Source organism: Capricornis sumatraensis, chromosome 7 (genome assembly GCF_032405125.1).
Source record: "Capricornis sumatraensis isolate serow.1 chromosome 7, serow.2, whole genome shotgun sequence".
Lineage (NCBI taxonomy): Eukaryota > Metazoa > Chordata > Mammalia > Artiodactyla > Bovidae > Capricornis > Capricornis sumatraensis.
Genome location: NC_091075.1, coordinates 100,679,016 through 100,823,194, shown reverse-complemented (window position 1 = coordinate 100,823,194; position 144,179 = coordinate 100,679,016). Strand labels below are relative to the sequence as shown.

At 42.1% G+C, this 144,179-nt stretch overlaps 1 protein-coding gene across 1 annotated transcript; it reads right to left on the bottom strand.

Moving 5' to 3' along the window:
* Positions 1-66,257: 66,257 nt before the first annotated feature.
* On the bottom strand, positions 66,258-130,810 carry GPAT3 (glycerol-3-phosphate acyltransferase 3). The gene is made up of 13 exons (XM_068975171.1): positions 130,733-130,810; positions 130,293-130,581; positions 120,481-120,547; positions 95,823-96,093; positions 90,458-90,532; positions 89,698-89,787; positions 86,821-86,914; positions 81,746-81,861; positions 78,436-78,491; positions 77,312-77,397; positions 76,103-76,231; positions 75,578-75,657; positions 66,258-67,420 (listed from the first exon to the last, which is right to left on the bottom strand). The coding sequence occupies exons 2-13, from the start codon at positions 130,431-130,433 to the stop codon at positions 67,309-67,311; spliced, it is 1,317 nt and encodes a 438-aa protein (XP_068831272.1). The 5' UTR covers positions 130,434-130,581; positions 130,733-130,810; the 3' UTR covers positions 66,258-67,308.
* Positions 130,811-144,179: the final 13,369 nt, after the last annotated feature.

The window sequence follows — 144,179 nt, the reverse complement described above, 5'->3', positions numbered from 1 at the left end:
GACCTATATTCTGCTTATGAAAGCTGATTTCCCTATAATTGATCAGCTTGCAAGCTGATTATGCAGTGCCCCAAATTTTCTGAGCAAGTATAACATATATGTCACAAAGAACACCAGACAAGCCTCAGGGACAGACAGAGTTGATAAGCACAGAGCACTGAGAGATGGAAAAAAGAAGGCCACCTGTCTCCCCGGGATTTCCCTGATACCCACCACAACCCAGCCACAGGCTGACATTTCTACCACTGCTATCACTTTGCACCTGTAGGGGGCTCCTGTTAAAACACAAAGGCTCCAGATGGAAAGAGCAGGTCACTAAGCTACTGTGTGCTAAATTCCAGGTATTTCTTCACCAATTCTCCATTCATTCCAAATCATATATATTTACCATGTGTCACTGAATGTAAAACGCTCCAATGTTGGTCTTTCTCGAATCGACCACAGGTGTCACCTAAGGTTTCCACCGCTCTTACTGCCGACTTAGTCCATGGTGTCACAAGATGAAACCAATTGTGTGATGTATGATGATTTCAGAGAGATTACAATATTAAGGGGACATGTGAGTCTTTAGAATCTGTGAAATAGTGTCATACTTTTACTTTAAATCAGTATCTACTTACTAAATTTCTTTTTTTTTTTTTTTCAGTGTTACAGCTCTATTTTATTTAGAACATAGCAGGAGAATCCATCCTTGAACCGTGAGGGCACGCCAACCCAAAGACTCGAAGAGAAGAGAGTGGAGGAGCGTGTAGGGGAGGGAGAGAGTGAAAGAGGGAGAGAGAGAGAGAAAGAGCGCACACACGCAGGAGAGAAAGAGAGGGAGAAAGCGCTTTGGCTCCTCCTTTTATACGTTTTTCCCTCCCCCTGGGCCTGCCCTGTGCAAATAGGGCTTAGCCTGGAGTGCTGTCTGTTCTGCCTGAAGTCTTCACTCTGGTCCTCGGACCTTCCTTTGACCTTCCTTGTCTTTTAGCCACCGTCATTTTGGGCTCCGTTTCCCTGTTCTACCTACCTAACATTCCCCCCTCAAGAGATGGGAGGCCCAATTCTTTGGGAATTAAAATTTTCTTTTTTAAAAAATTTTGTTAAAAATCAGTATCACTAACATAAGCAAAATGGAACTGTATAGACAATGAGAATTATTTAAATAATTTTAAACCCTAAGTAATACAATTAATCAAAGTACACATTTTTTACTTACTCTACTTTCTAGTGCATATATTATACTCAATACAAAAAAAAAATGTCTAACAAATAATTCTACCTCCCAAGGCTGTCAGCCTGAAGACCATAGACTTGTTTTGTCAAAAGGGGAGATGAGCAGTTTGTTAAAAAACAAAACTTTGTTGAAACCACCAAAACGAAACTTTCTCCTTCCCTTGATTAGAAAAACTTGAGAAGAGATTGAAAAGGGACTAATGTTCACTCTACGTGATTCCGTGCCATGTTCTGCCACTTCCATATGCCATCTAAAATGCTCTTCCTTTACCATCAGTCCCACCACCACTCATTAAGGGACACTGAGGAACCACCTTTAACCCCTCTAGAAAGTGAGCAGTGTTAATAAGCTGTCAATTTGGAAAGCCAAGTAAAGGATCCTAGATGATGAGACAAAAGAAAGGGAAATTTTGACAAGGATGTGAGGAAGAAGAAGCCCAAAAAGTAAAGGTCCATCCCAGAGACACCAGCCCACAGGACGATATCGACATGAGCACGGAGGAGGGCATTGAGCTGGCAGGGAAGGGCAACTTAAACATCCTGGGGAATCTGAGAAAGAAATGTTCTAGGATGTGTCCATGGAAAAGGGAAACAAAGAGTAATTGGGAGGAATAAGAAGCAAACTTGCCAGTTTAGCAACTGTAGCATCATAGCAGAATTCCCACTGAAATAGGCACCTGTTTATCAGTGACTTTTGATCAGATCCACCAAATCAAGGACTAGAGGGTTCTGTGACAAGGCAAGAAAGCAGTACAGTCAGCCCTCTGCAGGTTCCACATTCACAGATTTAGCCAACCCTGGATCTCAAAATATTCTGGGGGGAAAAAAATCCAGAAAGTTCCAAAAAACCAAAACCTGAATTTGCCACAAATCAGCAACTATTTACATAGCAGTTATGTTATACTAGAAATTGCAATTGATCTAGAGATGACTTACAGTATATAGAAGGATGTGCACAGGTTATGTGTAAATACTATATGCCATTTTACATAAGGAACTTGAGCATCCAAAGATTTTGATACCCAAGGAGAGTCCTGGAACAAATCCCCCTCAGTTACCCAAAGGGACAACTGCATGTACTTAAGGGCCACGGATTTTTTCAAACTTTTATTTATTATTTATTTTTGGCTGTGCTGGGTCTTTGTCACTTTGGGGGCCTGTTCTCTAGTTGCAGAGGGTGGGGGGCTGCTGTCTAGTTGCAGTGCACGGGCTTCTTATTGTGGTGGTTCCCTTGTTGTGGAGCATGGACTCGAGAGCACAGGCTCAGTAGCTGTGACGCCCAAGCTTAGTTGATTCACTGCCTGTGGGATCTTCCAGGATAAGGTATCCACCCCGTGTCCTGTGCATTGGCAGGCAGACTCTTACCACTGGACCATCAAGGAAGTCCCAGGACCATAGATTATTATGCTAAGGATTTGTAAGGAAAAGGAGCCCTCCATTCTGGTACATAATCACATAATCACTGTTAGTTTAGTTCTTTTTTGGTCTGACTCTCTAGCACCAATATATACCAAAACTCTCATTCTCCCCTCTGGAAAATAAAGCTGTTAGGACCAAACTGAAGCCAGGACAGGCTCTAAGGGGCAGGCCCGCAGGCAGTGTAGCTAGACCAATCAGAAAAATCCCCATAGCCCCCCACCCGCACCAGACCCGAGCCAATCCAGATAGGGATGTGAGGTTTAAAAGTCCCGCCTGCGCGTACGGTTTAACCAATCAGCTATGCTGTTATAGAAACAAAGAACCGTCTGTATAAAAGTATATGTGATTCAGAACTCGGGGCCCTTGTCGGATTCCACTGTGCTGGATGAAACCTGGGCCCTGGCTCGAGCTAGTAATAAACCCCTTTATGCTTTTGCATTGCTGTGGACATCTTATTCTCTCAGTTTTGGGGACTCGGACTCTGGGCATAACAAAGCAATTAGCCAGAATGGTTTCCATGATAATCCTTCTTATTTAAACAAGACCACCCATCTCCTGTAACCTGAGATATGGGTATTGAAATGTCAATCATTTAAGATGCAAAAGCTGGATATTCCAAATCAGTGTGATCTGGAACTTGGTATTCTTAACCAAAATAATGTCAGAGTGGAGAATTTACCTCCACTATTGGTTTTTCTCACCAGTATTTTATTCCATTTGTCATATTTTTGCTTCTTTCCTTGAACCTGTTCATCTCTTTCAATATGCAGTGACCAAGATTGATAATTATATTCTAAATAATGGTTGATCAATGCCAAGACTATCCTTGCCCTTTTCATGTCATACATCTCTTGATCATGTTCCCTTTTTCAAATAATAGCATTACAAATTGCTGACTCATTTTCAGTTTATGGTCCACAATACTTCAACCAATTCTCTTAGTATCCTTGGATGTAAATTACCAGAGTCTGCATATTTAGATACAGATCTCTCTTATTTAAATAATCTTCCTCCAAGTCTTCTTTTATACTTTTCATCCTCCTGAAGTCTGCATTACCTACTTCCAGATCCCATTCTACTCGATTGTGCGGAAATGTTTTGTAAAAAGACACTGAATGCCCTGTGGCCTTTTGATGCCATTACTGAGTCTCTTGCTTTCCTATAATTAAAACATCACTCTGCTTTAGTCTTTTCTTGCTCCTGACAATGAAAAAAAAAAAGGAAAAACAGAATGTTCTATTTCAACTTTAGAGGTTGCATTTCATTTCCTGCTTTAGTAATTCTGACCTTACTTCTATGAACCTTTCTATAGGTATTTGTCCTTGAAGATTCAGCTTTCTCAAAAGTTTTTTTCTATTTCAGAAGCTTATGGCATTCTTTGATAAATCAATTAGATTTTTTTTAATCTTCCCAACTATCCTATTTTTTCTTAATATGTATATTTTATTGAAGTAACAATGTTTCAAGTGTATTGGAAGGTGATTCAGCTGTACATATGCACGTATATTATTTTTGAGATTATTTTCCATTACAGGTTATTACCAGATATTGCCTATAGGTCCCTGTGTTAAACAGTAAACCTTTGTTGTTTATTGTATATCTATTTTTTAATTAGAAATCTAACAATCTATTCATACTAAATCAAACAAGTGGAATCAAAATGTCATAAATTTTTTAGTTAGGCAAAAATTCATAAGCTTTCTTATATAAATATTATTTATATATGTATACAAAAGTTTTTCTGCTATGCTTGATAAAGGTTTGAGAAAGAACATTAAAAAAAGAAGAAGAAATGGAGAGATTGGAAAACATAAACTGGGAGCACTGAATATGAAATTTAAAAAGTGAAACAAACTAGATAAAAGTAAAAGATCATCATATAGTCCAGGTGTTTTTAAACATGGCTGCTCATTAGAAACGTATCTGGAGCTCTGAAGGAAAAAAAAGCAATACCTGGACATTTGTATTTTTCAAATAATTCCAAGATAATTCAGATATGCATCTGGATTTTTAAAAGTGACTACAGGTTCTTTTTTATTAAATGGTAGTTTGGTAATACAGAATTCTATTATTTTTCTGTTAACCAATCATGATACAATGATAGTAAGTAATAGTTACATAGTCACGATAGTAAAAGATGTTTGTCAGTTTTCACAATCAATAGCCAGACAAAAAATAAAAGATAATTATAATTGCAAGCCATAATAGAACATGATTAACCTAACAATATAAAATAATTACATACAATTTGGGGGTAGAGAGGTGTGTGAACCTATTCTCCATCTCACCCCTGACAAAGCTCTGATAATGTAACTTTATAAAATCTAATTTCTTGTTAAGTAATTAGTTGAAAAAAGAGATGAAAGGGAAGGAGCCCAGGTGAACAGAAAGTTTCCTAAGAAAATATGTTGTTGCTGAGATTTTTGTCAACACTGAAATAGATGTGGTCACTTTATTTTAAATATTTTCTTAGGTACTTTTCTAAAATATCTCCAAGAAAGATATTCCACATTATCTCCATTTACTCAATCCAAAATTTGTCCTTGAAACTCTTGTTTTTCCTGCTCTTAAATTTCTATCCTTGCCTTCTGAGCACATTTCCTCCAATAACGTCCACAGCACAGTGTCAACTACAAATTGGTGCTTGCCATTATCAACATTCAGAAAACTAAGATCATGGCATCTGGTCCCATCACTTCGTGGGAAATAGATGGAGAAACAATGGAAACAGTGTCAGACTTTATTTTGGGGGGCTTAAAAATCACTGCAGATGGTGACTGCAGCCATGAAATTGAAAGACGCTTACCCCTTGGAAGAAAAGTTATGACCAAACTAGATAGCATACTAAAAAGCAGAGACATTACTTTGCCAACAAAGGTCCATCTAGTCAAGGCTATGGTTTTTCCAGTGGTCATGTATGTATTGTGAGAGTTGGACTGTGAAGAAAGCTGAGCACTGAAGAATTGATGCTTTTGAACTGTGGTGTTGGAGAAGACTCTTGAGAGTCCCTTGGACTGCAAGGAGATCCAACCAGTCCATCCTAAAGGAGATCAGTCCTGGGTGTTCTTTGGAAGGACTGATGCTAAAGCTGAAACTCCAATACTTGGGCCACCTCATGTGAAGAGTTGACTCATTGGAAAAGAGTCTGATGCTGGGAGGGATTGGGGGCAGGAGGAGAAGGGGATGACATAGGATGAGATGGCTGGATGGCATCACCAACTCGATGGACATGAGTTTGAGTGAACTCCGGGATGGACAGGGAGGCCTGGCATGCTGTGATTCATGGGGTTGCAAATAGTTGGACACGACTGAGCGACTGAACTGAACTGATTGCCTTCTATCTCTATAAGGATTAAATTATGTACTGCTGCAGCTGCTGATTTTCAACACCCTCTGAAAGGAGTTCAGGGTGGAGAACAGAAGTAAGGCACTCTGTGCTTGGAGAAAAACTGGGAAGACAAGTCTACAGATAGGTATTTTTAGGAGCTGATTTTATGAGTCCAATTCTTGTATCTCCCCATATCTAGAAAAGCACTAAACACCTTCATGGTGACTACTGTTCTTCCTGATAGCAAAAGCTTCAAGAGACTAGTAGAAATCTTCTGGAAAAACAAGGGCTTGATTGTATGCATACCCCTTGCACAAAAATGACATATATACTGACCTTTGGAGCAGTTTCTCAAAGCTATCTGAGGTGCCATCTCCAGAGCTGCAGTCCTCATTTTGCCCCAAATAAAACTTAACTCTTAACTTTCACATTGAGCAGTTTTTTTAAGCCAACAACAGTAGGAATGAAAACTACATTGTTGCTCTTAATATTGTTGCCATGGCTGTTAGCCTCCAACGCTAACCCTTCTTCTTCCTTAAGAGAATGTAAGCTGCAGAGAAGTATCATCTTTGTCCTACAGGAAACCACCAGAAGAGACAAACAAGAGCCCACTGGGACTGGTTAGAACCAGTCAAATCCAAGAAACCAGATGACACAATCTTCAGTAGACCCTGAGTCTCATTATATGAAAAGTGAAAGTGTTAGTTGCTGAGTTGTGTCCAACCCTTCACGACCCCATGGACTGTATGGACTATAGCCAGCTAGGCTCCTCTGTCTGTGGGATTCTCTAGGCAAGAATATTGCAGTGGGTTGCCATTTCCTTCTCCAGGGGAACCTTCCCGACCCAGGGATCAAACCCAGGTATCCTGCACTGTAAGCAGATTTTTTACCATCTGAGCCACTGGGGAAGTCCCAAACCTCATTACCCTGCTCATTGTAATAAATTAGCATGTGAACTGACACACCCAAGAGCACCAAGACTGCTGTCAGTGCCACTGGAAGAGCCTATACAAGGACTGAAAAGGAGTATTGCCTCAGTTCTGAGCAAACTACACCCCTGTTCTCAGGTAACTCATGAATATTCCCCCTCTCTTTACCCAATCCCTCCCTTTTACCTCAAGCCTCCTACCAGTAGGGTTGAGAAGTTGATTTGAGAACTAAGTTCCCATTTTTCCATCCTCTGGCCATTGAATAAAGCTTGTGCTGCTTCAGTCTCAATATTGATTATGTTATTGGCTGTGCAAATCCAAACAAAAAGAACTTTCCCCACCAAGGCAGAGGGCTTTGGCCAGGCTAGGGTCCAAGTGGGAGTCCAATTCGACCAATTCAATAACAATACAATCCCAAATTCTATTTAATGATATTCTATGGGGACTTTCACTGTATAATCATAAAAGAGTTGATTTAGGTCATACCTGAACTGTCTAGTGATTTTCCCTACTTTCTTCAATTTAAGTCTGAATTTGGCAATAAGGAGTTCATGATCTGAGCCACAGTCAGTTCCTGGTCTTGTTTTTGCTGACTGTATAGAGCTTCTCCATCTTTGGCTGCAAAGAATATAATCAATTTTATTTCAGTGTTGGCCATCTAGCAATGTTCATGCGTAGAGTCTTCTCTTGTGTTGTTGGAAGAGGGTGTTTGCTATGACCAGCACATTCTCTTGGCAGAACTCTATTAGCCTTTGCCCTGCTTCATTCTGTACTCCAAGGCTGAATTTGCCTATTACTCCAGGTGTTTCTTGACTTCCTACTTTTGCATTCCAGTCCCCTAAAATGAAATGGATATCTTTTTCGGGTGTTAGTTCCAAAAGGTCTTGTAGGTCTTCATAGGACTGTTCAACTTCAGCTTCTTCAGCGTTACTGGTTGGGGCATAGACTTGGATTACTGTGACATTGGAAGGTTTGCCTTGGAAATGAACAGAGATCATTCTGTCATTTTTGAGATTTCATCCAAGTTACTGCATTTTGGACTCTTTTGTTGACGATGATGGCTACTCCGTTTCTTCTAAGGGATTCTTGCCCACAGTAGTAGATATAATGGTCATCTGAGTTAAATTCACCCATTCCAGTTCATTTTAGTTTGCTGATTCCTAAAATGTCCACATTCACTCTTGTCATCTCCTGTTTGGCCACTTCCCACTTGCCTTGATTCATGGACCTAACATTCCAGGTTCCTATGCAATATTGCTCTTTACAGCATCAGACCTTGCTTCTATCACCAGTCACATCCACAACTGGGTATTGTTTTTGCTTTGGCTCCATCTCTTCATTCTTTCTAGAGTTATTTCTCCACTGACCTCCGGTAGCATATTGGGCACCTACCGACTTGGGGAGTTCATCTTTTAGTGTCCTATCTTTTTGCCTTTTCATACTGTTCATGGGGTTCTCAAGGCAAGAATAATAAAGTGGTTTGCCATTCCCTTCTCCAGTGGACCACATTTCATCAGAACACCCCACCATGATCCGTCCATATTGGGTGGCCCTACATGGCATGGCTTAATTTCATTGAGTTAGACAAAAATGTGGCCCATGTAATTAGATTGGTTAGTTTTCTGTGACTGTGGTTTCAGTCTGTCTTCCCTCTTATGCCCTTTCTCAGCACCTAGCGTCTTACTGGGGTTTCACTTACCTTGGACATGGGGTATCTCCTCATGGCTGCAGCTAATGACCTTGGACGTGGGGTATTTCCTCTCGGCTGCTCTTGGCTCCAGCACCCCAAAGCTCAAAAATTGTGCTCAAACTACCACACAATTATACTCATCTCACACACTAGTAAAGTAATGCTCAAAATTCTCCAAGCCAGGCTTCAACAATACGTGAACCATGAACTTCCAGATGTTCAAGCTGGTTTTAGAAAAGGCAGAGGAACCAGAGATCAAATTGCCAACATTCACTGGACCATCAAAAGAGCAAGAGAGTTCCAGAAAAACATCTATTTCTGCTTTATTGACTATGCCAAAGCCTTTGACTGTGTGGATCACAATAAACTGGGGAAAATTCTGAAAGAGATGGGAACACCAGACAATCTGACCTGCCTCTTGAGAAATCTGTATGCAGGTCAGGAGGCAACAGTTAGAACTGGACAGGGAACAACAGACTGGTTCCAAATAGGAAAAAGAGTACATCAAGGCTGTATATTGTCACCCTGCTTATTTAACTCATATGGAGAGTACATCAGGTGAAATGCCAGGCTGGAAGAAGCACAAGCTGGAATCAAGACTGCTGGGAGAAATATCAATAACCTCAGATATGCAGATGACACCACCCTTATGGCAGAAAGTAAAGAAGAACTAAAGAGCCTCTTGATGAAAGTGAAAGAGGAGAGTGAAAACGAAGATCATGGCATCCGGTCCCATCACTTCATGGCAAATAGATGCAGAAACAATGGAAACAGTGACACACTTTCTTCTTTGGGGCTCCAAAATCACTGCAGATTGTGACTGCAGCCATGAAATAAAAAGATGCCTTCTCCTTGGAAGAAAAATTATGACCAACCTAGACAGCACATTAAAAAGCAGAGACATTACTTTGCCAACAAAGAGCCATCTAGTCAAAGCTATGATTTTTCCAGTAGTCATGTATGGATGTGAGAGCTGGACTATAAAGAAAGCTGAGCGCCAAAGAATTGATGCTTTTGAACTGTGGTGTTGGAGAAGACTCTTAAGAGTCCCTTGGACTGCAAGGAGATCCAACCAGTCTATCCTAAAAAAAATCAGTCCTGAATATTCATTGGAAGGATTGATTTTGAAGCTGAAACTCCAATCCTTTGGCCACCTGATGCGAAGAACTGACCCATTGGAAAAGACCCTGATGCTGGGAAAGATTGAAGGAGAAGGGGACGACATAGGATGAGATGGTTGAATGGCATCACCAACTCAATGGACATGAGTTTGAGTAAACTATGGGAGTTGGTGATGGACAGGGAAGCCTGGCGTCCTGCAGTCCACAGGGTAGCAAAGAGTCAGACACGATTGAGTGACTGAACCGAACTGAACTGAAATGGAATATAAGCTCTATGAAAGCAAGAATTTTCATTTCTTTGCTGTATTTCTAGCAACTGGAACAGTACCTGGCATCCATACACCAAGTACTCAAAAATAATCTGGAGTTGGTTAATGATGAAATAACCTCTGAACTTTTTACCTAGTAATTTATCACATTCCTTCAGACACACAAATTAAACACCATGATGAAAACAGATTGCCTAGAACTCATGTCTTTTCCCCTACCAGAAGTCTCATCAAAAGAAAAGTATTTGACTTTATATTGATAATGCATCTTGACCATGTCTGTTGTGGAACACTATTCTGAGTCATCTGTTGTAAGTTCACTAGGGAAACCAATTTGCAGTTTATCTACAGAGCAAAATTTTGCTTTGCCCACTGCTCTTTGCAAAGGTCAAAAAGGATGGTATTGATCAGGGTATAGGGAGGATAAAAATGTTGAGAACATAGTCATTCTGGGATGACTTATGAAATCTAAGAAAGCATGCAAAGTACTAAAAAGAAGGCTAGGGTATGGATGCTACCCTAGAGAACATATCCGTAAGAGAATATGTTCCTTCTCTTTGTCCACAGCTATATCTTCCAGGGAATGAAATGCTCAAAGCATAATCACATTGGGAATTTCATTTATCATTGTGTCTATTACAGAATAAAAACCAGAGGGAGAAAAAAATGATCTGTGATATACATGGACCGTTTTCCTAACTATTCATGTTAAAAATTAATAAATAAAAGCTGAACTGTTGAACTGTAAAATCAAAAGTGCTTTACCAAAGCAGAAAATCTCTATGATGTTTCCCAATGTAGCCCAGCTGGTAAAGAATATGCCTGCAATGCAGGAGACCCCCGGTTCAATTGCTGGGTTGGGAAGATCCCCTGGAGAAGGGATAGGCTACCCACTCCAGTATTCTTGGGCTTCCCTGGTGGCTCAGATGGTAAAGATTCCACCTGTAATGTGGGAGACCTGGGTTCGATCCCTGAGTTGGGAAGACCCCTTGGAGAAGGGCATGGCAACCCACTCCAGTATTCTTGCCTGGAGAATCCCCATAGACAGAGGAACCTGGAGAGCTACAGTCCATGGGGTCACAAAGAGTCGAACATGACTGAGCAACTCAGCACAGCACGATATTTCACTGTGATTTGAGCAAATATGTGGTCTTTTTAGCAGTTATTTATTCCTGTATTCCATCATTCAGTTAAGAAATGATCAACAAAAACTGGTTGCACACTTGCTATGTCCATGATCCTGGGAAATAGCATCAACAGTGGTGGGAAGCAGGTGATAAGAGGATTGAAAGGTGTGGTCCCTGATCTCATAGAGATTACAAGCTATAAATAAATTTTACAAATGGAGATTACAAGCCGGTGTGCTCATCTATTAGGCTCCAAGTACTACTGCTCTATGTGCTTTTGTTAAAAGGAAACTTGATTCTGACCCAAGCATCTAGCCATGGCCAAAGGGTCTGAAGAGAAATAATTTGGGCACTTATTTGGTCACAATCACTGGAGAAGCAATGGTTTTCCAAGTGTATTACAAAATAAACAGCTCCATTAAGCTCATTACTATTAAATATGTTTGTGAATAAGAATTGGAGTTGCTATTTATCTAATGAGATTTTAATGGGTATGGGTTTTTTGAAAATAGTTTTAAAGGACAGGGACTGCTTTTTCTAATTTTTTTTTTAACATTTACTTATTTATTTGGCTGCAATGCATTGCAGCATGCAATATCTTCTTTGCGACATGTGTGACCTTAGTTTCCTGACCAGGGATCGAACCCAGACCCCCTACACTGAGAGTGTGGAGTCTTAGCCACTGGACCACCAGGGAAGTTCCTCCAATGATATTTAAACTGTCTTTCCTCTCTAAATGTGTCTGGTATTAACAAAGTGCTGGCCTCCAGGTAATTCAGATTTAGAGTCAGAGTTCACTGAAATCAGTCATGGGATCAAGATAAGGTAACAGTGGATGGTTTACACTTCCACTCATGTGCTATTCTTTGCATACACATGCAAAATCATGCTTATGCAAGAAGAGAAAATCGAAGCCTTCCCAATTTTCCACCCTGTAAACCACTATGTGGTGGGAACAGTGGATGGATGTGCTGTTCATTCATCCCAACCTCTGTCTACCATGCTTTCCTGTACTGCAGAAGCTGGAAAGATAAAAATTCCATTTCCATGACTCATTTGAAGATGAATTTGGGCAAGAACTGAATTTCATCCTGAGTCAAGTAGGGAGGGAGATATTCATTTTGAAACCATATGCCTCAGATTGGAACTTGAATGCATACGGCGCCAGGACTCGAACCCAGCCCAAACCCATGGTCTTCCAAGATCACACCCTGGTTTCAGCACTTAGTGAAGCTCAGGTTCTTGGTCTTATCACAAAGAATTCAGTGAGAGACAAAGTAGACAGGAAAGTAGGTAAGAAGCAGGTTTATTTGGAGAGAAACACATTCCACAGAAGGTGGGCCATCTCAGAAGGAGAGAGTGGCCTCACAATACGGCATGGTTAATTTTTATGGGCTGGGTAATTTAGGCTAATTAGTAGGAGGGTTATTCCAACTAATTTGGGTAAGGGGTGGAGATTTCCAGGACTCGGGCCACTGCTCCACTTTTTTACCCTTATGGTGGGTCTGGGAATTGTCATGGCGCCTGTGGGTGTGTCACTTAGCTTGCTGATGTGTTACAGTGAGCATATACTGAGGCTGATGTGTTACAGTGAGGACATTCTGAGGCTCAAGGTCCAGTGGAAGTCAACTTGTCCACCATCTTGGACTACTTTGGTTCTAATCAGTGTATGTCATGTCTTCGGGCTATGTCATTCTTTTAAAGGTTGTGCTCTGCCCCCTTGCCTCCTGTTTCAACTTTGCCAGTGCAAATTTATCAGACGATCACAGCTCCAGAGCCAACGATGACGGGACCAGCTTCCTGACCCCTAGTTTTGGTTGAGGTGGTATGTTTGTGAGCCAACAGCGGAGGTGGTAGCATCCTGATGCCAGACTCGCAACTAAGGTAACGTGACTTCAGGACCAATAGCAGCCCAAGCAACCTCCTGATTCTCCAACTTCCACACTGTGCTGAAGTCATGGCTTTCTGCCAAGCTGGTGAGGGTTGTCCTTTTGGTACCTGGAGGGCCATCCAATACCTCCTCCTCCAATCCCTCTAGTGATTTCATAAGCACATTCATTCCCTGTGTGAAATTTCCTTCTGCTTAAAATAACTGAAGAGTTTTCTCCTATATCCAACCAAGCCCTGACTGATAGATCCCTTACCCAGGAATTAACTCAGCCAAAAGCACAGAGTCTGGCTTTTTCCATCTGTTCTATAGAAAATGTCCTCTAAGTTTTATCTAAACACTACTTTGTGTGGCATTTTAAGGATTTTTTTTACACTACTTTAATGACTCCTAAAAAAGAACATAAAATCCCTTTTATGTCTTCTTGCCCTCTCTCCTCCTCCAATTTTCATCAGCCTCCATTTCCTGGGTCATGGTAAGCTCCTTGAAGTAGATCTGTTAATGCAAGGGTAATAAAAGCAAGACGTGCCATGAAAATGTCGGAAGGGGGCCAGGTGGGGCCGGATGGAACCAAGAAGCTCCATTTTTACTTCAGTACAAATTATTTGTCTGAAAACTCTGTACCTGAGAAGCATGAAAACCTAGGATTCTGGACTTCGTTTTAAAACAGAATGCTAGAGATGATGTAGTCAAGCCCTCCAAAGCTGAAAGAATGAGGCATTTTGTTCTTCTTCATAGTTCTTAAATCAAGCATCACCTTCTAGCATGTGGAGCAAAATCGATAATAATAATAACGACAGCAACAATTGCTCCCACTTGTTGAGTGTGTATGCAGTGCAAAACTCTATGCTACATCAGTGATTATTTCCAAACCGCACATCTCCCCAAAGACATCATTTCCTTTCTATGGATGAAAACCTGAGGCTCAGAGAGAGTAAGAAATTTGTCCAGGGTTTTAACTCTGTTTTGAGCACATGTGCATGCTAAGTTGCTTCATTCCTGTCTGACTCTTTGCAACCTCTGTCCAAGGGGAGTCTCCAGCCAAGAAATAATAATAATAATCCTTCCAGTACACTCACTCCATCCATCACTGAATAAATCTCTTTTGAACACCTCGAATGGGCCATGCTGTTCAGAGGGTCTGCCTTCCATGGGTTAATCCAGGATAGCTCAGACACAGCACTCTCACTTGTTGAAAGGGAAATGGCCTGTCATGCCAGTAACACTGGTCAGGAAACTTCATGTGACCAAATCTCAAAGCATCAAGGATCATCTCTTCTGAAGACCACCCTGCTTTGGTTTTGATCTTTCCACTTTTGCTTTTCCTGACTGATTTTGCAACCCAGCACTGTATTTATCAGCTACATAGCCTTGGACAAGTTATTTAAACTCTGAGCCTCAATTTTCTTCATCCTGAAAGTGAGAATAATATAACTGCCTACCTTGTGGGGTTATTGTAAGGGTTAAATAGAAAATAGTAAATAGAGCATTTAGAAGAGTGCTGGCACATAGTAACACTCAATTTGTGTTAACTGTGATTGTTGTTATCTTCACTGCTATTATTTTTATAGCACCAGCCAACATTAGAAGTACACAGAGTACTTACTATTGACTGGAGTATGAGAAATCTTCAGTCAATCCTGAAGGAAATCAGTCCTGAATATTCACTAGAAGGACTGATGCTGAAGCTGAAACTCCAATACTTTGGCCACCTGATGCAAAGAACTGACTTATTGGAAAAGACCCTGATGCTGGGAAAGATTGAAGGCAGGAGGAGAAAAAGACGACAGAGGATCAGATGGTTGGATGGCATCACTGACTCAATGGACACGAGTTAGAGCAAGCCCCAGGAATTGGTGATGGACAGGGAAACCTGGTGTGCTAAAGTCCATGGGGTCACAAAGAGTCAGACAGGACTGAGCAATGGAACTGAACTGAACTGAATGAGAAATCTTAGGGTATGCTCTTCTCAGAATGAGAAGGCCACAGGAACAGATTGGAATTCATTCATTTTAATCTGACCTTACTTAAAGCTTAGTTTAAAGACACAGTCAGCCCCCGATTCCCAGGTCTGAGGATTACTACAGTTTGCTTGGGCTTCCCAGATGGCACTAAGGGTAAATAACTTACCTGCCAGTGCAGGAGATGTAAGAGATATGGATTCAATCCCTGGGCTGGGAAGAGCCCCTGCAGGAGGGCATGGCAAGCCACTCCAGTATTCTTGCCTGGAGAATGCCATGGACAGAGGAGCCTGGTGGGCTGCAGTCCATGGGGTCGCAAAGAGTCAGACATGACTGAGTGACTTAGCACTCAGTTTGTTTGAGTCACACTGACTTCTATCTCCCCAAACCAGAAGCACTTCATTTAGTACATTTCACTGGTCTCTCAAAAAGTAAGTCCCTTTGAAACAGACTATACTATCCCACCTAAATCTCAGCTTTAGGACTGAAGGATTTATCCCCCTACATCTTGGGCTTGCTGCCCTCCACCAACCCTCAGCCCTTGGGAATTACCCTCAAGTTGACTGAATGCAACCACCTCAGCCACAGTCTTACCCACTTCCCAGGGTCAACCTGCATTTGATGACTGGTTGACTTAGGGCCATGAAAATCCAGCCTCCAAGCCCCAAATGGGGTCAACTCCAAAGGGCTATTGTAGCTGCAGAGCTTGCCATGGGGGTAGCCACACTGCCATTCAACCCCTCCTTCCACCCAATCCCTACCCAGCAAGTCCTGATTCCCAAGAGCACCGCTAATAAACTCACACACTAACCTCTGGTATAGAGTCACCTTTCCAGGAATCCAACCCACAACATACATTCTGTAGATGTAAACTGCATGTTTGCTACATGGCAAAACTGCTGTCCTCGCAGATCCCCACCTCAGATCAACATGGTGGGCACCTCTCCAGCCTCTCAGCTTCTGCATTAGCAGTATGGCCTTCAGTTCAGTTGCTCAGTCGTGCAACCCCATGAATCGCAGCATGCCAGGCCTCCCTGTTCATCATCAACTCCAGGAGTTCACTCAGATTCACGATCATTGAGTCAGTGATGCCATCCAGCCATCTCATCCTCTGTCGTCCCCTTCTCATCCTGCCCCCAATCCCTCCCAGCATCAAAGTCTTTCCCAATGAGTCAACTCTTCGCATGAGGTGGCCAAAGTACTGGAGTTTCAGCTTCAGCATCATTCCTTCCAAAGAAATCCCAGAGCTGATCTCCTTCAGAATGGACTGGTTGGATCTCCTTGCAGTCCAAGGGACTCTCAAGAGTCTTCTCCAACACCACAGTTCAAAAGCCTTATGGGGTCTTTTATCTCAGGAGTCTCTTTCTCTTATGAACTTTCTATCACTGAAGCACTTCTGGTCTGCTTACAAACAGATGTTTTAGCAGCATGACTGTCTGCTTCTGCCTTAGAGCCTTTTTTTTTCATTACTCATCTATAAGGTAGAATATATTCAAATAATGGTGCTGGTGGTGGTTTAGTTGCTAACTCGTGTCTGACTCTTATGACCCCATGGACTGTAACCTGCCAGGCTGCTCTGTCCATGGGATTCTCCAGGCAAGAATATTGGAGTGGGTTGCCATTTCCTTCTCCAGAGGATCTTCCCGACCCAGAAATCGAACCCGTGGCTCTTGCATTGCCGGCGAATTTTTTACCACTGAGCCACTAGGGAGGCTCATTCAAATACTGGTCCTCCCAAAACCTTACCCCATATTTGGTCAGGGACTGGGCTCATGAAGCCTGATTCCCACCTCATTCAGGGTCAGTCCTCTCCCACAAGGCTCCCCAGCACTTTAAGCAGATCTACTTCTGTAGACACCGCTGAACCCCGGTCACCAACACAGCTGATGCTCACATTACTTGCCCAGCCCACAAATTTCACCACCAACTGTTAAATGTTGTTTTCTGGTATTCAGTTCAGTTCAGTTCAGTTCAGTCCAGTCACTCAGTCGTGTCCGACTCTTTGCGACCCCATGAATCGCAGCACGGCAGACTTCCCTGTCCATTACCAACTCCAGGAGTTCATCCAAACTTATGTGCATTGAGTCGGTGATGCCATCCAGCCATCTCATCCTCTGTTGTTCCCTTCTCCTCCTGCCCCCAATCCCTCCCAGCATCAGGATTTTTTTCCAATAAGTCAACTCTTTGCATGAGGTGGCCAAAGTACTGGAGTTTCAGCCTCACCATCAGTCCTTCCAATGAACACCCAGGACTGGTCTCCTTTAGGATGCACTGGTTGGATCTCCTTGCAGTCCAAGGGACTCTCAAGAGTCTTTTCCAACACCACAGTTCAAAAGCATCAATTCTTCAGCGCTCAGCTTTCTTCACAGTCCAATTCTCACATCCATACACGACCACTGGAAAAACCATAGCCTTGACTAGACAGATCTTTGTTGGCAAAGTAATATCTCTGCTTTTCAATATGCTATCTAGGTTGGTCATATTCACCTTCTAAGCAGAGAATAACCTCATTCAGCCCAGTCTGTAGCTGTAATATAATTGCATTACAATGTTGTGTTAGTTTCTGCTGTATAACAATGTGAATCAGCTATTTGTATGCATATATCCCCTCCACCCTTAGCCTCCTTCTCACCCCACAATCCCATCCTTCTAGTTCATCACAGAGCACCGAGCTGAGCTCCCTCTGTTATACAGCAGCTCCCCACTTCTTGTTCCGTCAGTAAGTCATGTCTGACTCTTTGGGACTCCATCGACTGCAGCACGCCAGGCTTCCCTGCCCTTCACTGTCTCTAGGATTTTGCTCGAACTCCTGTCCAGTGTGAGTCAACAATGCTTCCCACTAGCTATCTGTTTTACACATGGTAGTGTGTATATGTCAATGCTGTAGCATTAGAAGACTGAATTCCTAGTTTCCTTTAAAACCAAAAAAAGAAAAGTCTTAGCAGCAAATCCAACCATGTGAAGGTGAATTCAGCAAATTTACTGTCTGGACTGGGTACAGTTTCCGGCTGCCCAGGAAGGAGGATAGGCTATAAATTTGCTTTGCTGCCCAAGGCAGGTACTTCAAAGTGTCTCTCTTCTCCTTGAACACAAACCTGGCCTTCATTGTACCTGCTTCTGGCTCTTATCCCTGCCAGAACACTTGAGAAGGATTAATCCTCGACCCCAGGATGACTTTCCCTGACTCAGAAAGTCAGTGGAACTGCTGTAGGGAGAGGAGAGCAGAGCACACTGGGCAGAGTGGGTTTGTGTGGACAAGGCTGCTCCCACTGTCCATCATACGTATTGCTGCATCTGCTGTCTCTTCGGTTGTGTCTGACTCTGCTACCCTATGGACTGTAGCCTGCCAGGCTCCACTGTCCACGGGATTTCCCAGGTAAGAATAGTGGAATCAGTTACCACACCCTCCTCCAGGGGATCTTCCCAAACCAGGGATCATACCCTGGTCTCTTATGTCTCCCGCACTGGCAGGTAGGTTCTTTACCACTAGCACCACCTGGGAAGCCCTGCATGTACTTCACTGACAGCTATCCATGAGGTCTCCTTCTAATTTCCATCCTGGTTCTCAGCCAAGGAGAGCAGACAGCCCTTGGAGGACTCCCAGAAGAGTCCTGGGAAGAAACTTACTGGTTCTGATGAAATCTTGGATTAGCTGGTTTGTCACACAGGTCAAATTCAATCCTAAGGAATTTATCAAATGGATACTTTATGCTTGCAATCTGTGTCTCAGCTAGAAAACAGTTCTCAGACTTACAGTACATATCAATTAAAAGTTCAGGAAGAAGGAAAATGGTATAAAATGATAAGAGAAAGAAGTGCCAAGTGTTATTGAGTCATGGCAAGTGAATGAGATGACTTTGTTGTTGTTCAGTGGCTCAGTTGTGTCCGACTCTTTGCAGCCTCATGGACTGCAGCACGCTTGGCTTTCCTGTCCTTCGCTATCTCCCGGAGCTTGCTCAAACTCAAGTCCATTCAGTCGGTGACACCATCCTACCATCTCATCCCTCTGTTGTCCCCTTCTCCTCCTGCCTTCAATCTTTCCCAGCATTAGGATCTTTTCCAGTGAGTCAGCCCTTCGTATCAGGTGGCCAAAGGATTGGAGGTTCATCTTCAGCATCAGTCCTTCTAGTGAATAGTCAGGGTTGATTTCCCTTTAGGATTGATTCCCTACTGGTTTGGTTCCTTGCTGTCTAAGGGACTCTCAAGAGTCTTCTCCAGCACCACAGTGTGATGACATCAATGAGATGGCTGCCCTACTATTAGAAACGAAAGTGTTCATAGCTACTATTTGTTTAGAATTATGTAGAGGAATTGAGCTAAATTTCTTACATTATCTTTTTTAATCCTAATGACTAACTATCATGAAGGAATTATGTCCCTGTTCACAAATAAGAAGATGGAGATTTGCAGGGATTAAGTCAATTGCCCCAGGTTACACAGCTAGAAAGCCCTGGGAAAGGGATTCCAGTAAAGGACTGTCTGACTCCACCCTTAACCTCTCCTCATTGGCCATCCACCACTTTTCACACCTTCAAAAATCAGGACAGACATCCCACACTCAGCCTGCTTTCTCCTTCTTTTGGTGGCAACTATAACTATGCCATGAAATTAAAAGAAGCTTATTCCTTGGAAAGAAAGCTATGACATATCTAAACAGTATATTAAAAAAGCAGAGACATCACTTTGCTGATAAAGGTCTGTAGCTTCACTATCTACTATAAAAAAGCTGTGGTTTTTTCAGTAGTCATGTACAGATGTGAGAGCTGGACCATAAAGAAGGTTCAGCACCAAAAAATGGATGCTTTCAAACTATGGTACTGGAGAAGACTCTTGACAGTCCTTTGGACAGTAAGGATTTGAAACCAATCGATCCTAAAGGCAATCAGGCCTGAATATTCATCGGAAGAACTGATGCTGAAGTTCCAGCAATTTGGCCACCTGATGCGAAGAGTCAAGTCTTTGGAAAAGATCATGATGCTGGGAAAGATTGGAGGCAAAGAAGAGGGTGGCAGAAGTTGTGATCATTGGATAGCATCACTGACTCAATGGACAAGAGTTTCAGCAAATTCCGGGAGATAAAAAAGCCTAGCCACTGCAGTCCTTGGGGTTGCAAAGAGTCAGACACGACTTAGGGACTGAAAAGCAACATCATAACTGCACCAGGGCCTGCCCATCCTCAGCTTCCACCCACAGTCTACTCCGCTGAATTTCCAAGGCCTCCTTTCTAAAGACCCTCACCCCACCAGCCTGGCTTCTCTGGAGGTAGGAGGCCTGTCTGGCCAAGCTCACAGTTCCCTTCCCTCAAATTCAAGTCTATTTCAACCTGGACACACTTCTCAAGGTTACAGGAATGTTTCCTGAGGCTGCTACTCACCCGATATTAGAGACGAAGACATAAAAGCTTCCAATTTATTTCCATCTTTGACGTTCTCAATAAAGCTGAATAAAGCTTTTAATAATGATGATGCCTCATCTTGAACTGAGGACAAATTCTTTCTGACTCAAGGACTTTACTCGCTTTTTACCTTCTCAGATGCTCAGTAAACAGTTATTTACATGGCATTTCTGAGCTATAGGTATTTTATTTCTTTTGTTTTTAATTTTTTAAAAGATACTCCTTTTTTTAAATTGGGATGTAGGCGCTTTACAATGTTGTACAACAAAGTAAATCAGCTATATGCATACATATATAACTTCCCTTGGCTTTCCCCCTCACCCCCAAGAGAAAAACAAATACATCCTATATTAATGCATATGTGTGACATCTAGAGAAATGGTACAGGGGAACCTATTTGCAGGGAAGAAATAGAGACACAGGCATAAAGAATGGACATGTGGGCAAGAGTTTGGGGAAGGGGTGGGATGAACTGGGAGATTGGGACTGACATGTGTGCCCTCCCAAGCGTTAGACAGCTAGCTGGTGCGAACCCACTGTATAGCACGGAAAATTCGGCTCAGCCTTCTGTGGTGGGTGCCTGTGTTTAGTCATATCCAACTCTCTGTGACCCATTGGACTACAGCCCACCAAGCTCCTCTGTCCATGAGATTTTTCAAGCAAGAGTACTGGAGTGGGTTGGCATTTCCTTCCTCCAGGGGATCTTCCTGACCCAGGGATCGAACTCACGTCTCCTGTGTCCCCTGAATTACAGATGGATTCTTCACCCACTGAGCCATCCAGGAAGCCCGTGACCTGGGGGTTTTATTTCTGATTAGAAGAGGACTATCTGAGCACAGACCACTCGGAGGGGCCATTCCCTCTTTGGATGCCCATGGCCTGTGTACCTGCTCCTCCAGCACTTGGCTTGTACAGGTGTGACCCTTGCTTTCTGGATATGTGACTCCCCAGCTCCTCCAGGTAGAAAGTTCATTGAGAGCCCATTTGTTTTGCTAACCTTCTGCCTTCGGAAGCCCTTTACATAGAAATTGCTCAGAAAAACTGTTGTTGAGTTGAATTTGACCTTTCTCTCACCCAGAAGCAAATCCAGAATAAACCCATTCTGCAGAGTGGCCAGCTCACCTGGGTTGGCCAGACTTTCCCAAGTTTGGCCTTGAAAGGCTCCTGTCCTGGGAACTCCCTCCATTTTAAGCAAACCAAGATAGTTGGTCACTCAGTCATCCTCTCTGGCACAGAAGCATCTATTTAAACGCAGTTCCTCCCACCAGTCTGAGAGAATAGTGAGGAAAGAATAAAACTGTCACACACACACACTTTTGGACTTTTTCAAAAAACATAAGATGGAATCTAAAACAGGCTTCAACACATAATTGGCAACAAGGTAAACTTAAAAAGAAAACAAAACTGTCATGTCTGACTCTTTGCAACCCCATGAACTATAGCCTGGCAGGCTCCTCTGTCCATGGAATTCTCCAGGCAAGAATACTAGGGTGGATTGCCATGCCCTTCTCCAGGGGATCTTCCCCACCCAGGGATCAAACCTGTGTCTCCGGCATTGCAGGCAGATTCCTTACCTTCTGAGCCACCAAGGAAGTCCAAAACAAACTGTAAAAGAAAACAAAATTTGAGCCCTAAAGGTATTTCTTTTCTATTTCTTTTTTAAAAAATAATTAGAATTAGTTATTCATATCATATATGAATATCTTCATGTTGTAACTATTGAAGATGTAATAGTTGGCTATTGTAGTTGAGGGGGAAATGATGGCAGAAAGAAGATCTTCGGCGTGTACTGTCATCTCTTCCAACACCAAAGTGATGTGAACCAAATGGCACCTATGTAATTTTAGTAGCATACAGTGCACATGGTTAAAAAAAATCAATTTTTCTTAAGAGCCAAAGGGTTAAGGAGAGGTCGCAGGCACAATTGGAGAGCCTAAAAGCCAGATATTATTTTTGAGAGACTATAATAGCCTGGTGATCAGTTCAAGAAAATCACAGTCATTCAAGATGATGTCTTACATGTACTGGCTTCTCTGTAAAATGAATTTACCTTTTCATTATTATTTACTGAGTGAGCCAGTATTTCGTTTGTATGGATTTTATCCAGCAACTAGGGGGGAGAAAACACAGAAAATCTAATAAAAAGATGAAGCTGCTGTACAATATTTTGAGTCTGTATCCTGCCTTTTGAGGTCATGCTTCTGTCTTTTTTATGATGTTCATTTTAGAAAATGAAAAAAATGTGTGCATATAGAAGTATGGGTTTTATGTATTACAACTGGTGACAAATTTAACCTGGCAAGTATAGAGACATGCTTATCACGAGTGACAGCAACAAAATAGTGCAAAAATAAAATCACAACATCACAAGGGTTTACCATTTGAGTATTAATGGAGAACCTTGTCTGCCTGGTATAAGCGTTACCATTCCAAGACGGGTGACAGGAATACACTACAGTTAGATACGGCACACGATGCCATTCTCCATATAAAGTGGAACTCCTAGAAAGCATGTTCATTAACAAGTCCTGTCCTCTTGAAAGGGACCTTCACTAACCAGCAAACTTTCTATGTCTTACTATCTACTGCCAATATCTGGGTGACAAGGAGCTTCACAGTTAAACATCTTGTTTATAAGAGCGTTGCATCATGCTGCCATTCAGGTCAGAGTTTATCAAAAGGTTTTTAAAAATGAAAACCTCTTATGCAGTGATTTTCCATCCTAGGCATCCCCAAGAAGCTACAGTGTCACTGCAAATGGTCTATGACTCTATTCCGGATTTTCCCAACTAAAAAATACTAAAAATATAGCTACAGAAATAATCCAAATCTCCATCATTGGATGAAAAGATAAGCAAAATGTGGTATATGCATACTATGAAATATTATTCAGCCCTAAAAAGGAAGAAAATTATGACATATCTTGAAGACATTATGCCAAGGTGAAATAAACCAGTCTCAAAAAGACAAATATCATAAGATTCCACTTATACGAGGTAGAGTAGTAAAGTTCATAAAGACAAAATGTTGAATGGTGATTACCAGGGGCTGAGGGGATGGATGAATGAAAAATACTTTTTAATGAGTATAGAATTTCAGTTTTACAGGATGAAAAAAGCTCTGGAAATTGATGGTGGTGGTCACTGTACAACATTATGGATGTATTTAGTACCATGGAATTGTACACTTAAGAATGGTTAAAATGGCAAATTGTGTGTGTATGCACGCTCAACTGTACAGTTGTGTCCAACTCTTTTCAGCCTCATAGACTATAGCCCACCAGCCTCCTCTGTCCATGGGATATCCCAGGCAAGAATACTGAAGAGGGTTGCCATTTCCTTCTCCAGGGGATCTTCCCGACCCAGGGATTGAACCCAGGTCTACCTTAGTGCAGGCATTCTTTACTGACTGAGCACCAGGGAAGCTAAACCCTAAATATAGCTCAAGCTGAAAATCAAAATTCAAGTTAAAAGTCAGGCATTAAAATCTGCAGTAATTGTGAACAATAGTGGTCTTTGAAGCACACAGCAGTTGTCCACTTTAAGAGATAAGTTCCAGAAATTCAATACTAAAAAGCTATTTGAAACCACAGCTCTGTGGCCCATCTAGATGGATATAAAATAACATTATTGCTTGTATGAAATAACATTAATGAGAAAAAATGGAATATAAAATGGTATTTTTTAAGACAAAGCAATCAATGGATTGATTATAACTAGGCAGAATGCTCATATGTACATCAATAAAGAGAGATTATCTTGAACAATAAACATTGTTTAATATTTATTATTTTGGTAAATTTAAGGAAAGAAATTAGAATGAAAGAAAAAGATGGGCAGAAAGATTCAATACAACTTAAATGAAAGCAGTTTTAAACAAGTGACCTGTGATATTATCCCATAAAAATCTCCCTTAGAGAACTCTGACATCTTTGGGGTCAAATGTCCATAATTCAGTGACCATTTCATTATCTAAATCCAGTGGGTACCATGCTTGTCACACACTCCAACGTTGCCTTATTTTGTTGTTCTTTGCTCTGCCCAGATCAGAAGCTGCAAGTGGTTAGGGAACCAAAAGTGCAGCCCCACTGGAAGTGGAAACCCCCCTGCAAATATTCAGTCTGATAGTATTAACTGTCAGAACTGGGGGACACGAAGCTGTTCATGAGAGAAGGATCTCCGCCGTATGTTAATGCTGACCTTCTCCAGAGCAACGTGCTCTCTTTAGCTTCTACACATGTCTAATCACTGGGGATTTGTCTAGCTACACGAATTTTTCACATTTGTCAGCTAAATCAGCGCTCCAAATGCACAATGCAGCACTTAGAAACATTATGTGAATTTATTAAATTCTCTGGAGGACTTTAGGTCCATAAAGCAGTAAATTGATTACAGGGAACTGAGGCCATAATATTTTCATCAGCAACAAAAGCAGTCAGGCTCCCATATTGTCCATGGCAGTTGAAGAGAAGCTGTTCCTCACTTCATTTAAGCCAGCAGGCTGAGGATCACACAGCAAATGAGAAGGCTCTGGGATGCCCCAACCTTACCTCTCATCTCATCAGTTTCTTTGAGAATGCCAGCTTTCCAGCTTACCAGTTACAAGAACATGAGTGAAAAATATAAATGGTCTCTCTCCACTCTGGATTTGCCTATGGATGCTTTCAGACTCGGGGCGTCCCAGGTGGCTCAGGGGTAAAGAATCCACCTGTCAATGCAGGAGACAAGGGTCCAATCCCTGGGTTGACAAGATCCCCTAGAGAAGGGAATGGCAATGTAATCCAGTATTCTTGCCTGGAAATCCCATGGACAGAGGAGCCCAGCAGACTACAGTCCATAGGGTTGCAAAGTGTCAGACACGACTGAGCAACTGAGCATCCACGCACGCACACTTTCAGAATCAGCCCTTGAAATCCTTTGCCCATTGACTTTACAATGCTGCTGCTAGGTCGCATCAGTCGTGTCCCACTCTGTGCAACCCCATAGACGGCAGCCCAACAGGCTCCTCTGTCCCTGGGATTCTCCAGGCAAGAACACTGGAGTGGATTGCCATTTCCTTCTCCAATGCATGAAAGTGAAAAGTGAAAGTGAAGTCGCTCAGTCGTGTCCGACTCGTCGCGACCCCATGGACTGCAGCCTACCAAGCTCCTCCATCCATGGGATTCTCCAGGCAAGAGTACTGGAGTGGGGTGCCATTGCCTTCTCCGGACTTTGTAATAGACAGTGAAATGGTCTATTGACACTGCCACCAAAATGAGGAGCATTGCTAGCAAACCAAGAGATGATGGGTCAATGGTGATGACATCATTCTGATACCAAACATCCTTACATATTGTCTGACAACTGTGTGACTGACCACCCACACATGCATGCATGCTCAGTCGCTTCAGGCATGTCCAACTCTTTACAACCCACTGGACCATAGCCTACCAGGCTCCTCTGTTCACAGGCTCTCCAGGCAAGAATACTGGAGTAGATTGCCATGCCCTCCTCCAGGGGATCTGCACAACCCAGGGAACCCCATGTCTCCTGCATCTCCTACACTGCAGGTGGATTCTTTACCACTGAGCCACCAGGGAAGCCCAACTGACCACACATACCCCCCTTCCAAAGAGGGGGAAAGTATTCCTAAAATTTTCTTGCCTGCCTCATATGCCAGGAATGATAGTTGCTTTCCCATGTGTTATCCTATTTCAAGCATTGCAACAACCTTATGAGCTGGGAATTATAATTCCTATATTTTTAAGTGAGACAACCAAGGCTCACAGCAGTTAAATAAATTACCCCAAATCACAGAGCTGACATGTGGTTAAGTTGGGATCTGAACCAGGACTGTGTATTTTCAAAGATGTCTTTGTTCTATGACCCATTTCAAAATGGTTGCTGCTTATTTCTTCTAAAAGCTCTGATTCATAAAAAGTAACTGGGCATCTTTCTGCTACTGCCTAGGGCTACTTTTACCTTTCCCAATCTTTCTGGATGATGAGGAGCGGATAAACCTGGGGGCAATCTTATTAGAGCCTTGGCACAAGAGGTGTCATTTTCAAGCCTTCTCCTAGAATATGATTTTGACCATTTTCCCATGTCTTTGAACCTTCTACAAGCATCTTGGAAAATGATATAATTATAGAATTCAGGTGTGATGCATGAGCATTTTTAACCTATCACTGGATTTTAATATACATCCAAAATGACCATACTTCTTCCCTGTTTGAAGGGTGAGAGGGAATTCCCTGGTGGTCCAGTTGTTAAGACTCTTCTGTCGCAATGTAGGTGTTGCAGATTTCATCCTTAGTCAGGGAAGTAAGATCCCACACGCTGCGTGCCACAGCCAAAACAAATAAAATAAAAAATAAAACCACTTTCAAACCCATTTTTAAAATGGTAAAAACATTTTTAAAAAATGAACAACAAAAAAGTGTGGTAGTACAAGAGGTATGTTGTTGTTCAGTCACTCAGTCGTGTCCGACTCTTTGCAACCCGATGGACTGCAGCATGCCAAGTTTCCTGGACCTTCACCACCTCCAGGAGCTTGCTCAAACTCATGTTCATTGAGCCAGTAATGCCATCCTACCATCTCATCCTCCCCTTCTCCTCCTGCCTTCAATCTTTCCCAGAAATAGGGTCTTTTCTAATGAGTCGGCTTTTTGCATCAGGTGGCCAAAGTATTGGAGCTTCAGCATCAGTCCTTCCAATTAATATTCAAGGTTGATTTCCTTTAAGATTGACTGGTTTGATCTCCTTGCTGTCCAAGGGACTCTCAAGAGTCCTTTCCAACACCACAGTTCGAAAGCATCAATTCTTCCACGCTCAGCCTTCTTTGTGGTCCAGCTCTCACATCCATACATGACTACTGGAGCATAATCAGAGCATGAACAATTCTAACTCCTCTGCAGCCCCTGACTAGGCAAGGTTTCTGTGTGAGAGGAGGGACCTTGCTACAGAAGGGAACATGGATTTAGGGAGCATTGACTCCTCTCCTTGCCCCACAGCCTTTGGACTGAGACCTTTAGCTGTGATGGAGGAGAAGCAGGGTCTCCACAGGTCTGCAAACAGCTGGGCTGAAGGCTGACATGGAAGAAAGGGCTCCGTTTTACTAGTTTGTAGATTTCCAGTGCTTGGCAGACTGCCTGGTACATAGTAGACCCCCAATACATGTTTATTAAATTCAATTGAAATATTAAGATAGCTCAGCAGTTTGTCAAGTTATACATATCACAGTATTAAAAATTACTGTATGACTTTTTAAATGTAATAACTTGCAAGCATAAATGTGGTATTTACATGGTAATTTATATGTATTTAGGTGGTAATTCACAAAGTCAAGTCCCTGGTGGCTCAGACGGCTAAGAATCTGCCTGCACTGCAGGAGACCTGGGTTCCATTACTAGGTTGGGAAGATCCCCTGGAGGAGGAAATGGCAACCAACTCCAGTATTCTTATCTGGAGAATTCCATGGATAGAGGAGCCTGGTGGGCTACAGTCCTTAGTGCCTCAAAGATTCAAACACAATAGAGTGACTAACACTTCCACTTCCATGTGGTAATTCTCAAAGCTAAGTCTAATACTTCCCACTTCATCTTAAAACTGTACATTTAAGCAACTCTTAACCTTACAGCAGAACTATCCATTAAATCTGAATTTTTCCTGGCATATGTGCCTGTCCAAAATAGTTTTCAAAATTGGAATTACTCAGGCCACACAAGAGGATATAACCAACTTACAATGACCATTATTTTTTTTTACTTTTCATTTTGTACTGGGTATAGCCGATTAACAACATTGTGATAGTTTCAGGTGAACAGAGAAGGGATTCTGCCGTACATGTACATGTATTTAGTCTCCCTTACACGCCTCTCTCATCCAGGCTGCCACAAAACATTGAGCAGAGTTCCCTGTGCTATACAAGGTCCTTACTGGTTACTCATTTTAAATAGAGCAGTGTGTACATGTCCAGGGGAAGGATATGGGGACAGAATAGTTAGAGAGTTTGGGATAGACTTGTACACACCGTCATTTTCATTCTTCTTCCCCATACTATTGGCTGCAGTTGTATGAACTGCAAAGATTGTATCTCCCTCTGAATTTGTTGCTTGTGGAAGAGGGTGACTGATTTTCCTCCCGTTATTGCTTGCCTGATGCTAAAATCTTATCAATCCTTCAGAAACTAATCCAATTCATTTTGAGATTAATGTGAACTCAAATACAGTCCAAACGCAAAATAAAACCACCTCGATTGCTTCGTGAAACACACCACCTACTGGCAGAATTGTCACATTTCGCCACTGTATTCTCAAGTCTTGAAATTCGTCCAAAATTGCTGAACTCTCTCGCTTTGGAAATGAGATTCCCAGGTGACTCAGTGGTAAAGAATCCACCTGCTGATGCTGGAGACGCTGAAGACTCGGGTTTAATCAATCCCCGGGAGGAGGAAACGACAACCCACTCCAGTATTCCTGCTGGAAAAAGCCCATGGACAAAGGAACCTGGCGGGCTATCGTCTGTGGGGTTGTGAAGAATCAGACATGAACCTGCATGCACACCCTTTTGGGAAACTTTGACAAGTAACTTCACAATCAGAACCAATATACTCTATCATGTTTAAAATAGGCAGCTAGTGGGAAGCTGCTGTATAGCACGAACTCAGCTCAGTGCTGTGATGACCTAGATGTGCGAGATGGGGAGTGGGAGGGAGGCTCAAGAGGGAGGGGATGTATGTATACAAATAGCTGATTCACTTCATTGTACAGCAGAAACTAATTCAACATTGTAAAGCAATTATCCTCCAGTTAAAAATAAATACATTTTCAAAAGACTTCAAACTTAGTAACATTTTTATTCCATCTTACCTTCATGGAAGCTACTCCCTGTTTACCATATTTGTTTAAGAGAGAGAAATATCTGATCTCTACTTTTTCCATGGACCATAAAATTGTAAAAGACAAGTTTCCTTCAAGTCTGACACCAGATCAGATGGATTCAAACCAAGCATTCACGTCTTTGTGTTGAAAGAGTTCAGCAGTACTATACTATGTATCGAAAATACAAAGTACAAAAACTTGCTTTATTAATATTCATATAGTTAGTTTTTTTGCCATGAACATTTATTTATTCCTGATCAGAACATTCAGTCAACAAGTATTTACTGATCACCTAGGCTTGGAGACACCACAGTGAACAACGTGGATCTTGTCCCTGCCCACATAGAGATGATAGCCCGGGAGAAAGAACAGACAACGTGTACAATGCGGTAGGTTTTATAAAGGAGGAAACAAGAATCTGTGGAGACTTCGAGAAGAAATTTACAGCTTCCAGGGGAGAAGAATGGGAGGAAGGGATAGTTAGGGAGTTTGGGATTGACTTGTACACACTGTTATATTTAAGATGGATAACCATTTAGGACCTACGTGGAACTCTGCTCAATGTGATGTGGCAGCCTGGATGGGAGTGGAGTTTGGGGGAGAATGGATACATGTGTATGTACGGCCGAGTCCCTCTGTTGTTTACCTGAAACTATCACATCATTGTTAATTGGCTATACTCCAATATAAAATAAAAAGTTTAAAGAAAAAAAGAGTCTGTGGAACCATAGAGTGAGGGCACCTAACATAGTTAAGAGGGATTCATGGAAAAGTTTCCAGCACACATTTCTGGTACCCCACCCATATCCCCCCAGCTCACACTCAGTCACTCATAGCCTCAACAGAGAGTTCCAGCCATACTGATGCTTTTCTATACTGAGGACTATACCTGCATCTCCCCAACTAAAGATTTCCACTGGGTACAAAATGGTCAGCCAAAGGTGTCAGGGAGTCGACACCCCCAAAGCAGCCCTCAGTGAGTAAAGGATGCGTGTGTTGTGCTGTGCTTAGCCACTCAGTCATGTCCAACTCTTTGCAACCCCATGGACTGTAGCCTGCCAGGCTCCCCTGTCCATGAGGATTCTCCAGGCAAGAATACTGGAGTGGGTTGCCATGCCCTCCTCCAGGGGATCTTCCCAACCCAGGGATCTAACCAGGGTCTCCTGCACTGCAGGCAGATCCTTTACTGTCTGAGCCAGGGAAGCACTAGTTACTAATTCTTTTATACATTTACCAAACCCTCACAATAATCTTATGTGGTGAGCACTGGTATTGCTCCCATTACTCAGATCAGAAAACGGAGACTTTGGTTAAAAAATGTGCTGAAAGTCAGGCAATTAATAAGAGTGGAGCTAGGATTCAAATCTTAATCAATACAGTGCCAAAACCCATGCTCTTAAGCACTACTCTATCCTTCTTCTCTAATCATTAAGCTAAATGTAGGTCTTCAAATAAATCATTCAGTTTAAATTAGAAACACCAACAAGATAATGAGCTCTGAAACTAATTAATGAATAATGTAAATTGATTCAACATTGTTTCATGATTAATCAGCCCTCAAGTGAACAAACTCTCTTTGGAACAAAAGACTAGAAAAATTCAAAAGAAGAAGAAAATGTTTCAATCTTTTTAGACAAAACATTGCCAAGTATCTTTCACTTGAAATTATTCCCAGTAATATGGCTAACTCTTTGAGGTTCTATTGATATTTACCCCTATTCTCTATACCAATGCTGCTGCTGCTAAGTCACTTCAGTCATATCCAACTCTGTGCGACCCCAGAGATGGCAGCCCATCAGGCTCCCCCCGTCCCTGGGATTCTCCAGGCAAGAACACTGGAGTGGATTGCCATTTCCTTCTCCAATGCATGAAAGTGAAAAGTGAAAGTGAAGTCGCTCAGTTGTGTCCAACTCCTAGCGACCCCATGGACTGCAGCCTACCAGTCTCCTCCGTCCATGAGATTTTCCAGGCAAGAGTACTGGAGCGGTTTTAATTTTCCATAAACACCACTTGTGAAATATACAGAATTCTGAAAAATGCTACAAGTTGAACATATACGTGATTAATTCTGCAATCACAGTCCCTTACTGCTTAGTATTGTAATCATTTTTCACATTTTTAAGTTCAGAGATATCAGGGACATATTCCCAGGGGCTAAAATAATAACTGACAAATATTAGAGGTTCAGATAACTGTTTATTTGAATACATGATTGAATGTCTCTGAAGTGTCTGACCTACTAAAATGTTTCTCACAGGATTTTTTTTCTTTAGGAAATTTTCAAAGATAAGGAAAACCAAAATATATCAACTCAAGTGAACTGACTTTGTGTTTTTGTTTTTTTTTTTTTCCTTAATGGAAACAGATTGTCAGGCCAAGATTGGACACTCTATCTGGACCTAAGAGGAATGTACATTGTCTAGAAATCCTGCACTTGTCGGTGTTGAATTTGTCAACTCAGTACATCTTTGAGTTGCCTCCGCTTGCAGAGGGGGTAAGTTGTGTTGTTGCATGTACTCAGGATATTATTTGGGCCCTTTCAGATTTGAGGAAGGGTTTGGATGCGTGCTGGGGTCCAAGTAGTGCCGTTGTAGTGGGTTGGGTTATGCCTTTTGTTTGCTCATTTGCCTATAAGCATTCCCACAGGTTCCATCACTATGGCAACATATTCATGTTGCTAAGGTGCCTTCTCCTCCACCCCCAACCACGGGCTGTGATCACTGACTGAAGCTGGCTGTTCTGGGTGCCCCCTTCCCCTTATGGCATGATTGGTACCAGGCTTGCCATGGGACCCAAATCAGGTCAAAGTCCTTCCTTCAAGATTCTTCTACCTGTACCTGAGTCACAAGGCAAAAATGATTTTAAATCTGGACTTCTAGCAGCACTCTTCCCTGAAGCAAGAGGGGATAAAGCCAAACAGAAATGAGAAACAGAAGGGCAGGTTCTGGTGACAACAGGACCTGGAATTAGCCCCCAAGGTCTTGGCTCCTGCAGCAGCTTCCTCAGTTCTGCAAGATAACACCTTTCTTGTTTAAGACAGTTTGAAACAGGTGTCTATCAACTGACACAGAAAGAGAACTGATTAATATACCAAGGCTTTGTCATAGCCAAATAATGTAAACTCCTTTTAAGACACTAGTTCTATGGGGTGAGGTTTTAAGTCTGAACAGCCCAGAAGTCCTCATAAACTTTTTTATTTTTTAAAAAATATAATTGCTTTACAATGCTGTGTTAGTTTCTGCTGTACAATGAAGCAAGTCAGCTATATGCGTACATATATCCCCTCTTTCTTGGACCTCCCTCCTACCTACCCCCACCACATCCATCTAAGTCATCTGCTGCTGCTGCTGCTGCTGCTGCTAAGTCGCTTCAGTCGTGTCTGACTCTGTGCGATCCCAAAGACAGCAGCCCACCAGGCTCCACCGTCCCTGGAATTTTCCAGGCAAGAGTACTGGAGTGGGGTGCCATTGCCTTCTCTGATCTAAGTCATCATAGACCACCAAATAAATAGCCAGTGGGAACCTCATAAACTTTTTAAACAGTCTTTCTGGAAAGTTGAAGATGAGTTGAATTCAATACATTCATAATACCGACCACAAGAGGGCACCTAAAGCATTCTTTCAGAGACTTCTCAACCACTCAGGATGATAGCCAAAGTCTAAGATCTTATTTAGGCACCACATAGATTCCTATTAATTAGCAAAATTGCTTCATTCTAGATGATTCCATATACATTCTGGTAGTTACAGTATACCTCACAGAGTATCCTGCCCTTATCAACGGTCTTCAGGTGATGGTCAAATCACTAACGTGTTGAACAAATCTAAAAAGGTGAGGTTTGGTCATTTCTTTCAGGATAACAGATGCACCTTTAAAGTGTTTGGGAAATTCAGTTATATCGCCTATTTGCAGGGCAGCAGTAGAGATGCAGACACAGAGAGCAGACTTGTGGACACAGTGGGGAAAGGGGAAGGAGAGGGTGGGACGAACGGAGAGGGTAGCATGAAGACATATACATTACCATGTGTAAAATAGACAGCCAGTGGGAATTTACTGTATGACGCAGGGAGCTTAAACCAAAGCTCCGTGACAACCTAGAGGGGTGGGATGGGGTGGAAGGTGGGAGGGAGGTCCAAGAGGGAGGGGATATATATATACCTGTGGCTGATTCATATTAATGTATGGCAGAAGCCAACACAGTATTGTAAAGCAATTATCCTTCAATTAAAAATAAATAATTTTATTTAGTCATATCAACATGTCATATGACAGCTGAGATCTCCAAACTCCTATGATGCACCCATAAACTTAGCCTCATTATCTGTTCTTTCTTCATGGCCAAACGCAACTTTAATGAGTTTTAAATCACTTTCCCTGTTGACACTTAGAGTCACAAGTTTATGTCCCCATCTCTAAACCAGACTTAATGCCCACCAAATGGCCCAAGGGGCTTCCCAGGTGGCACAGTGGTAAAGAATCCATCTTCAGTGCAGGAGACCCAAGAGACTCGGGTTTGATGCCGGGGTTGGGAGAATCCCTTGGAGAAGAAAATGGCAACCCACTCCAGTATTCTTGCCTCAGAAATCCCACGGACAGAGGAGCCTGGCAGGACTACAGTCCATGGGGGTCACAAAGAGTTGGACACAATTGAGCAACTGAACACACACACACCATTGGCCCAAGAGGTCTTCTTAAAGCTTGCCTTCAGTTTTCAGTTACAACCTACTACACATAAAGTCAACACAGAAATATACTGTATCTTACAGAATGCATCACACAAAGCCTCTTGGATAAAATGCAAAGATCTTACCATCAGAATGAAAGTTGGTGAACCCTCTTTACAGGGAAAGTCTCTCTCCATAGCCCTTCCTTTGACAGTAAAACACCATCACATGTTACATCCTGATCACAATTTGCAATATTCCTGCTTAGCTCATGGTACAATTTGTAATTATAAATTTCTATCTAATTATATGCTTAATATCATTCTCCCCATCTCTATAGTTACTATCCCCTTGAGAAAGGAGCTGTATCTATTCCGTACCACTAGGTACTTAGCATCAATATCAGTGACTGGCATTCAATAAATATTTACTGAATGAGTAAACAAATGAGTGTCACAAATCTGAGACAATTTCCTGAAGGCAGAGAGTGACTATAAAGCAAGTCCAATTATTTATCAGAACAAGAATATGTCCTGATAAACAATGGCAGGTTCACAGAACAGTTCCAGAGTCCAGTCCAGTTCAGGCTGGGAGAACAGTCTAACTCAGGGAGCCTAGGATCTAGGCCAGTCACTGGCGTCCAACCTGTTTCCAGCACACACGCTGCCCAGGGAAGAGGCTGACTAAGAAGTTCTGATCTATTCTTGTCCCAACAAGAGTTCTCCCTAAACTCTCTCGGCCGTAGATGGATCAAACTTGACCTGGTCTCCAACCCTACACAGGGTTCTTTTTTTTTTAATTAATTATTTTAATTGGAAGCTAATTACTTTACAATATTGTAGTGGGTTTTGCCATACATTGACATGAATCTGCCACGGGTGTACCTGTGTTCCCCATCCTGAACCCCCTCCCCATCCCATCCCTCAAGGTCATCCCAGTGCACCAGCCCTGAGCACCCTGTCTCATGCATCAAACCTGGACTGGCGATCTATTTCACATATGATAATATACATGTTTCAATGCTATTCTCTCAAATCATCCCACCCTCGCCTTCTCCCACAAAGTCCAAAAGTCTGTTCTTTACATCTGTGTCTCTTTTATTGTCTCACATATAGGGTCATCGTTACCATCTTTCTAAATTCCATATATATGTGTTAATATACTGTATTACTGTTTTTTTCCTTCTGGCTTACTTCATTCTGTATAATAGGCTCCAGCTTCCTCCACCTCAGTAGAACTAATTCAAATGCATTCTTTTTAACGGCTGAGTAATATTCCATTGTGTATATGTACCACAGCTTTCTTATCCATTCATCTCCCAATGGACATCTAGGTTCCTTCCATGTCCTGGCTATTGCAAACAGTTGCCTACACCGGGTTCTTGACCAACAGACATCTTTATAACTACCTTTTCTCTTCTTGAACCCACTGTTTCCTGGTGAGCTCAAATTTCCCACACTTTTATTAACTGTTTAACCTGGCTCCAGCTTGTCTTCTGCCTGAAAAGGGCTTTTTCTCCACAAGTTAGCAAATGTACAAAGTATTTGCATAGGATATGAAGACTGCCCACAACCAAGAAAAAACTGAGCAACACTGTACTTCTGCTGTACTTGCGAGAGTTTTTGTTATTAATGCTGTGCAATGAAGGAAGCCTGAGTTTTTCCCCTCCTCTTTTTTTCTTGCTCTATGACACAGGCAGGAACTAACTTCTGCCCCCAACATTGGAAGTACAGAGTCTTAACCACTGGATCACCAGGAAGGTCCTGTTAGAGATATTTAGATTGAGGCAACCAAAATGAACTCTGGATGACTTAAACTAAAAGCAGTAAATTAGAAGGGCATGTGGTAACTTATCAAGTCAAAAGAAATGTATCAGGCCCCAAGGAGGAAACAGAGCAGCTTTGAAGATCTCGGTAGCAGGAAATAACAATCAGATTCATGTGATCAACCCTTGGCCCAAGGAGAGGCATCTTGATTGACAGGCCCACTAAGAACCCAGTCAAGGGGGATGCTCCCGCTACTCAAAAAAAAAAGGAAAAGACACAGAAGAGTCCATATGTCCCTTAGAGCCTGTAAACCTAGTGTAAACTCCTTTAGGTCCTACGGTGTGCCATGTACCCTTGAGCAGAGTGAAGCATAATAGTCTTTCAAGAGTCTCCACAATAATTGGCCTGATCTCTGAGCTCTGGCGTTTTCCTCCCAGAACATTTTGACGAACAGTATGTGATGATGTCATAAGGAAAACAGAAATTAAAAGGGCCATTATCCATATAGCTAAAGCCAGATCCTCATGACTTGTTGAAGCAAATCACTCTATTCCTTCATTCATCATGCCTTTGTTGAGTGATTGGGCTGTTTTGACATTTTCCTCTAGAAAAATCTGCCTTCAGTCCCCACACCTTCTCCCCCACCTCCAACACATGCACAGTACACACAGGCATACACCTGTAGGCACCGTGTTTCTGATCATAATGGCAGCAGAAAGAGCTTCAGTCTAGAAATCTGAATCTCTTCTTCTTCATCTGTTACAGCCTTATTTGCATGGATCAATCGAGGGGATGTATGCAAAGCTGCTTACATGCACAGAAAAATAAGATAGAATTTTATTGCTAAGAAAGTATTATTTCTGAACTATTTCCCCATTTCAGGGCTTTAACTCCCTCTTTCTTCACTCCTCCTTCAATTTCAGAAGCCTGATGACCAGTGGTGGTTTAGGGGGAGGAGATGGTGGTTTGGTTTTTGTTTTTTTAAATGATAGAACAAACAGCCAGATAACTCATATCCCAAGAGGAAAAGGTACAGACTAAAAATAATTGAATATTTTAATATTACTGTTTAATATTAAGTAGCAAGTGATATGGGGGTCTATTCCCAGGAAGGCTCTGAAACGTGTGGCTAGGTTTCCATAGCACCTCGGGGGACCTCCCTGGCGATCCAATGGTTAAGACTTCACTCTTCCGCTGCAGGTTAGGTCCCTGGAAGGAAATGGCAACCCACTCCAGTATTCTTGCCTAGAGAATCCCAGGGACAGAGGAGCCTGGTGGGCTGCTGTCTATGAGGTCGCACAGAGTCGGACACGACTGAAGCGACTTAGCATGCATGCATTGGAGAAGGAAATGGCAACCCACTCCAGTATTCTTGCCTAGAGAATCCCAGGGACAGAGGAGCCTAGTGGGTTTCCGTCTACCGGGTCGCACAGAGTCAGACATGACTGATCCGACTTAGCAGCAGCAGCAGCAGCTGGAACCTAAGATCCCACATGCTATGTGGTGTGGCAAAAAAGAAAAAAACAAAATTGACACTTTGGATCTAATCTAGTAAAACACACAGCAGCTGGCATGCCTGGTAACTGTGTCCACCTGTGTCCCAGACTGAGTGGGGTAGTCTATTGGCCTACCATCCACAGGAATACCGTCCGCCAGCCGTTCTCCAGCGGCCTCCTCTCAGGCTGGTTTTGTTGCTTACACGATTCATCCTACCCTTCTTCGCCTCATGGGCCTCAGTTCCCTCTGCACGCCGAAGTGTCTGGTGCCTCCCTCCTCTCCTCTGGCCACCACCCCCATGCAAGTCATCGTGGGTCCTCCTCAGCCATGCTCCAAGGCTTCTCCAGGTTCCTCCTTGGCTGCCAGTCAATTCCCCACCCCTGCTGGTAAGTTACTCTGTGCAACTTTACTCGCACCTGTGGGTGAGCCGTGGGAGGACACTGTGCCTACACACGCCACACCATTCTGCTCTTCTTCAGCTGTGCCATCGTAGCATGGGGGCTGGGACAGAAGGACTTCCGAGGCTTGCTGCCTTAAAGCTCCCCTGGGAAATAAGAGGCAGGTCCTCTCTGCTCTGACATCCTTCCAGACGAATTAAAAATGTCTCTCCTTTCTCATCCTCCACCTCCACTACATGGCTCAGCGCAGAAGGCTCCTCTCAGACACTCAGCAGCATCAAAGTCTCAGTCATGTTCTGTCTGAAACTTGGCTTCTAACATTAGACTTAGATGTTAATGCCTGTCTGATGGGAAGCTACTACCACACCATTGCACATGCTTTCCAGACCACAGTTAGAAAGGTAACTCAATGCTTAAGGCCTCCTTTTTTCTTTCAAAAGTTTGACTCTTCCAATAGGAAGCTTGATTTTCAATATAATAATGAATGCAGCTATGCATTTTTTTAATCACATGAAACTCAGTTTTTACACTTCCTAGGGCCAAAGCAGTGAATGCTAACAGTGGCCTATGGAGCAACAAGAAAATTGCAGAAAAGAAAAGCATTGGTTATTATTTTGCAGTTCTATCTTGTCACACTAGTCTCTGTGTCACGTGAGGACTTGGAGGTATAAACAATGAAGGCATTTGGATATGGTTTTCAAAAGTCAAATAATAAGTTAAACTAAGTCAGCAGAAGTCTTGGGAACTGTATTTAGCTTCACTGCAAGTCAGAGCTTGAAAGACCTGAGAATTCATCTTTGTCTAACCCCCTCCCTGCACATATAAGGCTCTGAAGCTTTGGAAAGCGGAGAACAGATGGAATCAAATGAGTCACCCAAGGACATGGAAACAGACAATCCTTTTTTATTTTTAGCTACAATCTATTCAGTGCTTGCTCCCTGGCAATCCCTCCGCTGTCACTACATAGTCATTGTCTCATTTACTCCTCTCAGCACTCCTGAGAATTGGTATGATTAAACTCATTTTACAAGGGAGTAGCTGGGGCTTACAGAGGTTAATTTATCTGCCCAGTGTCACATAGCTACTGTATGAAGAGCCAGTTTGCAATGCCATGATGCTGGATGCCAAAACCCAGGCTTCTTACCTGGACCTACTGTGTTTCAGATACCAAGCTGAGGGCTGAGAAAAAAAAAGGAAAAATAAGGTACCTTACGTGGCCCTGAGTCTCTGGATCTGCTAACAATACAAGCTCCTGTGGTCTACTACTGTGACCTGCAGCGATATTTCTATCAGGTCAGGAAGTTGGATTTCTCCTTGGAAATCTATTTAGTGGCAACTACTCATTCATGGGCAATGTTGTTATGAGCAAAGATCACAGGACTTGGGGTCTGAAGGTTCTGGTTCTAACCTCAACTCTGATACCTACTCATCAGTTATGAGTCCTGGGTGAGCCTCTTTTCTCTACCTGCAAAAGTATAAAATTTCCATCCGAGTTAATTCATAGAACTGTTGTGAATTTCAAAGAAGACCATAGACTTGAAAGCCCTCAGCACGAAGTGAAGAATTACTGTATTAATAAATACACATCTGAAGTCACATTGCATATTCTCCTAAAAGATTTTAAAACTCTTTATAAATATAGTCAGCTCATGATAATTTTGGAAAGCACAATGTGGTTCATAGTGGGAAGGGAAGAAGGAGGAAGGAAATGAACCACAGATCAATTGAACAGCATTAACCATGTCCTGGCTCAGAAGTAGTTTAGTGGTTCCATGGATATTCAACTTATTAGTAGGTTTCTTAATTACGTATGTGATACAGACATTCTTTCTTATATATTAACTGTTGAATAATAAATGTTTGAATTTTTAACAAAGAAAGGAAGGTATTACTGACAAAAAAAATCTGTGGACCCTTTTCTGGAGATCTTTTATGTTTGGGGTTCTTTTATGGAGGGAGCTTTAGACCACACAGATTTGAAGGATGGAGAGGGAATAAAAGCAGGATCCCTAGCCTACTGACCTCTCTAATTCAGACCCCATCAAGTTTCAGCCTTAGTACAATTGGGTGCCCACTTTGCCTGTTTGAATGGAAAGAGACCATTTCCTTTTCTAAGAAAAAAACTTTCATCTAGTCTAGAGAGATACCACAGTTGTCATAACTATAAATTTTTTTGGAAGAACAACTGGGCTTTACACAGGCCATCTGGAGAAGACAAATGCTTCATGTAAGCATGTGGGAAATTTCACCGACAACATATGCAGCTAAATGAACTGTCTTCAGCATTGCCAAAAAAGAAAATTCCATTACACATGGGGAAGGTATCTCAATCATCACCTTAAAATAAATATACGTCCATCTTTTAATTTAAAACATACCTAAAGTGTAGCTATGTTTCTTTTCAAGGTACTGACAACCAAATATACAGCCTCTGCAGAGAGATGCCTTAGGTTCAACTCCACAGGGACAGCTCTGAAATCACCACATTCATCTGCACATGTTTTTTTTTAAAAAAATACATCTTCCTACCACCTCTCCTGGTTTGTACACCTTCCACTCCTCTGAACACTGGATGTGACATCATGGAAAAGTGTTAGACAGTAAATCAGAAATTTGAGTCCTGCCCTCATCACTAATTCACAGTGATCACAAACCCTGTTACCAATCTGTTTTCACTTACTCCCCTCTAAAACGAAGAATAATTCCTTTCCTCTTTACATCTTAGAGTTTTCTGTGAAGATACTATTAATGGCTCACATTAGCAGAATATTTTATAATTTAATAAGTGTTTAAATATATTATTTCAGTAACAACTTTATGCCCATTTTATAGATTTTTAAAAATTGATGCTGGACATTCCCTGGTAGTCCAGTGATTAAAAATCCGCCTGCCGATGCAGGGGACACGGGTTCCATCACTGGGCAGGGAAGATGCCACACGCTGCAGGGCAGCTAAGCCTGGGCACCACAACTACTGAGCCCATGTGTCCTAGAACCCATGCTCTAAAAATAAAAATTAAAAATTAAATAACAAGTCCCAGTAAAGAGAAGCCTGCATACTGCAACTAGAGAGTAGCCCCCCGCCCCTTGCCACAACTAGAAAAAAGCCCCTATACAGCAACAAAGACCCAGCACAGCCAAAAATAAATGGGTAGCCAATTCCTCCTCCAAGGGGTCTTCCTGCCCCAGGGATCACACCCCTGTCTCTTATGTCTCCTGCACTGGCAGGCGGATTCTTTACCTGAGCCACCTAGGGTGTCCTCAAAAAAATAAGTACAGAAATAAATCTAAATAAATAAATAATAATTTTATTCGTTTGGAACCATACTTGTGGGGAGCCTAGAATTCCAAGCTAAGGAACTGACCGTTGTTTGGCACCTAGTAAGGAACCAGGATAGGACGAAAGGGTATTTTAAGAAGCTGAATCTAATGGTGGCTTCAGATTTGGAGAGTTTTGGTTCCAAGACTGTTATAATCTAGCAACGGAGTGAACAGGTCTGAACGCTGCCTGAATGGTGATGACAGAAAAGAAGAAAGGAATGAGCCTAAAGGAAAATTCCAATTGCGTGTATAGGGCAGGGGAGGGTAAAAGGTTCAGACATTGCCGGACAGGTTGATGGGGAGACAAAGGTGAGAGAGAAGAACCAGAAGACATACAGTGTCAATGAATCAGAAAAGCAATTGAAATGCTGAGGCAAAGAATTAGAATTAAGGAAAACAAGTGATAGGAGTGGCAGCCATTTTGAAAAATAGAGCAGTAAAATATTTATAAAGAACTATCTTAAATGTATACTAGCTGTGACTCCATCTCAAAAACTGTGGGGCCTTATGTAGCCTCCTAGCCTCTGTGGGCTTCACTCCTGATCACCTGAAAATGAGGATAATAATTCTTACACCCTAGGGTCAGAGTCGCTGGTACACAGAACACACAGTAGCAATGACACCTACTTTCGCAACTCAAAAGAGTCAGACAGGAGACTGCCCTGGCCGAGCAGTGATTAAGACGTGACACTTCCACTGCAGGGGTGCAGGTTTGATCCCAAGTCAGGGAACTAAGACTCCACATACCAAGCAAGCCTCACGTGCAAGCCTCACATCATGGCAAATAAATAAATAAATAACAATAAAAATGTCAATGAAACATTTTTTTAAAAAGTAAGAGAAGCACACCTGGCAGGTGACCACATGCTTGGCTGTGTGGCTCAGACAGATCCACCTACTGAAGCAGCTACAGGTCAAGTTCCTTTCTCTTCCAGGAAATTGCATGAATCTAGCAGCTTTAGTGGGAATTCCAACACCAGGGGACAAACAGAGAAACACAGTCTCCTTCAACCCTATTTGACATCAGTTCAGTTCAGTTCAGTCGCTCAGTAATGTCCGACTCTTTGCAACCCCATAAATCGCAGCATGTCAGGCCTCCCTGTCCATCACCAACTCCCGGAGTTCACTCAGACTCACATCCATCGAGTCAGTGATGCCATCCAGCCATCTCATCCTCCTTGTCCCCTTCTCCTCCTGCCCCCAATCCCTCCCAGCATCAAAGTCTTTTCCAATGAGTCAACTCTTCCCATCAGGTGACCAAAGTACTGGAGTTTCAAATCCCAGGGCTGATCTCCTTCAGAATGGACTAGTTGGATCTCCTTGCAATTCAAGGGACTCTCAAAAGTCTTCTCCAACACCACAGTTCAAAAGCATCAATTCTTCGGTGCTCAGCTTTCTTCACAGTCCAACTCTCACATCCATACATGACCACAGGAAAAACCATAGCCTTGACTAGACGGACCTTTGTTGGCAAAATAATGTCTCTGCTTATGAATATGCTATCTAGGTTGGTCATAACTTTTCTTCCAAGGAGTAAGCATCTTTTAATTTCATGGCTGCAGTCACCATCTGCAGTGATTTTAGAGCCCCCAAAAATGAAATCTGCCACTGTTTCCACTGTTTTCCCATCTATTTGCCATGAAGTGATGGGACCAGATGCCATGATCTTAGTTTTCTGAATGTTGAGCTTTAAGCCAACTTTTTCACTCTCCACTTTCACTTTCATTAAGAGGCTTTTTAGTTCCTCTTCACTTTCTGCCATAAGGGTGGTGTCATCTGCATATCTGAGGTTATTGAGATTTCTCCCAGCAATCTTGATTCCAGCTTGTGCTTCTTCCAGCCCAGCGTTTCTCATGATGTACCCTGCATATAAGTTAAATAAGCAGGGTGACAGTATACAGCCTTGACGTACTCCTTTTCCTATTTGGAACCAGTCTGTTGTTTCATGGCCAGTTCTAACTGTTGCTTCCTGACCTGCATATAGGTTTCTCAAGAGGCAGGTTAGGTGGTCTGGTATTCCCATCTCTTTTAGAATTTTCCAGTTGATTGTGATCCACACAGTCAAAGCCTTTGGCATAGGAGTCTTCAAATGCCAACCACTCTCACTGCTGCTGTTGCCATTTAGTCACTAAGTCTTGTCTGACTCTGTGACCCCATGAACTGTAGCCCACCAGGCTCCTCTGTCCATGGGGATTCTCCAGCCAAGAATACTGGGTTGGGCTGCCATTTCCTTCTCCAGATAACCTTCCCGACCCAGGGATCAAACCCACATCTCCTGCTTTGCAGGTGGATTCTTTACCACTGAGCCACCTGGGAAGCCCAGTCATTTCCACTGGCCACTAACAAATCTGCCAACATGGCAGGGACCACCTCCAGCCCCTCCACAAGGAGCACTAGGAGCCAGTCTCACAAGCCCTGCTCAAAAGCTGGATGCACCAATGTTGGCCATGCCCTGTCCCCACAACCACCACAATGAGAGGCTGGGACATGTAGCCCAGACTGGAGGAAGATCTGTAGGCAGACTTAACTCCTGGCCCATGGCCACACCCACAGACAAAGGATGAGACAACAATCAACGTAAAAACTAACTCTTGTTTCTGCCCAATCAAAAGGTTGTCAGGAAAGGTTCTAGTTCAGTGATCACTGAGTGAATGAATGAATCACTGTCTCTAAGCTTTTGTTCAGAACGTTGGGCTATAGATATAGGACAGGCGGTTAATCCACAAAGTATTTTGAACTGCTACCAGAAGATCCACTCTCTCAATTTCATCTGTAAATATAACATGACAAGAGCAGAATAAAATCTCCTGAATTGGAATTTATTAGGAATCGAGAAAAGGAAGAAATGTAAAACCTTTTGATCATATAACAATTTCCCATTATTAATTTGTTTTTTTTTTTTTTAAAGGTGCTAATATGACATTATTTACTTTCTTAGTAGAACATGAAGTTGAACTTTTGGTCACAGACTTTGGCTTGTGTCTGTGAAACTGGATTTTCTTCTAAGGATGCAAGCAATTATTTGATGAGACCACTTTAGAAGGAAATGAGATCAGTCCTGGGAAATAAATACTTCTTGTTCCAAAGCAAATCTCACTAGAATTCACATAACCACTTGGGAAATACTACTCTTATTAAAAAAAAAATTCTGACTTGGCTTCGCTTCAGTGATTACTACGCCTTTGTTAGCTGAATGACTTGGGCTGCCAAAGCACATGATTTTGATCCAAAACTACCTCAATGATGTGTTAAAAATAGCGAAGCTAAATGAACTGAATACAGGCGACCAAAGCCAGACTGAGTGTTGAAGGAGTCACACTATAAATAGAAGAAAAGAAAAGAGCAAACGAAAACAAGGTCAAAGGAAAAACCAAAATGTTTTTCTTTAATATAGACTGGGATTCCCAGGTTACAATGAGAAAATGGGTTACTTTTGTTTTTAAACATTTTATTGGAGTATATTGTTTTACAATGTTGTGTTAGTGTCTGCTGTACAGCAAAGTGAATCAGCCACGCGTATATATTTGGCCCCTCTTTTTTGGATTTCCTTCCTATTTAGGTCACCACAGAGTACTGAGTAGAGTTTCCGGTGCCATACAGTAGGTTCTCATATCCATTTATACATAATAGTGCATATATGTCAATCCCAGTCTCCAGTTCAACCCACTCCTCTTCCCCTCCTTGGTGTCTGTACATTTGTTCTCTATGTCTCTGTCTTTATTTCTATTTTGCAAATAGTTTCATCTGTACCATTTTTCTAGATTCCACATATATGCATTAATATAAAATACAGCTCATGCAGCTCAATACAAAAAAAAAGCAAACAACGCAATCCAAAAAAAATGAGTGGAAGACCTAAATAGACGTTTCTCCAAAGAAGACATACAGATGGCCAAGAGGCACATGAAAAGGCACTCAACATCAATAATTACTAAAGAAATGCGAATCAAAACTACAATCTCACAGCCACTATGGAGAACAGTACGGAGGTTCCTAAAAAAGCTAAAAATGGAGCTGCCATATGACCCAAAAATCCCACTCTTGAGCACAGATATCTAGAGAAAACCATAATTTGAAAAGATACGTGTATCCCAGTGTTCATTGCAGCACTATTTACAATGGCCAGGACATAAAAGCAACTTAAATGTCCATCCGAGGAATAGATAAAGATGTAGTACAAATATAAAACAGAATAGAAGGCAATGGCACCCCACTCCAGTACTCTTGCCTGGAGAGTCCCATGGATGGAGGAGCCTGGTGGGCTGCAGTCCATGGGGTCGCTGGGAGTCGGACATGACTGATGCAACTTAGCAGCATTACTCAGCCATAAAAAAGAATGAAATTGTGCCATTTGCAGAGACATGGATGGATCTAGAGACTGTCATAGAGTCATAAAGGGAGAAAATTGGTTACTTCTTATGTTGCTTTATAGAAGGTTGCCATGGTTTATTCATTCTGAGATTCTGAGAGTTGTTCTGCAATGCAGCATTCTCTCCTGGACTTCCTGGGTGGCGCTAGTGGTAAAGAACCCACCTGTCAATGCAGGAGATGCAAGAGACCTAGGTTCTATCCCTGGGTAAGGAAGATCCCCTGGAGAAGGAAATGGCAACACACTCTAGTGTTCATGCCTGGGAAATTCCATGGACAGAGGAGCCTGGCGGGCTACAGTCTAAGGAGTTGCAAAGAGTCAGACACAACTAAACAACAACAAAAGCATTCTCTCCTAATAATAGGGGTTTGTTTACAGAAGAAAAACACTGACACCAGCCTTCTCATGGCCCCCCTTAAAGTGTAACTACAGTGGAACCTCTAATTCCCAGTATTTTCTTATTAAACCCCTTTGAGAATCTGTTCAATTATCCCTTTTATGTTCAGATGTCAGAGTGGTGTGAAAGTGAAGTGCGTTAGTCACTCAGTCATGTCTGACTCTTTGCAACCCATGGACTACATCCTGCCACGATCCTCTGTCCCTGGGGTTCTCCAAGCAAGAATACTGGAGTGGGTTGCCATTCCCTTCTCCAGAGGATCTTCCTGATTCAGGGATCGAACCCTGGTCTCCCACATTGCAGGCAGAGTGGTGCGCCCTATACCAAAACCTATCATTCTGCAGCATTAGAAAATGTGTGTGTGTGTTCTGCTGAATATGGGGACTTCTCTCAGGAGATGGCTGGAGTCAGGTATATTCATCACAAGAGGTACTGGGGTCTCAAATGCTCTTTTTCTCCAGCTCACTCCTAAGGGAGAGAGGGAGACTTCCGAAAAATCTCTCTCTAGCTCCTGAGAGTGTGTGATAACTTTGTACTGCTCAGGACAGGCTCAGACTGGCTGGCTGTCCACCCTGACCTTGAACTAAGATTCTGTGCTCTGCAGCTGCTGAAAGAATCCCTGACTCTGAGGTCTCCCTCGTCTAGGGGCAACAGCCACGCTGGCTTCTCTACCTCAGACAGGAGCTCTGCAGCAGTCAGGAAGCTGCCAGCAGCTCATGGCACAGTTACCTATCTCAGCTGGACTCAGGTTTGATTACATGAATATTTAATTAGCATGATAATTGATGCTGTCCAGAAAGTACTCTGAGGGAAATATTTAAATTCTATAAATAGTCAATAATAGGTTTATTGTACTTGTTTTATATTTAAACCACTAAAATTAGGCCCTACTTAACTAAAGGGGAAATTCCTTAAAAATGCACATTGCACATTCATTGCCCAAAAATGGGCTTTCATTTTTGTCTCGCAGAGCCCCAGGATTTCACAGCGTTGCCCCAGAGAGAATGGATGGAGGCAAAGGGAGGCCCAGTGAATGAGGCTCTGGGCATTTGGAAGCCCATCCCTGATCCAGCGAAAGCATTATGTTTTGGAGTTCCAAAGAAGATTTCAGTTGGGGGAGAAAAGAGAATTCCTGGGACTTCCCTGGCAGTCGAGTGGCTAAGACTTCAGGCTTCCAATGGAAGGGGCTCAGGTTTGATCCCTGGTCAGGGAGCTAGATTCCACATGCCTCAACTAAGCATTCACATACCACAACTGAAGACCCTGCCTGCCACAACAAAGACCCAGCATGGCCAAATAAATAAATAAAAATTTTTTAAAGTTAAAAAAATTCCTAGCTGGAAAGTTCTTGTGTATGTGCACATATATGTATATAAGCTATATATATGTATTTATAAAGCTATTTGTTTTAGGACTGTTTCATTTTCAACACGCTATAGCCAAAAATGTAAACTCACTCTAAACATAAACCCATCTAGCTTAAGTAGGGGGAAAATAGTTTATCAATTATTGTATCTCAAAATTCCTGGGGTTTTCTGGCTTCAGGCATGAGTGAACGAAGGGTATCAAACTGTACCATCAAGATGAACCCCACTTTTTCTGTCTACTTTCCTCTATGTTGGCTTCATTCTCAACAAGCTGCTCTCCATGTGCAGCAAAGATGACCCCAGGATCTTGCGATCTGCATGTGCAACCTCAGAAAAAAATAAGAACTTATCTCCCCCATATGCGTTTTGCTCTTTCAAAAGACTCTGCTTGACACTCTTGGGTCATCTGTTCACACTGGGAACAAAGGAAGTTCTCTTCACTGGCTAGCCTCGAGGGGATGTACCAGCCTCTGTGATGGGAGAAGTTGCTTGCTCAGTACTGTAGCATGGCAACAGCAGGAAAGAATATGGGCAAAAGTAAAGATAACATTTACCCTCAGAGGCACAGTAATATCAGATCTCAGTTTGTTTCATAGTACTACAAGACCTCCAGGAGATGGTGAGGGACCAGAGGCCTGGTGTGCTGCAGTCCATGGGGTCTCAAAGAGTCAGACATGACCTAGCAACTGAACAATAAAAACAACCATTAGATCTCAGTTTTCAAAAGAAAACAGCCCTAAAACATTTTGACATTCCTTGTTTGTTGAAGCAAAGTCAGAATTCATCCAGGAGAGGACTTCCCTGGCGGTCCAGCAGTTAAGACTTCACCTTCCAGTGCAGGGGTGAGGCATCGATCCCTGGTAGCATAGCCTATTCCCACATACCTTGGGGCCAAAAAACCAAAACATAAAACAGAAGCAATATCGCAACAAATCCAATAAAGACTTTAAAAGCGATCCTAGAGGGGGGTGGTCCTAAGATGGTGGAGGAATAGGATGGGGAGACCACTTTCTCCCCCACAAATTCATCAAAAGAACATTTCAACGCTGAGTAAATTCCACAAAACAACTTCTGAATGCCAGCAGAGGACATCAGGCACCCAGAAAAGCAGCTCATTGTCTTCGAAAACAGATAGGAAAAAATATAAAAGACCAAAAAAGAGACAAAAGAGGTAAGGAGGGAGCTCCATCCTGGGAAGGGAGTCTTAAAAAGAGAAGTTTCCAAACACCAGGAAACACTCTCACTGCCGAGTCTGTGGCAAGCCTTGGAAGCACAGAGGGCAACATAACAGGGAGGAAATAAATAATTAAAACCCACAGATTACGAGCCCAACAGTAACTCCCCCAGCGGAGAAGCAGCGCAGACACCTGCATCCACCACTAGCAAGCGTGGGCTGTGCAGGGAGGCGCGGGCTGCATTGCCTTTTAAGGATCGGGCCCGAATGCCCTGAGTGTACCCAGAGCAAACTAACTTGGGCTAGCAAACCAGACTGTGAGATAGCTACCACGCGAAAAGCTCTAACATAAGACACCACCAGGACCACGCACAGAACAAAGGACGGAACAAAATTAGCTGGCTGCAGACCATCCCCCTCCGCTGGCAGGCAGCCAGAGCTGGAAGGGCTGGAAGGGAGCAATCTCAGCCCCAGAGAGACATTAACTACCAAACTGCAAACAGGCTTCTTTGCTAACTAAGACTTCTTGGGGTTCTGGACGGTCATCATCCGCCTGAGAAGGTGCACCAGCTGTACACCCAGAAAACTGAGCAGCAGGTATAGGAGAGGCGATAAGTCGCAATGACCACGTTCGCCAAACACCTGAGCTACTCTGACCTGGGAAGGGCACAAAACACAGGCCCAACTGAGTCTGCGCCTCTGAGGATTACCTGAATGCCTGAGCCTGAGCAGCTTAGACCTGGGAGGTGCATGCAGCCCAGGGCCGGCCTCAGACGGTTCCCAATGGAGCAATCTAGAGCCTGAGCTGTGTGCGCCGTGATCGGGGGCAGGCCCAGTGTGGCTGAGACACTGTGAGCACACACCAGTGTTATTTGTTTGCAGCATCCCTCCCTCCCCACAGCACGACTGAACAAGTGACCCTAAAAAAAAGTGTCCACCACTGTCCCCCTTGTGTCAGGGCAGATATCAGACACTGAAGAGACCAGCAAACAGAAGAAGCTAAAACAGAGGGAACCACCTTGGAAGTGACAGGTGCAATAGATTAAAACCCTGTCCTTAGTACCGACTACATAGGAAGGGGCCTATAGATCTTGAGAAATATAAGCCAGACCAAGGAACTATCCGAAAATGAACTGACCCCACACTGCCCACAACAACACCAGAGAAAGTCCTAGATATATCTTTACTATTTTTACGATCATTCTTTTTGTTTGTTTTTCTTCTTTTCTTTCTCTTTTTTTTCACATTTTTTAATTTTTAAGTTCTCTATTTCTTCTTTAATTTTCATTTTTATAACCTACTATTACTTTTCAACAAAAAAGACCCTATTTTTAAAGCAAACTTCATATATATAAATTTTTTTTAATGATTCTTGTGACTTTGTTTTTTTTCTTCTTCTTCTTCTTTTCTTTAATACTGTATTTTTGAAAATCCAACCTCTACTCTAGATTTTTAATCTTTGCTTTTTGGTATTTGTTATCAATTTTGTACCTTCAAAAACCCAAGCTGCAGTACCCATTTTTACTTGAGAGTGAGATTACTGGCTTGACTGCTCTCTCCCCCTTTGGACTCTCCTTTTTCTCCACCAGGTCGCCTCTGTCTCCTCCCTCCCCCTTCTCTTCTCTACCCAACTCTGTGAATCTCTGTGTGTTCCAGAGGGTGGAGAACACTTAGGGAACTGATTACTGGCTGGATCTGTCTCTCCCCTTTTCATTCCCCACTTTTATTCTCCTGGCCACCTATGTCTCCTTCCTCCCTCTCCTCTTCTCTGTATAACTCCATGAACATCTCTGAGTGGTCCAGACTGTGGAGCGTACATAAGGAAGTGATTATTGGCTAGCTTGCTCTCTCCTCTTTTGATTCCACCTCATCTCATTCAGGTCACCTATAACTCACCCTTCCCTCTTCTCTTCTCCATGTAACTCTGTGAACCTCTCCAGATGTCCCTCAATGTGGGGAAACTTTTCATCTTTAACCTAGATGTTTTATCAATGGTGTGGTATAGAAGAAGAAGTCTTGGGACTACTGTAAGAATAAAACTGAAAACCAGAAGCAGGAGGCTTAAGTCCAAATCCTGAGAACATCAGAGAACTCCTGACTCCAGGGAACATTAATCGATAGGAGCTCATCAAATGCCTCCATGCCTACACTGAAACCAAGCACCACCCAAGGGCCAATAAGATCCAGAGCAAGACATACCATGCAAATTATCCAGCAACACAGGAACACAGTCCTGAGCTTCAATATACAGGCAGCTCAAAGTTACTCCAAAACGACTGACATCTCATAACTCATTACTGGACACTTCATTGCACTCCAGAGAGAAGAAATCCAGCTCCACCCACCAGAACACCAACACAAGCTTCCCTAACCAAGAAACCTTGACAAGCCACTGATACAACCCCACCGACAGTGAGGAAACTCCATAATAAAGAGAACTCCACAAACTGCCAGAATACAGAAAGGCCACCCCAAATGCAGCAATATAAACAAGATGAAGAGACAGAGGAATACCCAGCAGGTAAAGGAACAGGATAAATGCACACCAAATCAAACAAAAGAGGAAGAGATAGGGAATCTACCTGATAAAGAATTCCAAATAATGATAGTGAAAATGATCCAAAATCTTGAAAACAAAATGGAATCACAGATAAATAGCCTGGAGACAAGGATTGAGAAGATACAAGAAAGGATTAACAAGGACCTAGAAGAAATAAAAAAAGAGTCAATATATAATGAATAATGCAATAAATGAGATCAGAAACACTCTGGAGGCAACAAATAGTAGAATAGGATTAGTGAAGTAGAAGATAGAATGGTAGAAACAAATGAATCAGAGAGGAAAAAAGAAAAATGAATTAAAAGAAATGAAGACAATCTCAGAGACCTCTGGGACAATGTTAAACGCCCCAACATTCGAATTACAGGAGTCCCAGAAGAAGAAGACAAAAAGAAAAACCATGAGAAAATATTTGAGGAGATAATAGTTGAAAACTTCCCTAAAATGGAGAAGGAAATAATCACCCAAGTCCAAGAAACACAGAGAGTCCCAAACAGGATAAACCCAAGGCGAAACATCCTAAGACACATATTAATCAAATTAACAAAGATCAAACACAAAGAACAAATATTAAAAGCAGCAAGGGAAAAACAACAAATAACATACAAGGGGATTCCCATAAGGATAACAGCTGATCTTTCAATAGAAACTCTTCAGGCCAGGAGGGAATGGCAAGACATACTCAAAGTGATGAAAGAAAATACAGCCCAGATTACTGTACCCAGCAAGAATCTCACTCAAATATGAAGGAGAAATCAAAAGCTTTACAGACAAGCAAAAGCTGAGAGAATTCAGCACCACCAAACCAGCTCTTCAACAAATGCTAAAGGATTTTCTCTAGACAGGAAACACAAAAAGAGTGTATAAACCCAAACCCAAAACAACAAAGTAAATGGCAATGGAATCATACTTATCAATAATTACCTTAAACGTAAATGGGTTGAATGCCCCAACCAAAAGACAAAGACTGGCTGAATGGATACAAAAACAAGACCTCTATATATGTTTTCTACAAGAGACCCACCTCAAAACAAGGGACACATACAGACTGAAAGTGAAGGGCTGGAAAAAGATATTCCACACAAATAGAGACCAAAAGAAAGCAGGAGTACCAATACTCATATCAGATAAAATAGACTTTAAAACAAAGGCTGTGTAAAGAGACAAAGAAGGATACTACATAATGATCAAAGGATCAATCCAAGAAGATACAAAAATTGAAAATATATATGCACCCAACATAGGAGCACTGCAATATGTAAGACGAATGCTAACAAGTATGAAAGGGGAAATTAACAATAACACAATAATAGTGGGAGACTTTAATACCCCACTCACACCTATGGATAGATCAACTAAACAGAAAATTAACAAAGAAACGCAAACTTTAAATGATACAATAGACCAGTTAGACCTAATTGATATCTATAGGACATTTCACCCCAAAACAATCAATTTCACCTTTTTCTCAAGTGCTCATGGAACCTTCTCCAGGAAAGATCACATATCCTGGGCCGTAAGTCTAGACTTGATAAATTTAAAAAAAAATGAAATCATTCCAAGCATCTTTTCTGACCATAATGCAGTGAGATTAGATATCAATTACAGGAGAAAAACTATTAAAAATTCTAGCATATGGAGGCTGAACAACACACTTCTGAATAACCAACAAATCACAGAAGAAATCAAAATATGCATAGAAATTAATGAAAATGAAAACACAACAACCCAAAACCTGTGGGACACTATAAAAGCAGTGCTAAGGGGAGGGTTCATAGCAATACAGGCATACCTCAAGAAACAAGAAAAACGTCAAATAAATAACTTAACTATACACCTAAAGCAACTAGAAAAGGAAGAAATGGAGAACCCCAGGGTTACTAGAAGGAAAGAAATCTTAAAAATTAGGGCAGAAATAAATGCAAAAGAAACAAAAGAGACCTTAGCAAAAATCAACAAAGCCAAAAGCTGGTTCTTTGAGAGGATAAATAAAATTGACAGACCATTAGCCAGACTCATCAAGAAACAAAGGGAGAAAAATCAAATCAATAAAATTAGAAATGAAAATGGAGAGATCACAACAGACAACACAGAAATACAAAGGATCATAAGAGACTATTATCAGCAATTATATGCCAATAAAATGGACAACGTGGAAGAAATGGACAAATTCTTAGACAAGTACAACTTTCCAAAACTGAACCAGGAAGAAATAGAAAATCTTAACAGACACATAACAAGCATGGAAATTGAAACTGTAATCAGAAATCTTCCAGCAAACAAAAGCCCAGGTCCAGACAGCTTCACAGCTGAATTCTACCAAAAATTTAGAGAAGAGCTAACACCTATCCTACTCAAACTCTTCCAGAAAGTTGCAGAGGAAGGTAAACTTGCAAACTCATTCTATGAGGCCACTATCACCCTAATACCAAAACCTGACAAAGATGCCACAAAAAAAGAAAACTACAGGCCAATATCACTGATGAACATAGATGCAAAAACCCTTAACAAAATTCTAGCAATCAGAATCCAACAACACATTAAAAAGATCATACACCATGACCAAGTGGGCTTTTTTATCCCAGGGATGCAAGGATTCTTCAATATCCATAAATCAATCAATGTAATTCACCACATTAAAAAATTGAAAAATAAAAGCCATATGATTATCTCAATAGATGCAGAGAAAGCCTTTGACAAAACAACATCCATTTATGATAAAAAACTCTCCAGAAAGCAGGAATAGAAGTATCATACCTCAACATAATAAAAGCTATATATGACAAATCAACAGCAAACATTATCCTCACTGGTGAAAAACTGAAAGCATTTCCCCTAAAGTCAGGAACAAGACAAGGGTGCCCACTTTCACCACTACTATTCAACATAGTTCTGGAAGTTTTGGCCACAGCAATCAGAGAAGAAAAAGAAATAGATGGAATCCAAATTGGAAAAGAAGAAGTAAAACTCTCACTGTTTGCAGATGACATGATCCTCTACATAGAAAACCCTAAAGACTCCACCAGAAAATTACTAGAGCTAATCAATGAATATAGAAATGTTGAAGGATATAAAATCAACACACAGAACTCCCTTGCATTCCTATACATTAATAATGAAAAAGTAGAAAAAGAAATTAAGGAAGCAATTCCATTCACCATTGCAATGAAAAGAATAAAATACTTAGGAATATATCTACCTAAAGAAACTAAAGACCTATATATAGAAAACTATAAAACACTGGTGAAAGAAATCATAGAGGACACTAATAGATGGAGAAATATACCATGTTCATGGATTGGAAGAATCAATATAGTGAAAATGAGTATACTACCCAAAGCAACATATAGATTCAATGCAATCCCTATCAAGCTACCAGCAGTATTTTTCACAGAGGTAGAACAAATAATTTCACAATTTGTATGGAAATACCAAAAAACTGGAATAGCCAAAGCAATCTTGAGAAAGAAGAATGGAACTGGAGGAATCAACATGCCCGACTTCAGGCTCTACTACAAAGCCACAGTCATCAAGACAGTATGGTACTGGCACAAAGACAGAAAGATAGATCAATGGAACAAAATAGAAAGCCCAGAGATAAATCCACACACCTATGGCCACCTTATCTTCCACAAAGGAGGCAAGAATATACAATGGATTAAAGACAATCTCTTTAACAAGTGGTGCTGGGAAAATTGGTCAACCACTTGTAAAAGAATGAAACTAGAACACTTTCTAACACCATACACAAAAATAAACTCAAAATGGATTAAAGATCTAAATGTAAGACTAGAAAGTATAAAACTCCTAGAGGAGAACATAGGCAAAACACTCTCCGACATAAATCACAGCAGGATCCTCTATGACCCACCTCCCAGAATACTGGAAATAAAAGCAAAAATAAACAAACGGGACCTAATTAAAATTAAAAGCTTCTGCACAACAAAGGTAACTATAAGCAAGGTGAAAAGACAGCCTTCAGAATGGGAGAAAATAATAGCAAATGAAGCAACTGACAAAGAACTAATCTCAAAAATATACAAGCAACTCATGCAGTTCAATTCCAGAAAAATAAATGACCCCATCAAAAAATGGGCCAAAGAACTAGACATTTCTCCAAAGAAGACATACAGATAGCTAACAAACACATGAAAAGATGCTCAACGTCACTCATTATCAGAGAAATGCAAATCAAGACCACATTGAGGTACCATTTCACACCAGTCAGAATGGCTGTGATCTAAAAGTCTACAAGCAATAAATGCTGGAGAGGGTGTGGAGAAAAGGGAACCCTCTTACACTGTTGGTGGGAATGCAAACTAGTACAGCCACTATGGAGAACAGTGTGGAGATTCCTTAAAAAACTGGAAATAGAACTGTCTTATGACCCAGCAATCCCACTGCTGGGCATACACACCGAGGAAACCAGAATTGAAAGAGACACATGTACCCCAATGTTCATCACAGCACTGTTTATACTAGCCAGGACATGAAAGCAACCTAAATGTCCATTAGCTAATAAATGGATAAGAAAGCTGTGGTACATAAACACAATGGAGTATTACTCAGCCATTAAAAAGAATACATTTGAATCAGTTCTGATGAGGTGGGTGAAACTGGAGCCTATTATACAGAGTGAAGTAAGTCAGAAAGAAAAACACCAATACAGTATACTAACACATATATATGGAATTTAGAAAGTTGGTAATGATAACCCTGTATGTGAGACAGCAAAAGAGACACAGATGTATAGAACAGGCTTTTGGACTCTGTGGGAGAGGGAGAGGGTGGGATGAGTTGGGAGAATGGCATTGAAACATGTATAATATCATGTAAGAAATGAATCGCCAGTCTAGGTTTGATGAAGGATACAGGATGCTTGGGGCTGGTGCACTGGGATGACCCAGAGAGATGGTATAGGGAGGGAGGTGGGAGAGGGGTTCAGGATTGGGAACTCATGTACACCCATGGCGGATTCATGTTGATGTATGGCAAAACCAATACAGTATTGTAAAGTAAAATAAAGTTTAAAAAAATAATAAAAAATTAAAATCTTTAAAAAAAAAAGACTTTAAAAGTGATCCACATCAAAAAAAAAAAAAAAGAATTTATGCAAGAAAATGACCCAATTATTTAGAGTGAAAGTTTAAGTGCTCCTTGTTTAGTCATGTCCATCTCTTTGCAACCCCATGGACTGTAGTCTACCAGGCTCCTCCATCCATGGGATTCTCTGGGCAAGAATACTAGAGTGGGTTGCATTCCCTTCTCCAGGGGATCTTCCTGAACCAAGGCTTGAACCTGGGTCTCCTGCATTGCAGGCAGATTCTTTACCATCTGAACTACCAGGGATCTTTAAATATGTACACTTCTCTAAGTATAATTTAAAGAAACACGTAAGATTGAAAGTAAAGATTGAAAAAAAGATACTCTGCAACCATAACCAGTGCCCCTGCTGTCCCCTCCTCAAAATACAAAAAATTGGAATGGCTCTCCCACCTCCCCTTTCTGTGCTTCTCCCTTTCCTGAACCATCCGGTCTTAAGGCCACAGGTGGTGCAGTGTAAGGCGGCCCCCATGTGAGGGTCGGAAGGCTGAGGGGCGGGGACCAAAGCAGGAGTCAAAACTTGCACAGGGGGCGGAGCTGTCCATGGAGGAAGGAACCACAGGGCTCATTTCACGGGCAAGTGACAAGATTCCATTATGATTATAAAGGATCATAATCCTTCATTAGGATGCCATTTGGTGATCTGCGGTCACCAAATTGACTCTTTTTGAGAAAAGAGCAGAAGCAGGTTAATCCAATGAAAAATTCTTACTGTAGCCCAGGTGAGAGATAATGATGGTTCTGTCTCAGGTAGCATTAATAACAGGAGAGAAAGAGTAAATGGCTCTAAAAATAAGAACAGGAAACAGTTCGCAGACAAACAGTTCTGTGGTTATAAACAACCCTTTCCTACTGAGACTTTTGTTTTGTTTTTGTTTAGGAGGGGGGTGGGGTGGGGGAAAGGAGGGCGTGGCGTACCAGGTGCACATAGGAAACGGAGGAATCCATTCATCTGCATTTTCCCTAATTTCATCAGAGAGCACTTACCCTCCAGAGATGGCTCAAATGTCCTCCCTTCCACACGCCCTCTCATCCCCTGCATTAACCACTTCTTCAGACTCCTCTGTGCGCCTGGGCCAAAAAAAAAAAACAAACAAACAACGGTCTTGCCACTTCCTCTTGTGGTTAGTGATGCTTGTTTTCACTTCCAGATTTGAAGCTCCTGTGGTGCAGACTCCTATCTTGGGCAGCACAGGGTCTCCGTACTAGCAGAGTCAGAATCATCGTCTGCATTACCTAAAGTATGTGCAAAATACCTAAACAAAACCACTGTTTAATAAGAGCATTTTCCAGGGCTTCCCTGGTGGTCCAGTGGTTACGAATCCACCTGCCAATGCAGGAGACATGGGTTCCATTCTTGTTCTGGGAAGATCCCACATGCCGCAGGGCAACTAAGCCCACGCCACAACTACTGAACCTGTGCTCCACAATAAGAGAAGCCACCACAATGAGAAACCCTCACACCACAGCTAGAGTAGCCTCCACTCACCACAGCTGGAGAAAGAAAGCCCACAGGCAGCAACAAAGACCCAACATAGCCAAAAATAAATAATTAAGTAAATAAGTAAATTAGTGGGTTTTTTTTAAAAAAGCATTTCCCAAAGAGAGGTATTAAACCAAGGGATTTATTGGTTAAAGCCACAGCATCTCATTCATCACTCCACTCATTAACCAAATTACTGTAGAACCTCCTGGGTAAGACAGGGTTTCAAAGTCGTTCCTCTATCCCATCCTAAACAAAATTCTGGCTCTTCAAGGACAACCTCAAAACCTGCCTTGAAAACAACCAGCATGGAAAATTCTTTCCAGTTAGGAAGTCTGGAACTCTCACTTATACCCAATTTAGCAACAATTGGGCTCAATGGTAAAGAATCTGCCTGTAACACAGGAGACATAGAATGCAGGAAGCATGGGTTCGGTCTCTGGATCAGGAAGATCCCCTTGAGAAGGAAATGGCAAAACACTTCAGTATTCTTGCCTTGGAAATCTCATGAACAGAGGAGTCTGGGCGTGGGGGGGGGGGCGGGCGGCAGCTGAGGGAGGGGGGCAGCTACAGTCTATGGGGCTGCAACAGAGTCAGACACGACTGAGCAATTAAACAAGATGTCAGGGTTGCCAGCATGAGAAGATGGTTGCTATAATAAGCAGGTCTTAACCAAGGTCAAATGTTCAGTCCACTTGGCAATGTTGACTGTCAGGTGTGCATTCCATAGAGATTAGGCTCACTCTCTTCTCCCTGTTACAGAGCTCCATTGAGTTGACACTATACTGTAGCTATAAGAAGAGTATAATTTTCTGTAAACTCTTCTTAAAATTATGCTAAAGAATGCATAGGCATTTACTATCCTAGGCTTATTAACAACAAAAAGTTAAAGATCATATCGAATCCCTTGTGATGGTTTTGTCCAGACATGTGCCTTGATTTTTTGCTTTTCAGCTGCTACTGTGGATTTCTGTAAGCCCAGTAACTTTGTCATTCCTTGTCATTGCTATGTTCTTGGACCAGGCACACATAGCAGGCACCAAGTATGTGTTTTACTTTATAAAGCTAGAGAAACAGCCATTTGAAGGCTTTCCCAAGAAAGCTATCATTCCTAATTGGTTTGTATAACTGGCAAGAATGTATCTTAAGTGAAGGGATATACTTTTGAAAGCATCTCCAAAAAAATTAAATTCACTTATTTTTAAAAGTAGTATCATATTTCACCTTCCAAGGAGACTGACTTTTTGGTCCCCGTCTTCCAGGCATCCCACACCCTAATCACAGCTTAGAGCTCAACGGGATTCACGGTATTTCAGCTCAGCAAGACAGGGCATAAATATTCTATTTTAAAAGCTGTTTGGGGGCATCTTTTCCAAGAAACCATTGAGTAGCCAGAACTGCTGTATGCTTCCTACAACAGCAGGGGGCACCCATCAAGGAGATTTTTGACCCCCGTGAAGAGCAATCAAAGGGCTTTGATGGGACTTCGGTCCACGTTGACTCAGACCATAGGCAGTCAGAGAACTTGTCATTCAACCAAAAATTCAGAAAATACCACTGCAGCTGCTTTCAGCTGCCATCATGCCATTAGGTTATCATATGCAATGTGACTGTTAAGAATCTCAGAGCTTTCCCTGTGTTGGTCTGTATCTTCCTTTTTATCACTTCATCTTACAAAAAAAAAAAAAAACCTTCAGCACAGTACTTAATTCGTAAATTAAGTTCTAATCCTAAAGGAAGCGCTCTGCTCTTTATATTAAAATAATGACTCAGAAACTTTTTAGAAAGCTGTTTCTTTCTAGAACTCTTATTTCCACCAACATGTACCCATCCTCTTTTTATATGATAAAAGAAAACTATTTTGACTGCTTCCATTAACTAGCAATGGCACCCACTCCAGTATTCTTGCCTGGAGAATCTCCATGGACAGAGAAGCCTGGTGGGCTACAGTCTGTGGGGTTGAAAAGAATCATATACGACTGAGCGACTAAGCACAGCACAGCACGTTAACTAGCAAGGTACTCACACCAAAGACTGAAGGAAGATACATTACCTCGGCAGATAAGCAGACTGGAGAGGCCAGCTGTTGGCCTTCACCTTGAGGGTGTTGGCTGAGCCAAGAAAGCTTAAGCAGTGGTTTCCAGAGCTTCAGGGACCGTAAAGGCTGAGCCCAGAAGAATCAATGCTTTCAAACTGGGGTGTCGGAGAAGACTCTTGAGAGTCCCTTGAACACCAAGATCAAACCAATCAATTCTAAAGGAAATCAATCCTGAATATTCATTGCAAGGATTGATGCTGAACTGTAGCTCTAATACTTTGGCCACCTGAGGTGAAGAGTTGTCTCACTGGAAAAGGCCTGATGCTGGGAAAGACTGAGGGCAAGAGAAGAAGGGGGCGGCAGAGGATGAGATGGTTGGATGGCATCACCAACTCAGTGGACATTGGTTTGAGCAAACTCTGGGAGATAGTTGAGGACAGGGAAGTCTGGTGTGCTGCAGTCCACAGGATCACAGTTGGACACAACTGAGCAACCACAACAACAAGGACCTAAGGGACCAGATAGAAAGTTGAAGACCAGCCCAAGGTGAGAAGTCTAACTAGAAACTCTTTCCTTGAAGGGTGAGATCTCATAGGACCACATCTTTTAAGTAAAGAGAAAGAAGAAATTACCCATCCTTCACTCCCAGATGCCAGCCCAATAAATTGCCTGTCAAACCTTAGTGCTAAGTGAAAGGGAAAAATAATTTCCCCCTAAGGATTTAAAACCACTTGGCAATTGAAAGAAAAGAATTAGTCATAAACATAACAATATGGACGAATCTCAAAAACATTAGGCAGAGAATTCAAAACCACCAGATGACCTCATTTGGGTTGACAAGCCACACTCTCACTATATACATGGTTCAATAAATCTCAAGCTAGTCAGTTTGTATAAAGTGGTGCCAGGCTGACTGTACCCTAGAACAGAGGTAGGCAAACCATTCCAGGTGAAGGGCCAGAGAGTAAATATTTTAGGCATTGTGGGTGATCCGGTCACTGTTGCAACTGCTCAGCTCTGCAGTTGTAGCACAGAAGCAAACAGACAGTGAGTGAACAAACAGGTGTGGCTATCTTCCAATAAAATCTTACAAAATTTTAAAAAATATTGCACAAAGGTCCAGCCTATGGGCTATAGTTTGCTTATCCTTGATCTGAAGGCCTGAAGCTTGAAGATAAAAATTCCAAAGATGACATCATCATGAAAACTCTCTAAACACACAAGAAATGACTCCCTTAATGGGAAGCCACAGCGGGGGAAAAAAAAAAGACTCAGACTCAAGAAAGATGTAAGACTTTGGAATAGGTGGAAAAACATACAAAATCTATATGTATACGATGCTCCAAAACTTACTAAAGAGTAAGCACTCTTGAAAAAGAATCACACACACAAGGAACTATATTCAATATCTTATAATAACTTAGAAAAGAATCTGAAACAAATGGACATATATAGATGCAGATATAGATATGTGAACAACTGAATCACTTAGCTATACACCTGAAACTAACACATTATAAATCAACTACACTGCAATTTAGACAAAGAAATAAAAGAACAAATAAATGTATATGCAAAACAGAAATAGACTAACAGGTATAGAAAACAAATTAGTGATTACCAATGGGGAGAGGAAAGGAGGAAGGACAAACTGACGGCATGGAATGAAGAGACACAAACTACTATGTTTAAAACAGACAAGCAACAAGGATAAGCACATCTTGTAATAATTTTTAATGGAGTATAATCTGTGAAAATACTGAATCACTATGCTGTAAAACTGAAATGAATATAAAACTATATTTTAATAAAAAAATATTAAACACTGTGATTTTAAGCAATACACCCTTTAAAGAATTATATTTTAAAATCTTTAATAAAATACCTTGCAGCCTCATAAAAAATAAAAAGAATCAAATATAACTCATAAAAATGAAAACTATAAGAACTGAAATTAAAGACTCAATGAAAGGACTGTTGCTGCTAAGTCGCTTCAGTCGTGTCCGACTCTGTGCAACCCCATAGACGGCAGCCCACCAGGCTCCCCCATCCCTGGGATTTTCCAGGCAAGAACATTGGAGTGGGTTGCCATTTCCTTCTCCAATGCATGAAAGTGAAAGTGAAGTCACTGAGTCGTGTCCAACTCTCAGTGACCCCATGGACTGCAGCACACCAGGCTCCTCCGTCCATGGGATTTTCCAGGCAAGAGTACTGGAGTGGGGTGCCATTGCCTTCTCCAGAAAGAAGTCTAGGTAGAGGCAAAGAAACGGCAGGTATAAAAAAGAGAGGTTAAGAGACATACAGGATAGAGTGAGAAAGTCTAGCACTTGCTTAATCAGACTTCTAAAAAGACAGGAGAGGGCAAGTGGGACAGAAACATTATGGAAAGGAGTATCTGAGAATTGATGGAAAATACTAAACCACAGATGAGAAGTCAAGTCACAAGCAAGACAGATAACAAGAGACTCACACTGAGTACATCCCAGCAAAGTGGTAAAAGAACAAAAACAAATCACCTTAAATATGCTCAAAGAAACACTACCTTCAAAGAGGTAATAATCATGCCTCATAGCTGACTTCTCAGTAGCAACTATGGGATGATCCTTAACGTCTTTAGAGAAAAATATCTTGATATGAACATAAACTTCTACATCTAGCAAAAACTTTCAAGAATGTATACAAAATAAATAAACATTCAGAAAAACAAAAACTGAATTTGCCACCAAGAGACTCTCAATCAGAAAAGTGATCCCACATGGACGGACTGAGATAAAAGAGGTAAGGAATAACAAAGTAGTCAACATATGGGTAAACACTGACTATATAAAATTACAAAAAAGATTATGATGGCAACAATGATTATGATATTTTGTGATTTATAAGTAATTTAAATGCATAATAGCATATAAATTGAAAGAAGGAATGAATGACTGGAATTCTAAGTCCCTGTTTCACTCATGAGTATAAGGATAGTGATCAGTTTTAGACGCTGGTAAATATGCAAGTTGAAATTTATAAAGTAACCACAGACGAAAACAAGACCATTAAACCCCAATTTAAGTACAGAAAATGGAAAAAGAAATAAACCCCAAACAGGGCAAGAAGGAGAGAGAGAGCTATTTTTAAAAATGTAAGAAAGAAAACAGGGCTTCCCTGGTGGCTCAGTGGTAAAAAAAAAAAACTCGCCTGCCGATGTAGAAGATTTGGAGTCAATCCCTAGTCTAGGAAGATCCCCTGGAGAAGGAAACGGTAACCCACTCTGGTATTCTTGCCTGGAAAATCCCATGGACAGAGGAGCCTGGCGGGCTACGATCCATGGGGTTGCAGAAGAGTTGGACACGACTTAGTGACAAAACAACAAACAACAAGAAAGCACAAAATAATATTTAAAATAAAATTCAAATATGTTACTAAATGTAAATGTTGCTTTCATGTAGTGTTGATAGTGTAATTTATGTAAAAGGGTACAAACTTTTTGAAAATGTATGGCTGTTTCAATGCTAAAGTTGAAATGCTTATACCCTATCCTAGAACCATCCTAATTCCTACTACACATCCAACTAGAGAAACTCCTAAGCATGTCTACCAAGAGATACACAAGCATGTCTCAATACACTAAAAAGAACCCTACTGTCTACTGACTATAAATGGAATAACAGTGAATTTTTCATACCTTCCAGGATACAGTCATGTTCTACTTCTTGGCTTGGTAACAAATATGCCAATAACAAAGTACCTGTTTTTATCGTTGCCCTTAAAAGTATACCTGCACATAAATGCACACACATATATTTGTGTGTGCTCTAGAATTTCACAATAAATAAAAAGACAAATGAGAATCAGAGCAGTAATTGGTCTAAGGCTGAAAAGCTGATTAGTGCTACAGTCACAATTAGAAAATGTCTTTATGACTCTTTATCTCATCCTAACCATACTGCCTCTTGAGAAATCTGTATGCAGGTCAGGAAGCAACAGTTAGAACCGGACATGGAACAACAGACTGGTTCCAAATAGGAAAAGGAGTACGTCAAGGCTGTATATTGTCACCCTGCTTATTTAACTTCCACACAGAGTGCATCATGAGAAACGCTGGGCTGGAAGAAACACAAGCTGGAATCAAGATTGCCGGGAGAAATATCAATCACCTCAGATATGCAGATGACACCACCCTTATGGCAGAAAGTGAAGAGGAACTCAAAAGCCTCTTGATGAAAGTGAAAGTGGAGAATGAAAAAGTTGACTTAAAGCTCAACATTCAGAAAACGAAGATCATGGCATCCAGTCCCATCACTTCATGGGAAATAGATGGGAAAATAGTGGAAACAGTGTCAGACTTTATCTTTTTGGGCTCCAAAATCACTGCAGATGGTGATTGCAGCCATGAAATTAAAAGACGCTTACTTCTTGGAAGGAAAGTAATGACCAACCTAGATAGCATATTCAAAAGCAGAGACATTACTTTGCCAACTAAGGTCCATCTAATCAAGGCTATGGTTTTTCCAGTGGTCATGTATGGATGTGAGAGTTGGACTGTGAAGAAGGCTGAGCACCAAAGAATTGATGTTTTTGAACTGTGGTGTTGGAGAAGACTCTTGATGGTCCCTTGGACTGCAAGGAGATCCAACCAGTCCATTCTGAAGGAGATCAGCTCTGGGATTTCTTTGGAAGGAATGATGCTAAAGCTGAAACTCCAGTACTTTGGCCACCTCATGCAAAGAGCTGACTCACTGGAAAAGACTGATGCTGGGAGGGTTTGGGGGCAGGAGAAGGGGACGAGAGAGGAGGAGATGGCTGGATGGCATCACTGACTCGATGGACGTGAGTCTGAGTGAACTCTGGGAGTTGGTGATGGACAGGGAGGCCTGGCGTGCTGCAATTCATGGGGTTGCAAAGAGTCGGACACGACTGAGCGACTGAACTGAACCAAACCGAACCATTACTCCAAAAAATAACATCAAATACCAGTAGCATCAATCCATTGGAACCCAGTATTCGAAAAAAAAAACAAGAACAAAAACAAAAAGCAAGCATACAGCTTTTGTCAAGTTCCTAACAGGGTCCCTTGTTTTCACACCTTATCCTCCCTGTGGTCTCCTATCATAAGCCACTAGACCCAGCAAGAAACAGGTTAGATCTGCAGTACCACACTTAAAAAAGTATCATATTTTAGAAACAGCTACTGAGACCAACTCTGGTCCAGAGGCGGCCCTCATAACCCCAGTACGTTATCTGTAGTCACGATAAACCAACAGTCCTTCTTGTGTATTTCCAGATATCAATAGAATGCCTGAAATACAGCATGTGCAAATCACCAAGTCGACTAGACTTTGGCAAGTCTGCCTCTACTAGAAAACTTTCCTCACCACTGTTCTTTGCACCAGGCTGTGATTCAGGACTGTTTCCCCTATGCTCTGAGGATTATCTGCTGATTCAGACGTGGCTGCTCATCGAATCCCAATATGTGCCAGAATGTGTCAGAAACCCTTGGTGTTCTTGAAACCCAGTGTCTATAAAGGTCACCAAGACAACAAAGGGTAGGAATAAAAAAGGGCCATCACAAGACTCAATGAAAGGGTTAGATGAAAGGGCTTATCTAATGGGATTTTTTTCTACCAAATCCTGCTTACCCTTCATATACCAATAGTTACAGAAGTCCAAGGAATTCTGAACTCTGGGCACAATATTTCTAAACTGGGGATAATATATAAAGAAAGGCACGTTAAAAAAAAAAAAAAGGTGTTCTAGGGAACATAAGGTAAATCTGAGCAGTATTTGCTTTCTAAAAACATGTTTTCAGTAATAGTGTAATTCCTAAAACAACTTGAAAACTAGTTGTGTAAGTCAAAAACTTATAAGACAAAAAAAAAGAAAAAATAAAAAAAAGAAGAGAAAAAGAAAAAAAAACTTATAAGACAAAGGTTCTGGTGCTCTGTGATGACCTATAGGGGTGGAATGGTGGGGGGTGGCTGCGGGTTTTGCAGAGGAGAGAGGCTCAAGGGAGGGGATGTATTTATACATATAGTCGATTCACCGTGTACAGCAGAAACCAAGACAACACTGTAAAGCAATTATATTCTGATAAAAAAACAGCCTTCGATTTTCTAGTGAATATGTGATAGCATTATTGCTTTCATGGTGCCCCTGGAAAGATACGTATTATCAGTATCCAAACAAAGCAACTGTTAGTTGTTCTCCCAACTTTTCTGAGAATTGACCTAATGAATAAAATGAGTTTATTAATTCAAGCTGTACTGAATATGACAAGCAAAAAGAAAAGGAAATCTTCTGAGAAAAAAAGAGTCACTGCAACATACAAATTCACTGATTTGAGGTCAAAGCTTACCATCCAGGAGAGTTTTTTGGGGGGCAAAGGTTAAAGCAAGAACCAAGGCAAAAGATGGGGGGAAGTGAGAAGAGAAGGCTAGCTGACCGTGATGGTCACCTGTTCACAAATTTTGGGATCAAATCCACGTAGCTTGATGAGAATACACACTAATAGGGCTGGGGCAGGCCTGTCTCAAGTTAAGAGAGAAGGGCCTGCGTTCATTTGCAAAACAACCGAAGTCTATGTTTTGCACAAGACAAGGTCCAAGAGTCAGAGTCCAGACAAACTTAGCTTAAAAAAAAAAAAAAAGAGGAAAAAAACACACCAAAACCAACGGTCCATGTTTCTCATTTTCCAGCCGTTGCAATCTGATAAAATCTAACTATGTCACTGAAATGAGGAAATAAACAATCCTTGATTGTAATATGAAAAAATTTAACTTACTCAAAATCAAAAGGAGGCAAGAGAGTTGAGGTATGGAGAAAATAACACAACACACGTTTAGAAATATAGAATTCATTTATATTCACCGTAAGACAGTGTCACATTTTGTACACGGTTCCCAGAAGAGAAATAACACTCTGACGGCACTATATTGCTATCAACACTGTTTATGCTGCACAGTCGGGAAACACTGATTTTCCCCTTTAAAAGATTTAAGGCTCAGATTCCAAAAGGTAATTTTACCTCTTATTTTCCTGTTTAAGAAAATGGGAAGTTCTGAACTAAAGGACAAAGCGGTGATGGGGGAGGAACAGCAACACCCACTTCACTCACAACACCCCCACCTCTATTGGTGGTGGCTGTCAGAGGCTCTTCCTCTTTGAAATGTGTTTGGTGACATGAATCAAACAAATCAGCAGATGGGAGAGGCGTCAGGTAGAGATCTTTACTATAGAAACATGGAAAACTAAAAGCTTTATCACCAGTTGCTGGCTAACATAGGTCTATTTGAAAGTCACCTACATATAAATAAGCACTCACTATAATGTAGATTCACTTTTCTTTGGTAAAGCTCACCAAATAGGATGTCTCTTCTAACACGCCAGTAAAAAATATTTAATTTCCTTTCAACTTTCAGATCAAGGGGCCACAAAGCTGTCCTTTCTCCTAAAGATTGTCTTCCATTTTTCTTTTCAGCCTTGTAGCAGAACAAAACCATGAGAGCCATTTGAACCTAATGTGCAATCCTTGTTTAAGTGATTAAGGAAAGTGGGAAGGGAAGGGCGTGTGAAAACGAATCATGAACAAAGTTTGGAGTATTTTGTTGAGAACTGCCCTCTCAATGAGTTCCAAACACAATGAGTTTCCAAAGTGTTTTAGAAGAATTTTTTCCAGTACAAATATTTCATTCAATCCACAAGGCCACAGTCATGTCACAAAAGGCAGAATCAGTTCAAACTCAGTACACTGCTTTTCAGTTCATGCGGCTAATGCTGTACCAACAAAAGCCAAAAAGGGCACCGTGGGTTCTGCCTCTGGCATGAGGAGGTAGAGACAACCATCCTGCAGAAAGGTTAACAATTAAAAAAAAAGAAAAGTAAAACAAAACAACACACTCCCTTCCTCCCCTCGCCAAAAAAAAAAAAACAATCTCCACCCCGTTCCATCTCTAAGGACTAGCTCTGGAAAGCATGGATGGCATTCAGTCCAATTCCGACTTGAGAGATCCGTTGCCCACAATCATTTTGCTGTAATTCTTCTGCTGCTCTTCCTTAAAGGTGTCCTTCACCTTGGCTCTCTTCAGTCCTCCATCCCTGAGAACAGAAAGACACATCAATACTCCCAGCAATGACTTCAAAGGGTTACCTCCTCATACATGCTGCACAGTGCCATGGCGCTAAGCAGATGCTCAGAGAGGAGGCAAAGTACCATGGATTCGGAAGCAGAAAGACCCAGATTTCAGTTTCTGCTCTATCGCTTAACCAGACCTGCGTTACTTAAAAGAAAGGAACAATCTCTTTGATGTTTGGTAAGAATTAAGCACAATTTCAAAAGCAGAGACATTACTTTGCCAACAAAGGTCCGTCTAGTCAAGGCTATGGTTTTTCCTGTGGTCATGTATGGATGTGAGAGTTGGACTGTGAAGAAAGCTGAGTGCTGAAGAATTGATGCTTTTGAACTGTGGTGTTGGAGAAGACTCTTGAGAGTCCCTTGGACTGCAAGGAGATCTAACCAGTCCATCCTGAAGCAGATCAGTCCTGGGTGTTCTTTGGAAGGAATGATGCTAAAGCTGAAACTCCAGTACTCTGGCCACCTCATGCGAAGAGCTGACTCATTGGAAAAGACTCTGATGCTGGGAGGGATTGGGGGCAGGAGGAGAAGGGGACGACCCAGGATGAGATGGCTGGATGGCATCACGGACTCGATGGACATGAGTTTGAGTGAACTCCGGGAGTTGGTGATGGACAGGGAGGCCTGGTGTTCTACAATTCATGGGGTCGCAAAGAGTCAGACACGACTGAGCAACTGAACTGAACTGAACTGAACTGAAGCACAATTTCACTGCTCAGTTTCTTTTTAGAAGTTAGGGCTGCTATCTTCCATATTTGGATGCTATATTAAAACTCAGACTGTTTATCTTTTTCCCCAGGGAAAGCCAAGTACTAGATTTTTTCATCTAAATCAGCCTATGTGTATGTTAGTCGCTCAGTCATGTCCGACTCTTTGCAACCCCACGGACTGTAGCCCACCAGGCTCCTCTGTCCATGGGATTCTCCAGGCAAGAACACTGGAGTGGGTTGCCATTTCCTTCTCCAGGGGATCTTCCCGACCCAGGTTTCAAACCCAGGTCTCCTGCATTCCAGGCGGATACTTTACTATCTGAGTTACTGGGCTTCCCTGGTCTCACTATAAATACACATATAAGAAATGATGAAGGTGCTATGTGTGGGGATGGGCATGGGGTAAATTCCTCAACAAGAAATCTGCTCATGATTCAAATCTAATCCTGTGTCTAACAAGTCATGTTTTGATTCAAAGTGCTCTATTGTAAGTATTGATAATCTTCCATATTCCAAAAGAGACTAAAAATAAATAAAACAAGCAACAAAAACATAAATGGTATTTAACCAATCACAGTGCCTATGTAAGCAGCATTCCTTAATTCAGAGCCTATGAATCTTTGAACTCTCTCCGGGGTGGTAAAAATCACACCTGCCAAAGTTAAAAGGATTGTGTATGTCTTTCTTCCTTTTGACAATACAAAGAAACAACATGTTGGAAGACCTGGAAGAAGACTGGATTATCTGGATCCACTCTCTCCTAATCTCACACTTTAGATTTTAATTCCCAGGAGACCATGGACCAAGAAAGTGCTTACTTTATACTCTGCCTGTTTAATTTTAACCCAGCTAAGTACGAATGTTTACCAAGTGCTCTCTAATGATGATGGGTGTTTCACAGGTTAGCCAGTGAACTCAATGCCGTGAAGACAGAACTTGACCTACAAACAGAAGACAGCCTGAGTACACTGTAACATTCAGGCCTCTAGAGTCAAAACTAAGACATGGTCCACCACGAAGTCCTCAACTTTAAAACTGGACTTTGGCCCACAAATCTTCCAGGGGGTCAGCTGTAGGAAATTTCCATGAAATAAGGTTAGAAGTTGTCATGAGACCTCCAGAATGTCCACAAGAGCCTCTTTTATCCACAGGAGATGCTTCTCCCTATACACAGCATTTAGGGGCTTCCCTGGTACCACTCAACATCTGCTCAAGGACAGATGTTGGTTAACTGACCTGTTGCCTGTTTTGGCTGCTCAAGGAGAGACGTTGCTAATTGACTTGCTGCCTGTTTGGGCCTGGACATCAGAAAAGGAGGAATGGCCTTTCCTCTGGCTCTCCCTCCCTTTCTTAGTTCTTACTCTTCAGAATTCACATAAAAGCAATGTGTGTGGTGCTTAGTGGCTCAATCAAGTCCAATTCTTTGTGACCCCGTGGACTGTAGCCCACCAGGCTTCTCTGTCCGTGGGGATTCTCCAGGCAAGAATACTGGAGTGGGTTGCCATCCCCTCCTCCAGGGGATCTTTCCAACCCAGGGATCAAACCCAGGTCTCCCACATTGCAGGTGGATTCTTTACTGTCTGAGCCACCAGGAAAGCCCAAGAATCCTGGAGTGGGTAGCCTATCCCATCTCCAGGGGATCTTCCCAACACAGGAATCGAACCGGGGTCTCCTGCATTTGTAGGCAGATTCTTTACCAGCTGAGTTACCAATTCAGTTCAGTCGCTCAGTCATGTCCGACTCTTTGTGACCCCATGGACTGCAGCACGCCCAGCTTCTCTGTCCATTGCCAATTCCCAGAGCTTACTCAAACTCATGTCCATCGAGTTGGTGATGCCATCCAGCTTGGTTGGCAAGAACTAAGAAAGGGAGGGAGGGCCAGAGGAAAGGCCATTCCTCCTTTTTTGGGGTCCAGGCCAAAACAGGCAACAAATCACTTTAGCGACATCTGTCCTTGAAAATCCTGAGCATCTCCCTTCTAAAGAAAGTAAAAGTGAAGTCACTCAGTGAGGTCCAACTCTTTGCGATCCCATGGGCTGTAGCCTACCAGGTTCCTCCATCCATTTCCCTCTCCAGGGGATCTTCCTGCCCCAGGGATAGAACCTGAGTCTCCCGCATTGCAGGCAGATGCTTTACCATCTGAGCCACTGCTCTAAGCACTCCAACTGTGACTCATCACCCCCTAGAGACTTCAAAGCTTTATTCAATTCCCCTTTGCAATGGGAGATCTTAGTTCTTAAGGAGGGCAGCAGCTGAATATAAAAGCCAGTTTAAGATGATGCAATTGAGGACTTCCCTCGTGATCCAGTGGTTAAGAATCTACCTGTCAATGCAAGGGACACAGGTTAGGTCCCTGGTCTGGGAGGATCCCACATACTGAGGGGCAACTAAGCCATGCACTGAACTACTGAGCCCATGTGCTGCAACTACTGAAGCCTGTGCGCCTAACGCCCATCCTCTGTCTCAACTACAGATTGGCACTTGCCAAGAGCATTTGCCACTGGCTGGAAGAAGCACAAGCTGGAACCAAGATCGCCGGGAGAAATCTCAGTAACCTCAGATATGCAGATGACACCACCCTTAAGGCAGAAAATGAAGAGGAACTAAAAAGCCTCTTGATGAAAGTGAAAGAGGAGAGTGAAAAAGTTGGCTTAAAGCTCAACATTCAGAAAACGAAGATCATGGCATCCGGTCCCATCACTTCATGGGAAATAGACGGGGAAACAGTGGAAAGAGTGTCAGACTTTATTTTATGGGGCTACAAAATCACTGCAGATGGTGACTGCAGCCATGAAATTAAAAGACGCTTACTCCTTGGAAGGAAAGTTATGACCAACCTAGATAGCATATTGAAAAGCAGAGACATTACTTTGCCAACAAAGGTCCGTCTAGTCAAGGCTATGGTGTTTCCAGTGGTCATGTATGGATGCGAGAGTTGGACTGTGAAGCAAGCTGAGAGCCGAAGAATTGATGCTTTTGAACTGTGGTGTTGGAGAAGACTCTTGAGAGTCCCTTGGACTGCAAGGAGATCCAACCAGTCCATTCTAAAGGAGATCAGTCCTGGGTGTTCTTTGGAAGGACTGATGTTAAAGCTGAAACTCCAGTGCTTTGGCCACCTCATGCGAAGAGCTGAGTCATTGGAAAATACTCTGATGCTGGGAGGGATTGGGGGCAGGAGAAGGGGACGACAGAGGATGAGATGGCTGGATGGCACCACCGACTCGATGGACATGGGTTTGGATGAACTCTGGGAGTTGGTGATGGACAGGGACGCCTGGTGTGCTGCAATTCATGGGGTCGCAAGAGTCGGACACGACTGAGTGACTGAACTGAAGTGAACAACAAGAGCATTTGCCATCTGCCTCTGAGGAGCCTGAACCCTGTGCTGCTGCAGCTGTTGACACTCAACAACCCCTGAGGGAGTTTAGGGTGGACAGTGAGGCACTCTGTGCTCCATGGAATCTGACAGAACAGGCCTTTAGATAGTTAGATATTTTCAGGAACTGATTTCATGATCCCAATCTTCGCATCTCTTCCTATCTAGAAAATCTAAAAGTCCCTTCATGATGACATCAGCTCTTCATGACGGGCAGGAAGCCTTTCGTAAAGTGCTTGATTCACCAAAATCTTATATATTGACCTTCCCCCCACTACCTCTTTGGAGTAGTCTCGGAGCAGTCTGAGGTACTGTCTCCTGGGCTACAGTCCTCATTTCACCCTAAATAAAACTTAACTTGCAACTCTCACGTAGTGCATCTTTTTAAATTGACATCTGCAACAAGAGAAGCCACTGCAATGAGAAATTCATGCCCCGTTACTAGAGAGACCCCCTACTTACCACAACTAAAGAAAGCCCACCTGCGGCAATGAGCCAGAAGAGCCCAAAATAAATAAATTTTAAAAATAGTTACCTAATAATTTTTAAAAAGATGTTTCAATTAAGTTCTCATTTAATCTGGGGGCGGGGGGGAGGGAAGAATCTAGACATGTTAATTCATACCCAACAGATGAATGACAAATACAACCAGAAAGGCAGTGAACTTATTTTCTTTTAAAAGAAGAGTCTAGGTAATTAAAAGTAACTTTTTTGTTATAAAACTGCAGATAGCCTGATAAAAGGCAATTTTAAAACTATGAGGATCATTTCTGCCATTCTGTTCAAGCCAATCTGGCTGAGGACAGTCTGTCCTGGAGCTAACTCCCTTAGGCTCTTTTTGTTTCTCAAGGCTTTCTTCCTTTTCTTGGTATCTGAGGCTACAGATCCAAAGCGCTAAGCTTTTCATAAGGGCTTCAGGGCAGGAACAGGGTTAGGATATCAAATAAAAGGAAGAGGGATAAAGAATAAAAAACAATGGACGAGGAAGAGGAAGCCAGTTATACATATGAACATGGGTCACTAAGACATCTGTAAACTGGAGCATTGGTAAGTCTGTTCATTTCGTGATGGCAGTGATAAGGATAGAATAGGGTACTTGTACAGGTAGTTGTAAAGGTCCCAGCAGGGGACTATAGATAGATACAGAATCCGAGGAAACTTTGGGAGACTGATTGCTCAAGAAAGGTCCATCTAGTCAAAGTTATGGTTTTTCCAGTAGTCATGTACAGATATGAGAGTTGAACCATAAAGAAGGCTGAGCACCAAAGAACTGATGCTTTCAAATTGTGGTGCTAGAAAAGACTCGTAAGAGTCCCTTGGACTGCAGGAGATCAAACCAGTCAATCCTAAAGGAAATCAACCCTGAATATGCCCCAATACTTTGGTCACCTGATGCAAAGAGCTGACTCATTGGAAAAAACCCTCATGCTGGGAAAGACTGAGGGCAGGAGAAGAAGGGGATGACAGAGAATGAGATTGTTGGTTGGCATCGCCAACTCAATGGACATGAGTTTGAGCAAATTCTGGGAGATAGGGAGGGACAGGGAAGCCTGGAGTGCTGCAGCCTGTGGGATCACAAAGAGTCAGACATGCGGAGGGACTAAACAACAACGGGTAGTTGTAAAGGTCTCAGTATGGGACTATAGATAGAGAAACGTAGGAAATTTGGGGAGACCACTGTAAGTTAAAGATTGCTCAAGAAAATATGGGATTATCATGGAATGAAGCAGGCTTGTTTTGCTATAAAGCCATAAATAAAAAGCATGAGACATTCCCCAGGTCATTAGGTGAAAGGAAAACATTACCATCCTTCTACTGATTTGAATAAGCTATGATAGTCCCCGTTTGACCTCGTAGGGTCAGACACTCTCCTGCCCAATACAAAGGAGGCGCTAATGATGTAAGCCTGACCTCTACTCAGAGAAGACAGTCTTTTCCTCTCCCTCCTTTTCCTTTGATTATAAAATTGTAGACCACTTAAATTGTGGGACAGGCAACCCGCCCGTTTGCATTTCCTCAACTGTCCTATAGTAACATATCTACTTTTTGCCTCTTACTGAATTTCCTCTGCACTGAGACACAAAGTACCTGAGCCTCAGTAACCCCAGACATCAGGTGAGTGATTCTAGTTAAGACCGTGGGCTCAAGCCCCAATCTAGGTTTAGGCGGGGTTCAAGTCCCAGCCACATGGACTGAAGTCCCACTCTGGGTCACCTGGTTTCAGTAGGATGTCTGCAATTTAGTTTCACATATTCCAGTTTAGAGAGTATAATAAGAATGTTAGTCCTAACCTATCTTAACCATAGTTCAGGGAGTTGCCCTAAATCAAGAACTCGTAGCCCCAGAGCAGTGAGCCAGGCATTTAATCAGAAGGCCACCCTCCAGAGGTGCCACAATAAGGCTTCCACTATCTTGATCTCCCATCAAGTTTCCAAGCTTTGTTAATTAGCATAGTGAATTTAGAAATGTGTTTTCACTGCAGAAGTCAGTGGCTTGTTAATTAGACTTTCCTGGGTGAAATTAGTTGTGTTCAAGATATGTGAATTGATGAAATTATTTTAGAGATATCCCCCACCCTTGCATTAAAGGGTATATAAGAAGCCAGGCAGCCCTTCTTCCATAGGCTTAATCCCTAAGCAGTTCTGGGTCCCTCTGCCAGTTCAGAAGGTTTTGGCTGCCTAGCTGACAGCCTGACTTGGCTAGCCACATCCTGCTCCAAGACACTCCCAAAATTGCCTCTAGTGAACTTCTCATGTCAAGTGTTTTCAAAACACCAAATAGATAGATAGCAGGGACTTTATTAAACGCACAGGACTTAATGAATGGACTGTTTTTGTGCTAAATATGCTAATACAGTGTGTGTATATACAAATTTAATCTCCCATTATAACCTAGGGATATTCAACCCTCACTGGCACAGGCTAAATGTTTGCATGTGCCCCCCAAAATTCAGGTACTGAAGCCCTAACCTTCAATAATACACTATTTGGAGACGGAGCTTTGGGGAGTCAGTTAGGTACGGATGAGGTCATCAGGGATGGGCCCTCAAGACAGGAACAGTGCCCGTGTAAGAAGACACACCAGAGAGCTTCCAGCCTTCAGCACTGTGACAAAATAAATTTCTGTTGCTTAAGCCACCCAATCTATGGGAGCTTGTTCTGGCAGCCTGATCAGATTAACACTCTCACCTATATTCTTTCTTAAAAAAACACAAAACTAAAGCCATAGATATCCATACTTAAAATATTTCACTTATTTCCTGTCAAGTTTTTAAGTTTTCTTTAATATAATTACAGCTGGAGATAAATAAAAACAAGTGTGTAAGTTGCCCCCTGCTTCAAAGATCCATTTCCCTCAAATCCAATCCCACTTTCTTCTTCAGTGAAAGATCCCTAAATTTTAGCTAAACATATGGCCAAGCAGGAGGTTCCCTGGTGGCTCTGACAGTACAGAGTCTGCCTGCAATGGAGACCTGGGTTTGACCCCTGGGTCGGGAAGATCCCCTGGAGAAAGAAATGGCAACCCACTCCAGTACTCTTGCCTGGAGAATTACATGGACAGAAAAGCCTGGCAAGCCCCAGTTCATGGGGTTGCAGAGTGGGACGTGACTGAGCCACTACTGTGGCCAAGCAGAACAAAGACTACATTTCTGAGCCTCCTCTGCAGCAAGGTGTTATCACGTGACTTGAGTTCGCGTCAACAGATAGAAGTGGAAGTGGTATGTCCAACTTCCAGCTTTTGCTCTTGAACACATGAATGCATCCTTCTTGTTTTAATTCTTCCCTGCTACTCATGTTATTGTACTCACTGGGCAGTCGTCTTGGACCATACTGAGGATGGAAGATCAATACAAAATGAGCTGTTATACCAGTCTAGGCTGCCTATGATGAAGTATGGGAGATAAAATTCTATCTTATTTAAGCCATCGTTATGCTGTATAAACCACTGTCAATGTCAGCTAAACCTCCAGCTAACAAGCATAATAAATGACATCTTTTTTTTTTAAGTAATAATACTTCTGAAAAATTTCTTACCAAGGAAGCTCAGTCAATCCTCCTTGTACAGCAATAGCAGACTTAACCCTGTTAGCAAACTGGACTGCGTCTTCTCCTTCCTGGAATAAAAAATTACCAGTACACCCTGAAGATAGAGTTCTCAAACAATGCTTTCAAATGTCTCACAATTACTTAGATTTGTTTTAAAGTATAATGTTCACATTTTTAACTCAAATATGCTCTGTTCTGAATTATAGCAAATATCATTTGTCCATCAAGAAAATGCAGTGCTGTTTTTGTTTAATATCTTTTTCACATATATATATTATGCTCTTTACTAGACTTATTCAAGATACAACATTCTACAGTATCGGTAGGTTCAATAAACCAACAACAATGGTAAAAACTATTATGGAAAAGACTTCTCCTGATCTAAAACCAGCATGACTCTGCAGAGCGCTAGATACATTTTTTTTAATGACTCTTTTGCTGAGAAAGCAGAAAGTCCAACTTCAACTGATGCTGTCACCTAATTAGATAAAGCACCTGTTATTTATGCAATACCTCTCTGGTCATGGGGGGCATGTACCACACGTCACAGACGATGGCCCAGCTGGTCATCACTCGAAGCAGGTAGCTCACAATGTTGTATTTACTACTGTTCCAAAACGCATCACCAAACTGAGGATTGTACTGAGAAAAAGAGAAAAGAAAATGCATTCTAGTTAGGAATTAAATGGCAGCTTCTCTTCTACATGCCAGTACGTGATAGCCCAAACATCTATCAGACCTGCCCACCTCCAAAAAAAAGAGAGAAGCTGCTTTACTTGATCCGAAGTAAAGTAGAGTAAAAGTAAAATAAAGGATCCAAAGAGCAAACAAGATGTAGAAAACAGCCTATGGTTACCAGGGGGTAAAGGAGGGGACGGATAAATTGGGAGACTGAGATTGACATAAACACACTACTATATATAAAACAGATAACTAATAAGGACCTACTATATAGCACAGGGAAGTCTACTCAATACTCTGTAACAGCCTATACGGAAAACAATCTAAAAGACTGGATATATGTATAACTGAGTGGATTCACTTTGCGGAACACCTGAAACACAGCCTGTAAATCAACTATATTCCAATGAAACTTTTAACAAAAGAAAAGAAACAAAATAAAGAATAAGCCGGGCCAGGAAAGCTCCCCTGACTAGAGCCTCAGAGCACTTAGACTGGAGGGTTATTGACATGATTCTTAAATATCTGTTTACCCACTTCACTGGAAGGTGGGTGAAAGTAGGAATAGTATCTGATTGCTTATCACAGCGTCTTCAGTAGGCAGACACTGGCATGGCACATAGTATCCCCCTACCGCTACATACCTATATCCATATCAATAGACAGAAAAAGGGATCAAGCAAATGAGACAAAAAAACAATGGGTGGATATGAATAAAGAGCACACGCTCAGTCGTGCCCAACTCTTTGTGACCCCATGAACTGTGTAGCCCATAAGCCTCCACTGTCCATGAAATTGTCCAGGCAAGAATACTGCAGGGGGTTGCTACTTCCTTCCCCAGGGGATCCTCCCAACTCAGGGATTGAACTCGTGTCTCCTGCATCGCAGGAAGATTCTTTACCATCTGAGCAACTAGGGAAGCAAAGAGCACACAAATATTCCATATTTTTGCAAATCTTAAGTTTGAAATTATATCAAAATAAAGTGACCAAGTCACTGTCTTTGGCAGGGAGGGGTGTGAGAGTGGATAATCTGTCTTACCTTAATGGCAACTGGATGGATGGTTCCTCCAATTTCAAAGCTTCCTTTTTTAAACATCATGACTGAAGTATTGTTGATACAAGTTCCTATAAGGACATCGGTAGGGAGTGAATTAAAGCAGTCAATTTAAAAAGGAAATATTTTGTTATAAATAATTTAAAGTATTCAGGTCACATCAAAATTACAGACTTTTTAAAAATTACAGATATTTTAAATGCTATCATTTTACAAATTAACTCCTGTTTAAGTAGTAGTAATTCAACAGTTCTAAGCAGGTTTAACTAGAGACAGAAATGGCAACCCACTCCAGTACTCTTGCCTGGAAAATCCCATGGGCGGAGGACCCTGGAAGGCTGCAGTCCATGGGGTTGTGAAGAGTGACTTCACTTTCACTTTTCGCTTTCATGCTTTGGAGAAGGAAATGGCAACCCACTCCAGTGTTCTTGCCTGGAGAATCCCAGGGACGGGGGAGCCTGATGGGCTGCCGTCTATGGGGTCGCACAGAGTCAGACACGACTGAAGCGACTTAGCAGCAGCAGCAGCAGCAAGCAGGTTTAACAACAAATTTTAGTTTATTGTTGACTACTCTAGAGATACAATTTCTTCACAACAGATGGCAACTTCAATATATTTTAAAATAAGAACCTTTATAAAGTTATGGACAATACCTATCTAAGTTCATTAAAAGTGGAATTGTTAGTCACTCAGTCATGTCCAACTCTTTGGGGCCCCATGGACTGTAGCCGCCAGGCTCCTCTGTCCACAGAATTCTCCAGCCAAGAATACTGGAGTCGGTTGCCATCTCCTTCTCCAGAGGATCTTCCCAACCCAGGGATCGAACCCAAGTCTCCTGCATTGCAGGCAGATTCTTCACCATCTGAACCACCAGGGAAGTCCATCAAACTTTACTACCCAGAAACAAGTTCTGAGATCAAAAAGGTTCCATGACTTCCATCAAACCTCATAAGAAAGCAGCGAATTACTGGCTCAGAGAGGCCATGCCTTTCCTAAAGGACAACAGAAATCTGGACTAAGAATGCCAGCTCCAGAACAATCCAGCTCCCCATATACTTTGGGTACCTGTTGTTATCAACCATAGCCTGGTAAGCAATACCACTTCTCACCTTCAGGAAAGATTAATATGGGTAATTCTTTCTTATGAGCAATATGTTCTTTTAGTCTGTGAAGAAAAATAAAGGATCTAAATTAGACCTTCGAAAAGAGAGAGGTGGGAATCCTCTTTGGTATCTTTTCTTTTAGGTTCAATTAAATCATGCAAATTTTTTTAAATTGGTATATAGTTGCTTTACAATATTGTGTTAATTTCTGCTGTACCACAATGTGAATCAGCTGTAAGTATCCATATATCCCCTCCCTCTTGAGCCTCCCTCCCACCCTACCCCCATCCCACCCTCTAGGTCATCACTCAGCACTGAGCTGAGCTCCCTGTGATACACAGCAGCTTCCCACTAGCGATTTTACACATGGTAGTGTACATACATCAATCCCAATCTCTCTTTGGTATTCTTTACTCTCTACTAACACAAATATAGTTGTAAAGCAATAAGGAGAAGAGAAAGCAAATAAACTCAAGTTGGTCCCTTTCTAAACAAGCATTACAAGCTAGCAAAGCTGAGATAGACAGATGGCAACTGCCAGCATGCACACCACTGCTCAACAATCACAAGACAGGGAACAGTTCTCTAACCTTAAAGACATTTCAATAGGTACATGCCATTTCACTCTTAAAAGCGTAGCCCACCATCATATTTACAGAAGCAATGACTCGAGTGCCTCCAGTTACAGGTCTCAGGCAAAAAGCTGCTTCAAACAAAGGTTTCTGGTGGCTTAACTCCACTCCAAGACCCAGAAGTTCCCTCTCCTGTCCCATAAAGAGTGCTAACTCTGTCTGCCTTTCAGTCCAATTCAGTTGCTCAGTCGTGTCCAACTTTTTGCGATCCCAAGGACTACTGCAGCATGCCAGGCCTCCCTGTCCATCACCAACTCTTGGAGCTTGCTCAAACTCATATCCATCAACTCAGTGATGCCATCCAACCATCTCATCCTCTGTCATCCCCTTCTCCTCCTGCCTTCAATCTTTCCCAGTATCAGGGTCTTTTCCAATGAGACAACTCTTCACATCAAATGTCCCAAGTACCTGGAGTTTCAGCTTCAGCATCAGTCATTCCAATGAATAGTCAGATCTGATTTCCTGTAGGATTGACTGGTTTGATCTCCTTGCAATCCAAGGGACTCTCAAGAGTCTTCTCCAACACCACAGTTCAAGAGCATAAATTCTTCGGGGCTCAGCTTTACGGTCCAACTCTCACATCCATACGTGACTACTGGAAAAACCATAGCTTTGACCAGATGGACCTTTGTCGGTAAATAATGACTCTGCTTTATAATATGATGTCTAGGTTGGTTGTGGCTCAGCTGCTAAAGAATCCACCTGCAATGCAGGAGACCTGGGTTCGAATCCTGGGCTGGGAAGATACCCTAAAGAAGGGAAAGGCTACCCATTCCAGTATTCTGCCCTGGAGAATTCCATGGACTATATAATCCATGGGGTGACAAAGAGTCGGATACTTTTCATGACGAAAGTGACCAACTTTCACTTTTTTTTTCCACTTTCTAGGTTGGTCATAGCTTTTCTTCCAAGAAGCAAGCATCTTTTAATTTCATGGCTGCAATCACCATCTGCAGTGATTTTGGAGCCCTAGAAAAAAGTTTCTCCCTGTTTCCACTGTTTCCTTATCTACTTGCCATGAAGTTATGGGACCAGATGTCATGATCTTAGTTTTTTGAAAGTTGAGTTTGAAATCAACTTTTTCACTCTCCTCTTTCACTTTCATCAAAAGGCTCTTTATTTCTTCTTCGCTTTCTGCCATAAGTGTGGTCTCATCTGCATATCTGAGGTTATTGATATTTCTCCCGGCAATCTTGATTCCAGCTTGTGCTTCATCCAGCTGGGCATTCCACTTGATGTACTCTGCATATAAGTTAAATAAGCAGGGTGACAATCTACAGCCTTGACATACTCCTTTCCCGATCTGGAACCAGTCTGTTGTTCCATATTCCATTCTAACTGTTGCTTCTTGACCTATATACAGATTTCTCAGGAAGGAGGTCAGGTGGTCTGGTATTCCCATCTCTTTCTGAATTTTCCACAGTTTGTTGTGATCCACACAGTCAAAGACTTTGGCATAATCAATAAAGCCGGATTAGATGTTTTTCTGGAACTCTCTTGCTTTTTCAATGGTCCAGTGGTTGTTGGCAATTTGATCTCTGGTTCCTCTGTCTTTTCTAAATCCAGCTTGAACATCTGGAAGTTCACAGTTCGTGTACTGCTGAAGCCTGGCTTGGAGAATTTTGAGCATTACTTGGCTAGCGTGTGAGATGAGTGCAATTGTGCGGCAGTATGAACATTCTTTAGTGTTGACTTTCTTTGGGATTGGAATGAAAACTGACCTTTTCCAGTCCTGTGGCCATTGCTGAGTCTTCCAAATTTGCTGGCATAGTGAGTGCAGCACCTTCACAGCACAATCTTTTAGGATTTGAAATAGCTCAGCTGGAATTCCATCACCTCCACTAGCTTTGTTCATAGTGATGCTTCCTAAGGCCCACTTGACTTCACATTCCAGGATGTCTGGCTTTAGGTGAGTGATCACACCATTCATGGTTCTCTGGATCATTAAGGGCTTTTTTGCACAGTTTTTCTGTGTATTCTTGCCACCTCTTCTTAACATCTTCTGCTTCTGTTAGGTCCATACCATTTCTGTCCTTTATCGAGCCCATCTTTGCATGATATGTTCCCCTGGTATCTCTAATTTTCTTAAAGAAATCTAGTCTTTCCCATTCTATTGTTTTCCTCTATTTCCTTGCATTGATTGCTGAGGAAGGCTTTCTTATCTCTCCTTGCTATTCTTTGAACTTTGCATTCAGATGCTTATAGCTTTCCTTTTCTCCTTTGCCTTTCACTTCTCTTCTTTTCTCAGCTATCTGTAAGGCCTCTTCAGACAACCAGTTTGCCTTTTTGCCTGTCAATCTCTAGATGCGTGTAAGTGATAACATCCAGCAAATACTTAATCAACCATCTATTTATTCAGCCAATCATTACCAATTATTTACATTCAAGGTAGTAATTTTCAGTTTTAGAAACTCAGTGACTGGAACCTAAGTCAGGGCAATGTAAATGTATGGGTCTTCTAACCACATCATCTATACCACCATGACTACAGAATTCAAAATTTTTTTAATCCAGTTAAGACAGGTGGCTGACCGGAAATGGCCAACCACAAAACAGAGGTCCATATATTTTAGTTTTAACCCTTAGTTTTAGTGTTAACCTTTAGTACCGCTGGCTGCCCTCTTTGATGGGAAGGCCAAGATTTTATGCCAACCCAACGGATACCAACTAATGTCACTGCTTACCTCTTAATAACCAAGTGTCGATCTTTCATTTCTGAGCGTTCAAACCAGACATGTGGACAAGCCTTGACCATGGCTCTCTGAATAATTCCCATCAATCCACCATGAACCTGGCCAACCTACAAGGACCATGAGAAAATGGAAAAAATGTAAAGGCATAGCTCCAAAAAAAGCCTTCTTTTCTTTAACTAGTAAGTCCCTATTCCCCACTCAGAGAAAACACTGGTCTTCTACTGACTGAGGTTTTCTTAGTCTCTTCAAAGGTCATGCATGCATGCTCATTTGTTCAGTAGTATCCCACTCTGTTGCAACCCCATGGACTGTAGCCTGCCAGGCTCCTCTGTCCATGGGATTCTCCAGGAAAGAATACTTGAGTGGGTTGCCATTTCTTCCACCAGGGAATCTTCCCGACCTAGGAACTGAACCCGCATCTCCTGCTGCCTCCTGCTTTGGCAGGTGGTGCTTTACTACCTGGGAAGCCCATGCTCAAAGGACATGACTGGCCAAATATAAGCACAAAATGTTCTTGAGTAGCACCTTTGAATTTTAAATTATGTTGCGGTACTGGCTTTACGATAGCTTTTACAAGTAGAGATTTTCCAATTAAGTCTAAGTAAGTGAAATACAAATTAAAACTACACTGAAATATGATTTCAGACCCAACAGACTGGCAAAGATTCAAAAGCATGACAATGAACCAAGACTGTCGGAAACAGGCACTCATACAGTGCTTGGGATGGGGAGCTTATAACACTCATAGAAGGAAATCTAGCAAAATCTATTAAAATTACATATACATTAGCTTCCCTGGAGCTCAGATGGTAAAGAATCTGCCTCCAATGCAGGACACTGGGGTTCAATCCCTGGGTCTGGAAGATCCCCGGGAAAAGGAATGGTAACCAACATCTATTTTTGTTTTATTGACTGTGCCAAAGCCTTCGACTGTGTGGATCACAATAAACTATGGAAAATTCTCAAAGAGATGGGAATACCAGACCACCTAACCTGCCTCTTGAGAAACCTATATGCAGGTCAGAAGCAACAGTTAGAACTGAACATAGAACAACAGACTGGTTCCAAATAGGAAAAGGAGTATGTCAAGGATGTATATTGTCACCCTGCTTATTTAACTTATATGCAGAGTACATCATGAGAAACGCTGGGCTGGAAGAAGCACAAGCTGGAATCAAGATTGCCGGGAAAAATATCAATAACCTCAGATATGCAGATGACACCATCCTTACAGCAGAAAGTGAAGAAGAACTAAAGAGCCTCCTGATGAAAGTGAAAGAGGAGAGCGAAAAAGTTGGCTTAAAGCTCAATATTCAGAAAACTAAGATCATGGCATCCAGTCCCATCACTTCATGGCAAATAGATGAGAAAACAGTGGAAACAGTGGCTAACTATTTTTCTGGGCTCCAAAATCACTGCAGATGGTGACTGCAGCCATGAAATTAAAAGACGCTTACTCCTTGGAAGGAAAGTTATGACCAAACTGGACAGCATATTAAAAAGCAGAGACACTATTTTGCCAACAAAGGCCTGTCTAGTCAAGGCTATGGTTTTTCCAGCGGTCACGTATGGATGTGAAGAGTTGGATGGTGAAGAAAGCTGAGCACCAAAGAGTTGATGTTTTTGAACTGTGGTGTTGGAGAAGACTTTTGAGAGTCCCTTGGACTGCAAGGAAATCCAACCAGTCCATCCTAAAGGAGATCAGTCCTGGGTGTTCTGTGGAAGGACTGATGTTGAAGCTGAAACTCCAATACTTTGGCTACCTGATGCGAAGAGCTGACTCATTTGAAAAGACCCTGATGCTGGGAAAAATTGAGGGCAGGAGGAGAAGAGGATGACAGAGGATGAGATCGTTGGATGGCATCACCGACTAGACTGACATGGGTTTGGGTAGACTTCAGGAGTTGGTGATGGACAGGGAGGCCTGGCGTGCTGCGGTTCATAGGGTCACAAAAAGTCAGACATGACTGAGTGACTGAACTGAACTGAACTGAACACACTCCGGTATTCTTGCCTGGAGAATTCCATGGACAGAGAAGCCTGGGGCCTATAACCCATGGGATCTCAAAGAAGCAGACACAACTGAGTGACTAATACTTTCACTTCACTTTACACAAACATTTATCCTTAAACTCAATAATTCACTTCTAGGATTTACGCTGAAGATACACCCCAAACAAAATGGAAATACATATGCACAACATTTAAACTGCAGCATTATTCATAATGTGAGCTACTGGAAAATACCTGAATTTGAAAAATCCATTTGGCTTAGAGAGGATAGGACTGGGGAGGAGGACAAAATAGGTGAAGGAGATTAAGAGTACCAACTTCCAGGTACAAAACAAGTAAGCCATGGGATGTAATGAACCGCACAGGGAATACAGTCAATAACATTCCAATAACTTTGTATGGCGAACAGACAAATGCTAAACGTATAGTGGTGATCAATTCACAGTGTATATAAGTGATGAATCATCATATTGTACACCTGAAACCAACGTAACATTGTATTCAACTACAATTAAAAAATTAAAAGTAAAAAATAAACCCAACAGGCTTTTGGTTTCTATTACTCAACCCATCAAAGCTTGCAGTTCTATTTCTAAGCCTTGGCTAATACTGTAAATTATACAATTGTATATTGAAGCTGTAATGACAATTATATATGATCAAGAAGCACAGAAAACTCTAAGAAAATTCTGAGGCCTTCAGTCACAAATGAGTTATACTCAAATCTTTGTTGACTAAGACACAGAATGAGTATTGTCTCAGAAACACAAAATCATGATTAGGCAAGTTGGTTAAGAAATTTACAAAGATAGTATTGTAGGAAAACAGCTGCTTTCTCAGCTAAACATCTCAGCCCTAACCTCTCTGGATTACAGGGAAGGTCACAATGGATGTGAAAGGTCACAAAAGATTACAACGGATGTGAACATTCTTGTCCACTTAAATGCAAGGAATTATTATATACACCCAGAGTTGGGTGGGGTCTATCAAGGACTGTTAACATGAGGGTCTCTGGATGGGCTTTTTGGAATCCATAAACATCTTGGAACTACATAAAAATATTTGTTGGTATAAAGCAAATGCATGCTATTGTTTTTCTGAAAAAAAAAAGGATACACAAATATTAACTGATTGCTAACCCAAAAAATGTCAAGAACTACAAATTCCCATAAGTCTTTTCAGAGAGGTGGTTAAAGCTTCCTTAGATTCAGGAAGAGCTCCACAACTTAGAGAAATGTATAACTTGTTAAAAGGTAGTTGTCCAAGAGTTATATATCTGAACTTATATTTTAGACAATATCTGCCAATAAGAAAGTAGTTTTTACAAAGGTCTTGAAACTCCCTTCAACGAATGTATAACCCACAGGCAATCCAACTACCAGGACTCCATGGTGGCCTACAGACACTTCAGTTGCCTTCCCAGGAAAGCACACCAGACCACGACTATCAATCATAGGAGTAGGAGACTAAGAGGTACAAAACTCCCATCTAGAAAATAAATAAGCTACAAGGACATATTGCACAACGCAGGGAATACGGCCAATACTTTACAACTATAAATGGAGTATAACCTTTAAAAAACAGTAAATCACTATTGTGTAAGCCTGAAACTTCTGTAATATTGTACATCAACTATATCTCTAAATAAATAAATTAAATAAAGGTTCCCTTCTAATGCTTTCGCAGAAAAACACACCGGACCCCTACTATCAGTTACTGGAGCTGACGAGTAAAATTTAAAAAATCCAAACCCACCCGTTCTCTGTGTGAAGCCCAAGTCACCAACAAGAGATATGAAAAGAATTCCCCTCCTTGGGATCCTGGGCTTCCCTGGTGGCTCAGGAGGTAAAGAATCTGCCTGCGATTCAGGAGACCTGGGTTCGATCCCTGAGTTGGGAAGATCCCTTGGAGGAGGGCATGGCAACCCACTCCAGTATTCTTGCCTGGAGAATTCTGTGGACAGAGGAGCCTGGCGGGCTACAGTCCATGAGGTCGCAGAGTCAGACACAACATAGTGACCAAGCACACCTCAGGATCCCTGTGCCATCTTTCTATTTCACACGCCAGCTTGGGGCGTATCTACCACCATGCAGGAAAGAACACCTTTAGAGATTCTCCAGATTTAACCTGACACTCACAGGAAAGCAATGAAGGAAATCTTGACAAGTTCTTCAGGGTGATAGAAAACACCCACTGACTTGAAACACCTTAGATTTGAAAAAAATGCAAGAAATGCCACAAAAAGGTCTTTAGAGGTGTTTGATTTCAGTAGGCTTTGTCTTTTCTTTGGGGGCTGTCAGCAAGAACTGACAAAGGCAATGTGGTATAAATAGTAGCCTTTCTTGCTTGATCTTCACTAAAGAGCCAGGTTTTTTTTTTTTTCTTTTTTAATTGCATATGACTCCCTGAAGGGAGAAAGAACTAATTGGCTGGTGAGGGATTTGTACAGCTCTAAAGAGGATCACTTTACCATCTTAAAGTGTCGTTAAACACTGCAGGGATTCTAGAAGCAAGATGGAATCAACTTTATGAAGTCTAGTCATGCTCAAGTGTATCTACATTTCAGTACATTAATTTCTTACCTTAAATATAATGACTATTTTCTTTCTCTTGCACTATATATTCCTCATGTAATTATATATTAATAATATAAATAATGCAAATACATTATTAATGTAGGTAAATATATTAGTAATTTATGGGTTTCTCTGATGGCTCAGACGGTTAAGAATCAGCCTACAATTCAGGAGACCTGGGTTCGATCCCTGGGTTGGGAAGATCCCCTGGAAGAAGGCATGGCAACCCACTCCAGTATTCTTGCCTGGAGAATCCCCATGGACAGAGAGGCCTGGAAGGCTACAGTCCATGGGGTCACAAAGAGTTGGACATGACTGAAGTGACTAGGCATTAATAATTTATAGACTTACTTATATAGTATAACCCAGTCACTTTCTAAGATAAAACTAACTTTCTAATTTGTACCAAAATAAAATAAAAGTCTGACTAATCCACGGAACATGCAAGTACTTGAAATACCAGTGAGTTCTTCTTACCATAGTATAGCACCCATCCGTTGTCAAGATCAAAACATCAATTGGGGACGTATGGTTGGCAACACAAATGCCTCCCTTCTGGGGCCTGTACTGCCTGCAATTACATACAGTGGTTAACACTAAACATTGAAAAATGGCCACTATTTTGCAAAAAAGCAACTTCCACGGTAGTTCAGATGATAAAGAATCCACCTGCAATGCAAGAGACTCGGGTGTGATCCCTGGGTCAGGAAGATCCCCTGGAGAAGTAAATGGCTACCCACTCCAGTACTCTTGCCTGGAGAACTCCATGGACAGAGGAGCCTGGCGGGCTACAGTCTATGGAGTCGCAGAGTTAGACACAACTGAGCAACTAACTCACAATACACCTGGAGAAATTCATGCTATTTTGTTTTTTAAAGTACACTAAAAAAAAGAAACTTTCAAATATATGGGCTCATCTTAAAAGGGTTGTCTCTAGGCAGTATGATGGGAGGTGGGTAAGAGTATATGGGGGGGGACCACAGTTTTCCCTTTACATATATTTATATCGCTTTTCTGTAATGATCATATTGTCCTTTTAGAATGAAAAAAATTTTTTAATATTAGACTGAATTATCAATACAAAGATTCCATCACTTTAATAAACTTTGTGATATGTAAGCTTTCCTTATTTTATCCGAAGTATTTTTGTATTATTTCAATCTTCATAAATATCACTTTCAGTTGCTTCAGAGTGATCCAGAGTAAATGTACTATAGTTTCCTTTGCCTTATCCCCCTAAAGCAGAAGTTGGCAAACTTTTCCTATGAAAGCCCAGACAGTAAATACTCTAGGGTTTGCAAGCCAGCCAATCCCAGTCAAAACTCCTGGACTCTGCTGTTTTGGCACAATGGCAGCTACAGATAATACATAAATGAATGAGCATGGCTGTATTCCAATAAAACTTTATTTACAAAAACCAGAGGACCGACCACATTCGGCCTACAGGCTCATAGTTTAGTTTGCCAACCTCTGTCCCAAAGTTTAAGCAGTATTTGACACTACTGAAGCAAAGTAGTTTTCTTTGAGCCTAAACAGAGAAGAAAGGGAACAAAATGCATAACAACTTCAGCATGTTTTCCTTAAACTTAGAAGCAATTCTACAATAAGTTGTGAACAACTCTCTATGTAATTAAAGCACCTTTTCCGAAGAAGGGGCTTCCCTGATGGCTCAGACAGTAAAGAATCTGCCTGCAATGCAGGAGACCAGGGTTTGATCCCTGGGTATAGGAGGATCCCCTGGAGGAGGGCAAGGCAACTCACTCCAGTATTCTTGCCTGGAGATTTCCATGGACAGAGGAGCCTGGTTGGCCACAGTCCATGGGATCGCAGAGTCAGACATGACTGAGTTACTAACATTTCATTTTCATTTAATTTCTGAAGAAGGTGTTTCCTTTGATCACACTTTTACCAAAACATTTTCTTCTCATTCTCACCCCAAAACTTACAGCCCAATCACAAAAGTCATGTAAGTTTAGAAATATAAAAGGGCTTTTAAGTTGGTAACACATGGCAAAGCCAAATGATGAAATGTTTTCCTTCTACAAATTAGACAGAAAGATCCAGTCACATAGATACAGAGAACAAACCAATGGTTGTAAGCGTTAAGTGGGGGCGGGCAATATGGGGGTGAGGGAGTGGGGAGTACAAATTCTTGGGTGTAAGATAAGCTCAAGGATGTAATATACAACAAGGGGAATATAGCCAACATTTTGTAATAACTGTAAGTAGAAAGTAACCTTTAAAAGATAAAATCTTTTTTAATTTTTAAAAAAAGATCTAATCAGTAGAAAAGAGATGTTTGTCCTAGAATTTTTAAGCTAATGATATCAAGTATATAAAAATTGAATTTACAGAAAAGCAATTCAAAAACAATCAAAACAAACTTCATGTGGCTAATGACTTCATTTACCACCTTTCTCCTCCCTGATGAAGGGGTGAGGGAAGCAGAAAGCTAGGTTCTGTTTTCAGCTCAGTGTTGGGATTTTAGAAGCTGGCAGGGCTGAGACTAGAAACCAGCCTCAGAATTCCAAGTCTAGCATTCTTTCCACCATTCTACAACCCTATCACCTTCACCATTTAAAAAAAAATTTTTAATTAACCCCATTCTAAACCTAACTCTGGCATTTATTAGGCATGTGACCCTAGACAACCAATCCCTTAGCTTCCACTTCTTCACCTATAAAACGGTATAATAGCACCTTCTCTTAGAGATAACCTAGGAGAAAGAATCACAGGCCAGACCTGCACACCATAAATGCCCAATTATTAGGTGTCATTACATATTTATCGTCATGTTCCATGGGGCTTCCCTGGTGGCTCAGAGGTTAAGGCGTCTGCTTGCAATGCAGGAGACCCGGGTTCAATCCCTGGGTCGGGAAGATCCCCTGGAGAAGAAAGTGGCAACCCACTCCAGTATTGCCTGGAGAATCCCATGGAGGGAGGAGCCTGGTGGGCTACAGTCCATGGGGTCGAAAAGAGTCGGACTGAGCGACTTCACTTTCACTTTTCTGCAAATGGATTGCCTGAGGGGGACAGGGGGCACTGTGCTGGGTCTTTGTTATAGCACTTGGGCGTCTCTAGTTGTGGCGTGTGGGCTTAGTTGCCCTGCAGGATGTGAGATCTTAGTTCACCAGGGACTGAAGCCCCACCCAGGCATTGGAAGGTGGATCTTAACCACTGGACCACCAGGGCAGTCCCTGGATTGCTTTCGAAAAGTGTTCAGGTGCATTGCTATCTGTGACACTCCATCACACTCCGGAAGTACTCTTACTTCCCTTGTTTCCCCCACCCACTCCTGTCAGTCACATGCTAGATTGACCTGAGAAAGCAGGTACGAAAGCGATACACACTCACCTGTTATGATAGTGAACGGTTCCAGAGAGGGCACGAACACAGATGCGGCAGCAAGTCAGGTGGACCAGTTCACTCAGCAGGTTTTTGAGTCTGAAAGAGACAGAAAACATTTTATTGTGCAGCTCTGGGCTCTCCTATGAAATAACACAAAGCTCCAGGGTGTTCCTTCACAGCAGCATACTATGTTCTGAAATACGAGCACAGTTCAATTCTCAAGGTCCCACTGAGGCATTTAGGACAAAACTCTAATGGAAAATGGTTCCCATCGTGACAAATCCTTGACCAAGATAAGCTGAGGCATCTATGGTCTTGGCCTCACAAGTCGGATGATCCTACAAGAGTCTCTTGTGTTCCTTCAGTTGCTCAGTCTATTTTCCCCCTCCTCCTCTTCACTTTCTCTTTTGTAAGAGCAACTTCTGTCAGCAAGCATGATGGAAAATCACACAGAGCCTCTGAAGATGAAGTGAGCAGCATTTTAATACATGTGCTAAGGCCATAAATTTGAGGCAGTACACAGGAATCACACAAATATTCTCTTTGTGGACACAGCTAAGAAAAGGGACAATCCAGGACTTCCCTGGTGGTCCAGTGGTTAAGACACCACGCTTTCAAGGCAGGGGCACGGGTTCAATCCCTGGTCAGGGAACTAAGATTCCCCATGCCACGCAACATGGCCAGAAAACTTTTTTTTTTTTAATGTAAAAAGAAAGAAAATGGACAATCCTATTAAATGGCTGGGAGGTAAAAAAAAACATTTCACCTGTTTCTTGGCAGCTGTCCAACCAGGGTGGTTCCTATAACAAACAAACTGATCCCAATGAAAGCCAAGGTAAGCCTGAAAGAGAAAAGAAAAGGTAATGCAAAAGCTAGTTGAACAGCAGGGGGGGAAGAGAAGGAACATAAAATTCAAGAATAACAAAACCACAAGTAAGTTGTGGAGCATCCACGTTACAGAATATGATGCAGTCATTCAAAGAATCAACCAAATCTATAGATTCTGACACACAAGAACGGTTCTTGGTACATTCTGAGAGAGAAAAAGCAGCGTTAACTTTCAAAATACTGTGTAAGGTTTGACACCGTTTTCAAAAAAACAGCAAGCACGTAACCAGCCTACCTGGAAATGTGTTCACAAAACTGCCCCATTCAGTCTATGCAATTATCAAAGGGTTAATCAGGCTAGTGGAGAGAATAAAATCTTGCTCTTCTGCTTTCCCGAAGTTTTTTATTTTTTTAATTTAAAAAAATATTTTTTATTAGAGTATAATTGTTTTACAATGTTGTGTTAGTTTCTGCTCTATAACAAAGTGAATCAGCTCTAAGTATACACGTATCCCCTTCCTCTTGAGCCTTCCTCCCACCCCTCTAGGTCATCACAAAGCACTGAGCTGAGTTCCCTGTTCTCCCCACTAGTATCTAGTTTACACATGGTGTACATATGTCACTCATAACAGTGTATAAAGCTTCCCTGGTGGCTCAGATGGTAAAGAATCTGCCTGCAATGCAGGAGGCCCAGGTTCGATCCCTGAGTCAGGAAGGTCCCCTGGAGAAGGGAATAGCAACCCACTCCAGTATTATTGTCTGAACAATCCGGGTTCATAGGAGCCTGGTGGGCTACGGTTCAGGAGGGGCAGAGTTGGACAGGACTGAATGACTAACACTTTCACTTTTTTTTCCTTTCACATAATGTATAAAGGAGTCACTCTAGGTTGAAGGTAGTTATTCTGGTGTGGCCTGGTGAGGCTATAAAAGAAAATACCTTGCAAAGCTCTAAAAATAACTTGTTTTCCTGTATTTTCTAAGTTCAGTTCAGTTCAGCTCAGTCACTCAGTCGTTTCCGACTGTTTGCGACCCCATGGACTGCAGCACGCCAGGCCTCCCTGTCCATCACCAGCTCCCGGAGTTTATTCAAACTCATGTTTATTGAGTTGGTGATGCCATCCAACCATCTCATCCTCTGTCACCCCCTTCTCCTGCCTTCAATCTTTCCCAGCATTAGGGTCTTTTTAAATCATGGGGACTAAAGGGAAAAAATCAAATTTTCCTCAAAGAAATTTAAAATGTATAGCAAATGGCAAGTAAGTTTTACCTAAAGTTTCCTTCATAATAAGAACAGCACATTATATTTTCCATGCAAATTTAACTGCTGTACCTTCGTGAGGTTCTAAATAGCTCAGAAGTTAGTAAACAAGGTGATAGACAGGACCTCTCATCTCAACAGACGCTTTCTAATTTTTAAAAAGTGCCTTTAAAATCTGGGCCAGTTACTTCAAAAACAAAAGTTATTTTTAGAATTGTAAATAGAATCACTCAAAAAGAAAAGACTGAGATTTTAAATCTTTCAAGATAAATAGGGCTTCCTTATAAATTCTTTGTTAGGATTTTAAACCTTGTTAAAGTCTTGGTTTAACACCTTTTGAGACAGCAGTTTGAAGGTCTGTTTCATTTTCTTCGGACACCATATTTTCATGTCAGCCACTAATGCAATAACTAAAGGACTGGGTAATCTCATCCATCAATTATACACATTTTTAAAATACTGCCACCTTGCATAATGAATCATTTGTTCCTAACACATTAAATCAGAAGAGGTCATATATTTATGCTTAACAGCTGGGTTCAAAACTACTCAACATTTTAATTCGCTAAATTAATGGAAAATTCTGTCTTCCAGTGTCAGTGAGTCAACGTGAGACTTCTCACAGATGACACAAGTTTTCTGGCACAATCTGTTTTGCTGAAGAACTGTAGTGAGATACAATTCACATGTCATACAATTCACCTACTTAAAGTGGCAATTCAATGGTTTTTGGAACATTCACAGAGTTATACCACCATCAACGCAATCAATTTTAGCACAATCTGTGTTTTAAATGCTCCACTTTGTAGAAACTACCTTTTTGTTTTAATTGGAGTATAGTTGCTTTACAATGTTGTGTTGGTTTCTGCTGTACAACAATGTGAATCAGCTCTAATATGCATATATCCCCTCTCGAGCCTCTCTCCCAGTCCCCGACGCCCATCCCACCCCTCTAGGCCGTGCCATCACAGAGCATCAAGCTGAGCTCCCTGTGCCAACAGAGCAGCTTCCCACTAGCTAGCTATTCTATAAACTATGTCAGAGTTGCCCTCTCAATGTGTCCCACTCTCTCCTTCCCCCACTGTGTCCACAAGTCCTTCAAACTGCTTCTTCTAAAAAGTACTTACAAAGTAATTCTTTCACATGAAGGGTATGTACTAAGAGGAGGAGCTTCAATTCTGCCATTTTCTTCTTTTGCTGGGGGCTTACATTACTGGATTATCCTAAATCTGTGGTTTATTTGCAAGAATCTTGTATGTCATGTACCTATTTTATGAGTATAAATTTAAACTAGATAACAGAATCATATCACTATTTGGTGGGCCCCTCCAGCAGTCGGAGAAGGCAATGGCATCCCACTCCAGTACTCTTGCCTGGAAAATCCCATGGATGGAGGAGCCTGGTAGGCTGCAGTCCATGGGGTCGCTAAGTCGGACATGACTGAGCGACTTCACTTTCACCTTTCGCTTTCATGCACTAGAGAAAGAAATGGCAACCCACTCCTGTGTTCTTGCCTGGAGAATCCCAGGGACAGGGGAACCTGGTGGGCTGTCGTCTATGGGGTTGCACAGAGTTGGACACGACTGAAGTGACTTAACAATAGCAATAGCAATCCAGCAAGTGGAAGCTAACCAACATAGGAGAGCATCTCAAGCACCCTGGACTGTAAAATCCTCACTCATTCTTCAGGTTGCTTGGATACAGTGTCTGACTAATGGACCAAGTGAAGATGTAAGAGCTCATCTATATATTATTCAACTTTACTGAAATTTCATTTCTTTATAAGAATAAAATAATATCAATGGAAGGTGCTAATTATAAACAGACTAGAAACTTCCAATAAGTAAAAGTTGAACTTTTTTTTTTTTTTGGTTGTGCCGGGTCTTCTTTGATGCACGAGTTTACTCTAGTTGTGGCACGCAGGCTCCTCACTGCAGTAGCTTCTCTTGTTGCGGAACATGGGCTCCAGGGTGCACGTAGGCTTCAATCGCTGGAGTATACAGGCTAAGCAGATGCAGGTCCCCAGCTCTAGAGCACAGGCTCAATAGATGTGGCTCAAGGGCTTAGTTCCTCCGAAGCATGTGGGATCCTCCTGGCTCAGGGATCGAACCCGTGTCTCCTGCACTGGCAGGTGGATTCTTCACCACTGAGCTACCAGGGACGCTTAAAGCAGAACCATTTCATTTTTACACACCAAAGGATAAACTTGTGTATCCCCAGAGAACATGAACCCCACTTTGGGAACACTCACTTAATGTTCAAGCAATATTTCTGAATTTCACTCTGTTATCACAGCTGAAATGATTCCCCAAAGATACTCCAACCATCTAATTTTTTTTCTCCCCTCCCCTCCCTCCTACCGCCACCATCTAGACACTGGCAACAAGAGGACAAGAAAAGAGAAACAGCTTGGTAGAAATGTGCCTTTGCCTACACTTAAGCAACCTCTTTCCTAGTAATAAATCTGAGTGAGGCAAGAATAGGCCACCCTAGGGGTGGTAAAGACATTTCAAGTCACGTGCCAATTTTAGTTGGCTGGTAGCAACTGCCTGGAAAGCCCTACTGAGAGCACACCAAGGCCATATCCAGGGGAGTGAAGCAAGACCATGAACGACATGTCGTGCCTGGCAGCACACACACATTTCCACCTGCCACCATCACAGCAAAGAGACCTCAACCACTTCCTCCCGCTGCCCAGCTTGTCCTGCGCTTCATCACTTTTTCTACTTATGCTCCGCACTGTGACTCCAGTAAACTGGGCTTTGAGGCTAACTCCTCATAAGGAGGCATGCTAACTTAGAACCAAAGGGGACCCAACTGGTGAACTTTTAATACAAAAGTGAGAGATCAAAATGGAGCGAGGTGGAACAAATTCATCCTCCCAAATATCTCTCTCCCATGTGGCAACCACTCTCGGGAATTTTCTTCTCTCCTGTGCAGTTATGAACTGCTACCGACCAGTGAAGAGAGGAGTCACAGTTTGGATGACACTCTGGTGGATGTGAAACTGTACATATTTTCCCTTCTTTTTTCTAACTTCCCTTTTCTATCCATCCTCAGGGCTTCCCGGGTGGCTCAGTGGTAAAGAATCCACCTGATAATGCAGGAGACATGGGTTTGATCCCTGGGTCAGGAAGATCCCCTGGAGAAGGAAATGACAACCTACTCCAGTAATCTTGCCTGGGAAATCCCAGGGACAGAGGAGCCTGGCAGGCTACAGTCCATGGGGCCACAAAGAGTTGGACACAACTTTGCGACTCAACAACAATGAAAATCCATCCTCAAATTATCTATGACTAAAAAAGTGACATGGATCCAGATGGATATATACTGGATTCTGAATATATACTTTCATCTGGGGAAGACACGAGAGAAGAGATAATATGTCTTTGTGGAGGTCACATTCAGTGGTGTTTTCTACTAATAAATGGGAAGAGGTGGGATTACTGCCACTAATACTCAGGTGTGATCACTACATACATAATTTAAAAAAAGAAAGCTGGGGGACTTCCCTGATGGTTCAGCAGTTAAGACATCCCCTTCTAATGCAGGGTGTGCGAGTTCCATCCCTGGTCAGGAAGCTAATATCCCACATGCCCCATGGTCAAAAAAAGACAAAAAAAAAAAACAACCATAAAGTAGAAGCAATATTGCAACAAATTCCATAAAAACTATAAGGTACACCTCAAAAAAAAAATCATAAGTACATAAACAGAGAAGTCAATGGCACCCCACTCCAGTACCCTTGCCTAGAGAATCCCATGGATGGAGGAGCCTGGTAAGCTGCAGTCCATGGGGTCACTAAGAGTCGGACACGACTGAGCGACTTCACTTTCACTTTTCACTTTCACCCATTGGAGAAGGAAATGGCAACCCACTCCAGTGTTCTTGCCTGGAGAATCCCAGGGACGGGGGAGCCTGGTGGGCTGCCGTCTATGGGGTCGCACAGAGTCGGACACGACTGAAGTGACTTAGCAGCGGCAGCAAGTACATAAAACGAAAGCTGGACTAGCTGTACCATCAGCTTGCCGGCGGGGAGACGCACCTCAGAGGCAGGAGAACACAGTAGCGCACGATGACGCCCAGCACCCACACGGCGGTGAGCCGCGGACTGACGTACTGGAAGTTCACGTTGGTCCTTGTGAGGAGGTTCCACGACACTAGCTCCTCTGAGGAGAACCTCTGGGTCACTTCGTCTTCCACAATGGCTTCCAACCCCTTCTTGGAGAAATAAAACACGTCAGACAGCTCAAAGTCCCTTCCTCGCAGACCAGACAGCCCTTTTTCCATGGGTGACTCGTCTCTTTGGATAATACCTTAAAAGAAAGCATCAGGACATGAGAAAACGCCATCGGACAGAAGAACAAGTGATCAAAAAGGCTACTTTACGCAGAAGACAAATGCATCTAATGGGTAACATGAAGCAGATTTCAGAAATAAAGGGTGAGCAACTGCAGGGAGAAAAGAGGTAAAATCAGAGTCTGCATGAAACGGCTTCTATTCGATGATTTCAGTTCATTACAGAGGAATCTTGTCCTCAGCAACCCTCTTGCTTGCATTCATCCCTATGTATCATCAGCAAAAGAACTCACAAACTCTCCCCCGAGTATACACCTAGATCATGTAGAAACAAAGGTTTATATTTCCCCCAGTGAAAAACTATAAAGCCAGAAAGTAAGCAAAATGGCAAACGGTATTTTCCACAGATAGCAAAAGGCTGATGTTTTTAATTTGTAAAAATTATTTAATACGAAAAACACAGGCTCCTAAAAAAAAAAAAAAAAAAAGCAAAGTTCATGAACTGAATTCATACAAACAACATACATAGTTAACAAATATTCAATGCCTTTTTTAGTCATCAAAGAATGTGAATCAGACACAGTGGCCTATTCACATGATCAAATCAGCAGCATCTTTGTTTAATGATAAAATTCAGACAGAAATGACACAGGTATTCTCGTACTCAATTGTGGAACTGGCTTATTTTCAGTGAGTCATGTGAGAGAGGCACTGATGTCAGTCTGTCCTATGACTTTTGCCGTTTAACTCTGAACACTTGGCTTAAGGTAGTCAGTTAAGGAGCAATCTTGTCAAAATCTGTTTGGCATAAAGAAACTAAAAATAGTTTTGCCGATGATTATAATTCCAATTCTAGGAAACTGTCACAAGAAAATAATCAGAAATGCAGGCAAGAGTGTTTACTGTAGTATTTTTCATTATAATCGATCCAGATAACACAATATAGTGCATCTTTAAAAACAAAAGCAAAAACAAAACTATAATGTTAAGTGAAAAAAGTCAAGATCTTTGGTTTACTCTGGTTTACTCAACTCTATGAAACGTATATACAGTAAAAATGTTAAGAAGAAAAAAATTAAGAGGTTACTCTGGGCTGTTAGGTTTTCCTCTTTATACTATTTATTGTATTTTCCATAAAGAAAATAATTCAAAGATTTTTCAAAGTAGCATAAGTTTGACAAATTGAAAAATGACTAATACCACCCAGTTCTAACCATGTATTAAAAATAATAAATGAGAAGATCATCAAAGAATAAAAAGCAGCTGCATACATAGTGACATGGCTATCCATCTGTCCCTACGGGGCGCATCACAAACAAATTTACATCCAAATTTAATTAGAAAAGTCAAGAATTAAGATGTTAAATTCCCTGAAAGAAGATTGCTTTTGATTTCCTCACTTTTCCATTTCCTAGGAAATCACTGAGGACAGTGGAGGGAGCTATGTTATCTACCTGCTGGAGAACTTGGATGTGTATCCAAAGAAGCAGCTATACTATACCCATTTTCTTTTTTCTGAAAGAACTGCAGCATAATGGAGTAGAAAATAAAGAGGATGTGAAGTCCAAAGTCCAGTTCTATCAGGACCACCACCAGGTAGCTCTCTGTCCAGGTGTAACTGATAAGTCACCTAACTTGGTGTCCTTCTTTATAAAATGGGGATGGAGAGCGGTTGGGAAAGTGTTTAGTATCCTTACAAAGACTAAAGTTTTCTGATTTTACTTTTGGGGTTTGGGGTGGGTTTTCTTTCAATTTTGCCCAAAGTAAAGCTAATACCTAACCACCTTAAGAAAGAAAGCACTAAAGTAAGTTCTTGAATGGTCATTAGACTATCTTCTTAGTTCAGTCCAAGTAGTTTAATCTTTCTTCATCTCTGCAAAGGGTTTCATCAGAATTAGAGAATAAACCAGCGTTCTACTGAACTACCCTCATGTTCCGTAGGTACTGCAGTACCACTCACAGCAGGTTACTCTATCCAATACGGCCAATATTTAGCAGTACAAGAATTTCATTATTTATCAATGTACAGATTTTTTTTTTTTAAGTCTAGAGAGGAGAGATAACCAGTTACTTGGGAAATTGCTGAATGAAACACATTGGAGACAGGAGTGTGTGTATGCTTAGTCGCTCAGTCATTTCTGACTCTTTGTGACCCCACAGACTGTAACCCACCAGGCTCCTCTGTCCATGGGGATTCTCCAGGCAAGAATACTGAAACAGGCTGCCTTTTCCTTCTCCAGGGGATCTTCCAGATCCAGGGATTGAACCCAGGTCTCCGCACTGCAGGCAGATTCTTTGCCATCTGAGCCACCAGCCCCTCTAAAAATAAGCTTTTTCAGAGGACTTCCCAGGTAGTGCTAGTGGTAAAGAATTTGCCTGCCAATGCAGGAGACACAGGTTTGATACCTGGGCCAGGAAGATCTCACTGACAAGGAGCAACTAAGTCTTTATTGCACAACTATTCAGCTTGTGCTCTAGAGCCCAGGAGCTGCAACTACTGAGCCCACATGCAAACTACTGAAGCCTGCATGCCCTAGAGGCTGTGCTCCACAAGAGAAGCCACCGAAATGAGAAACCCACACACTGTACCTGGAGTGTAGGCCCCGCTCCTGCAACCAGAGAAAAGACTGCGCAGCAACAAAGAGCCAGCACAGCCAAAATTAAATAAGTAAATAAGTAATTTTTTAAATTAACTAAACGTCTTAGATCATTTCCAAACATCAGAAAAAAACAGATAATTCAGAGTAATACATGAAAGGTGATTATTTTTAGAGTTTGCTTAGTGCAAAACAATAGATACTGTATTATTTAAGGATACATACATGTATGGTGGCGGGGGGCCTCCCTGGTGGCTCAGCTGGTAAAGAATCCACCTGCAATGCAGGAGACCTGGGTTCGATCCCTGGGTTGGGAAGATCCCCCGGAGAAGGGAATGGCTACCCACTCCAGTATTCTGGTCTGGAGAATTCCATGGACTATATAGTCCATGGGGTCACAAAGAGTTGGACATGACTGAGCTACTTTCACTTCACTTCACTTCATTTCACATGTATAGGGGAATTATGAAAATATGCATAAAAATAATAAACATCAAATCAGAGTAGTAGTTTCAGGGGTTGGCAGGGCCATGTAAATACGTATCAAACTAGCACAGATGTTTCAATATTGGGTTTTTATTGTCATTAAGGAAACCTCGCTATTGTTAATAAATTAATCCTGATCCTTCAGTGACCCACAATTCTTAAATTGATAAAACCCTTATTCTAGGAGTTATTTCCTTTTGTTTTACAAGTTAACTTCAAAAAAAGAAAGCCACAAACATCTGAACTTTGTCCTTATACCAAATGCTTCGGCCAACCCGACAAGGTTCATATTTTGGGATGAAGATAAAATTACAACAACTATCTCCATCTAATGCAAGAGATGAATTGCACAAGCTTCCTGTGCCCCCTGCCTCAAGCAAGTCATTGGTACATAAATAATACCAGCTATGACAGGCCTGTTAAAAAAAATGGAGGCATAAGTTAAAACCATCTCAAATATAATTAACTCTAAATTAGCTGAGTGAACCCTTGGAATAACTGCCCATTTATACGTCATGCTCGTTTTTCCATCTTGCAGCTGTAAAGTATGTTTTCTGGGTCTGCCCATTTATACGTCATGCTCGTTTTTCCATCTTGCAGCTGTAAAGTATGTTTTCTGGGTCAGTGATTACTACAGAAAATCAGGGTCTACTACACATCAGAAGTGGATATAACCAGCTTATGTAGAGAAACTAATCCTTAACCTACCAATGGGCTGTATTCCAAACGTCAGAAGCTCAGAGTTTAAAACACTCTCTCATGGAAACTTTGTGTGAATTAGTCTGTTTGAGCTGGAATCCTATACAAGCAAAGTCTACTTAACTCAAAATATACGTGACCACAGATGATGCAGTACCAGTACCATGAAATTGGTATTTGGAGTACTTTGGCCTCCAATACTTTGGCCACGTGATGTGAAGAACCGACTCACTGAAAAAGACTGATGCTGGGAAAGACTGAAGGCAGCAGGAGAAGGGGACAACAGAGGATGAGATGGTTGGATGGCATCACAGACTCAGTGGACATGAGTTTGAGCAAGCTCTGGGAGTTGATGATGGACAGGGAAGCCTGACATGCTGCAGTCCATGGGGTCACAAAGAGTAGGGTACAACTGAGCGATGAACTGAACTGAACCATGAAATAGAAATTTCCTTTAGCACTATTTCCACAAGAAATTTAAAAATTTAGTTTGGAATTAACAAAAAGAAAAAATTCCTCATCCTGTAGGGACTTAGAGGGGGCAACAGGAGGACTTTCTGGGACACGGGTAATGTTCCACTTCTTGATCTCGATGAGAGATTCATGGATACATTTACTTTGGGAAATACATTAAGTTGTACAGTTATAATTTTGCACCCTTGTCTATGTATATTATGCTTCAATTTTTTAAGAAAAATCATACTTGAGACCTGCTGCACAGTATGGCCTATGGTTAACAATACTGTATTGTACACTTTAAATTTTGTTAATAAGGTAGATCTTATGTTGAGTGTTTCCACAACTATGAGAAAAAAGGAATCGATGGAGACAGTATCTGTTAATCCTCTATTTTCATGATTTATCTATTACAGGACTAAGTAAATACTACTTCCCTTTAAAAAAAAGTTTACTCTGTGTGTGTGTGTGTGTGTGTGTGTGTGTGTGTGTGTGTGTGTGTGTGTATTCAGTCGTTCAGCCAGGTCTGACTGTGAGCCAAGCCCACCAGGCTCCTCTATCTACGGGATTTTCCTGGCAACAATACAGGAGTGGGTTGCCATTCCCTCCTGGCAACAAGGTTGTTTTTCTGCTATGAGGAGCTCCTCTGAAGGGCTCTGGTCTCAGCAAGGAAGCCGGTCCTACATTCTTCCCTCCCCTGCCCCAGTATCCTTTCTGATCCATAAATGCAATCTGCTTGATTAAAGAGACCAAGGTAAAGTAGCTGTAAAAATTAACTATATGCCGTTGGGTTTTGGAGAGTGGGGTGAGTCAGAGCTGCTGGGATTAAAGAGCAGAAATATTCAGTGCCAAGCTCCGGTGAGATAAGACCCATGTTTAGTCACTTAGGCGTAGTTCAAGGTCCTGATGCAATGCTAGCAGGCCAAGGCCAAGGATTCCTTAAGAGACCACTGAGCTCTGTCCTCGTGCGTCTCCAGTTCATTAATCATCACAGATATTAACACACTAACCAGTTCACCAACTACGCAGTCACACAACTGCACAGGTTTCTAGTCCACTTTTTGTCACCTTTTTTCAAAACAATTTACCTGTAATACAACAAGGCTAACCTTGAGACACACCATGTGCAAAAAATTCCCTGGGCTGTTAGTCAAAATACAATTTCCAGCACATAATTTATCTGATTTGACTCTGCTTTTTCATAGCAAATTCTTTGTGTTCCTGATGACAACTGCTTTCCTTCTTAACTAACTTTTAAAATCCAGCTTACTGTTTTCAACTTAGTATAATAATGGTACCTCGATTATATATTTTTAAAGTTATGTTTTTGAGGTGCATGCATACTAAGGTACTCAGAGGTAAAATGACATAGTATCTAGATTAGTTTTAAAATACTTCTGTAAAAAAAAGATTAAAATACTTCTATAGAAGGACATTCACTAAGGTGAGAATATGGTGGTTTTGATTGTTTATCTGTATTCTCTGATTTTCTACATTGCTTACATATTGCATTTCTAGTTAAACTTTAAATGAAAAAACACTTCCACAAAGGAAAAACTGAAAAAAAAAAAATCATAGATGAAACAAATCCTTGTTGAATTTGGGTGATGGGTATAATGGGATTAATTGTACTATTCTCTTTACTTTTTAAAAATGAATACTATATATATATATTTTTTAATGTGTCTAAAAACTCATTTGAAAAGTCAATTTAGCTGGGAATCAATTTCCTCATCTAAATCAAAAGCACTCATTCATTTGTTCATTCGGTCATTACAGAGAGTGTGCCAGGCCAGGAACTAACATATACAGAAAGGAGAGGGAAAAAAAAAATTGAACTAACTCAGTAGTTCACAAGCTTGGCTGCACATTAGACTATCTTTGGTTTCTATAAAAATACAGATATGAGTACGTGCTCAGTCACTTCAGTCGTGTCCAACTCTTTGTGACCTATGGACTGCAGCCCGCCTGACTCCTCTGTCCATGGGATTCTCCAGGCAAGAATACTGGAGTGGGCTGCCATACCCTCCTCCAGAAAAATACAGACACAAGGGGCCAATCCCAAATCTAATAAACTAATTTTTTGGACTTCCTTGGCGGTGCAATGCAGGGGGCACAGGTTTGATCCCTGGTCAGGGAACTAGGACCCAACATGCCATGTGGTAAGGCCAAAAAAAATAAAATAAAATAACTATCTTTTTAAAAATATATAGGAATAGAGGAAAAATTATAAGGAAAGACATCAAAATATTAGGTCTTTTCTGAGTAACAGGATTTCATGTGGGGGATTTTTTTTAATTTTCTTATTTATACATTTGCCATGTCTAATTTTTCAATTAAGCATATGGATCATTTTACATGGGCTTCCCAGATGGCTCAGTGGTAAAGAATCTGCCTGACAATGCAGGTTCGATCTCTGGGTAGAGTAGATCACGCCAGGGTGGAGGAAATGGCAACCCACTCCAATATTCTTGCTTAGAGAATCCCATGGACAGAGGTTCCTGGCAGGCTACAGTCCATAGGGTCACAGAGTTAGACATGACTGAGCAACTCAGCACACACATCATTTTACATAGTGAGAGAAAAGTACTTAAAATGCCGTTTTTAATAAAATGCTGTTTTTAAAAAAACCAAAACGAGATATGTACTACTACTTACCCACCACAATGGCTATAATTTTAAAAGCCCAAAATACCAAGCACTCAAGAGGTTATGGAACTCAGGCCCAGCTCTGAGAGTGCACAACCATCTTGGAATATCACTTAGCAGTTTTCAACAGTTAAAACACACTTGCTTACCCTATGACCTGGCAATCTTGCTACAAGGTGTGTACAAAAAAAAAAAGTAAATATGTTCACAACAATGGTCATAGCAGCTTTATTCCTAATGGCTAAAAACTGTAAAATACCCAAATGTCAATTAACATAATAATAGGTAAGCAAATTAGTATATATTTGTATGCAAAGAAATGTGTGTATGCAAAGTCGCTTCAGTCATGTCTGACTCTTTGTGAACCTATGGGCTGTAGCCTGCCAGTCTCCTGTGTCCATGGGATTCTTCAGGCAAGAATACTGGAGTGGGCTGCTGTGCCCTCCTCCAGGGGATCTTCCCGACCCAGGGATGGAGCCAGCGTCTCTTAAATCTCCTGCATTTGCATTTGACTGTGCTTGACAGGTGGGTTCTTTACCATGGGCCATGTGGGAAGCCCCATATAAAGAAATAGTCCACAGCAATTAAAAAAAAAAAAACACCCCACTGCTTCATGCCATGACAAGGAGAAATTGCACAAACATTATGCTGGGTGAGAAAACTGACACAAAACAGCCCAAACTGTATGATTCCATTTATGTGAATTTCAATAAATGGGAAAAACTAAATGATGATGACAGAAAGCAAGAGAGGTTACAGCAGGGACTGAGGGATGAGTGATGTCTCCTAGAGAGGGGCCTGCAAGAATCTTGAGATGATGAATACAATCTTTGGTTGAATCTGGGGGGCAGTCACATTGGTTTACAAACATGTAAAAATTCATCTTGTTGAACAGCTGATATTTGTACAGCTTAACGTACCCTAATTATGCCTCAGGGTGTTTGTTGTTTTTTTTTTTAAGAGTCTTCATTCACACGGACTTCTCTGGTGGTCCAGCAGTTAAGACTCCACGCTCCCAACTCAGGGGACAAGGTTCGATCCCTGGTCAAGGAATTAAGATCCCACATGCTGTATGGTACATGGTGTGGCGAAAAAAAAAAAAAAGGTCTCCACAGCTTTCAGCTTTTAGCCTCTCAATTAGAGGCTCTAGCCAATCACACCTACACTTCCCATGGATATTTTTGTCTTCTTTCCTGAACTAAAAGACAGCTAACATTTATTGAGCACTTCCTGATGCCAGACTGTGTGCTAAACCCTTGACACGTACACTGACGGAATCCCCATAATCCTGGGAGGTACTGTCTATTATCTCCATTTTGCAGATGAGGAAATTAAGACTCAAGAGTGATTAACTTGCCCAGGGCCATGGGGAGAAAGAGGAATAGAACCAGGATTTAAAACCCAAGCTTGTGACTCCGAAACCAAATGTTCCCTCTTATCCTAGGTTTCCAAATTCCATGTTACTCTGTCCAACACTCGATCTTTCACAAACCTCAAAGACATAATTAAGATCTTCCCCCATCAACTCCACATCAGCCTAGTTTTTCCTTGCTAAACAGAAGCCCTACTCACGTAGTAGTTCTTCCTAATATCTCTTCTACCTCTGAAGGAAGAAATGGAACTTCAATATGGGAAAATCTATTAGTGGCCTCCATCTGCCATTAATCTGGACATACACTTGTCACTAACTGAACGAGGCTCAATCATCTTTCCCAGGAAGCCAGAACTCAAGTCACTGTTTTGTTGTTGCTTTTTTTTAACAGGGGCAGGAATCTTTACAGACTGGAACACATCTGTTTAGGTCTTCCCACTACAAGCCCAACAAAGAACAGCCCCCGGGCAGTGGTCTATTTAATACTCCCTCGGTTTATAGTTTGGCCAGACTCAGGTTCTCTCAGGAGGCTGTTCTGTCCAGTTTATGGCTCAGCACACAGATGTCCTCCCTGTATCTTTCCTCTTCAAGTCTTCTCTGAGGCAGAGGCAGCTGCCCCATGTATCTTGCAGATCAGTCAAGGTTTACAAAGGATAATCATCCTTAATGCTTACTGCTGTCACTAAGGTATATTCTAAAATTGTCTACATCTGTTATATTAACAGAGATAGAGTAACATGTACTGTCACCCAGCCAAGTTTTGGAGAAAACAGCTTCTATCACTTTTGGTCCCAATAAATAACCTGCTACATCCTCAGCCATGACTGTACAATGAATTCAAGGTCTCTGAGCCAAAGACAGATGGACCGTGCCATTAACAAGGGTAAGCCTCAGTTTCCTCACCTGCACAGACCCTTCGAAGCATCTAATTTTGAGTATTATTTTTCTTAAAGAGGGTCTCCAAACTGTCTAAGAGTCAGGCCCCCACAAAACCTGGACTGGCCCTCACCTCTGAATCACATTATTATTTTGTTGCTACAAGCGACAAATCTATGTTAACACACTTACTCTACAACCTAAAACGGTTGTGCATGCTCAGTCGCTTCAGTCAGGTCTGAGTCTGTGACCCCGTAGACTGTAGCCTGCCAGGCTCCTCTGTCTACGGGATTTTCCCAGCAAGAAAACTGGAGTAGGTTGCCATGTCCTCCTCCAGGGGATCTTCCCAACCCAGGGATCGAACCCACCATCTCCTGCATTACAGGCGGAGTTTTTGCTGCTGAGCCACCAGGGAAGCCCCCTAAAATGGTTTAGAAGAAGAAATACTTAGGATTGAGAAAACCACATTATTACCAATTAGTATTAGAACACTGAGATTTCATACACATTAACATCTTTCTCTTATTTTCACCTATGATTGATATTTTATCTATCTGATGGTCAAACGAACAATGTACTTGTAAGAGGAGCTGCCGTTTGCTCGGTCATTTGGATGCTGTTTTAAGGTCTGAAGTTTCCGTCTTCTTGGAAACGGAGAGATTGGTGAAGATAAAAAGCAAAAATGTGAAAACAATGCAAACTGAAAACAAAATCACTACGCAGAGGTTTTACAAGTGTCCTTTCTTTAGAACTAGATTCATGTGTACCATAAAACAGAACCATAAAAAGAAAATGGAGCAAGGAATTTCCTGGTGGTCCAGTGGTCAGGACTTGGCACTTTCACAGCCAAGCACCTCGGTTCAATCCCTGGTGTGGGATCTAAGATTCCACACAGATACTTCAAGCTGCACGGCCAAAAACAAAAGGGGGTAGACAAAATCAGAACTATCATGAAGCTATCACTATCATATACATGATATGTGCTAAAAATAAGTGCTGACTTAGCACTTCTTCTGGTTTCCTAAGCGCTACTCTATCACGATGGCCTGGTTTTTTAAAAAGCATTAGAGTTATGACATTATGCACCTCTAGTAACATTTCCCCAGTTGGCACATTTAAGAGTTACATTCAACTTTTTTTTTTTCATTTTTACATAAAAAGGGTAAAGTTTACTTTAAACACCTATATATCCCATCAGTTAATCCAAGCAAGAAAAATAAGGACAGGGGAGAAAGTCACGTAAGTATGAAATAAGAATTTACAAAGATGAAATTAGAAACTAGAGAAGCCTGCACATGGAAACAAGAAGCCTTGAACCACAACTAAAGAAGCCCCTGTGTGATGCAAATAGAGAAAGCCTACACGCAGCAATGAAAACCCAACACAACCAAAAAAGAGAAAAAAAATAATATAAACAGAAAGTATAAAAGGAATAAGAACTTTGCACAAAGTCCTGCCAAATTTAATAAAAAGCTGAGCAAAAGTGTTGGCTTTCTAACTAAAAAAATATTACTAATTCTGACACCAACAGATGAATGCTCTAAAGAGAACCGTTTGCACAAATGAAATAATATGGGGGTAAATAAATGTTATCAGTCCCAGACCCAAACTGTTTTTACAAGGAATTCTACCAAACCTTTAAATCTAAGAAGAAAGGGGACAAGGGGAAAGAAGGGAAGGAGGGGGGGAAAGGAAGTTGGTAGGTAATACATTAACCTCAAGTATAAGGATCAATTGCAAAAAGTCCTAACTTCCATTTTGGCAGACAGTTTCTAGCACATCATGGTCAAGCAATGTTTAGTCCATAAACTCAAAGATGACTCAGATATTATGCTATTAATGTAATTTACCAAAATATGCCTAAGGGGGGGAAATGTATATTCATCACCAAACATGCTGAAAAAAACATCAAAACTTCAACATTTGTTCTTGACTTACAAAACGAGCATCAAGCAGTGTTTACCATGAGATGGAAAACCATGATGCTTACTGGGAAGACACTGGAGGCCTGTCTCCTGTAGGAATGACAACTAACAGCACTGCTAGTCAACACGGTACTGAAGCAACAGCCAGAACAATTAGACCAGGGAAAGAAAGGAAGCATAAACTGGAAGAGAGGGACTTTGCTGGCAGTCCAGTGGTTAAGACTCCAGACTCCCACTGCAGGGGGCATGGGTCTGATCCCCAGTCGGAGAACTAAGATCCAACATGCTGTGTGATGCAATCAAAAAAAAAAAGAAAGAAAGAAAATAAACTGGAAAAGAAATAAAATACTGACTAAAGTTGAATAATAGGTGGCAAAACTATCACTATTTGACAATAAAATAACTGCATACCTGGGGGAAAAAAACAAGGAAATATGAAAATCTACATACGGTAGGAAAATTCTTATTTGAGTATATCCTGCCTTTACTAAAATCAAACGTTTTCCAATATACAAACAACAACCAGTCAGAAGATACGATGGAAGACGATGCTCCATTTATAATATCAGCTAGAATTATAAACTTAAGAAGAAATGTACACTATCTAAGGAAAACTTTCAAACACCTCTGGACGATACAAAAAAAAAAACACCTAAACAAATGGAAAGATGTAATATCCTTGGAGAGGAAGACTCAACACTGATAATTTCAAACCACCCTCAGCAAATTTACAAATTTAACACAATGCCAATAAAAACAGATGTTGTATTTCCTCTTGATCACAGACAAGCTAAATCTCAAGATCATACGGGTCAAAAGTAAGAATTATCAAGACAGTTTTCTGTAAGGAAAAGTGACCAAACAGCAATCCCTGCTGCTGCTGCTAAGTCGCTTCAGTCGTGTCTGACTCTGCGCGATCCCATAGATGGCAGCCCACCAGGCTCCCCCGTCCCTGGGATTCTCCAGGCAAGAACACTGGAGTGGGGTGCCATTTCCTTCTCCAATGGGTGAAAGTGAAGTTACTCAGTCGTGTCCAACTCTTAGCGACCCCATGGACTGCAGCCCACCAGGCTCCTCTGTCCATGGGATTCTCCAGGCAAGAGTACTGGAGTGGGGTGCCATTTCCTTCTCCCTACCAGATACTAAAACAATCTGTTAAAATGTCAATAATTAAAGCAACATACCCGTGCAAGAGAAGACAAGTAAATGTTACAGAACAGAAAGTTCAGAAATAGATCCAAAAATATACTAGAACACAGGAAACTATGAAGGATGCACTGAAAATCAGTTGGGTAGAGATGGCAACAGGGAGTTGGCAACATCTGGATAGTCATCTGGACAAACAGACCAGAATAAATGAATCAAAGATTTAAGTTTTTTTAAAGCCATAAAAGTAATCAAAAAAAAAAAAAAAAACATTAGGTAATTCCCTTAGAACTTGGCAGAGGGAAAAATCTTTCTACCAAAAAACTCAAAATTCAGACGCTATAAAAAGAAAAACTGATAAGTTTGACTACATAAAGATGAAAAATATTTGTAAAGTAAGATACATGATAAGCAAAGGACAAAACACGAACTGCAAACTGAAAGCAGTACTTTTATCTCTGCAGAGACAAAAGCTAACCACTTGAATGCATGAGAAGATCCTACATGTCAAGGTGAGACAGAAATCAAGAGAAATAGAAAAGTGGCCCCCAAAAAAGAAAAATGACCAAAGATGGGAGTAGACGGTTCCCAGAAAAACAAATACAAATGGCCCTTAAAAACATGAAACAAGTACCAAATCACACTCTCTGTAAAAGAAATGCATTAGGACTAAAGGGTTTCAGGACTTCCCTAGTGGTCTAGCGGCTAAGACAGCCCTCCCAGTGCAGGGGCCCTGGTTGGATCCCTGGTCAAGGAACTAGATCCCACATGTCTCAACTAAACGTCTTCCAGGCTGCAACAAAGATCGAAGATGAGCGGGCCGCAACTAAGACTCCTTGCAGTCAGTCAGATAAATTAATTAATTAAAACTAAGGGGGAAAAAAGTATCAATGGGCACAGAAATACAGAGAGAAAATAAAAAGTCAGAACTCCCTCTCCTCTGAATTTCCACTCTCTCTGCTCCTATTCTCTTCCCTGGTGAATCCTCATTTGGTTCATTTATCTCTTCCTGGTCCTTTTCCATTTTTTCTTTTTTCTCTAGCCTCAATAAAATGTCTTTCACTAAGTGAGTTCACTCAGTCCACCATTTCAACTTCCACCCTCTGCAAATAACTCCCAAACGTGTAACTCTAGTCCTGACTTCTTCCCCAACGCTCACATTTTATAATATATGGCTGCCCTCCACCTCTACCCGGCCTCATGGCTCTGGTTCAAAGCTCCTTTACCTGCCAGAATGGCTTTCCATCTACCACCATCCTTTCTCCACTTCCCCCACCCTCTTCCTGTCTAGCCTCACTTCCACAAAGCTACCAGATTTGTCCTGAATTTAATTAAATAATCTCCTGGCCTGGCATTCAAGATCTTTCAGAAATGAAACATCCAATCTCGATTCTTTCCACCTCCAACTCATCTTCCCTCATCCTAGCTCCAGCCAGGCTAGGTCCCTAGTTCTTAGGCCCCTAATACCTCTTAGACTCTCCTACACTTCTGCCTTTGCTTACAGTTTCTTCCACCTGATACTCTTTTTTCCCACAATCACTCAAAATTCGTCACAACAGCAGAACTCCATTTTCCCCTTTTCATTTTCCTTGAGCCCATAAACCACCAACCGCACTCATTATATGGTACAGGAGTTGTTTTAACTGATTATCTGCAAAGACAAGGCGGGGAAAGATTATGTTTCATCAAACTTACAAAATATCACTTATAAGTTTCTAAATCTAAATCAGTTTAGTAGTTCAGTTCAGTCACTCAGTCATGTCTGACTCTTTTCGACCCCATGGACTGCAGCATGCCAGGCTTCCCTGTCCTTCACCAACTCCTGGAGCCTGCTCAAACTCATGTCAATCGAGTCAGTGATGCCATCCAACTGTCTCATCCTCTGTCATCCCCTTCTCTTCCTGCCTTCAATCTTTCCCAGCATCAGAGTCTTTTCCAATGAGTCAATTCTTCGCATCAGGTGTCCAAAGTATTAGAATTTCAACTTCAGCATTTAAATCAGGCTTTTCCTACAACTAAATCAGGTTTATACTAAAAGATACAATGGATGGATTGCCCTGTGAAGATGATGGGGACTTCCCTGGCGGTTAAGAATCCTCCTGCCAATGCAGGGGACACAAGTTCGATCCCTGATCCGGGAATATCCCACATGCTGCAACTAAGCCCACGCAGTGCAACTAAGCCCACGTGCCATAACTAATAAGCCTGCGTTTTAGAGCCCATGAGTCACAACTACTGAAGCTGATGTGCCTAGAGCCCGTGCTCCACAACAGAAGAAGCCACCGCAATCAGAAGCCCATGTACCGCAACTACAGAGTAGCACCCGTCATCACCACAACTAGAGAAAGCTGACACACAGCAACAAAGACCCAGCACAACCATAAATAAATAATTTAAAAAAAAAAAAAAAAGATGAGGGTGAAATGGCAAAGCAATGTCCTGCCTTTAAAAAAAAAAAAGATGTCAGTTCTGTTTGTTGATTACAAAATGCCTGTGCATTGCACAGGTACTCTGAGACACAAGCTTCCCTACTAATTAGGGATCTTGGGCACAGGCTCGTTGAGAGGGGCATCAGAGGCTAAGCTGAGAACTGCTGCGCTGGGATTTCACAATGCCTGCTGGCGTCACACATTCAATAACTATTGCAAAGGGCCATGTGAGTTGCCACTGACTGGCAAGAAAACTCAATGCGGGAACATGGGAGTCACTGAAAATGGGGAGATTCATTTATTCAAGTAAATCTGTGCAAATGCTGTGGCAGAAGCAGGAAGAGAAAGGAAGGGGATTCAAGTCTGCATGAAACACTAACAGATACCAACGTAATAAAAAGTTTACCAAACTTGGGGGAAAAAATCAACAACACCAAGCCTCTGCAAAGACTTGGAGTACTTTACATAGTCTACCAAGCAGGTGCACGCCATAAATCACACATAGCCAACATCTGCACTGTCTATCCAATCTTAATCTCCTTTCTTTCTCCCTTTTAAGGGATGGTCTCTGGAATTCATTATCAATTTCCACTTTGCTTAAACCAAGAGACCACTGGTTACAAAGGGATATCTGAAATCACCATCTATAACAATCTTTTGTCTTAGAACTTGAAGAAAGGGGTCATTTGCTATGTATTTGCACTGTCTCCAAAGTACAGTAAGTCCCCTACATAACCTTCAACTTGTGAACTTTCAAACATGAACACGTGTTTGCAGGTCCATTCACATAAGTTAGTTCTATCTGAGGAGATACAGGACCCAAACATAGAACAGTACAGGAGGAAAACAGCAGTGTTCAGAATGCAATCCAGCGCCACCGGGTCATCCAGGAGAAGAAAAAAAATAGCTACTACCCAGACGGGAAAAAAGCGGACACAGTGACAGATTTTATTTTCTGGGGCTCCAAAATCACTGCAGACGGTAACCGTAGCCACGAAATTAGAAGATGCTTGCTCCCTGGAAGAAAAGCTATGACAAGCTTAGACAGTGTATTAAAGAGCAGAGACATCATTTTGCTGACAAAGGTCCGTATAGTCAAAGCTATAGTTTTTCAAGTAGTCATATACGGATGTGAGAGTTGGACCATAAAGAAGGCTGAGTGGTGACAAAGACATCATCACTTAGTGATGTCTCCAGGGTCACAGGAAGATTAACATGGTCCTGGACTGGCCAAAAAGTTCATTTGGGTTTTTCTGTAACAGTGTATGGAAAAACCCAAATGAACTTTCTGCCAACCCAACAGAACGCATTTGTTGACCCTGTTATTTGGGATTAAGATAGAAGCAAAAGTTCTGCTGCAATAAATGTTCTATTTTCCTGATTTCCACATGGTTCATATATCTATGATAGAGTAATTTGCCGTTTTCATTGTGAGTAATTTTCTATTAGTGTCTCGGTTATCAAGACTAAAAGTACTAAGCCAGAAGTACTGGAAATGTACTTGCAGCCTCTTGAGAAACGTGAATGAGAAAACCTACCATCATTTCCATCATTATATCCCTCAGTAGTTCAGAAATGTACAAAATAGCCAATACTGACTATAAAATGGGAGGACTTTAGCCCCATATATATAATCGTGGAATGAATTATATATTTATACCCATTTCAAGGCATCAATGGGGTAGAAGTAAGGACACTGTAATCAGCTGTCAATTGACACTGCAGAGAAACCAACAGGCATAGTTTCATTTTAACAACTAACATTTTAACATCTCATTCAATACACTGTCGACTCATATTTTGACTGACACACATTATTCATTGCTGTGGACATAACTAATCAGATTAAACAAGAAATTCTACAACACAAAAGTGTCCATAAAACTTTATCATCAAATGGACCATTAATTCAATTAAAATGTCAGTCTTAGGGTTTGGCATTTATGTACAGTAGCTTTAATCATAATGTGGAATAGTCTGAAAAGAGTCATTTCTTTAACATTTCTGTTGATGTCTAGAGATTGAAATGTTATGAGTTTCCTAGGAAGTGACAAAGCCAACACCCAGGAGAGGAGTCTCCATTTGTGCAAGAGTCACCTCAACCTTCAAAGGGAGAATCAGAGACGCTGACCAGACAGTCTGGTAAGGAAGGCATGGATTAGGGTAGGGAGTGGTGGCAAGGGGTTCTGAGTAGGAAAGACAAACTGAGATTCCTTTCCAGGCTGCCTTTGACTAGTGACGTGATCTGAAGCAAGTTACTTGAGCTTCTGCATCTATAGTTTTCTCATCCACAAAAGGAGGATTAAGAAAATGTTGTTTAGTTGCTAAGTCGTGTCTGACTCTTTTGAGACCTCATGGACTGTAGCCCGCCAGGCTCTTCTGTCCATGGGATTATCCGAGCCAGAATACTAGAGTGGGTTGCCATTTCCTTCTCCAGAGGATCTTCCAGACCCAGGGATCGATTCCACGTCTTCTGCCTTGCAAGGTGGGTTCTTTTTACCACTGAACCACATGGGAAGCCCTAACAAGACATTATCTTGACATAAACAATGTAAATAAAGTTTGCACCATGGAGTCAGTGTTTAACAAAGAGTGGTGATTATCATTATTATTGATAGGTTCTCATCTATAAGACAGAAACAGAATGGAAAAGCTTTGGTGTTTTGATCAGGGTTTTCTCTGTGGTATAGGGTGCCCAGAAGGGGTGCATGGGTGGGGAGGCTGGTTTTAGGAACGCTTCTAAAATAATAAGCTACATTTTAAATTTGATGAGTCCCCAGTGAGATGTCCACCGCTCCCAGAAGTAAAGAGAACTCTAAATAAACAGGAGACGTGCTCTTGAGTTGACTGTTTTATCATCTGATCCTACATTCTTTTCCCTCTCAAAGAATCCTTGAGTCTTCGTTTATACCCAGCTTTTTCAAATCTCATAATTCTGAAATGCAGATACCCTCTTCTAAACAACTGAGGGAATTGGGATGAAGAGAGCAAAATCATCAACAAGACTTCCAGCAGCTGAGGATTTGTTGTTGTTTAGTCACTAAGTTGTTTCTGACTATTTTCTGACCCCGTGGACTATAGCCTGCCAGGTACTTCTGTCCGTGGGATTTCCCAGGCAAGAATACTGGAATGGGTTGCCACTTCCTTCACCAGGGGATCATTCCAACCCAGGGAAGATCCTCTGTGTCAAACCTGTGTCTCCGGCATTGGCAGATTCTTTACCACTGAGCCACCCGGAAAACGTAGTCCAACTCTGTGATTCCATGGACTGCAGCCTGCTAGGCTCCTCTGTCCGTGGGATTTCCCAGGCAAGGACACTGGAGTGGGTTGCCATTAGATTAAAAATCTGCTTAGATTAGGTATTTTTTTTTTTATGGCTGATTCTTACTGATGTATGCCAGAAAACAAGAAAATTCTGTAAAGCAATTATCCTTCATTTAAAAAATAAATAAATTTTTTAAAAATAAATTTAAAAAAACCCTAACTTCACAGAAAATAGGGACAGGGCACAGGGCAAGTCATCCACTTTGTTACAGCTATATGAAAAGGAAAACAATCTTGAAAAATAATAGAGTATGTTTTATGGGCTAAAACATACTGGAAAAACTGGTTTCTTAGGCTAGGAGCCTTCCTCTCTGTGGCTCAAATTGCTCTTTTTCCACCCATCCCTCACCGCGCAGTTAAGACCATTAGTCTGCTCTGACGTCTTCTCTTTCCTGCCAGAACCACTCCATCCTGCTTACTCACTGTTGGCCAGAATTACATGCATAGTCATCTGTGTTCAGAGGTAAGTGAGTAAAGATTCCTCTAAAAGAGGAAGTCTATTTTCATCGGAAGACGAGGTGAACTTTGAAGGAAGATTCCCTCCACTCGTCTCTCCCTCTCCTTGAAGAACCTGCCGCCTCCTCTCCCACCATCCAGTGACCCCACTAACCCTGTGGTTTTCATGCCTTACCTCGAGCTCCATCTCCCCCCAAACCAGTCGCCACAAACTGGAGAAATCAAGTTCTGCTCCTTCGAGGGGCTACTGGTTAGAAAACTAAATAAATTATTTCAATGAGAGTGGGTACCAATAGGTTAACATATTATTCACTAAGAGAAGTGGAAGGCGGGGTGGGGGAGAAAGGGAGGATTTTGCCCCCAGGGGGACAGTGGGCAATATCCGGGTTGTCACATTAACAATGTGTTACTGTCACAGAGACCCAGAACCGTATGCAGGACCGCTCCCTGTAACAAGCAATGATTCAGCTTCAGAGAGGGCAGAGCCTTCATCTGGGGCTTCCCTGATGGCTCTGTTGGTAAAGAATCTGCCCACAATGCAGGAGACCCTGGTTCGATTCCTGGATCGGGAAGATCCCCTGGAGGAAGAAATGGCCACCCACTCCAGTACTCTTGCCTGGAGAATCCCATGGACGGAGGAGCCTGGTGGGCAGTATTCCATGGGGTCACGACGAGTCGGACACGACTGAGCGACTGAACACCAACAAAATGTCAGTAGTACTAAGGTTGTGAAACTCAGCTCTAACTCAGCTACTAGCGCCTCTGTTCCACAGGTTTAAGCTTAAATCCCAGGCACAGGGCATACTGACTAGAGGTGAATTTTGGAGCCTGAATCCTTCAGTCACACCCCTGAGATAAGTTTCTGTTTTCTATTCACATGAAACTAGTTCCGTTCATCAGACTACAGACTCTAGCTGAATGACTATTGATATTAATAACCTATTTGATTGGTTTTCTTAACATTTATGTTTAAAATACAAGTTTAACCAAAACATACGAGTTCAACAAAGAAAAGAAACCCACTGGCCTATCTGCTTCAGCTATTTTTTAAAGAAAAAATTATAGGTACAGTTAAAGCCCACCTCTCCATCTGACCTTCCTTCTAGCTGATGTATCATTTCCATAAGTATTTTATTACTAATCGACATACATCTACATAAATAAATAGTTTAAGGTACTTAAACTTATATCTGTTTAAGGTATTCAATTTTAAATGAATATTATTATACTGTACATTTATTTTCTCCCAACGTTGTTTGAGATTTGTCTATTTTGTTTTCTTCATGTAAATCCAGTTAATTCATTTTGATCGCCATACAGTATAAATAAAGCAGCTTACATAATCTTCCCTCCTCAGGAGTAAGTGGGTCACCTCCACATTTCCACGTTTCTATGCACTCATAATATGCCTCCTAACACATACATGCTGAGTTTGGATAGGTTCGCTATCACAGGAATCGAGGAGTTAAAGGGTAATAAGTAGGTCTTCAACTTTGCTGCTGCCGCTAAGTTGCTTCAGTCGTGTCCGACTCTGTGCGACCCCACAGACGGCAGCCCACCAGGCTCCCCCATCCCTGGGATTCTCCAGGCAAGAACACTGGAGTGGGTTGCCATTTGCCAAATTGTCCTCCAAAGTGTCGCTAAACTAAGTTGTCATTATAGCTCAGCAGTAAAGAATCCCACATGCCTTGTGGTACGGCAAGAAGAAAAAAAAATTGAGGTGAAATTTATCTAACACCAAATTCACTATTTTCAAGTGTCTAGTTCAGTGGTATTTAACTCATTCACAGTGTGCAGCTGCCCCTCTATCTGGTTCCAGAACATTTTCATTCCCACCAAGGGAGACTTGAACCCGTGAAGCAGTCACTCCTTACCCCCCACCCTACCCCCTGACTGTATTCTGTGTCTGTGGATTCATCTCTCCTGGTTGATTTATATAAATGGAATTACAGGGCTTCCCAGGTGGCTCAGTGGTAAAGAATCCACCTGCCAGGCAGGAGACCCCGGGTTCAATCCCTGGGTCAGGAAGATCCCCTCGAGAACGAAATGGCAACCCACTCCAGTATTCTTGCCTGGGAAATCCTATGGATAGAGGAGCCTGGTGGGTTACAGTCCACGGGGTCACACAGAGTTGGACACAACGGAGCAATGAAATAGCAACAACAACTACTACTAATAATAGTGTTGTACTGGTATCAATATGGTTAGTCAGTTCTCACAAAAGAATTCCAAATGTGAATGAAATTAGTGGGAGACATTAGTCAGGCTGAATTCTCCTTGAACAGGTCCATCAGAAGCTTCACCACAGTATTTTGTCCTTTGTGTATGTTTGGGAGAAGGGAGAGGTGGAGTTGGGGTGCTGAGGGGCAAGAGATGTCGGAGAGAAGAAAAATTTAGCCCAGGGGCTTAATTAACGGTAAGCCACGTGACCCCAAATCCTTGCTGGAACAGAGCAAGGTGGAGGACCGGAGGAGGCAAGTGTGTTTCCCCACTGACGATAATGCTGAGTCAGGCCAGCAACACGCGCACCAGAGAACAAGGCCAGCAACACATACGAGGGAACACAGCAGGTGTGAGCCACAGCCTCTACGCATTTTGTTTGTGACTCACTCCCCAGGTAAGGGCAACTGCAGGCCCTTAATTCCTGCCTGTCAACATTCAGTTGCTAATCATCACGGTATCCTAGCACCACAAGGCAATTACAGTGGAATTTATCTTGAGTCACGAAAATGACATAATTAATGACATTCATTTCAGTGACAATCACAGTTTCTGACAGTCTAAATCCTGGAACTCAGATACCCAAAGAAAGAGGCGAGTGGCTTCTTATAGTCCAAAGGTCCCTTCCACTATTTACAACAGAGTAAAATAAGTTGTTGAAAATCACGTTCCAGGGTTCCAAGGAGATGCATGTGTCCTATGGCTACAGCACAGCTGATGCAAAGAAACCAAGACTCTTTTCTTAGTTTACCTTCCAGCACATCGGCTCTCAGGGCAGAAAAACTAGGTTAGAGGGCAACTCTGTACTCTCCACTTAAGATGAATGCTTCCTTTATAACATAGTTACTTGAAGGGAGGAGAAAATTGACATTCACCACTGTTTTAACACTAACCCTAACCTAGAAGAGGAATGTACAATGATAGAGCTTCTTAAAGAGCCTCTTCATGATTATATTTAAAGCTCAATGAGTTAAGACCGTGTTTTAATAAAAGTCATAGTAGAGTACAGTCAAGGACGGCAATGAAGTATTTAAGCACAAAGATAACACTTGCCAAAGTTCAGCTTTCAATCAGCTTATTCAATAAAGGCACAGAAAAAACACTGGGGTGGCCAAAAAGTTCATTTGTGTTTTTCCATAAGCCGGTACAGAAAACCCGAAAGAAGTTTTGTGGCCAACCCAATACAGTACAAGAGGGGTTTAAATGGAGAGGGAGACTTGAAAAGTGTTTCCAAAAATGCGTTTCACCAAGTAAGAGCGGCAGAGAGAATTTTGGGATGCAGAAAATAAATATAACTCTCATCCCTGTTTAGCTCATCTCTTCCTCTCGGTTCCCCAAACCTTTCATCAGCACCACATCATTCGGACATCTCAAAATCATACCCGCACCCCCGGGCTGTGGCCTGCCAGTGACCCTTGCCTAAACTCTGCCCGGCTCAACCCTGACTTGTGCTCCAGTTGGCTGTGGGACAGAGACAGGATGCTCCAAAGGCAGGAGATTGCACCAGCCAGACACACAAGTGCTCAAGGTTTCATCACCCTCTGCCTCTGTCTAAGGACTGTGACACTACCTCCCAGCTGACTCCAAGCACCAGAATGTATCCACAGGGGACACACCCTGCCACCAGGCGACCCAAGCAGGACATAAGTCAGGAGGAGAGGGGCATACCAAGCACAGTTGTGGGGTTAACAGAGATGAAAGCAGCACATGGCAGAGCCTACATGAGATCTCACGTCATCCTCTGCTGATGCAGCTATTTTAGCATTTCTTGCAGTGGGCTGTCAGATGCCCGTCTCCCCACAGGAACCGTGTCTTAATCACCTATGGATCCATTGTCCACCTCACTGGCAACAAATGCTTGGTCTCTGCAATAGTCAATTCCTAACTGCACAGGCTGAAAAGGAAGAGCAGCCACTCTGAAGGAAACAGGATAAATTTTGTAGACATCGAAAGTGTTTGATGACATCAAAAGAGTCAACAGATGACTCTCAACCATTGTGATGTGTATTTTCCCCTCCTGCTCACTCCCACTGTCTCCTGGAGGTACCCAGGAAAAGGCAAAGATCAAAGTCAGAAAAGAAAAGAGCATGACAAAAATAAATAAATCCAAGTGGAAATATTCATTTCCGTTAGGCTGAAAAAACTAAAACAGGGAGTTCCCTGGCGGCCCAGGGGTTGAAAATCTGCCTTCCAACGCAGGGGACTCGGGTTCGACACCCTGGCCCGGGAACTAAGACCTCACACGCCTTGGGACAACTAAGCCTGTGTGCCTCAACTAGAGAGGCCTAAGTGCTACAACAAGGCCAAAAACAAATAATTTTTACAAAACTAAAACAATGCTGCAAACACCCTTACCTAGTGACTTTAATCTTCTTAACTACCAAATTGAAACACTTTGTGCTCTTTTAAATTCATGGCCCAAGATATGGGCCGCCACCACCCCAATCTATAGGGTCCCAGAGAATTTCATCTAAGGTCAACAACAGCCCAAAGTCTCACCAAGTGCAACAAAATATTAGCAATAAAGTTTCTTCTTTCCTTAAATCACAGGACACACATTTAAAGAGAACCCAGAAAAAAAAGTTAGTAGGTCGTTTCGTCGCTATCAGAGAGGGTATCCGGCAATAAAAAGAGGATCAAGTATAGCCGGAAATACCCAATCTTGGTAAAAATGTTATCGGTGCTAATCCTTTAGTGTTTACATAGACAACACAAAGCTCACTAGTTGCTTCAATCATTAGAACACAGCAATCTAATTATACAAAAATGCACAGATATGTTCCTTCAAATTCTTTATTTCCAAAATGCACTATAATTTCTACAGTTCCTTAGACAAGCCTTCAGAAGACAAATTCCATCTAGTGTAATTCCATCTACAATTCCTTAGACAAGCCTTCAGAAGATAAACTCCATGGAATTGAAGGCAAATTCCATTCCATCTAGTGAAGTGTTTGACATTTTGACCATGTTGAACCCTAAATCAGATGGGCACAATATTGTTTCTATACATTATTTTTGGAAAACACATACAGCCTAATTCTTTTAATTAAATCAAGGGTTTATTTCTTCATAATTTCATTGCCATTGCTTCCACAGAATTCTACTCCCCTATGAACCCCGTGTCTTAAAAAATTCTTAAAATTCTTAACTCACATGAAAGGGGTTTTGGGGACAAAGGAAAAACACACAAAAAGAAGCAAGGACTGGTCAGCTCGGTTGATTCAGTAACTCACTTCTAACAAAAACTAAGGGAGTGTGTCTTTACTATGGAATTTTCTGAGCCTTTATTACTAGACATTATTAGTAGCATGTGGTGACTCCCAAGCTTATATCACAAGGGAGGGTTTTTTTTCATGAATTACTAATTGGTTTTTAGCAGGAAATAATATTTTAAGGAACATACTTTGAGAACCAAAGTTAGAATAAAGTGCTAATGAAATCTCAAACATAGGTTTAACTTAACCCCAGGTAGTCCAATTAGTCCCCCTCTTTTTTTTCTTAAGACCATTTAAATACCATGGGCAACCACTTTTAAATGCATACCTTTAGAAATACCCTGTAAGAACACACAGATGAACCAGCATGGTATGACTACAGTGAAAAGTCATCCAGAACTCAGAAGGCTGCTATTTTGCATAAAGGACAGAATTATGAACAATCCAAGGCCCAGAACATGCACTATTTTGGGTATATTTCAAATTCAAGTTGTGTAGAAACATATCTACCCAATCTGGATATTTTAACCATCATAATGAAAAGGGAGACTTACCGACAGAAGCTGAGTTTTTAAGGAGTGATTGCTTTGCAACTCCTGTTTCAATTCGTAATGTGGCCCACTGTTGAAAACACAAGAAGTTATGAATGCAAAATGTGCCACAGACAGGACACAACATAGTTAAACCATGCTTAAATAACATGAAATTAATCATTAAGCCCTCATGCTATCTGAATTGAAGAGATATCCCACTGAATCTCTGATATAATAGCATTCCAAGTCCCAGGTATACTCTTATATTAGTTACCAATAATTCCCAAATAAAAATGAGGAAAAGATCATGTTTACCTTATTAAAACTCACACACACACCTGGTATCCAATAAATTACTCCTTGAAAAGGTCAGGAAGTATGAAGGACAAGAGCACAGACTATAGCATCAACTCTGTCTGGGTGTAAAATTACTTAATTCCTCTCAGCCTCAATTTCCTCATCTGTTAAATGAGGATAATAGTTCCTATCCCATACGGTTGCCAAGAGGATTAAATGAGATTAATACATGTAAAGACATAAACACAGGACACAAAGAGTATTATTTTCATAACAAATTAGGCATTCAAGGATGAGACATTCTCCAAGATGCCTAACTGCCTATATCAGACAGAAGCTTGCAGCAGGACTATTGTGAGACTTGGAAAGTTGGAAAGGAATCCATGAAGTCACTGAGGAGACTGGTGAAGACATATACACACTGCTATACATAAAATAAATAACTAACAAGGACCTGCTGTATAGCACAGGGAACTCTACTCAATACTCTGTAAATGGCCTATTTTGGGAAAAGAATCTAAAAAATGTGAAAAAAAAAAAATATATATATATAACTGATTCACTATGCTATACATATGAAGCTAACACAACATTGTAAAGCAACTATATATACACCAATAAAAAATTTTAAAAACAACAAAGAAACAAAAGTTTTTTAAAAAATCTGCCCATGAGGTCAGTTACCTACTAAGATAAAGAAAATATTATGATTAAGAGGAACCAGTTTTGAGAGAATTTAAGAACAGAAAAGATTAACTCCAAGAAATATAGCAAGGTGTGATTTGCTCTTTTCTTTTTTATACTTTTTTAACCAAATCATCTACCATTAACATCACAGTTCAAGAGCAGCAAGTGAACTCTTTTGACAGCATTCCAGAAAACCCAATGGCTACCATCTTCAGTTGAGAAAGGATCAATTAAAATATCATCTAGATAATTACAATTCTAGAAGCTAACAGTGCCTAAACTGACTCGGGGAGGTAGGAGAAGAGCAAAACAAGAAGTGAAGGTCACTGTAATAATTATAATTAAGAGTTCAGCACCTTTGAAGGGGCAAAAAGACAGGATTTGTTAAGCATGTCAAGGCAAAAACCTGTTATTGGGACTTTCCTGGTCGTCCAGTGGTTAAGAGTTCACCTTCCAGTGCAGGAGACTCGAGTTCAACCCCTGGTTGGGGAACTAAGATCCCACATGCTGCAGGGCAACTATGCCTGCATGCCATAACTGGAGAGCTCGAGCACTCCAACTGCTGAGTCCACAGGAAACAAGAGAATCCTGCGCACCTCAACAAAGACCCAGCATAATCCCCTTGCAAAATACAAACAAATGAAAAAACACACTTCAGTTATTGCAGGGCTTGAAGGGATTAAGCAGAAGGATAAAAGGGTTTTGTTTTTTTTTTCTTAAAATAAATAAGAAAATAAGTGTTAGAGAATAAATAACCTAAAACATGTACATGAAGGTCAAGAAGTAGGGCATAACCTGACTGTATCAGGACCCTTGCACCACATCCCAAACAGCAAAGCAGGAACATGCCATTTGTGCCTAGAAAACAGCCTATAAATAGATGCCTAATCTTCCCGGCTTCAAGCGGCAAGTTGCAAATGATAACAGGCTCAGAGTCTTAATTTGGTTTCGTCCTTTTCTCCCCCTTGCTGATCTCAGGCAAGAATTCTCAAATTCTGGACTTTTATGCTCCCATCTTGTCTCAGTAGAGATGAAGGTTTATTTCCGTGTGTGTGTGTGTGTGTGTGTGTGTGTGTGCTTTGTGACCACACACAAGGTCCAATGCTTTGTGACCTCATAGACTGTAGCCTGTCAAGCTTCTCTGCCCATGGGACTTCCCAGGCAAGAATCCTAGAGTAGGTTGCCATGCCCTCCTTCAGGGTTCTTTCCAACCCGGAGATCGAACCCATGTCTCCAACATGTCTCCTGCACTACAGGAAGATTCTTTCCTACTGAGCCACTGGGGAAAGGTTTTTCACTTTACAGTCTTGGTACCTATCATTGGTTGTTAAGTAGACTAAAGATATGATTAAGATAAAATTTTGTAAATAAACATTCATCCTTATCTTGGAGCTCTTTTTTTTTTTTAATGTGGGCATGTGCTTTTGAGTATTATATAAGTGGGAATTACCTTAGACTAGGACAATCAGTTCATGCTGACAGGATGGAAAATATCGGTATCGCATGACTGTTATGAGCTGAACTGTACAAATTCATGTGTTAAAGCCCTAACCCCCAGTACCTCAAAATGTGGCTGTATTTGAAAACTGAGTCTTTAAAGAGGTGACTAAGTTAAAAAGAAGCCCTTACGGTGAAGCCCTAATCCAGTATGACTGGTATCCTTATACAAACAGGGAGAACTAGGGACACATATACACAAGACAGACCATCCAGGTCACTACCTACAAGACGGCACCATCTACAAGCCCAGGAGAGAGGCCTCAGAAGAAATCACATCTGCTGACACCTTGATCTTGGACTTCTAGCTTCCAGAACTGTGAGGGAATAAATTTCCATGGTTTAAGCTACCGAGTTTATGGGATTCTGCTACGGCAACAAACTAATATGGGTACTCTGCTCCAGTAGCATGACGTGCTCCAGGTCTGTCATCACCCGAGGTTTAGAACAAAGCCCCTCTCCTAAAATGCTAGCTCCAAAGTCTGTCCTCCAAAACACACTTACTGTGTTCAAGACGAGCACAGTTTTTTGCTTTTGCTTTTAATGACTATTTATGTATTTAGCGGTGTCTGGTCTTAGTTGTGGCACATGGAATCTAGTCCTCTGACCAGGGGTCAAACCTAGCCCCCTGCATTGGGAGCAAGCAGTCTTAGGCACTGGACCACCAGGGAAGTCCTGACAACTTTCAGTCAGGTTGTCATTTCACTTAATTTCAAAATCCTCTTGAAAGAAAATAAGTAGCTGTCCACAATTCATAGTAAAGAAATGGGTAAGCCTAATGTTTCAAGCTTGGGCCAAAATTTGCAAAAACGTGGCACTATCAGCTAGGCAATTCAACTTCCAGTTTCCATGCTAAAAAGACATGTAATAATTAACTAAGGAGAGGGAAAGGAAGAAGGAAAAAATGAACAAAACTGTAGCTCAGAGGGTAAAGTGTCTGCCTGCAATGCAAGAGACCTGGGTTCGATCCCTGGGTTGGGAAGATCCCCTGGAGAAGCAAATAGCAACCAACTCCAGTATTCTTGCCTGGAAAATCCCATGGATGGAGAAACCTCGTAGGCTACAGTCCGTGGGATGGCAAAGAGTTGGACCCGACTGAGCGGCTTTACTTTCAAAAGGTTAGGCCTACTCAATGGCTGGCCATCAACTGTAGCAAAACAAAACGGTCTCTTGGCAGAGTAAGAACTCAGGCTCTAGATTCAAGTTAAATGCTGATTCTACCACTGACAGCTGTATGCCACTGTCCAGTCAACTCACCTCTCTGAACCTTCTCTCCTCAGTTTATCAGTGGGAATAACACACCCTATCCCAGAGAGGTGCTGTGGAATGAAGTTAAGTAAGAAGCACATTGCTTTGGTAGTTTTCTTTTATTGTCACTTAATGGCTCAGCGGGTAAAGAATCCGCCTGCAATGCAAGAGACACAGGAGCCGCGACTGGATCCCTGGGTGGGAAAGATCCCCTGGAGGAGGGCATGGCAACCCACTCCACTATTCTTGCTTGGAAAATCCTATGGACAGAGGAGCCTGGTGAGCTACAGTCCGTGGGGTCACAAAGAGTCAGACACAACTGAGCGACTAAGCGCACTCTGTCATTAACAGTCATGGCCTTCTAGAAGATTTACTGTATTTCCAACACCAGGGGTAATACCTGAGTGTTATAACAACAGAAGTGTTAACCGCCTGAAATTATTGACCAGAAAAATAACTAGTGAATGGAGGAGACGGTAAGGGAAAGAATAGTAACTAAAATACAAGGCAGGAGTAGTCTGCTCTGAATATGTGTGCTGACCCATCAGATCTGAAGGTAGATTAATTCTTGGCTACATAAGAGCAAACACACACACACACAACCAATGAGTGTTCCAATCCAAACTCCACTAAGACTTGAGCACCTAGTGTATATTAAGGGCTTTCATTCACTTCTCCTCATTCAATCTGCACAATAACTCTGTGAGCTATATTCCTAAATACACAGGAAGAAACTAAGGTGGAGATATTTCAATGACCTGCCCAAGGTTACAACGCCAGAAATTTGGAGGCAGCTGTTCATGTGTCCAACTTATTCTTCAAAAGTTGAGGGGAAAATTAAGTCCATTAACATTTATTTTTATCTATCTATTGCTTGCTGGATGGCATCACGGACTCGATGGATGTGGGTCTGGGTGAACTCCGGGAGATGGTGATGGACAGAGAGGCCTGGTGTGCTGCGATTCATGGGGTCGCAAAGAGTTGGACACGACTGAGCAACTGAACTGAACTGACTGCTTGCAATATCTGGTTAGATTCAGCAATTTATGTATCACTCCCCTGCATCTTTTTCTCCATTAATCCTATATTCTCTTTCCATTCTTTATTTCCCTCTAATTGTGAACTTCAGGCCAACAAATAACAGTCCTTAGGCCAATTAATAACAGGCATCATTAACCCTTCCTGGTTGAAAATAGCATAATTCAACCTTTAATCCATGCTCCTGTTTGATAAACATAAAAAACTCATATTCTCTTCCAGAGATCTAAATATATATTAATACACCCTACCAGACAGATGGACTATGCATTCCCTCAGTCAGAAGTTTTACTTTTCATAGTTTGTACTCCTAAAACAACTTTCTCCAATATAAAGTCATAATATTGACACATCTACTTCCTAAACATTACTATATACCCCTAGAAAATCACTGGTTTAGAGGGACTTCTCTGGTGGTCCAATGGCTGACTCTGCGCTCCCAATAGAGGGGGCCTGGGAGTTTGCATGCCATGACTTAGCCCTGGCAAAGCCAAATATATAAATAAATAAAAATAAAAACTACAAAAAAACAAACAGAAGTGAAGAAAATCACTGGTTTAGAGAATCACTCACTTACTCTATGATAAGAATTCAAGCCCTGTTTTTCAAGTAGTTTGCCATATCAAGGACTTATGAATACACATAAAGATATTCAGCAATGCAGAAGGCAGCATTCAGCAGGTACTTAATAAATAATTATTACCTGAACTGGAAAGCTAAGAAGAGTCCTCAGCTGGCTGAGTTATTTGACAACTAGTTGTTTTCATAGTCAGCTCTTCTGACGATTACCCCCTCACACTGCAACTTCCAGAATTTGAGTTTATGGTCACAAAAAAGCTACCCATTGTCAAGAAAACTTATCAAAGTAAACACACAATGTATAAAACTAAACAACCTTTTAAAATGGTATGTAAACTGTAACCAAGGAAAACTGAGAAATACTCAATTCTAATTAAAGAGTCCAAAGAGGGATTTCCCTGGTGGTCCAGTGGCTGAGACTCCAAGCTCCCAATGCAGGGGGCCCAGGTTCAATCCCTGGTTAGGGAACTACATCCCACACGCAGCAACTAAGAGTTCGCATGCCGAAACTATTAATAAAAGATCCCACATGCTGCAATGAAAACCAAAGATCTCACATGCCACAGCTAAGACCCCTCGCAGCCAATTAAATTTTTTTAATTAATTAAATTAAATTAATATTTTTTTTAAAGAGTCCAAACAATATTCTTGGGGCTGTGTGTGCACTCAGTCTGTATGTTCAACTCTTTGGGACCCCAAGAACTACATATATAGCCAGCCAGGCTCCTCTCTCCATGGAATTTTCCAGGCAAGAATACTAGAGTGGGTTGCCATTTTCTACTCCAGGGGACCTTCCTAACCGAGGAATCGAACCCAAGCTTCTCAAGTCTCCTGCATTGGCAGACAGATTCTTTACCACAGGGCCATCTGGGAAGCCACATATTCTTGGGACTGGAAAGTAAAAGAAAGAAACCCCGGAGTCAGTTGAGAATATACTAAGGAATAATGAGCAACAGAAGGTCTGGACCTTGAATGGACTTTAACAAAGAGTAGAGTATTTGTCCAAATATAAAAAGTTTTAATATTAAACAATCAGCACAATCTTTAAGGGAATTATTCCCATAGTTGGCAGAAAAACAATCCACTATACCAACCTCTGCCTAACAAATGTCTTTCAAACACCAGATCCAGTCCTGGGCTTCCCTGATGGCCCAGGGCCCTCAATTAGTTAATTGAGAACTCAACTAGTTCTCAATTAATTTAGAATTAAATTAATTCTAAGCCTGTGCACTGCAACTACTGAATGGGCACACAGTAGGACCCATACTCCACAGTAAGAGAAACTTTCCCTGGTGGCTCAAAGGTTAAAGCATCTGCCTGGAATGTGGGAGACCAGGGTTTGATCCCTGGGTAGGAAAGATCCCCTGGAAAAGGAAATGGCAACCCACTCCAGTACTCTTGCCTGGAGAATCCAATGGAGGGAGGAGCCTGGTAGGTAGGCTACAGTCCATGGGGTCGCAGAGTCAGACACGACTGAGCGACTTCACTCACTCACATGCTGCAACTGAAGAAGAGCCCACCTACTGCAACAAAGACCCAGCAGCTGCAAGAAAGACCCAACGCAAATACAGGAAAAGCAAACTGGCATTCCTGAGTTCCACTAACAAGGAGTACATCTCTGAAATCTCTTCAAATCTAGATGGACAAAAATTAAAACGTGAGGCCCTGCCACACTGAAAGTCAGATCCGGGACTAGAGGTATCTCTTCAAAGTATAGAAGTTATTTGCCAAGCTAACAGCAACTAGAGGGCTTCCCCAGTGACTCAGTGGTATAAAGAATCCAAGAACTGTGTTCAGTCCCTGGGTTGGGAAGATCACCTGGAGGAGGAAATAGCAACCCACTCCAGTATTCTTGCTTGAAAAACCACATGGACAGAGGAGTCTGGCAGGCTACAGTCTATGAGGTCACAAAGAGTCAGATACTACTGAGCATGCAAGCACCCATGCACGCTACAGGGAAGGGCAGGCCAGGCTCCTTGACGTCTCTTTAGCTGTACCTGACTTACGCAAGCATTCAGGAGTCAGCACCTGGGAAGACAGAGTGTGCGATTTACTCTATTCTCACTTGGAGTGTCGGTTCCAAGAGATATTACTATGTGGGAGAACAGTTCGGTCATTTCAGAGTTCTAAGAGTGAACACCAGCTGAAAATAATCATCTGCTACAGGGAGATGATCTAAGGCAAGAGGCAGCTAGGAAATTCACATCTCTAGAAATTTATCTGTGACCATGTCCAAAGTGTGACGTCAACAAGGAAGGTTTGAGACTGAAATATCTCCCAAGTAGAAACAACAGAACTTTTAAAACATGAGGACTGATGAATAGTCAAATATAACTTAAAGACTAGACAGAAAATCAACCATAAAGTGCAACAAAAATGTGCAATAAAACAGATGAGTAGGTAGAAGAGATTTGCAGGAGATTAGTTGGTGGTTGGGGAGAAGGCAATGGTGCCCCACTCCAGTACTCTTGCCTGGACAATCCCATGGACCCAGCAGCCTGGTGGGCTGCAGTCCATGGGCTCACTAAGAGTCAGACACAACTGAGTGACTTGACTTTCACTTTTCACTTTCCTGCATTGGAGAAGGAAATGGCAACCCACTCCAGTGTTCTCGCCTGGAGAATCCGAGGTACAGCGGACCCTGCTGGGCTGCCGTCTATGGGGTCGCACAGAGTCGGACACAACTGAAGCGACTTAGCAGCAGCAGCAGCTGGTGGATGATCAACAGGTAATCTCCAGGTAGGAGATAAAAGATTAGAAATGTGTATCTGAAAGCCACTCTCCTGGCTGAGGGAGAAGAGCAAATAAAGCCAAGCCGTGGGCAGACAGAGAATAAGGGCAGAAAAATGAGAACCCACGTAAGAAGGTACTGTAAAGAATCCACCTGTCAATGCAGGAGACACAGAAGACTCAGGTTTGATCCCTGGGTCGGGAAGATCCCCTGGAAGAGGAAATGGCAAGCCACTCAGTATTCTTGCCTGGGAAACCACACGGACAAGCTACAGTCCGTGGAGTCACAAAGAGTTGGACATCACTGAGCAGGCATGTAGGCACATTAGAAGCTTCCTTCTGTAGCAGCTAGAGAAACAGGCATGTAAGATCCTCAGGGATAGAACCCGTGTCTCTTGCAGTGGAAGCATGTAGTCTTAACCACTGGACCACCAGGCAAGTCCCAATAATATTATTCTTTTAATAGCAGCAAACATTACACAGCACCTAACATGTCCAGATACCAATCTGAAGTGCTTGACATATTTTAACTCACTCAACTCACTTAACAACCCTATGGAAGTAGTTCTTATCGTTACTACTATCTTATAGATAAGGAACATGAGGCATAAGAAGTAGGTGAGTTCCCTCTTGAGAAGCAGAGCTGGGATTTTGGTACCAAGTCAAAGCAAATCTGTACCCAGAGTTTGCACTATTAACGTTTAGGCTACAGGCCCTCACTTCAGTTAGACTACTGTCTCCACTGCTTGATTCAAGCAAACCACTGAACTTCTTAGAGTTTCAGTGTCCTTACGTGTAAAGGGGGGGATAACATTTGCTCTCCCTACATCTGATGAGAGTCCACAGGGAACCCTCCATGACTTAATAAAACCCTGTATGAAGGGCAAGTTACAGTTGTTTCATCAGGGCCACTCCCATCTAACACCTTTCTTTGCAAAATTTGGAAAATAGGAGGGTAGGGAGAGCTGAAGTCAAAGAAAACATAGATTTTCAGTGACATGTCAAGTGCTATTGGCTAGATTAAATTTCCATGACTCCTAAAATATAATCAGATTTCTTTCTACCATCCATTCTTATCTGGGGCATAAACTTGATGCCTTTCTAGACGGGAAACCTTAGTCCACAGAAGGACCTCTGAAACCTGAGGTTGTACAAACTAAGGAGAATGAGGTGGCGGCTGCCTCGCTTAAAGAACATAAAGAAATATCGGTGATAAAAAAGGCGGTCGCGTTGTTACTGAAGTGAAGTGAAGTCGCTCAGTCGTGTCCGACTCTTCGCGATCCCATGGACTGTAGCCTGCAGCCTGGTAAGCTACAGTCCATGGAATTCACCAGGCAAGAACACTGGAGTGGGTTGCCATTTCCTTGTCCAGGGGATCTTCCCGACCCAGGGATCGAACCCAGGTCTTCTCATTGCAGGCAGACGCTTTAACCGTCTGAGTTACTAGGGAAGCGTTGTCATTGAGATGAGTAAAAATCATCATCATAATAACAGGGAGTGAGGGTCTTTCTACCTCCAACCACAGCAACAAAGTGGTCCAGTGGTCTCAGGATCCCTCCAACTCTGCAGGAGAAGCCGGGATACGGCCGAGGATAAACTAAAACGCACCTCCTTCCAGACCACTGACCTTCCTCCTGGTCTCCTGGCGTCTCCTCGGCTCTCTGCTCTAACCTTGTTCCCCATCGCCCCGGGTTCCCCTCCCCGCCCCCGCCAAAGCCCTCCGAGGAGGGAAGCGCAGCATCGCTCCACGGACTCACCTCTAAAGTTTTCACCAGGATCTTCATGTAGATCTCAGAGATGCCCAAAGACACCCCAAAGGCCGAAGGCAGGAGTATGAGGCCGAACACCAGAGTCAGCCAGGCGTAGAGGATCTGCCCGGCCAGCTCCGCGCCATCCATGGCTCAGCGCACCCCGACGGGGGTCCCCGGAGGAGGTCCGAGTGCGATGGCCGTCCCTGTCTCCAGGTAGTCCGAAGGCAACTCCGGGAGCAGCAGCGCCGGAGCCCGGCTCCCAGGAGTCAACGCCGCCGCCTCCCGGCACTCACCTCTGCGAGGGTAAAAAGAAGGAAAAAAAAGAACTTTCAGAAGGACAGCAATTTCCTTCCTTCCTCTTCGGGCTCCTCCTCGCCGCGGCCGATTAACTCCTTCTGAGCCAGAGGCCCAGGCCCCCCGCCGAAGCCGTCGCCTGGAGCGCAGACCTGGGAGCGAGCGCGGAGACACGCGAGCGCGGCGGGGAACCGGCTCCACCCCGGGTCCGATTTCCGCTGGGTGGCGATTGCGACAACTCCAGCGGTGACTCACGGAGGCCCTCCGGGACGAGGATCCCGAGGCGCACCGCACCGCACCGCCGCGGACCTGGCGCCCGGCCGAGGACTGCACCGCCGGCGGGCTGCGCGCGGACGCCGGGAGTCCCTATTTCTGCGTCCTGCCCTGGCCCCACCTCCTCCGCCACCCAACGGGGAGCCTCCAGGCGGGATCCACGCGGAAAGCGCCGCAGCCTCCCCGAGCGGCCTCCCGCCTTCGCCGCGCCCCGCCTCCCAGCACTCTCGGCGGAGGACCCTTTGGGAGCAGAATTTTCATCTGCAAAACGTTAGCCTTTTCTCAAGCCCAGAATGGACTACCGATGGGTCCGGGACGCTTGAGAAGGTCCTATTTGGGTATAAAACGACCTCTCGGCCGGGCTTTCAAGGCGGAGGTGGGGGGGGGGGGACGCCTCGGTTCCTCAGCTTCCAGGTCTCCCACACCTCCTTCTCCCCCCGCCCCCCATCACCTCCCTCTACTGCTGAGCCGCTGGGGAGAGACCTAGCCCATCTCCGGTGGGGAAAGCTTTTCACCGACCGCTCACCTCGCTCAGCAGCCGCGGCCCTGGCACAAAAATCCTTCCGCCCAGGGTCGCTCCCATCCTGGGGCAAAATTCCGACCACAGCTCCGCTCTCCTTTCACCCCCGACTCAAGGCACGGAAACCGCAGAAGAACGCCGGGCCCGCGCTGGCTTCACCCCGCGGACGCGCGCTGCCAGGGAATTCAGTCCCCGCACCGCCGTCTGGCTGGCCCTCCTTCGAACAACCGTGTAGGGGTATTGACTTCACTGCGGTTCAAGCCTTTTAGAAACCTGATCAGTTTTTAAGAATAAGCCGGAGAAGGGATGTTGAGACTGTGTAGTAGATGAGAAAATCAGGCTCCCCGGGATTTCCAGGTCGTCACTGAATGAGACCAAAAATCTCACAGCAGTCTCTTTTGGGTGTTATTTCAAGCTGTAAAAACGGGGAGGGCAAGAAAAACTGAATTCAGAGGGTTGATCGAAAATACTGCCAAGGAGGCTGCCGGGGCCTAAGGTGTAGCGGAACCTAGGAGCGGAAGGAAGGAGAATCCCCCAGCGAAGAATGTAAATATTCGGCCTTTGCACCTTTCTTCTGGTGAGTATCACAACCCCTTAACCTCCCACCCACCCACCCCCCGCCCCGCACCACCACTAAGAAGGAGCAAAGAAATGTAACTGGGTCCTAAAATTCAAGTTATGAATAAAGAAGTTTCACGCGCTTGGCTTCTCAACATTAAACCTCTGTTTGGTCTGCCATTTTATGAAAACAAGAAAAACAATTGCCGAAATCCTCACGAAGTCCTTGCTGGAAACAAACATATTTAATCCAAATCCTCAAAGATTATTTTGACTCAACACTATACATTCAAGCAAAACTCTTAAGCGCTCCTTTTATTTCCTCAAAGGAAGATGACTAAGGAACCCTGAGTGATTATACTGAAGTTTACCCAACAAGTCCCAGTGCAGGCAGCTTTGTTTAAGGATGGACTTTTTCTACCCATTGAGACCCAAAAGCTGAGCACCCACAATCTCCAATGATTTCTGTTGCTCATGACCAAATTTCATGAGCTGGGTTTGCTTCTTTTGTTTTGGGGGGCTTTTTTTTCCCACGGAAGAAGTATTGTCCCACAACAAAGTGGTAAAATGGCTATGATCTCGAGAGACCTCTGCCTGCAGCAGCTTGAGAAGGGTCTTCGGTTCCCTGCCAGAGATGGATGCCGTCCTCAGTGACAACCCTGGCTTCTCAGCTTTGCAGAAAATAATTCCCATTAAAGAAGGCAAGTGGTGAAACAAGTAAAGCCTTTGTTAGGAGGAAAAGAATAATGTGGATGAACACACAAGCGGGCTCAGAGAGTCACTGAGTTGCACCCTCCTGGCAGTTTTAATTACTTTTATGGGGCATTTCTTCCCTGTTTCCTCTGGCCAATCATTTTGATTTGTCTGGTCCTGCAACCATGTGTGCAGGCTCATTTCTTAGCAAAAATGGAGTCTAGTGAAGAGGCTCCTGTGTAGTTGATTATCACTTACTATGAGATGACGCCCCCTCCCTTTTTGGCCACCAAGCAGTCTTTCTGCGGATGTGTGATCTGGGAGGTCCCTTCGACTTGGAGAATAAGGAATATGTGGTCTTCCATGTTTTATCTGGACAAGACCCAGCTTCCTCCATCATTCTGTTTTTATAGAATTTCTGCTATTACAGAGTTTCTATCCAAAGCCTGGGGCTCATCTATCTCCTGCCTCAGCAACAAAGTAGAATTTGAAGGGTTTCGACTCCAGCACACAAATTTGAACAATTCATTTAGTCTTCTGTGCTTCAGTTTTCTCATCAGTAAAATGGATTCTTTTTAGGGTCAAATGTGATGATGAGTGTGAAATCATTTAGTAACAACAAAGCTCTATGTAGACATTGAAGGGGGCTTCAATGAGAGATATAAAAGATCATCTTTTTCTTGCCTGAAACACAGGAACCAAGATAGGCTCACTTTTGCAGTGATGGGGGAGGGAGAGGAGAGACAAGACATAGCAAGGGGTCTCCATGCTTTCTCAGCCTTCTCACTTCACTCCTTTCCTTGCACACCCTAAGGCTCTATCATTTAAACCTAGGAAGGATACTCCCTCCCGTGCTACACTTCAGACTCCCTTCACTGTCTTAGGGCTGCCATAACAAATTACCACAAACATAGTGACTTTGGTGGTGGTTTAGTCGCTAAGTCATGTCCAGCTCTTGCCACCGCATGGACTGTAGCCCACCAAGTTCCTCCGTCCATGGGGTTCTCCAGGCAAGAATACTGGAGTGGGTTGCCATTTCCTTTTTCAGGGGATCTTACCAACTTAGGGATTGAACCTAGGTCTCCTGCATTGCAGGCAGATTCTTAACTGACTTAGCCACCAAGGAAGCCCCCTAGTGACTAAACATAAATTTATTCTCTCAGGTCTAGAGGCCAGAAGTCTGAAATCAATGTGTCTGCAGAACCAAGCTCCCTCCAAAGGCTCCAGGGGCAAATTGTTCTCGCATCTTCCAGCTTCGTGGGTACTTCTCAGTGTTCCTTGGCTTGTGGCAGCATACCTGCTGCCTCAGTCTTCAAATGGCCTTTTCTTCTCTTATAAAGACACCCATCACCCCAGATTTAAGGCTCACTCTAATGCAGGATGATTTCCTTTTAAAAAATATTTCATTATTTATTTATTTGTTTGACTACTCTGGGTCTTAGTTGCAGCACCCTGGATTTTCGATCTTCAATTGCAGCACGTGGGATCTTCAGTTGCAGCATGTGGGACCTTTACTTGCAGCATGTGAGATCTAGTTCCCTGATCAGTTACTGAACCTAGGCCTGCTGCATTGAGAGCTCAGAGCTCAGCCACTGGACCACCGGGAAAGTCCCCAGAACAATTTCATCTTGAGATTCTTACTTGATCATATTTAATCTGCAAAGAACTTTTTTTCCAAATGAGTTCATGTTCACAGGTTAGAATTTGGGCATATCTTCTGGGAGGCTACAGTTCAACCCACTACTCCTACCATATCTATAAACCAGGGTTAATAACACCTATCTGGGCAGGTTGTTATTGGGATTTGAGATAATCCATTTAAACTTTAGCTGATAGTAAATACTCAATAATGAGGTTGTTCAGGACAATTCTGTCTTTACCTGTTCTGCCATACATTTTTAATAACACTTCCTTTCACTCTCAAAAAATGTCCTGGTTTGAGTGATAAATCCCACGGTTCCCTTATGTAATTTCTAAGATCCCTTCCAAGTCCTAAGATATTAAACTTTTTGATGAAACTGTCAAGTCCATGCATGACTCCTTGTCAACACCTGAGGCCAAGTGAAGTTGTATAGGAGAATGAAGAAAAGGGTTAGCATCCAGTCCAGAGCGCCTCAAACTTTTAAGTGGGTAGGAATCCCTGGGGCTCCTGAGAGTGAAGATTCTTCCTAGGGCTGAGATTCTGCATTTCTAGGAGCTCCCAGGTGATGCTGATATTATTGTTGGTGTACAGACACACTTTGCGCAGCAAGCCCTTAGAGTGTGGACAAAGACGAGAGATTTTTATATTTAACTGATGGCAAAAGGTCATGGGGGAAAACAAACATACAGTTACAAAAGGGGAAAGGTGGGAGGAGGGATGAATTAGGAGTTTGGGATTACAGAAAAACACTACTACACATAAAACATATAAACAACAAGGACCTACTGTATACCACAGCAAACTATATTCAACATCTTGTAATAACCTATAATGGAAAAGAATCTGAAAAAGAGTATATATACACAAATATATGTATAACTGAACCACTTTTCTCTGTACCTGAAACTAACACGACATTTTTAATTACTTATTCCCTTCAGTTGCTTAGTCGTGTCTGACTCTTTGCGACCCCATGAATCGCACCATGCCAGGCCTCCCTGTCCATCACCAACTGCCGGAGATCACCCAAACTCATGTCCATTGAGTTGGTGATGCCATCCGCAATCTCATCCTCTGTTGTCCCCTTCTCCTCCTGCCCCCAATCCCTCTCAGCATCAGAGTCTTTTCCAATGAGTCAACTCTTCACATGACGTGGCCAAAGTGCTGGAGTTTCAGCTTCAACATCCATCCTTCCAAAGAACACCCAGGGCTGATCTCCTTCAGAATGGACTGGTTGGATCTCCTTGCAGTCCAAGGGACTTTCAAGAGTCTTCTCCAACATTACAGTTCAAAAGCATCCACTCTTTGGCACTCAGCTTTCTTCACAGTCCAACTCTCACATCCATACATGACCACTGGAAAAACCATAGCCTTGACTAGACAGACCTTTGTTGGCAAAGTAATGTCTCTGCTTTTGAATATGCTATCTAGGTTGGTCATAACTTTCCTTCCAAGGAGTAAGCGTCTTTTAATTTCATGGCTGCAGTCACCATCTGCAGTGATTTTGAAGCCCCAAAAATAAAGTCGGACACTGTTTCCACTATTTCCCCATCTATTTCCCATGAAGTGATGGGACCAGATGCCATGATCTTAGTTTTCTGAATGTTGAGCTTTAAGCCAACTTTTTCACTCTCCTCTTTCACTTTCATCAAGAGGCTTTTTAGTTCCTCTTCACTTGTTGTCATAAGGGTGGTGTCATCTGCATATCTGAGGTTACTGATATTTCTCCCGGCAATCTTGATTCCAGCTTGTGCTTCTTCCAACCCAGCGTTTCTCATGATGTACTCTGCACAGAAGTTAAATAAGCAGGGTGACAATATACAGCCTTGACGTACTCTTTTTCCTATTTGGAACCAGTCTGTTGTTCCATGTCCAGTTCTAACTGTTGCTTCCTGACCTGCATATAGGTTTCTCAAGAGGCAGGTCAGGTGGTCTGGTATTCCCATCTCTTTCAGAATATTCCACAGTTTATTGTGATCCACACAAAGGCTTTGGCATAGTCAATAAGGCAGAAATAGATGTTTTTCTGGAACTCTCTTGCTTTTTCGATGATCCAGCAGATGTTGGCAATTTGATCTCTGGTTCCTCTGCCTTTTCGAAAACCAGCTTGAACATCAGGAAGTTCATGGTTCACGTATTGCTGAAGCCTGGCTTGGAGAATTTTGAGCATTACTTTACTAGTGTGTGAGATGAGTACAATTGTGCAGTAGTTGGAGTATTCTTTGGCATTGCCTTTCTTTGGAATTGGAATGAAAACTGACCTTTTCCAGTCCTGTGGCCACTGCTGAATTTTCCAAATTTGCTGGCATATTGAGTGCAGCACTTTCACAGCATCATCTTTCAGGATTTGAAATAGCTCAACAGGAATTCCAACACCTCCACTAGCTTTGTTCATAGTGATGCTTTCTAAGGCCCACTTGACTTCACATTCCAGGATGTCTGGCTATAGGTGAGTGGTTACACCATGGTGATTATCTTGGTCGTGAAGATCTCTTTTGTACAGTTCTTCTGTGTATTCTTGCCACCTCTTCTTAATATCGTCTGCTTCTGTTAGGTCCGTACCATTTCTGTCCTTTATCGAGCCTATCTTTGCATGAAATGTTCCCTTGGTATCTCTAGTTTTCTTGAAGAGATCTCTAGTCTTTCCCATTCTGTTCTTTTCCTCTGTTTCTTTACATTGATCTCTGAGGAGGGCTTTCTTATCTCTCCTTGCTATTCTTTGGAACTCTGCATTCAGATGCTTATATCTTTCCTTTTCTTCTTTGCTTTTCACTTGTCTTCTTTTCACAGCTATTTGTAAGGCCTCCCCAGACAGCCATTTTGCTTTTTTGCATTTCTTTTCCATAGGGATGGTCTTGATCCCTGTCTCCCGTACAATGTCACAAACCTCCATCCATAGTTCATCAGGCACTCTATCTATCAGATCTAGGCCCTTAAATCTATTTCTCACCTTCACCATATAATCATAAGGAATTTGATTTAGGTCATGCCTGAATGGTCTAGTGGTTTTCCCTACTTTCTTCAATTTAAGTCTGAATTTGGCAATAAGGAGTTCATGATCTGAGCCACAGTCAGCTCCTGGTCTTGTTTTTGCTGACTGTAGAGAGCTTCTCCATCTTTGGCTGCAAAGAATATAATCAATCTGACTTCGGTGTTAACCATCTGGTAATGTCCATGTGTAGAGTCTTCTCTTGTGTTGTTGGAAGAGGGTGTTTTCTATGACCAGTGCGTTCTCTTTGCAAAACTCTATTAGCCTTTGCCCTGCTTCATTCCATATTCCAAGGCCAAATTTTCCTGTTACCCCAGGTGTTTCTTGACTTCCTACTTTTGCATTCCAGTCCCCTGTAATGAAAAGGACATCTTTTGGGGGTGTTAGTTCTAAAAGGTGTTGTAGGTCTTCATAGAACCGCTCTTCAGCATTACTGGTTGGGGCATAGACTTGGATTACTGTGATACTAAATGGTTTGCCTTGGAAACGAACAGAGATCATTCTGTCGTTTCGGAGATTGCATCCAAGTACTGCATTTCGGACTCTTTTGTTGACCATGATGGCTACTCCATTTCTTCTAAGGGATTCCTGCCCACAGTAGTAGATATAATGGTCATCTGAATTAAATTCACCCATTCCAGTCCATTTTAGTTTGCTGATTCCTAGAATGTCGATGTTCACTCTTGCCACCTCCTGTTTGACCACTTCCAATTTGCCTTGATTCATGGACCTAACATTCCAGGTCCCTATGCAATATTGCTCTTTACAACATCGGACCTTGCTTCTATTACCAGTCACATCCACAGCTGGGTATTGTTTTTGCTTGGCTCCATCCCTTCATTGTTTCTGGAGTTATTTCTCCACTGATCTCCAGTAGTTATTGGGCACCTACCAACCTGGGGAGTTCCTCTTTCAGTACCCTATCATTTTGCCTTTTCATACTGCTCATGGGGTTCTCAAATAATACTAAATAAATAAACAGAACAGGAAAAGGCCGAGTGAGTCCAGGTAAGTCTCCAGGAGCCAATGCAGGAAGAACTGATTCTGAAAAAACACCTTCTTGTTTGAGGATTTATTGTATTATCTGCACCTTCTTCATACCCTTGTTTTGACAGCAATTGTGAACAGAGTAATTTAGGCTAAAAAGCTTTGAACAAATGTCAATACACTCATGAATAGATGCCTATGGCAAATAAGATATCATAGTTGGAGCCAAATGGCAAATATTGATTTAAGAGGAAGGAATCTACACTGGCAAAGGAGAAATCTGAGGGTGAAGGAGATTGCTGAAGCATTTTATTTAACAGTAAGTCTTGCATTTCTTGCCTCAGTCTCTGTGTGAGACCTCTCTTTTCTCTAATTTCACACTTTTCTTGGGCCTTCATCAGAACCCGCCTTGACGTGTGTGTTTGCTTCATCATCACACTGTCAACTGCTTAATTCCAGGAACCATATTGTTTCTCTGTGACTCCCTCCCATTATTCCACCCCTTCTGCTGGCACATAATTTTACCACATGCCATACTGTTGCTCAAAGCCAGCAGTTATCCCCTAATGGCCACATATTAAAGTGCAAACATCTCAAATATCTTAGGCTAGATCTTAAAGGACTCCACTGATACTCCAGAGTGACATTTTAAGTCTCTAGGAGTTAGTGTCTTTTTAGAAATAGTGTCCAGTAGTCCCTGAAAAGTCCAATTATTTCCCTTTCTTCAATGCACAGTCACCCTGATAAATGGCTATAGGTCCCTTTACAGAAGATTGGAAGACAGATCAACAGTATAAAACTTTGGCAGTCTTCAAGGGGACCCAGCCTTCCCTACTTTCAAGTGGTTCAAATTCTGCAAATCAGCTAAAGTTTCAGAATTGATTGAGAGATTGTGACTGTTCTGTGATTCGAGTTAGACTTCTGTTTACTAACCTAGAACCTTCCCACTTATACAACTGAGAGTTTAGTTGACTGTCCATCTATTTTATTTGATCAATTATTCAACACAACAGATTTCTTTAAGTCAGACCATGCTGGTACTACTTTGACTCTTCTGTCCATTACAATCATTATACTCCCTTTGTCTTTGGTGTTTAAATGCAGCCACTTGGCACCCGCCTTCCTGGAGTCCCATTATCCCCAATGCCTATAGGGATAGTAGTTGAATGGTAGCTGTTCTCTCTGTAAATTCTGACCTACAGAGGTGAGCAACCACAGAACTCTTCAAAGATGCTGGGGCTCCTCCCACAAATTTATCTCTCAGAGTTGAGGTAAAAGGCACACCTTTGGACCCTCCCAGGGTGAATGAGCAGGTCTTACATGATAAACGCACGCTAGCATTCCATCTCCCTAAGCCTCTAGACTCTTTTATGGCATACCAACGAAGTTCTAGCACTGAACTCATTCAGTGGAGACCACTGATGGATGCATATGGATGCATGTTTCAGATGACAAATCAAGCTATTAGCGTCCTTTCTAACCCCTTGAGCCAAAACCCATTCTAGAATTTCTGCTTAATGGATCATCTCAATAAATTCCACCTGACCCACCTTTCCATTCCTTCCACCATGCTCTCACACCCTTAATATCCATTCCCACCCATATCCCCTAGATTTCTGCCTGTAAAAATTAGGAAAATCACATGGTTCTTTTGGAGTATAGCGCACCTTCTCATGGAGATACCTCACCCTTTGTACCTCGCCTCTGGCCTGCCAGGACTTGAGTTTAGTTACAGGTCTAGAAGCAAAGAGCAATAGAGGCAGATCCTGAGAAGGATCAGCAGTGTCTTGCAGGGCAGGTACTTCAGGGCAGGGCTAAAGGTTTCATTACAGGTTTTCCAGGCAGAGGTAGAAAGCTGCTTCTACTGGAAAAAATGACTCAGCAGAATTTTGGGCTTCAATGTCCCCTAGCTTCGAGATCTGCCCATAGACATCCCCATGCGAATTTTCAGGATGATCTCTCTTCCCAAGCAACACCCTCACTTTTGTGTCATTAGTTCAGCCTGTGAAACATGAGACTCTAGGTTCGGTTTTCAAAAACGTTGGCTCATAGCTTTAGGAGATAAGATTATCCTTCCGGGCAGATATAGAAGATTTCAGACCATTATGTAAAGCTCAACCTTCATAATGAATTTGAAGCCCTCAACTAACCTTTTTCTTTTCCCTACTGAAGAAGGGCAATTAGTAGCAACTAGCCAATCTCATTATACAGTAAGTTCCCTACACACAAAGTTTCGAGCTTTCAAAGATGAGAAGCTGCCCCTGTATGCCAGTCATTATACCATTGTACTTTTCAAGATACTTTACTATAGGATTTTAAATGTTCCCTTTATTTTTTGTTAGTCTGTTTTTTATGTATTATCTGTGTGAAAAGTATTATAAACCTACGACAGCATACAGTACTATATAGCTAATTGTGTTAGCTCGGTATCTAGGCTTTGTTGGATTTACAAATGTGCTTTCAGAATGGAACTTGTTCATATGTAGGGGACTTATTGTATTCCTCAGTTTGACTAAACGTGGTCGCCTAGAACCTTGGCCTTCTATTGACTAGAAGTATCCAATGGCCATATTTTGGATATCTCTTTACATGTTACCAGGTAGACTAACAGCGCCCTTTCTAGCATGGAAAAGAGAAGCATTAGTGTCTGTAAGTCTAGTTGGATTAGAAAAGGGCTTTCCCCGGTGGCTCAGTGGTAGAGAATCCGCCTGCATTGCAGGAGCTACAGAAAATGCAGGTTCGATCCCTGGGTCAGGAAGATCCCCTGGAGGAGGGCATGTTAACCCACTCCAGTATTCCTGCCTGGAGAATCCCATGGACAGAGGAACCTGGCAAGCTACAGTCCATAGGATTGCAGAGAGTCAGACATGACTCAGGTGATTTGGCACGCACTTACAGATTAGAAAACCAACTCCAGAAAACTCATCCTTAATATTCTGTTCTTCTTAACCACTTTTGCTACCAAAATTAAATCAGAGAAACAGAATGGAAGGAGATTATATATGAAGAGATTTCCTGTAAAGAATTACTTGCATGGTTATGGGAGCTGGCTAAGCAAGTGTGAAACACGTAGGACAAACTATCAGGAAGGGCAGGCTGAAAACCTCAGGTGCAGGAAGCTGCAGTCACAGGTGGAATTTCTCCTTTAGCGAAGCATCAGTTCTGCTTTTAACTTTTGGACTGATTGACTCAGGCCCACCCAGTTTACCTGGGATACTCTCCCCAGGTCAACTATGGACTTTAATCCCTTATACAAAGTAGTGTCCCAGCAGCACCTAGATTTGTGTTTGACTGAGTCACTGAGGAGCCTGGCCAGGTGTAGACAAGAAAAGACTGTCAATCACATGGGTGAGAAAATCAGGGTAAAAAAGGAAAATATTGTTGTTTAGTCACTGAGTTTTGTCCAACTCTTCTGTGACCCCATGGGCTATAGCCCACCAGGCTGCTCTGTTCATGGGATTTCCCAGACAAAAATACTGGAGTAAGTTGCCATTTCATTCTCCAGGGGATCTTCCCAACCCAGGGAACTCACGTTTCCTACATTGCAGGCAGATTCTTTCCCACTGAGCCACCAGGGAAGCACCACCCCCCACCATCAAAGGAAAATAACCTCCAAGTATCACTATAAAAACAGCTGTGACGTCATACCCCTGAAAGGGCTTCAGGGACTTCCAGGAGTCCCTGGGCTAACATTTATGAACTACTTACCAACATAAAAGTGTTTCTCCAACAAAACCTTGATAGCACATGGAGGCACATCACTTACAGTAAAGCTGCCTAAAACCTCATGCTTCATTTCATTTATTTGAAAGAAATTATGAAAGTGAAAGTGTTAATCACTCAGTCACATCTGATTCTTTGCTACCCCATGGACTGTAGCCAGCCAGGATCCTTTGTCCATGGAATTCTTCAGGATAGAATACTAGAATGAGTATCCATTCCATTCTCCAGGGGATCTTCCTGCAGCAGTTTCTTTTACCATCTAAGCCACCAGGGAAGCCCTGAAGTAAATTAGATGATAAAAATAATGGAAAGAGGGAATTCCCTGGTGATCCAGTGGTTAGGACTCAGTGCTTTCACTACTGGGGCCCAGGGTTCAATCCCTGGTCAGGAAACTAAGATCTCGCAAGCTGTACAGCACAACCAAAAAAAATTCTTTTTAATAAGCAAATCAAATTAAATAATAAAAAGAGCCAGAATTGAATGGTTGGTAGCATGTTGAGATGGAGAATATAAATCTGCTTTTTCTTCTGGAGGTATCAGTTCCTGGAGGACCCTCAAAGTGTGAGGTTTCCTCCACTGAATGTGATTCTGGCGTTTAATGGTTGAGGGCATATTTTCAAAAGCTTAGCCCTGAGAGTCACATCATTTACTTCCTCTATGCTTAGTCCAGGAAGCAATGAATCTATTCCAATATCAAAGGGAAAATTGACGTGGTGATGGAGTCTGTCTTCATGATGGAGCATTCCTAGGGAATTTTTCAAGAATAATTTTGACACACAGAACTTTTTCTTTATGGATAAGTTTAGAATCTAATTCTTGGATCAGGATGTGACTCCTTGGATTCTAATCTAGAGTCTGATTGGGAATCACTATCTTAGGCCGTGATATCAAACTTACTATATCAAATCTCCAAAGTTGTAGTATAAACTAGTGGTGAAAATTTTTCATCCCAAGGCATACTGTTATGATATAGTGATACACTCAATATACACTTGCGAAATTGAACAGAATGCCCTCAAAGGGCAAGAATGCAGCTTCAAGGGTTATGTACATTGAGAGAGGAAAAATCTCTGATCAGGAAGTCCAGGCTCTCTTCCCAATCCTTTTATTCACTGGGTATATGTAAATCAGCAGTCAGAAACTAGAGGGCCTTCACGATGATCCACACATATTTTTTTAGAAAATCTGACTTGATTGCCTGCATATTAAGATATTCACACTAAGATTAGAATTCTGGGTTCTCTTAGAATCAGGCAGCACTGAGCACCCATTCTTATAGGACATACCCTCTCCTGTGTCCTCTGTGTTCACCCCTTCATGGTTGTTCTTCATCACCATGGCACTGGTATATTTTTTATAGCAGAATAGACATAATGGGGAAATGGCATATACTTTGTACTTAAGTAGTTATTAAAATTTTTCTTAACCCCAGTCTACTTCCTCATTTTTGTTACCTGCCCAGCTTCTTTCAGTAGATATTTAAATTTGAGAATAGATATATTTCAGCTCGTCTTGGTTAGTCAGAATTTCTTCCACTAGGGATGCTACCCCTTACTACCAAAGTTTTAGATTTCATTATTCATTATTTTTTTAGATTTCATTATTTTTTTTCTTTTCCCTTCTTTCTTCCATTCTTTCTCATTTTACTTTTTGTTAGAAAGATTAGATGAAAAGTTTAATGACCAAGTGCCCTGTGTCTCCATAAAAATATTAAGACAGAAGACCTCATCATAGAGTTTGCCAACTCTGGGGAAGGGGAGAGAGGTGAGAACAAATCAAAATACAAGTGGAAGTTACAAGAATGTTGGCAAAGGTTTCCATTAAGAAACAGCTCACTTATTAAGGGGAAGGTCTTATTCCTCAGGCAGTTGTAATCACTTTTATCCCCAGTAGCATCCATATTCTTTCAATCTTCCCAAAATATCTGTCCAAATTTGTAAGAATCATTACATTATTTTAATAACCACTAAACTTTTAATGGGTTTTTTTAAATTGGCTTTATATTTCAATTTTCCTGGCAATAGCACCATTTTGCATTCTCGAGACAGTGGGTCAAGACCTCATGTCTGCAAGTATTCCACCATATCTACATGCTTACACACAATACGCATGTACCTAGGTCTTGGTGGCTTGGTGATTTCAGGCACAGTTTATAATTCTGTAACAGTACAATCAGTCCCACTCTAAATTCATACTTGGTTGGAAAACCTGTCA

Excerpts from the sequence above, each read along its gene's own strand:
- GPAT3 (XM_068975171.1), bottom strand. The coding sequence starts at position 130,433 with ATGGATGGCGCGGAGCTGGCCGGGCAGATCCTCTACGCCTGGCTGACT. Across the intron at positions 120,548-130,292 it reads TCCTGGTGAAAACTTTAGAG|TGGGCCACATTACGAATTGA; the intron begins GTGAGTCCGTGG and ends TGTTTTCAACAG. Across the intron at positions 77,398-78,435 it reads CATATTAATCTTTCCTGAAG|GAACTTGTATCAACAATACT; the intron begins GTGAGAAGTGGT and ends ATGTCCTTATAG.